Raw genomic sequence first — 125356 nt, forward strand, 5'->3', positions numbered from 1 at the left:
TGGAACAACAGAATGGCTTCCCTGATGTTCAGTGGGTAAAGAATCTGCCTGCAATGCAGGAGACACAAGAGATGTGGGTTCGATCCATGGGTCAGAAACATCCCCTGGAGGAGGAAATGGCAACTCACTCCAATATTCTAGTCTGAAAAGACCCATGGACAGAGCAGCCTGGTGGGCTACAGTTCATGAGGTCGCAAAGAGTTGGAAATAACTGAGTGACTAAAGACAATCCTTGATCTTAAAATAGGGACATTATCCTGGATTATTCCAGGCAGGCCCAGTATAGCCACTGTGTGCATGGTAAGTCTCTGCAGTCATGTCTGACTCTTTGTGACCCTATGGACTGTAGCCTGCCAGGCTCCTATGTCCATGAGATTCTCCAGGCAAGAATACTGGAGAGGGTTGCTATTTCCTTCTCCAGGGAATCTTCCTGACCTAGGGATAGATCCCGTGTCTCCTGCAGCTCCTGCATTGCAGGTGGATTATTTACTGCTGAGCCACTTGGGAAGCCCCAATATAACCACAAGGTCCTCAATAGGGAGACAGGAGGGGTGAGTCACAGGGAGATATAACTGCAGAAGAGTGTCAGAGTGCTGGCTTTAAGTATGGAGGAAAGGGGCCATGAGCCAAGGAACATAGGCAGCCTTTAGAAGCTATTTAAAAGGGAAGGAAAGTGTCTTAGCCAGCTTAGGTTGCTATAACAAGATACCACAGACTGGCTGGCGGAGAACAGACATTTATTTCTTGCAGTTCTGGAGGCTAAGAAGTACAGGATTTGGTACCTGCTAACTGGATCTCAGGTGGTAGAAGAGACAAGGAGTCTTTCTGTTTTTTGTTTGTTTATTTGGCCACACCCTACAAGGTCTTAGTTTCCGGACCAAGGATCAAACCTGCACCCTTTACCTTGGAAGCACAGAGTCTTAACCATTGGTTTTGTTTAGTCACTAAGTCATGTCCAGCTCTTTTGAGACCCCATGGACTGTAGCCCACCAGGCTCCTCTGTCCATGGCATTTCCCAGGCAAGAATACTGCAGTAGGTTGCCATTTCCTTCTCTAGGGGATCTTTCTGACCCAGGGAGTGAACCGCATCTCCTTCATTGGCAGGTGGATTCTTTACTGCTGAGCCACCAGGGAAGCCCTTGGACCAAAAGGAAAAGCCAGAAATGGATTTTCCCCTCCATCTTTCAGAAAGGAAAACAGTTCTGCTTCAGACTTCCAAACTATAGCATTTTAAGATAAATTCATGTTGTTTTAAGCTGCTAAGCGTGTGGTAATTTGCAGCAATAAGAAATCGATACAAGATTGTATAGCCAGAACCTGGCAGAGCACAGACTTAAGTCTGGTCTTCAGACCCAAGGCCCACCCTCTTCCCCATCCCACCCGGTCTCCCAGAGAGTGGAGAGACTTACCTTTTCTGCTGCAGAAGGAGCTCCCATCACTGATGACTGAGTCACCTGAGCAAGAAGTGCCGGCGCTGTGCTGCTGGTGGGGTAAAGCCCAGAGGCTAATCTGGCTGCTCTGGAGCCTGTGGTTAGAATGCAGGTCAGATCTGTTAAATTAACTAAACAAGGAGACAGCAGACGGATGTGGCTCTGATGCTGTGATGCCTTTGGAAGCAAACAAATCTAAGCCTGTAAGTGCCCCAGGGCCATGAAATCCAAATCCTGAGGACAGCCAATCACAAACACCAAGTTGCCTCTAACTGACAGTCAATCAAATGATTTCCTTTCTTTGCTTCCACGCTTTCTCTGTACATCTGATCTTCCCTTGGCGCCTTTGGGATAGGCCCTCCTAATCATTTCTAGTATGGCGCTGCCCGATTTGAATCAGTTTTTGCTCAAATAAACTCTTAAAAATTTTTAATATGCTTTAGTTTATTCTTTAACAGATCCTAGCAGCACTGCAGTATTCTTGGGCTTCCCTGGTGGCTCAGATGGTAAAGAATCTCCCGGCAATGCAGGGAACCTGGGTTCGATCCCAGGGTTGGGAAGATCTGCTGGAGGAGGGCATGGCAACCCACTCCAGTATTCTTGCTGGGAAAGCCCCCATGGACAGAGGATCCCAGTGGGCTACAGTCTGTGGGGTCGAAAAGAGTCGGACACGACTGACGGACTAAGCACAGCACAGCAGCACTGCATCATCTTCCCAAAGTGGACGGTCACATCCTTTCCTCCCATGCAGAAGCATCCATCTTTTGGTCATTTGGTCCATGTGTATTTTGTGAATGCCTGTGATACACAAGCATTGAGCAAATTCTACAAGGATACAGTGGTGACTGGGATAGATAGGGAAGCTTCTTACCCATTGGGAGATTGCCATCTGCCAGGGTGGGAGAGAAAGACCTGTCTTCGCAATAACCTAGCATGATCACCAACCCCATCTTGCAACCCAGGAGGTCACTGCCCTGCAGTTACAGGCCACATCCATGGCCATGGAGCTGCTGAGTGAGGAGCTACAGGAAAGGGATTAGACCCCACAGTCCAGTTCCTGAGCCAGGTCGTGTTCTCTGAGGGCAGCACTTACTTATTTGTGCTGAAGAATTCAGCCCTGCTTAAGCTGATGGCTCAGGTGTTAAAGAGTCCGCTGACAATGCAAGAGACCTGTGTTTGATCCCTGGGTCTGGAAGATCTCCTGGAGGAGGGCATGGCAACTCACTCCAGTATTCTTGCCTGGAGATTTCCAGGCTCCATAGGAGCCTGGTGGGCTATAGCCCACGGGGTTGCAAACAGTCGGACATGACTGAGCGGCTAGTATATTAATGTGTAGAATTCAGACTGGTACCTGCTACAAATGGCCTGCAGAGAGCAGAAAGGGAGCCCGTGGTGAAGTACCGGAAACTAGGGAGGATCAGGGCACTTAGCGCCTGGAAAAAAAAAAAAGGAATAATCAATGCCAGACGTCAAAGAGTCTTACATTACATCTGCATGGAAAACTAGACTATAAAAGAACACTCAATGCCATGCAAAGATGTTCACGGAATGTTGTTAAATGGAGACATTAAGTTGCAAAACAGTCTACCTTATGAGCCTCTTTCCCCTTTTTGGGTTAAAAAAAATGCACATATTGGTATTTAAAAAGTGTATAAATACACCTCAACATGTTACCCAGAGTGTTAACTGGGTTATGGTATAGAGTTGCCAGATTTAGCAAATAAAAAATACAAAACATCCAACGAAATTTAAGTTTTAGATAAACGGCAAATATTTGTTTTTAGAACAAGCATGTTCATGCAATTATTTGTTGTTTATCTGAAATCCTAAATTAATGGGAAGTTCTGTATTTTATCTGGCAGTGCCACTTGGGGGAGTTTTCTTTGTTTACTTTTTTTTAATGATAAATGCACTTTAATTTTGAAATAAAAAGGAGAACTTACTAGAGTTCTGCTTTGTGTAAGAAAGACTTGTGCACGGTGGATTCCTGGATTCCCCCCAGAGCCAAGTTCCTTGAGGTAGAACATTATCTTCACTTACTCAGGCCCTGGCCAGGATAGGAATTCATGACACGGGCTGAATGATGCTGACCCCCAGGTGGCGCTGCGGAGCTAAGGTTCCAGATGGCCAGGGATCGCAGCATTAGGGAAGAAATAGCAACATTACTTCCTTTGGGCCAGCGGCCCTGGGGATCCTCCAGTGCCAGGGGTGCAGGAAGAGCTGGATACAAAACTGAAACTCTGTTTCCAAAGCACACCCCTGCGCCCTTTTCTCTACAGAGCCCCCGAACTGCGGCGACTGTGGAAGAGCTGAACTAAGGTATCAGCCACCCATGCCCTCCTGTGTGCCCTGGTCCCTTCCTTCCCAAGAGTCCCCAAGCGTCTCCTCATTGATTCAGTTCATATTCCTCCAGGGAATGAAAGGGTATCAGTCTGTGCCCTGGGACACTCAGCTGTCCAGGAGAGAGATGGAAAACAGCTCCTGTCCTCAGGGAAGGGAGAATCTAGCTCCCAGGGAGAGAGGAATGAAGGATCTAGGGCCAGAGGGTGGAGATGCTCAGAAATTGTAAATTGCTGACATAGCTAAGCTGGTGTCTGTGCCTTGGCACAGCACGTGCTGAGCAAAGGAGACGTTCAGTAAACGTCCTTTATCCAACCAGCATTCTGAGGCCCTAAGCTGTGCCCAGCCCTGGGCTAGGCTCTGGGGATGAAGCCCCTTAGTGCTTCAGGGGATTATATTATGTTTTGGTAGGAGAGACACAGCAATAAACAGGTAGAACAATGCCATGATTTCTTTTGGTGGTAAGCTGGAAGAAAATAAAGCAAGGTTATTGGTTTCTATCTAAAGCTGTTTCCTCACTGGTCCAGGCTGATAGTGATGCACACAGAAGTGGAACTGGAGGAGGGGGCACGGAGAGCTACTTCCAGCCCCTGGCACAGCCAACCATGCTTGGGTCCCTCTTGCAGGGGCCTGGAGGCAAATATAGTTCTGGGAGTCACCAGAGTGATGGGATCCAGCTGGCTGGAAAGAAAAAATTCCAAGAAGGAGGAAATTCAAGTCCCTGGGGCCTCTTTGGGTAGAACAGGGCAGGGGACAGCTCAGGGTCAGCCCAACAGGGACGGGAGTGGATGCAGAGAATTAGAGAGAGAGAGAGAGCCTCAGTAGGGCAGGGGTAGGGGAATATGATGGTTAATTTTATGTGTCAGATTGACTGGGCCACCATGCCCAGAAACTTGGTCAAATATTATTCCAGATGTTTCTATGAAGGCTTTGTGGGGGAATGGTGTAATAAACAAGTCAGTGAGTTTTAGAGTAAAATAGATTGCTCTCCCTAACTTAATATGGATGGGCCGCATCCAATCAGTTGAAGGCCTTAAAAGAAAAGACTGAGCTCTCTTGAGCTAGGGGGAATTTGTCAGCAGACTGCTTTTAGGCTTGAATGGCAGCATCAGTTCTTCCTTGGGTCTCTAGCCTGTTGGCTCCCTGCAGATTTTGGACTTGCCAGTGTCTGCGATCATGTGAGCTTCATTCTCTAAAATGAATCTCTCTCCTTATACACGCATCCAATTCATTCTGTTTCTCTGGAGAACCCTGACTAATACAGGGAAACTCATACCTTGGCTGAGGTTGGCAGACCTGAGAACTCCCTGAGACTTTCAACGTTTACCAAGCATCTGCGGTGTGTTGAGCTCCCAGACACTGGACACAGTGACCATGAACATGGCTGCACCTGAAAGTCTAGAATTGGACGATGTGGGCCTGTCCCTGACATGGATTTGGATGAATATTTAGCCCAGAGGGAAGGCACTAGACCCGGGCAATGAGGTGAGATGAACAGCTCATCCTAGAATTCCTCTTGAGAATAATCTTCAGAAAAATACCTTAGAGTTACTTGGGGAAGTGAGGCCCCGGAAGTGACCACACCACTGCCCTCCTTCCTTCTCTCCCCCAGCACCTTGATCTAGCCCCTGACCTGTCCAGCTTTGCAGAGGCCCTGACCCACTCTAGAGGAGAGGAGGAGATTTCTACCCGTTGTCAGGGAGCTTGTATTCAGGGTGGCTCATGATATGGTTGGATGGCATCACTGACTCGATGGATGGGAGTTTGAGCAAGCTCCCGGGAGTTGGTGATGGACAGGGAGGCCTGGCGTGCTGCAGTCCATGGGGTTGCAAAGAGTTGGACACAATTGAGCGACTGAACTGAACTGACATTTGTGGGAATAACATCCAGTGAGTTGCCACACACATGCCCATAACTTAGGAAATCCAACCGAAAAAATCGAGACCAAGAAATTTAAAAAGTCTCCTTAACGCATGTTCCTCTTCCCACTCCCATTTTCAAGTCAGATCTGCCCCAGGGCAAGGGCAATCCTGCCTACAGTGCAAGGGGACAAGTTGGTTTTGCTTTCGAGCTTCAAGGTCTGGCTTTTGGTGGTTTAAAAAAGAGATCTTGGAGGGTGATTTTGGCTACAAGGATTTAAGCTTTTTGTTCTGACTTTTGAACTTCGCAATCACAGCCCCACCCCCGACCCCGACCCCAACCCCAGCCACAGGAATCTGGGACTTCACAAAACCAGTTCAAGGCTTGTGTGAGAAGCCTTCAGCAGGGTTAATGGCCAGATGAGTTTTCTCCTAAGCCTGGGGTCCGGCACAGAGTAGGCAGCCAGCAAACGTTTGTCGAGGGATTCAAACAAGATCGATGCCCAAGCTCGTGGAGTCTGATGGACGGCGACACAGCTGGGGCCTGGGGCGGCCGGCAGAGCGCCCTCAAGGCAGGGGGGTTTGGAGGCAGGCCTGAAGAGAGTTCCGTCTGGGTGCTGGGAAGGGGCTTGGGGGCCCACCAGCATTTCCCAGAATGCCTTCTGTTTTCTTCTCGACAAGCGGTGAGAGCCTGAGGGAGTTATGGGTTTCTCAGCGCAGTTGTAATATGAGTGGTCCTCACCACAAGGCCCCAGAGCCAAGTCAGAAAGAAAGCGAGGCAAACCACTGCCTCTGCTCTCCCATCTTCTGTGAAAGTCTCACGCCGCTGTGGGTTGAATGGGGGCCCTCAAAGAGACATCCACCTTATAATTCTGGGGACCTGTAAATATGACCTTATTTGGGAAAAGGGACCTTGCAGACTTAATTGAAGATCTTGAGATGAAGAGACCTGTGGGAGCCTTATCTTGATGGGCCCTAAATCCAATGCCAAGCGTCTTTATCAGAGACACAGAGGACAGACTCGCAGCAGAGAAGGCGTGGGAAGACAGAGGCTGAGATTGGAGGGCTGCTGCCACGGGCCAGGGGGCGCCTGGAGTCCCCCGAGGCTGGAGGATGCAGGAACACAAACTGCCTTAGTGTTTTTGGAGGGAGTGTGGCCCTGCTGGCACCTTGATTCTGGCTTTCTGATGAGAGCATACATTTCCGTTGTTTTGAGCCACTGACTCCGTGGCAGTTTGTTGCAGGAGCCCCAGAAAATGAAAACAGACTCCAACCCCCCAGTTCCTGCTCATTCCAGAGGGTTTGTATTTCTAGGACTCTTCTGCCACGCTTGTTTGTTTTGCCCTGTTTTGCCTTGTTTTGTTTCATGTCCACCTGGAAGTGAGACTTAGTCCCTGAGTGTCATTCTGAGTAACAGTGCACTTGCATCAAGAACTTCTTGTTTTTAGGAAACTGTGGGTTATGGGGTTGGGGGAAGGAAGGTAACAGAGAAAGGTTCCAGTCTCCAGGGGGATACTGGGTAGATAAAATTCTCTCTGATCTTTGCAAAGCAAATCATAACATCTCTGGGTTGGCCAGGCCTCAGAGGCAGAGTCATGTCTGTGAGAGTGTGTGTGTGTGTGTGTGTGTGTGTGTGTGTGTATAAGACAGAGTTTGTGTTTGCCTGTGTGTCCCTGAGTGGTTCCCAGTCCCCATATTGTTTTTCAGGAGAGAAAGGCAAGGCACCCTCCTGGCTAGCGAGCCAAGGGCTTGTCCCCTGGAATGTGGGATGCTGCCCAGAATCTGCTTCTAAGGACAAAGAAGAGCAGAGAAACAGGAGCCTGCACAGGACTCAAGACTTGTTCTCCTGTGTTCTTCTAGGAGTGGCCGAGCTTTCTGGAGGAGCGGGGCAGGCTCTGGCCACACTTGGCTTCCGAGACTCCACATGACCCGGAGCAGAACTCGGGCCTGTCTTCCGTGTGCCTGACTGTCGTGCGCCTCCCTCCACTGGGGCCACTCCCAGATGTCCTGTGAGGGCCATCACTGTCTATCCGCTTATACAAGCCAACCCTCCTGCTCATCATCCCCCAAATCCACCCCATCCCCAGAGCCTGCCGGTTGTACCTCCTGCTTGTCACTCAGCTGTCACCCGGGCAGTTCCCCCATTGCCAACTCTGCTGGCACCGTGTTCCTTCCGTTCATGGCATTTGTGGTGGTTGCAGTTTGCCTGTGAACTTTGGGAGGGCTGGGACCATGGCTGCTCTTTCATCGGGGTGTCCCTAATGCCCCAAACAGTGCCTGGTGCTCAAGAAACACTCATCAAATAATTGAGTGAATGAAGGAACAAACACAGTTTTGAGCCAAGAGAGTGCTGGAAAGGCCAGGGCTCCTGCCCTAGCACAGCCTGAGGTCTGCTTAGGAAGAGCCCTGGGGTCCTAGGTGAAAAGAAAGGGGAGAAACTCTGGTGTGGTAGGGGCACCTCCTCTCCCATCCATGTTCAGAGCTGGGACCAGCCAGAGGCCTCACAGGCCCTGGAGCTTGCAGGGTGGGTCTCTCCATCCCAGGGCTCTTCTACCTGTATTTGCTAGGTATGTTTTCCATTCATTAAACGTTTCCAGGAGTACGTCAAGGCTGTATATTGTCACCCTGCTACTCACTCTTGAGAGTCCCTTGAACTGCAAGGAGATCGAACCAGTACATCTTAAAGGAAACGAGTCCTGAATATTCACTGGAAGGACTGATGCTGAAGCTGAAGCTTCAATACTTTGGCCACCTGATTCAAAGAACTGACTCATTTGAAAAGATCCTGATGCCAGGAAAGATTGGAGGAGGAGAAGGGGACGACAGAGGATGAGATGGTTGAATGGCATCACCGACTCAATGGACATGAGTTTGAGTAAATTCCGGGAGTTGGTGATGGACAGGGAGACCTGGCGTGCTGCAGTCCGTGGGGTTGCAAAGAGTCGGGCATGACTGAGCGGCTGAACTGAACTGAAACTTTTCCAATGAAAGCTGGGTTCATGGTGTCTGTAAATGGTGAGAGTTTTACCAGGTGCTTAGTGGGGCCGAGGGTGTTCAAGGAACATGAAATATAGACCCTTCCATCTTTTAGGAACATATAAGAGAGTTAGTCTGTTGTAATTTAGGGAGCCTTTCTAAACTGTGTGGGTAGCAGACCCCCTTGGGTCTGGCAGCAAGCTCTATCACAGCCTTCTCTGTCTGCTCTGCCATACCCCCAACCCCAACATTTTATTTTGAAGCTGTCAAATCTACAGACAAGTCGAGTATCGTGAACAGCCTTATACCATCCCCTGGATTCTCCAACGGTTAATGTTTTGCTATATTTGCTTTCTCTTTCTCCCCCTCTCTGTTTATCTTATGTACTTTTATTTTGCTGAACAATTTGAAAGTAAGTTGCTGACTTCTTGACACTTCACTTTTAAATATCTCAGCATCTCCTAATAAGGATGTTCTCCCACGAAACCACAATACCTTTATCATCACTGTAACAACATCCAGCATACCATCCGTATTCAGATCTCTAGAGTTGTCCACCAATAGCAATTTTTTAAAAATTTTAAATATTTGGCTGCGCCAGGTCTTAGTTTCAGCATTCCAGATCTTTAGATGCGCCATGTGAACTTCTTAGCTGAGGCTCGCAAACTCTTAGCTGTGGCATGTGAAATCGAGTTCCTGGATTAGGGATAGAACCCATGCCCCCTGCATTTGGAGCGTGGAGTCTTGGCCACTGGACCCCAGGGAACCCCACAACAAATGTCTTTTATAGCTGGATTTTCCTATCCAGGATCCAATCAAAGTTCACCTATGATATTTGGTTATGTCCCTTAAGTCTCTCTTAATCTAAAACAGTCTCTTAACTTCCAGCTGTTTTACTGCTATTTGTCTCTGTGATACTGGTTTTTCTGAAGAGTCTCAGCCAGTTGTCTTGTAGGATGTGCCACGTGGTGGGTTAATCTGGTGATTTATTCGTGGTTAGATTCAGGTTTAATATTTGGGGCAGGAACACTACCTCAGTGATAATCACGTTTCTCATTGCATCACACTGGAGGGCAAACATCGTCATGTCGTGCACTCTTGGTGATGCTGAATTTGATCACCAAACCTCTCTCCACTTTGTAATTAGTAAGTGATTTATGGGATTGTCACATGCTCAGAGGATCAACTGAATATCTAGTTCACCCAGTAGTTTAGCAATCATTGATGAGACTTGCCTGAATCAAGTACTGCAAACAAAAGTGCTGGGTTTTCATTCTTTTATTAATTCTATATTTATTAGCTGGCATTTTTCTGTAAGAATCCTCCCCCTCCCCCCCTGCCACCACCCACCTCCCTTTTTTTTTTCTTCTAAACATCACTGTGGATTTTTAAGACATTGTTATAACTCAATAATACTGTTATTCATTTTGATGTTCACATTGTCCCACACTGAGCCTCTAGGTCAGAGGCTGAATCCCTTTGCACAATCACATTTATCTTGTGTACTTTTTTACTTTCTGGCATGGCAAGATATTCCAGGCTCACATTGTACATTTTCAAGCCCAGACCTAGAATGAACCATTTCTTCAAAGAGTCCTTGTTCCTGGTTCCCTCAGTGGTGAATAATACATAAGAAACAAGAACTTAGTGTTATGTGTGTTCACTGCTATAGGAGTGCAGTCACTTCTGGGCCCAATAGTGAACAATCTAGGAAAAGTTAAAAAAAAAAATCAACAACAATATGAGTTCAAACTGATGTTTCCACCCCAAATTTAATCTCATATGGCTTTTCTTTCACTTCTTTAAAAAAAAAATTATTTATTATTTATTTTTGTTTGCACTGGGTCTTTGTTGCTGTGTGTGGGCTTTCTCTACTTGCAGTGATGGTGGGCTACTCTTTCCTGTAGTGAACAGACTTCTCCTTGCCGTGGCTTCTCTTGTTGCAGTGACTTCTCCTGTGGAGCACAGTATCTAGGCTCTCGGGTTTCAGTAGTTATGGCTCAAGGACTCTAGAGCGCGGGCTTGGCAGTTGTGGCACCCGGGCCTTTCCCCGGGCCGGGGATCAAACCCGTGTCCCTTGCCTTGGCAGGCAGATTCCTATCCACTGTGCCACTAGGGAAGTCCGTCTTTAACTTCTTTTACTTATTATTAGTATCTTTTTTCTCTTACAGTAAAATATGTGTTTGCTTAATACTATGTAACACATAAAAGTTTCAGAGCTATAAGACCAGTATGACAACTGACCATACACCTACTAAGTAAAGTTGACCCTTGAACAACATGGGAGTTAGGGACACCCACTCTCTGTCCCAAATCTGTGTATAACTTGTTCTCAGCCCTCTGTGTCCATGTTTCTGCATCTGTAGATTCAACGGACCGAGGATTGTGTAGTACTGCAATACTACTCAGTGAAAAAAATCTGTGTCCTGGTGGACCCATGCAGTTCAAACCCACAGTGTTCAAGGGTTAGCTGTACAAGAATTTTTCTGCTTTTGCTTTTGTTCTTAGAACCGTTAGGGTGCTTGAATCAATTCCTTCTGTGTGGTCATATCGGTTTGTTCCTGTTTGCACTCCATGGTAGAATCGCTTTATCCCATCCTTTTAAAGTTAATTTTTAGAATACATAAAACATTTGTATGGTTCAAAGTTCAAATGATATAAAAAGGTATATAAGACAATTCTCACTGCTATCCCCAATCCTTCTACAGTGTCCCCTCCCACCTCCATAGTTAACCCTTTTCATTAGTTTCTGTTATACTACCTGTATGTCTTTACATTAAAATAACACACATATATTCTTATTTTCTCCTCTTCCTTATACAAAAGACAGTATAATATATATCTCCTCTTTTTTCATATTGCCCTGAGCTTTGTTACCCATTTAAACAGAACTCTGGTGTTCCCCGTCGTTTCTTCCAGTTTTAGAATATTCTGCCTTCATGTGGAATCCATAGAGTGTTGGTTTTTCTCTCATCTGTTGATGTTGGATATGCGGGAGGACCAAATGTGATACCCTTGATGCCAGGGCATGGGAACGCCTGCAATCTTCTGGGGCGGGCACGGCCTCCAGCTACTGAGACTGATGAGAAGACAATAGGGCAAAGGTCACACTGACCTCTCCTCTCCGGCATCCAGTCCTCGGTGTCTCTTGGGAGGTGGCTGGCTTTGGGAGTGGGTGGGGAGGAGGGTCTCTGAAACTAGAGAGAAGCAGCTTTTGTGAAAAACACTTGCCTTAGTCAAAGTGCACCCACAAAAAAATTGAGGTATAAGTCACAACATAAAATTCAACACGTTAACCATTTCAAAGTGCACATCTAGTGGCTTTTAGAACATCCACAGTGTTTCGTAACCACATTTTCATCACCCCCAGAGGAAGCCTCCTACCCATTTAGCAGTCACTCGCTGTCCCCCTTCCCCCACAGCACTTGGCGAGATCATTAATTTGCCTTCTGTCTCTATGGATAACTTGCCTATTCTTGACATTTCAGGTAAATGGAATCATAAAATATATGCCCTTCGTGTCTGGCTTCTTTTACTTAGCATGTTTTCAAGTTTCATCTGTGTCGCAGATGTTTCAGTATTTTATTCTTTTTTTATGACTAGTTTGTGAAAGAAAAATCTTGCCTGCTAAATCAGTAAACAAAGGATGTGGCAACCACCAAGCCATTAAAGGCCCCCATTTCTCCCCCTCCCCAGTGGTGAGCCCTTAGGGAACTCAGGATGGAGACAGACAGGCCATGCCCTGCCAAGCCCTTAGCCACTGCAGCCGCCTCCGTTGGTGTACCCTGAGCGGGGGCGTAGGCTGGGGAGAACAGGACACTGGCCTAGGATGGCTAGGGTGCATACCAAAAGAATAATTTCAGTGAGCCCAGACTCTCGCATCTCCTCATACATAGTGTTAGCTGCTCAGTTGTATCTGACTCTTTGCGACCCCAAGGACTGTAGACCTCCAGGCCCCTCTGTCCATGGGATTTCCCTGGCAAGACTACTGGAGTCAGTTGCCATTCCCTTCTCCAGGGGATTTTCTTGACACAGGGATCGAACCCTGATCTCTTGCATTGCAGTCAGATTCTTTACTGTCTGAGCCACTAAGGAAGTCTATACATAGAAAAGTGCTAAAATTCCTTAACTTCAGATGTCTGATTTTCTTTAATTAACTTTTGAAGTTCTGACTACCTGGTCATTATTGCAAAAGCTCCTGTATATCTCAACTCCTCCCTTATCTGTTTGGAGCAGTCCCTCAGAGCTATCTGAGATGCTATGTCTCAGGCTTAAGTCCTTAGTTTTGTCTGCCAAAAAAACCCCATAATTTTCAACTTGGCTGTGTATTTTTTTTTCTCCATTGACAAGTTGTCATGTAGATATACTACAGCCCATTAGCTGCTTATCAGCTGATAAATAAACTTCCCTGGTGGCTCAATGGTAAAGAATGTGCCTGCAGTGCAGGAGATGTGTGTTCGATCCCTGGGTCTGGGAAGATACCCTGGAGAAGAAAATGGCAACCCAGTCCAGTATTTTTGCCCGGGAAATCCCATGGACAGAGAAGCCTGACGGGCTACAGTCCATAGGGTCGCAAAAGCGTCAGACTTGACTTAGTGACTGAACAACAACAAAATCATCACTGCTTCTACCTTTTGGCCATTGTGAACAGTGCTGGTATGAATATTCTTATACAAGTCTCTGAACATCTATTTTCCATTCTTTTGAGTATATTCCACGGGATAGAATTGCTGGGCCATGTAGTAAACTCTGTTTCCAACTCTGAGGAATCACCACGCTGTCTTCTGCCACAGCCGCACTATTCTACATTCTAGCAGCAGTGAGATCAAAGCTGTATGAGGCTTCCAGTTTCTCCGCATCCACACCAACACTTGTCAATTTCTGTGTTCTTGATACTAGTGACCCTAGTGGGTATGAAGTGGCCCAAGTAGACACTTTTTGACAGAAGCTTGAGATGTCACATTTTATGTGTTAATGTTACCCTTTAGTTTCATGAGGCTGTTTACAGCTTCCACTTTCCTGTAATAATATTAATCTTTGTTATCCTTATATTAAGTTGGTGATCCCAGGGATTCACAGCCATCGGAGAAGAATCTTAGTATATATTAAGCCTGATGTTAGACTTCCCTGGTGGCTCAGTCTGTAAAGAATCTGCCTGCAATGCAGGAGACCCAGGTTCCATCCCTGGGTTGGGAAGATCCCCTGAAGGAAATGACAACCCACTCCGGTATTCTTGCCTGGGAAATCCCATGGACAGAGGAGTATGGTGGGCCACAGTCTATGCGGTCTCAAGAGTCGGACAGGACTTAGTGACTAAACCACCACAAACATGATGTTAGCTTAATTAAAAAAAAAAAATCGAAGAAACCAAATTTCCATAGCATATGACTATACTCACAATGTGCTACAGAAAAACAAAAGTGATATTATTAACTTGAGGGGAAGGGTGTGAAATACTTAACAGAGACAGGCGACCTTTAGGACTCGTTTAAAATCTACAGTGATAATGTGTGAGCAAGGTCACCTGGCCCAGGCCTGCAGTATCCAGGCATCTTGATAAAACCACATGAATGGGGGAATAACCTTCTCACGAACAGCTACCCTCGGGGAGTTTTTCAGCCAGACACCTTACTGTGCTGCCCGGGGCCTTAGAGACATGGAGGCCAGGCTCTGGGCCTGGGGGACCCCTGTGAGTCAGAGCCCAAGACGGGAGTGTTAGCATTACCACTTCCTTTATACGAAAAACACTCAGGAGAATGTCAGTTCCCACCATCACCATGAATCAATCAGATTCTTCCTCCACGCCCTTGACAAACTCCTGAAAAAAACAAGGTGTCCGGGTAGTATACATAGGGGAGGTCCAAGGTAGTTTTCCTATGGCTCATAAATGAACTTACTCATGACTGTCTCTTGGGGTTGTCAGCCAAGCAGATGTCAATAGCATTCATTCAGTAGTCTAGGTCTTAGCTCTTGTTATCCTGACATCAAGTAAAGTACCACAAAGTTTGGAAGCGGAGAGATTCAATCTGATGGGTCAGAAAAGCCTGGACAGATGAGGGGGCATTTGTGGAAAGCCTACTTTAAAGATGGGTGGGATTGGGATGGAAGAGGACAGGGGGAGAAAGGGTGGGGACAGAGGTAGGAAGGTCCAGGTGTGTCCCACACAGATGTCCTGATGGTTGAGCCTGGACCCTGAGATGAGTGTCCTGGAGCAGAATGGACTTCTGGAATAAAACCACAAATCAGAAATGTACCCAAAAGTAATTGTGGAAATTTCATTTTAAAAGTTTAGTGGCCAAATGTAAAAAGTTGGAGGTTATGGAACAGGCATAATTATTTCTTAGCACTGTGAGCTGTAAGATTTCTTCCATAGTTAACTCTACTAAATATTTGCCAGACTGAAAAGACAGTCAATTTCAACTTAGATAGAAGCAGGGTATTTTAGTAGCTGGGTTACCCAAGAAAGTCATGTTCACCTTGGGGTCCAGATGTAGTTATTAAAAGCATGTACTCTCACAGCCCCAAATGTCCCAGTTTGGACATGATATCGGCACTCTATTTATCATGGATTATTATTACTATTAATTTTTTTTAAATGTGGTAAAATACAAACAACATAAAGTTTTAAGTGTACAGTTCAGTGGCCTTAAATATATTCTCATTGTTTCGTAACCATTATCACCATCCACCTCCAGAACTTTTTTCATCTTGCAAAACTGAAACTCTCTGTTCATTAAATATTTACTCCCAATTTCTCACTCCCCACCAGCCCCAGGCAACCACCATTCTACTTTCTCTCTATGAATTTGACTATACTAGGTATCTCACATAACTGTAATCACATAGTGTTTGTCTTTTTGTGACTGGCTTCTTTCACTTAGCATAATGTATTTTCTTTCTTTTTACCCATGCTGCTTGGCTTGTGGGATCTTAATTTGCTGACTAGAGATCAAACCTGTGTCCCTGCTGTAGAAAGGCAAAGCCCTCACCACTGGATAACCAGGGAATTCTCGGCATAATACTTTCAAGGTTCATCCATGTTCTAGTGTGTGTCAGAGTTTCCTTCCTTTTAAAGGCTGAATAATAAATCTTTCACTGTCTATGATACATATACTACATTTTGTTTATCCATTTATTCACATGTAGATGGGTGTTCAGGTTGCATCCTTTGGCTCTTCTGAATAATTTTGCTATGAAACTGGGTGTTCAAATGTCTGGTGTGTCTCTGCTTTCAATTCTTTTCAACTCCAGAAGTGGGATTGCTGGATCATATGATTTTTCTATGTCTAATTCTTTGAGGAATTGCGATACTGCTTCCAATAGTGACTGCACCATTTTACCAGCAGTCAACAGATGTTCCAGTTTCTCCATATCCTCACCAGCTCTAGTTATTTTCTGTTTTTGTTTTAAATCATAGTCATCCTACTGAGTGTGAAGTGATTATCTCAGTGCAAATGGAATCGATCACATTTTCCTATTGATGAGTGCTGTTGAGCATCTTTTCATATGCTTTTTGGCCAGTTGTACACCTTCTTTGGAGAAAAGTCTATTCAAGTCTTTTACCCTGTTTTTTTTTTTTTTGCTGGCTTCAGTTTTTATTTTAGAGTTTATGAAATTCCTGTGCCATCCATATTCATGAGCTTTTACTCATGTTTGCATATAATCTCCATGTTTCAAAATTAAAGCCAATGGATGGATGGGAGCTGTCTGGTATCCATTTTAAGATTTGATTGTTTTGTATAAATGATGCATAGGGATAAGAAAGAAGAAAAATTCTATAGCACACAATAAAGGAAACCTAAGAATAGGGATTAGAAAACAGTAGAAGGTTTTTTTTTTTAATTTAAAGGTTTTTATAAAATTTCCCACTTGATGGGGCCTTATTTTTGCATGCTGATGAAGAACTACACAAACGAAAGCTAATAGAGTTAAAATTAGCTTGCCTACCCATCCATAGTACTGTATGGATGCGAGAGTTGGACCGTAAACAAGGCTGAGAAGGAGAAGACTCTTGAGAGCTCCTGGACAGCAAGCAGATCAAACCAGTCAATCCTAAAGGAAATCAACCCTGAGTATTCACTGAAAGGACTGATGTTGAAGCTGAAGCTCCAATACTCTGGCCACTTGATGCAAAGAACCGACTCACTGGAAAAGAACCTGATGCTGGAAAAGATTGAGGGCAGGAGGAGAAAGGGGTGACAGAGAATAAGATGGTTGGATGCCATCACCGAATCAATGGACATGAATTTGAGCAAGCTCTGGGAGATAGTGAAGGACAGGGAAGCCTGGCATGCTGCAGTCCAAAGAGTCAGACACGACTTTAGCAACTGAACAACAGCAACCCATAGTAGAAGCAGGTTCTTGGAAGTTACAATTTAAGGTACCCCAAAAAGTTGGAAATAAAACAAATTTAAACAATGAAGCACCCTGTGAAATGCCAAAAAAAAATTGTGTTATTAAAAAGAAGTTCAAAAGACAAGGGATATGCATACGTATATGTATGTAATGTATATGTATAGCTGATTCATTTTGCTATATGGTAGAAACTAACGCAACATTGTAAAGCAAGTATACTCTAATAAAAACTCATTTAAAAATAAATAAAATCAGGTTGCTTATTTTTTATTTCTATTTTTTGAGTTTTAGGAGTTCTTTGTATATTCTGGATATTAATCTCTTATTTTATATGTCACAGATTTTGCTTTATATGATTTTGGAACTTATTATCCCCCAATTCGGCTTGTACTTGAATGACTCATAGTCTAAGTGTATAATTGAACTGGATAACTACAATTTAGAATACCAGCTTAAAAATTATTTAGTTTAATGTTACAAATGCTAGTACACCATTTTTACAAAGATTAGAATTATGATAAAATCTAATCTCTATTATTCTGCTTAATATTCTCCCTTAAATCTTTATATTATCTGTCATATTATAAAGGATCCATTATTTTTCTTAAACTTATCTGGCTAACACATTCCCTCTTAACCATCAATTTAGTTCCTGATTTATTTATTGGAAAGCTCTTAATAACCATTTTGTTAGATTTAAAAAAAAGATGCCTTTTATGATCATCATTAATTCTTGCAGCATTTTATTCCTGCAATTGGTATAATTTTTTCCCTTTAAATATTTGGTAGAACTCACCAGTGAATCATTTGCGCCTAATGCTTTCTTTGTTTTGAAACCTTATTAATTATTGCCTCAATTTTTTTGAATAGACCTATGCAGATGATCTATTTCTCCTTCTGCCAGTTTTGGTGGATTGAGCCTTTGAAGGAATTGGCCCATTTCCCTAAATTATCAAATTTGTGGGCAATAGAGCTGCTTATAATATTCCTTTATTATCCTTTTAATGTGTATGGGTTCACTAGAGACTGTCCCTCTTTCTTTTCTAATATTAGCGATTTTTATCTTCTCTCTTTGGTTAGCCTGGTTAGAAGTTTACCAGTTTTATTAAATATTTCCTTCCAAGCAAGCTTTTCGTTTTGTTGATTTTCTCGATTTTTTTTCTTTTTTTTTGGCCGTGCCAAGTGGCTTGTGGGATCTTAGTTCTCTGACCAGGGTTTGAATCTAGGTCCTTGGCAGTGAAAGAATGGAGTCCTTTCCCACTGAATCTCCAAGGAATCCTCAAATTCCTGTTTTCAATTTCATTGATTTCTGCTCCAAATTTTTATCAGTTTTTTTTTCTTTTGTTTACTTTAGATTTATATTGCTCATTTTTTCCTGTAGTTTCTTCTGGTGGAAGCTTAGATGATTAATTTTAGATCCTTTTTCTCTTCTAATACATGCATTCACTGTTGTAAATTTCCCTCGAAGCACTGCTTTTGCTGCATCCCACCAATTTTGATGTTTTATTTTCGTATTCACTTAAAATATTTAAAAATATTTTCAAAATAATTTTTTCTTTGCAACTTCTTTGATTCTTATGTCATTTAAAAAAACTGTTTAATCGTCAATGTTTGGGGATTCTGCAGCCGTCTTTCTGTTAATTTTTAGCAATTCTATTAACTGCTAGTTTCAATCCATTATGGTCTGAGAACATAACTTACATAATCTCTATCCTTTTAAATTTCTTTAGATCTGTTTTATGGCTCAGAACGTGATCTGTTTTTGTAAATTTTCCTTGTGAGTTTGAAAACAATGTGTATTCTGCTGTTGCTGGATGAAGTATTCTATAAATGCCAATTAGATCTAGTTGAGTGGTGCTGTTTAGTTCAACAGTTGAACCGAACTTTTGAATTCAATTCAACAATTGAGTTGAATTCAGTAATAGTGCTCACTGATTATTTTTGCCTGCTGGACTTGTCAACTATGGATAGAAGAGTGCTAAAATCCTCAGCTACCATATTTAACTCTTTTTGTGACTGGCCTATTTCACTTAGTATGTCCTTAAAGTTCATTCCTGTTGTAGCATATGTCAGAATTTCCATCTTTTTAAAGGCTTCCATCTCTTTAGCTTTAATTTATCTGTATCTTTATATCTAAAAATTTTTTTAGATAACATATAGTTGGGTCTTGCTTTTGTATCCACTATGACCATCTCTGTCTTTTGTTAAGTCTATCTAGACCATTCTCATTTAAATAATTATCGATAAATTGTATTGATATCTGCCATGTTTGTAATCATTTTCTAATCATTGCACTTGTTCTTTGTTTCTTTTTAAAACCCTATGCTATTTTTCTACCCTCTCTGGCTTTGAGTATTTTAAATTATTTCATTTTCTCTCCTCTCAGTGTATCAATTATACTTCTTTTTCTTTAAAAAAAAAAAAATTTATTTGGCTGTGCCAGGATTTGTTGCAGCACAGGGGATCTTTTTTAGTTGTGGCATTTGGGATCCCTGACCAGGGATCAAAACTGGGCTCTCTACTTTGGGTGCATGGAGTTTTAGCCACTGGACCACCAGGGAAGTCCCTCAATTATACTTCTGTCAGTGGTTGTCCTACAGATTGCAATAGACATGTACAACAAATCCAAGTCCACTTTCAATTAGCACTATATAAATTCACTGGTAGTGCAGTTGCCTATAATGGAGGGCTCCCAGTTCCTCTCTCCCATCTCTTATAATATTGCTGTTAATCATTTTACTTATCCACAAGCTGTAACCACCCAATGTATTGTTGTTATCATTGCTCTGAACAATTATCCATTAGTTCAATTTAGATTAAGAAAAATAATTTTATTTTAAATTTTATTTTTTCCTTCTCTGACATTTTTCCTTTATGTAAATCTGAGTTTCCAGGTACATTGTTTACACTACTCAATTTGTGGTACTTTGTTATGGCACTCCTAGGAAGTTAATATACTAAGGTATTGGGAGAAGGGAAATATTCTATAATCTTATGATTAAATCTCAGTGGTCTTGAGTTCCTAAACTTGACCTTCAGAAGCATATCTTGGCTTTTCTTTCTGTTGTTATATGAAATTAGAAGTTTGGAGGAGGCTGGCTCTGTTTCATTGCGCTTCTCCCAGGGCAGAAAATGCTCTGGTAAAGCAGTATTCCTTGATGGAGGATCTTTCTTAAGGAGAACAGAATGCTCCGGGCTCTCAAATTGGTTACATTCCCCCTGAGTGTATTTTAAAATGGTTACTTTTCTCCTCCCCTTCCTGAAGCTGGTGGATTCTTTCCCTACTTTCACATCAGTAAACCGGTGGGGCTCCTAGAGGTAAACCCCAGGAAAGTGTGGGGCCTCCCTAAGACTGGAACCCCAACAGTTTTTAACTATCAAGCTGGTCCACACTCAGCCTCCAGGAATTCATCAAATCATTTGTGTTCCTGCCAGTTGCTGGTTCCTGTGGCAGCTTCTGCTTCTGGTAAGTTGTGAGTCTCTTCTTTCCCTGGTATCTCCAGATTTCAGCTTGGTGGTTTATCCTGTGATCTCAGTTCTCCAATGAATCTAAGAAAAGTTGTTAATTTTCAGTTTGTTCAGTTTTTTTCATGTGAGGATGGAGGAAAGACTTTCAAGTCTTTACATATTAAAGAGCTGTGTTATGGTGGCTTTTTGTTATTCAGAATTGTACATGTTTTTGTATTGTGATTAAATCTCCTACTGATTCTTTTTTTTTTTTTTTTGCCTTTTTAAAAGCATCCCCTCCCACTCCTCCACTGAAGACTATAAAGAAACAGATATGGAACAAGAAAAATAAAAAACATGAGAATGTTAGGTATGTCTAGAATCTTATAAAGAGCGATGACTTTCTGGTCTGTGATTCTGACTTCTCGTCTAGAAATTTCTTGAAACCTAAGTTACCTCTCCTGCATCTGACCTTGGTGGCTGATTACTGCTCTTATTCTGCGGCCGCACATTTCTTATCTTGTCCTTCTCAAGAATGGTTTCTTGTGTGTATCTTGTCTTGCTGTTACTTTGTAGACAATTTGAGGTCCAAGGCTCAGTCTTCTCTGTCTTTGATAGCTGCCTGCAGTCTTGCACAAAGCCAGTCTGTGATTAGGACTCTGGCAAAGTGTACCCTTAGTTGAACTGGATTCTTTCCACCAGCTGGTTTGGTGTAGAATGAGTCAATGGGCTCAATGACCACTTACTAGCACATATGCCCATGTGTGCACCCATCTGTCCACTCCGTGAGCCTAGTTCTCTAAGAGACAGATGACCCCCAGGAAGAGCTTTTATGAATTTGACAACTAGAAATTTGCCCAACTCATCAAAGATGTTCATTATAGAAAACTTGGGAAATACAACTAAGCACAAAGAGGAAAATAAAAATGACCCATAATACCGTGGTCATTATTTTGGTATGATTGCTCTGGCCTTTTTACTACACATTGCTAATAATCAGGGGGAAGGAAGATGAGTGCCCTAGGAATCAACAAAAATCAAGGATTACCATTGCTGCGATTGTCATATATGTATACAAAAAAGGATAACAATGGTTTAGGAGTGAGAATGGGCAGGAACATAGCTTTTTCAGTGAGCGTGTTTAGTGCAAAGCCCAGTCCTATCACTTATCTTGGGTAAATTGCCTCTGTGTGTTTCAGTTTCCTCATCTGCAAAATGAAACTAATACCATCTACCTCCTAGGTTACTTGGAAGTAATTAAATGATCAGTGTATCTAAAACACTTAACACAGTGCTGGGAACAGGTCTTCAGTAAGTAGAGGAGTTGGAGAGAAAGAAGGGGGAAGGTGAGAAAATGGAAGTGGAGTTGTGTTGAGGAAACAGTATGTTGAATTCACCATTGTGATTCCAGTGGAAGATTTCCTGCTGTCTTAAATGTGATTTATCACCGTAGACCTATATTTCAGCTTGTCTTCACAGAAAAATGCTGGCTAATAAATAAAGAACAATAGAATTAGATCAATAATTACCATTTTGCCAAGACCTCTGTAATAACTGACCCAATCAATATCATCAATAGATGCTAAAGTTATTGGGTAAAGGGCTGTGGAGTATAGGATAGTTGCATAGTACCGAGTATCACTTCACAGATTTTTTGTTGATTACAGTGGAGAGACATTCTTGCCAAAAATAGTTAATCTGAATTACATACTAAGGAAGCAATTAGGAAAATTGGGGAATAGCTCAAAAGGCTCTTAAAAGATGTCAGTGTCATGAAAGATAAGAAAGTTCAAGGGACAGCTTTAGATGAAAATATATATTAAACAGTCAAATGCAATGTGAGAAACTTGAATGGATGTAGGATAATAATTTTTAAAAACTAGATATAAAAACATTTTGGAAATGATTGGGAAAATTTGAATAAGAAATGTGGATTACAGAAAATTATTGTGTCCATGTTAAATTTCTTAAGTGTGATGATGGTATCATGGTTATATAAGAGAATATCTTTTTAATAGATGCAGGTGAAATATTTAGGGGTAAAAGTGACCTTATGTTTGCAACTTACTTTCAAGTGGTTCAGCAAAAAGTTGTATATATGTACAAATATGTGTTTATGTGTATATGTGTGTGTGTGTGTGTGCGTGCATGTGTGTGAGTGTGTGTGTGTGCGTGTGTATGTGTGTGAGTTGCTCAGTTGCTCCAACTCTTTGTGGTCTCATGGACTGTAGCCTGCCAGGCTCCACTGTCCATGGAATTCTCCAGGCAAGAATACTGTAATGGGTAGCCATTCCCTTCTCCAGGGGATCTCCCAACCCGGTGATTGTAACCAGGTCTCCTGCATTGCAGGCAGATTCTTTACCGTCTGAGCCACCAGGGAAGCCCATATATGTATGTATGTATATATATATACACAAATAGATACATATTTTATATATATATATAAAATTGTTAAAGGGTAAATGGTTAATTATTTGTCTTTCAACTTTTATGCAAATTTGATCTTTTAAAAAATAAAGATTGGTATAAAGCCCAGCTTTCAGACAAATGCTAGAACATGATCTCCCACCAGCCTAGACACTGGGACTCCCTTGTAAGGAGAATTAGAGCTCCTTTGCCTTAAAGACACAGGCATAATGTTTTTCTGGCTGCATTTTACTATATGCCTCCATTATGGATATCTGGTCTACCAAAGGGATGTGTAATCATTGTCTTATGCTTGCTTTGTATTCAATTCTGCTTTATAGCTGTAAGAAAATTTCCACTGATCTGACATTTAACAGGCCCATGAGTAGTGATACTACTAATGTGGTACTAAATTTAGATAGGACTGTCTTGAACAAGCCCAAGAGAAAGTACCGTGAGAAAGAGCCTGTGTTTAGGTTTGGGGATTTTGCAGTTTTCTAGGGAGAACAGGAGTCTGTGTGGAAACCACTTTCTTTTCTAAAAATGTCTGATCCATTGTCACACATGCTCATGACAAGAACTGAGACCTGTTATCACATCAGGGAAACATAGATTGTTAAGATCTTTTTACCAGGTGATCCTGAAAAAAATAACAAGTAATCAACTTCCAGTGCAGTGTGGTTTGAATTGTTTTATATAATTTCAATGGTGGACTGTGAGCTAGTCTTTTCTTTGCCTCTCAAAGCATGTGTAGATTATTATTGCACAAAGAAGATAAATGAGTTGGGATGCCAGCTCTTGGGGACAGAGGAAATTACTGTCACATGGTAAATGGATAAGAATAGTGGTGCATGTGCATGCATGCTAAATTGCTTTGACTCTTTGCTACCCTATGGACTGTAGCCTGCCGAGCTCCTCTGTCCATGGGATTCTCCAGGCAAGAGTACTAAAGTGGGTTGCCGTGCCCTCCTCCAGGGGATCTTCCCAATCCAGGGATTGAACCAGCGATTGAACCTGAGTCTCTTGCATCTCCTGCATTGACATGTGGATTCTTTAACACTAGCACCACCTGGGAAGCCCAAGAATAGTGGGGGGATTTCAAAAAATGAAATCATCACTAATTTGCAGTTGCATCAGGGGATGGCCCATAAGTTTCTCTTCACCTGCCGATACCAATTGTTTGATGTGGACTGCACAGAGGTCTGTCCTAAAAAAGATTCCTGATTTAGGGAAAAGAGGGTAGTAATTGATTAATGTCTCTGTTGTGTTTGTTGTGATTTTTTTGAAAGAGTGTAATGGTATGCATATCACATTTGCTGTCTTTGAATTCTCATCACAAACTAAATTGGATGCTTGAAAAACATAAAGTCTTCAAAAAAGCATTTATTAAAGTAATGATAATAATAATAGTCAATGTTAAGCACTTACACTGGGCCAGACAGGAATCTAAGTGTTTTGTATGGATTAACTCATTTAATCCTCACAATTTGATGATCTAAATACTTTAGATCATTATCATTCTCATGGGCTTCCCAGACGGTGCTAGAGTTTAAAAAAAAAAACCCACCTGCCAATGCAAGAGACCTAAGGGACATGGGTTTGATCTCTGGAAGATCCCCTGGAAGAGGGCATGGCAACCCACTCCAATATTCTTGCCTGGAGAATTCACATGGACAGAGGAGCCTGACAGGCTACAGTCCATAGAGTCGCAAAGAGTCAGACATGGTTGAAGCTTGCTTTGTATTCAGTTTTGCTTTATAGCTGTAAGAAAATTTCCACTGATCTGACATTTAACAGGCCTATGCAAGTGATACTGCTAATCGTATCTGACTCTTAGGGTCCAGACTAGTCACAGATGCACCCCTATCTCCAAGGATTTTTTTTTTTTTCTCAAGAACAAATAGGTTGAGAGATGTTGTCTGTGCATAGAAAGTATCAGGAAGCTTCTGCCAATTATGTGGAAAGAAGAGAAAACGGTTATCTAAAAGCTAAGTTTTGTTTCTTCAGTTTACTTCAATTTAATTGACAAAAAAGATCCTTGGAGCTAGGGGTGCACCTGTTGCTAGCCTGGACCCTAAGATGGCTCTGGGTGTCCAACTGGGAGGCAGGCTTTGGGTTCTCATCTCCATCCCAGCAGACTGCAGTCACCTAGCTCTTCATACCCATTGGGTATGCTGCATCTCGTGGCTTAGGGGTTTTGGTTCTCCAACCAGGGATCAAACCCAGGCCCTTGGCAGTGGGCTTTGCTGGTGGCTCAGATGGTAAAGAATCTGCCTGCAATGCAGGAGACTCAGGTTTGATTCCTGGGCCAGGAAAATACCCTAGAGAAGGGAATGGCAACCCACTCAAGTGTTCTTGCCTGGAGAATCTCATGGACGGAGGAGCCTGGTGGGCTATAGCCCATGGGGTCACAGAGAGTCAGACATGACTGAGTGACTAACACTTTCACTTGGCAGTAAAAGTGTGAAATCCTAATCACTGAACCACCAGGGAATTCCCATGAAAGCTAAGTTGTAAAATCAGTAGATAATGGACCATGAGAGAGTTAAGCCAAGTCCAAAGGGCTCCTGAACCAGAGCAAAGGCTTGGGTTGTCACTGCAGAAACACCGAAAAAGAACTATTAAGGCTGAAGGCTGAGGCCTTGGCAGTGCCAGCAACACTGTCAGGGGGTAGGGTTGAGGGGACCAGGCCTGAGGACACACACAGCCCACCTGGTGCGAGGGGCAGCTGCTGTGCATGAGACTATGGGGCTGTGAAACATTTGATTCACAGAATTTGCTTAGAAGCCTTCTGGTTATGATTTGGTTTCCGGGGTATCTTGGTTCAAGAGAGATAGGGTCCAGATAATCTGAAGCTAGTGGCCTGCTGCCTCAGGAGCTGTGGTTCTCAGAATGAGCTCAGCTGATGTGAGCGCACTCCCTGTTCTTGTTGTTCAGTCGCTAAGTCATGTCCAACCTACCCAATAGCCTCCAAGACTAAGGACCTGTGCTGGGGATTCCCCAGGGGGAAGTGGTTCCAGGAGACCTGGGGGACCGCCAACCTGTCCTTCCTGGTTGTGTGCAGATTCACACTTTCCAGGCTCATGGTCTTTGATGAGGTCTGTTCTGAGTATCTGTATCCTGGATGTTTCTAGCCTCCCCGATTCCTGGCTAACCCTGCCTTTTTATGCCCTATTACAATCCCAGGGACTCAGGCTGTGCAGACTATTACCAACAGTAAATTGTCTGGATAGTGTCTGGAAGCTGTTAGTTTCCTGTGGCTACTGTAACAAAAGACCATGTATTGAGTAATCAAACCAGTCAGTGCTAAAGGAAATCAACCCTGAATATTCATTGGAAGGACTGATGTTGAAGCTGAAGCTCCAGTACTTTGGCCATCTGATGCAAAGAGCCAACTCATTGGAAAAGACCCTGATACTGGGAAAGGTTGAGAGTAAGAGAAGGGGATGACAGAGGATGAGAGCTGGCTGGATGGCATCACGGACTCAACAGACATGAGTTTGAGCAAACTCCAGGAGATGGTGAAGGACAGGGAAGCCTGGAGTGCTGCAGTCCATGGGGTCACAAAGAGTCGGGCACGACTGAGTGACTGAACAGCTGCAAGTGTTTCCAGGAGACCTGGGGGACTGCCAGCTTGCTCTTTCTGGTTGTGCACAGATTCACACTTTCTAGGCTCGTGGTCTTTGATGAGGTCTATTCTGAGTATATGTATCCCAGAGGTTTCCAGCCTCTAGGTTTTCCTGGCTAATCCTGCCCCTTAATGCCCTATTACAACCCCAGGGACCCAGGCTGTGCACAGGTTCTCTTCTGCCTATAGTGTCTGGAAGCTATATTAGCTTCCTGTGGCAGCTGTAACAAAGGACCATGTATTGAGTGGTTTAAAGCAGCACACTTTTTTTTTTTTTTTTTGCCACATCACATGGCTTGTGGAATTTTAGTTCCCTGATCAGGGATCGAATTAGGGGCCCAGCAGTGAGAGCACTCAGCTCTTGCCAGTGGACCACCAGGGAATTCCTAACAACACACACTGATTATCTTGCAGTTCTGTAGGCTAGAAGTCCAACACAGGGCTCACTGGGCTGAACTCAAGAGACTGGCAGGGCTGTATTCCTTTAAGAGGCTCCAGGGACAGCCTCTTTACTTGGCTTTTCCAGCTTCTCAAGGCTACTCTGCCCACAGCCCTGGGTTCCTTGGCCCGCCCCTTCATCATCAAAGTCAGCAACTGTGTGTTGGGCCCGTCTCCTATCACTGCCCCCACCCCGGCTTTCTCTCCTGTCTTTTCCTTCTACTTTTAAGAACTCTTGTAAAATTGTATTGTGCCCACCTGGAAAATCTAGGATAATCTCCCAATTTTGGGGGCGGTTGGTCAGCAGCCTTAATCCCATGTGTGCATTTTTGCTCCGTTGAGTCCAACTCTTGGTGCCCCACGGACTGTAGCTCGCCAGGCTCCTTTGTCCATGAAATTTTCCAGGCAAGAGTACTGGAGTGGGTTGCCATTTCCTTCTCCAGGGGATCTTTCCAGCCCAGGGATCGAACCTGTGTCTCGAGTCTCCTGCATTGGCAGGCAGGTTTCTTTTGTTTTGTTTTGTTTTTTACCACTGTGCCACTCAGAAAGCCCTCAATTCATCAGTAACCTTAATTCCCCTTGCCATGTCCCCCTAACATTCACAAGTTCTGGGAATTAGTACGTGGACATCACTGTGGGAGCCGTGATCTAGCCGACTCTAGGAGGCCTGAGGAAGGCTCCAGGTCCCACAAAACCTTCCTGGTTGCTGCTGGTCACCTTAGCCAGCATCTCTCCTTCTTCACCTCTGGCCACCTCAGAACTAGCTTCCCTGGGGTGTGCGTTCTCCCTCAGCCAATCTTCTCTGGGTTGGACAAAAGGGAAAAAAATACCTTCTTACTCTTAGTTCTCACTGCACTGCAAGTGTGGGCCCAGGCATTGCCCTAATTCCCCAAAGCCCAGTTGAAACAGGATAAAGAAGTCACTGTAACAGCTGACACAAGAAATCCTCTTGGCCAAGGAACCATCTTGACAACTGTTGGGGCAGAAGGTGGGACTTCAGGGTGTGGGTGTCAGCAGGAACTTGAGCCACACCACAGAGGCTTCAAGTGCTGTGGGAGGGAGGGGTGGAGAGAGAGAAAGATTGAGAAGGCTGTGAGAGGAGCCTGCCAAAAAGGGGCTGGGGCCCATGTAGGGGCAAGCCTGAGGCCATTCCCCCACGACAGGGTTACTGTGGGCCCTATTAATTGTGGATAAGCTGAAATTTGTGCTCTGTGACATGAATTCTATAGTCTCCTTGCAGCCCCCAAATTCAAAGAATTCCCCAGAGAGAATGATACACGTGTATGTATGACTGGCCCCTTCACCATTCACCAATCTGACACTATCACAAAACTGTTTGTTAATCAGCTGTACCCTAATACAAAATAAAAAGTTAAAAAAAAAATCCCCAGAGATTCATGACTGCCTGGGGGCAGGGAGGCTTGTTGGAGCTCTAGGAAGAGACTGAAAGCAAGGTGGCCAGAGGGTGCGGTGGAGACGTCAGCCAGCTCTGCCCTGAGTGCTTCCAGCAAATTTGGGAGCATTTTAGCTATCCTTCATCCATGAACAGGACATCCCGGGGACAGAGGCGGGGAGCTTTGTTCTTCCTCAGCTCCTTGAGGCCCAGGTGAGCCAATCTCATCAAGAGCTCAAAGTGGGGTGAGACTCCAGCTGACTTCTGGCTCTCATAGGTAAGCCCAGACTGTACCTTTTAACTACATGTTACTAATGGCTTAAGAATAACAGGAGAGTGTTCAGATATGCGTTCAAAGTGATCACCAGGTTTGCCGGCTGCTGGCACCCAAGTGGTGCCTCCCTCAGACTCCCTGCTCTCTGCAGACCCTGCCCTCTGGAGAATTTGCCTTTGGCCATGTTGTTTCTGGGCTTCCCTGGTGGCTCAGATGGTAAAGAATCTGCCTGCAATGCAGGAGACCCGGGTCCGATCCCTGGGTGGGGAAGATCCCCTAGAGAAGGAGATGGCTACCCACTCCAATATTCTTGCCTGGAGAATTCCACGGACAGAGGAGCCTGGCGGGCTACAGTCCATGGGGTTGCAAACAGTCTGACACAACTGAGTGACTAACACTTTCACTTTCATGTTGTTTCTGCCTAAAGTATGATAACCCTCTCCCTCCCCAATTTAATCTTCTCTGGGTTGAATAAAAGGGAAAAAAATACCTTCTTACTCTTAGTTCTCAGGATCTCAGGCAATTCCAAATCGCAAGTGGCACAAAGCTGACTTGATAAACATTATATTCTGGGTCAAAACGTAGGCTATTTTAGGACTCTTGATCAGTATGGCCACATTGCATTTTAGAAATTGCATGAAAATGTCCTTCTCCCCGGACTTCTGCCAGTGCTAAGAACTGCCATTTAATAAATCTCTGCCAATTTGATAGGGAAAAAAAAAATCTCATTTTCAGTTCAATTCTTAGACTACATGTTTTAAAAATATACACATTACTTCTTTTGAATGGGATGAGTAATAATGAGAAGCCCATTTCAAATATCACTAAATCTTTAGATGTCAGAAAAAATTTCAGTTCATATGAAGAAGGGGTGGTGTCATTAGATGTGCAACTTTTAGTTATGGGAATTGTCGGGGTAAGGGGAAAGGACAGGGCTTCCCAGGTGGTGCCAGTGGTAAAGAACCTGTCTGCCAATGCAGGAGATGTGGTTCGATCCCCGGGTCAGGAAGATCCCCTGGAGGAAGACATGGCAACCACTCCAGTATTCTTGCCTGGAGAATCCCATGGACAGAAGAGCCTGGCGGGCTATAGTCCATAGAGTAGCAAAGAGTCAGACTCGACTGAAGTGACTTAGCATGCACTCAGGCAAGAGGAAAGGAGAAAAAAAGCAAACAGCAGGGTAAAGTGAAAAGGCAAGGGGAGAAGGAGTAAAAGTTGTGAAGATGAGATTTTTTTTTAAATGTAGCATTTATTTGCATGTTGCTCCAGGTGCCTTGTCAGGGAGGTAGGCTAGTAGGAGGTGGTTGAAATGAGTCCCACTCGGCTGATCCTGAACTCTGCCACATCCTATCCAGGCCAGTGGTTCTCAAACTATGACCTTAGGAACACTTTGCACTATTAAAAAGTTATTAAGACCCTCCAAAACTTTCATTTATGTAGACTGTATCTATCAGTATTTATATTAGAAATTAAAATAAAAAATTAAATGTTTACATAACATTTTTATGAAAAACAATTTTATTTTCCAAAACAAAAATATTAGTGAGGAGAAGCATTATTTTTCCAGGTTCCTAAATCTCTCTGATATCTGACTTAATAAGATGATTGACTTTTCCTTTCTGCTCTGTGTTTAATCTGTTGTGATATCACATATATTGTTGTCTCTGGAAAACTCTACTGTACACTCATGAGAGGAAGTGTATGGAAAAAGCTAATAACATCTTAGTAATATAAAAATGGTTTTTATTTTGTGAGTTCCCTGGAAGTTTCCTGGGATCTCTCTCCCCCAGGGATGTCTGGACCACACTTTGAGAACCACTGATCCAGACAGCATGGACTGATACAAGCTTACTCCCCCTTCCCCAGAAAGGGATATCTAAAAATATATATCAAAGGCCATAAAAATATTAATTCCCTTGGGATGGACATGTACACACTGCTATATTTAAAATAGTGAAGTCGCTCAGTCTTGTCCGACTTTTTACGACCCCATGGACCGGCTCCTCAGTCTATGGGATTTTCCAGGCATGAATACTGGAGTGGGTTGCCATTTCTTTCTCCAGGGGATCTTCCTGACCCAGGGATTGAACCCGGGTCTCCCGCATTGTAGGCAGACGCTTTACTGTCTGAGCTACCAGGGAAGTATCCATATTTAAAATGGATATTGGACAAGGACCTACTATATAGCACATGGAACTCTGCTCAATGTTATGCGGCAGCCTGAGTGGGAGGGGACTTTGAGGGAGAAAGGATGCATATATACGTATGGCTGAGTCCCTTCACCGTTCACCTGAAACTATCACAACACTGTTAATTGGCTATGTGTGTGTTAGTCTCTTAGTCATGTTTGATTCTATGGCCATGGACTGTCGCTATATCCCAATACAAAATAAAAAGTTAAAAACAAACCAAAAAAACCCCCCAAAACCCATTAATGCCCTTTGACACCATGATTCTTCTTTAGGGGATATGTTTTAAAACAATAATCCCCAAAGAAGGAAAATTGCCCAAATGATTTACAACTGGAGAATGGTTAAATAAATGCTGGTATAGCCACTTGGTAGAATACTTAACCATGGACGGAGGAGCCTGGTAGGCTGCAGTCCATGGGGTTGCGAAGAGTCGGACACGACTGAGCGACTTCACTTTCACTTTTTACTTTCATGCATTGGAGAAGGAAATGGCAACCCTTTCCAGTGTTCTTGCCTGGAGAATCCCAGGGACGGGGGAGCCTGGTGGGTTGCCGTCTATGGGGTCGCACAGAGTCGGACACGACTGAAGCGACTTAGCCGCAGCAGCAGCAGAATACTTAATGGTTTAAAAATTACAATTATTGAGAATTCCCTGGCTGTTCAGTGGTTAGGATTCTGCATCTCCACTGCAGGGGGCCCGGGTTCCATCCCTGGTCAGGGAACTAAGATCTAGCATGCTGTGTGGTGGTATGGCCAAAAATAAAAAAGCAAAAAATATATATATCATATGGAGGGAGTGGCCAAGATGGTGGAGTAGGAAGACCTTGAGCTCATCTCCTCCCACGGGCACACCAAAATGATCACTACTTCTAGAGCAAGTATCAGTGAGAATGATGAAGATTTTCCACAACTAGAGATATAAAGAAGGAACCACAACGAGACGGGTGGGAGGGGCAGAGACATAGTAGAGTCAAGACTCACATCCCCAGCGAGGTGAACCACAAACAGGAGGGTAATTACAATTGCAGAGGTTCTCCTCAAAGAGTGAGGCACTCAAGTCACACATCAGGCTTCCCAGCCCGGGGGTCCTGAATTGGGAAGATGAGGTCCCAGAAATTCTGACTTTTTGGCCAGCAGGGATTGGGTATGGGAGAGCTGGGAGGCTATAGGAAACAGATTCTGCTATTAAAGACTACATACAAAATCCCACATACTCTGAGACCCAGCTACAGTTTTTCCAGTAGTCATGTACAGATATGAGAGCTGGACTATAAAAAAGGCTGAGTACTGAAGAATTGATGTCTTCCAACTGTGGTGCTGGAGGAGACTCTTAAGAGTCCCTTGAGCAGCAAGGAGAGCAAATCAGTCAATCCTAAAGAAAATCAGTCTGGAATATGCATTGGAAGGATTGATGCTGAAGCTGAACCTCCAATATTTTGGCCACCTGATATGAAGAGCTAGCTCATTGGAAAAGACCCTGATGCTGGGAAAGATTGAGGGCAGGAGGAGAGACGGGCAACAGAGGATGAGATGGTTGGATGGCATCACCTACTCAATGGACATGAGTTTGAGCAAACTCTGGGAGATGGTGAAGGACAGGGAAGCTTGGAATGCTGCAGTCTATGGGGGTTGCAAAGAGTCAGACATGACTGAGTGACTGAACAACAACACAATATATATTGTTTTATATATAAATGTGTGTATATATATATGTTGCTATATATATTCCTCATGGTAACCACAAACCAAAAATATATACTAGATACACATGTAAAAAAGACAAAGAAATCTAAACATAACACTAAAGATAGTCATCAAATCATAATGGAAAAGAGCAAAAGAAGAATGGAACAAAAAAGAACTACAAAAAACTCAAAAACAACAAAATGGCAACATACCTACAAATAATTACGTTGTTTTCTTAATTTTGATTTTTGGCCATGCCACATGGCCTACAGGATCTTAGTTCCCCAGCTAGCAGTTGAACCATACCCTTGGTAGTGAAAGCATGGCCTTCTAACCACTGGATGGCCAACGAATTTCCTAATTATTACTTTAAATGCAAATGGACTAAATACTCCCATCAAGAGACACAGAGTGGCTGAGTAGATTAAAAAAGTAAGATCCATCTATATACTGCCCACAAGAGACACACTTTAGATCTAAAGACACACACAGACTGAAAGTGAGGGAAGGGAAAATGGAAACAAAGAGAAAACCCAGGTAGCAATACTTATATCAGAAACATAAACTTTAAAACAAAGACTATAACAAGAGACAAAGAAGGACATTGCAAAATAATAAAGGGATAGATTCAACAAAAAGATACAACAATTGTAAATACACATGCAATGAACATAGAAGCACTTAAATACATAAAGCAACTATTAACGAGCATAAAAGGAGATATTGACAATAGTACAATAATAGTAAAGAACTTCAATACCCCACTTACATCAAGGATAGATCATGCAGACATAAAATCAGTAAGGAAACACTGGTTTTACCTTAGAAAGGATGGACTTAAAAGATACATATAAAACATTCTCTACCAGAGCAGCAGAAAAAGCATTGTTTTCAAAGGCACATAAAACATTCTCCAGGGTAGATCACATGGTAGGCAACAAAATAAGTCTCAGTAAATCTAAGAAGATTGTAATCACATCAAGCATCTTTTCCAACCACAGTGCTATGAGACTAGACATTAACTACAAGAAAAAGCTGCAAAAAACACAAATACATGGAGGCTAAACCAATGGGTCACTGAATAAACCAAGAGGAAATGAAATACGTGGAGACGAAAGAAAACTGATACACAATGATTGAAAATCCACAGGACACATCAAAAGCGGTTTTAAGATAGAAGTTTAGAGCAAAAAAAGAGCCTACCTCAGGAAACAAGAAAATTATAAAATAAACAACCTAAACTTATACCTAAATCAACTAGAGGAAGAACAAAAAACCCAAAGGAAAGAAATCATAAAGATCAGAATAGAAATAAAGGAGGTAGAAACAAAAAACAATAGAAAAGGAAATAGGGCTCAAATAAATAAATCGGAAATGAGAAAGAAGTTATTATTGACATGCCAGAAATATAAAGGATTATTAGAGAATACTACAAAGAACTATATGCCAATAAAATTGACAGCCTAGAAGAAATGGGCAAAAACCTAATAATGTACAATCTCCTGAGAGTGAATCAGAAATAAATAGAAAATATGAAGAGATCATTTTTCAGTAGTGAAATTGAATCAGTTAAAAAACAAACAAAAAAAGAAAACTACTAACAAACAGAAGTTCAGGACATGATGGCTTCACATGAATTCTACCAAATATTTACAGTAGAGTTAACACCTATCATTCTCAAGCTATCCCCCAAATTGAAGAGGCCGGAACATGTCCAAACTCATTCTATGAGGCCAGCATAGAATGATATCAGACAAAGGCCCCCCCAAAAGAAAATTACTGGCCAATATCACTGATGAACACAGTGGCAAAAAAAAAAAAAAAATCTCCACAAACCAATTCAACAATACATTAAAAAATCATACACCACAATGGAGGGGGAATTACCCCAGAGATGCAAGGATGGCTCAATATCTACAAATGAGTCAGCATAAAGAATGAAAACTATATGATCATCTCAAGAGATGCAGAAAAACCTTTGACAAATTTTGACATCCACTTATGATAAAAATTCTTAACACAGTAGGTATATAGGGACCATACTTCAATAAAATAAAGCCCATATAGGATAAATCTACATCTAACATCATAAACAATGGTGGAAAGCTGAAAGAATTTCCTCTAAGATCAGGAACAAGAGAAGGAAGCACACTCTTACAACTTTTATTCAATGTAGTATTGCAAGGCCTAGAAAATAAGGCACATAAAAGAAATACAAGAATTCAAATTGGAAAGGAAAAAGTTAAATGTCAATGTTTGCAGATGACATGATATTATATACAGAAAATCTTAAAGATGCCATAAAAAAGCTATCAGAATTAATAAATGAATTGAGCGAAGTTGTAAGTTACAAACTTAATATACAGAAATCTGTTGTGCCACTGTACATGGACAGCAAACTATCAGAGAAATTAGGGAAACAACCCCATTTGTAAGTGCATCAAAAAGAATAAAATACCTAGGAATAAATCGACCAAGAAGATAAAAGACCTTTACTTGGAAAGCTATAAGAACTTAATGAAAGATATTGAAGATGACACAAATGGAAAGACATACCATGCTCACAGATCCAAAGAATTAATTGTTAAAATGACCATATTACACAAGGCAATCTAGAGATTCAGTGTAATCTCAATCAAAATACCAACGGCATTTTTTTTTTTACTGAACTAGGACAAAACATGCTAAAATTTGTATGGAAACAAAAAGAGTCCTTGGGCTGGAGAGCTGGGACACAGAGACTCCACCTAGGAAGGACCAGGGACAGGTCTGGGTTTCAGGAAGCCCTCACTGGTAGCTGTGTGTAGGCTGTGAGAGACTTGGGGAGTCTAGTTGAGGCAGAGCACAGTGGTACTTAAAAGACAGCACTGAGGATATCAAGTCTAACAGACCCAGAGCTAGCTGGTAAGGACAGGGAGTATGGAATGGGTCCTATTTCCCCAGCTGAAAATACAACTGAACCTCTAATTGCATGTTGTAGCCTAAATGCAATCTCCTGTGACCACGGCTATGCACACGCTCTTTGACTGTATTCTTGCCCTTCATACTGCGGCATGTGTGGCAGGCTTACATCCAAATGCAGCTGATTGAGGCCAAAGTTGGTTGCTTCATCACATCTCATGATTTCCGTCTTCTACTCACCTGTATTAAGGTCATTTCCTAGCACTAGCATCAGCACTTTCATTTGTCCATTTTCCATTCACCGTCATAAACTATAAGGATTAACCTCAGTAAAAATCCCATGAACAGCAAAACTAGGGTGATACATAGACCAAGAGTGGCAGATGCACAAACAGCTGTGGGTTGCCAGACAGGTGCTCCAGGCTGTAGTTCTTGTTTTGGACAACTAATCTTGAATAAAGACCTGATCAAAGGCAAAGAAAAGAAACGGCCAATAGAGCTCTTTGGGAGTCTTCCCAGGTGGTGTGGTGGTAAAGAGTCTGTCAATTCAGGAGACGCAGAGATACATGTTCAGCCCTTGGGTTGGGAAGATCCCCTGGAGTGGAAAATGGCAACCTACTCCAGTATTCTTGCCTGGACAATTCCATGACCAGAGGAGCCTGGTGGGCTGCAGTCCATGGGGTCACAAAGAGTCAGACATGACTGAGCACAAACCCATACACAGATCTCTTTGGGTTCGGTGTGTAAAAGGGGTAGAGACTGTCAGTCTGGACTGTGGCCAAGGGCGATGGGGCTGTTGGAAAGTTGAATATGCCAAAGTCAAACATGGGAAGGTTGACAATGGGTTAGGTTGACCAAGGTCCAGCATGAACCTATGATAATTCTTATTTACTTTGGGGGATTCACTAAAATATGGATGTGCCTAAGATGTTCTGATCTCCAGTTTGGCAGTGCATTAAAGAATCCTAGTAGAGTCCTAAAGAACCAGCCTGGGCACCCACCTACCATGGCCCTGGTAGGCCCCAGAGGTCCTTAAGGATTCAGTGGGCAAGTCCTGCTTGCTTCTTTCACCACTGGGGCAGAAACTCGGCCTCAGCAGGAACTCACCTTGCCCTACTGGGACTCCCCACCCAGCAACCACAACAACCAACTTCTGCCAAACTTCTTGCATGGATTCCCTCCCTCATTACTCCCACTGACCTCACAATGTGTCAGCCTAACACATCAGGGCGCGTCACTTCTGTTGAGGACACTTTTTAAAATTTCCATATAGTAATAGTTGATTTACAATGTTGTGCTATTTTTCTCCTGTATCACAAAGTGAACTCAGTTATACACATACTAATATACACATTTTAAAAATATTTTCCATTATGGTTTATCCCAGGAGATTGGATATAGTTCTCTGTGCTGTAAAGTGTGTGTGTGTGTGTACGTGCACACTTGCACACGCTCAGTCATGTTTGACTCTTTGCAAGTCCAGGGACTATAACCTGCCAGGCTCCTCCATCCATTGAATTTTCCAGGCAAGAATACTGGAGTGGGTTGCCATTCCTTCTTCCTTGGTATCTTCCCAACCCAGGGATCGAACCTGCCATTGAACCTGAATCTCTTGTGTCTCCTGCATTGGCAGGCAGGTTCTTTACCACTGTGCCACCTGGGAAGCCCATGCTATACAGTAGGACTTTGCTGTTTATCCATTCTAAATGTAATAGTTTGCGTCTATTAACCCCAAGCTCTCAGTTCATCCTTCTCCCTCTTCCCCTCCCTTAGCAACCAGAAGTCTTGAGGACACCTTTTAATGCAACCACCACTCATCTTAGCTTAAAAAAAAAAAATTAAAAGCTAGTCTTTAAGATCATTTACCACCCAACCTGTACTCAGATTTCCCCAACTGTCTCAAGAGTATCTTTTTACAGCTAGTTTATTAGAATCAGGTCAGGACCCAAATGTGGGCACACATTGCATGCATTCTGTCTTTCCTCTTCCTAACTCTTTTTTTTTTTTAATGTCCTTGTTTTTCGGAGGAAACTGAGTCACATGTCTGGGAGTACATTCTTAATTCTCAGCAAATAAGTGAAAACCTCTTCCCATTACTCACCCTCGAAATCTGCTTCTTACAGAAGGCAGCTGCCTTCTGGGACTCCCTCTCCTTCAGCCTTTTTCTCTCTTCAGTCCTAACCAGCCAAGCCCACCTCCCCCCAGGCTGGTCTGCAGGGTTTTGCTCTCCCAGCCACACCATCCTTTCGCACAGATCACGCGAGCCTCCTGACTTCTTTATCCATGAGCAGGGTTTGTTATCACAAAAGACAGCCAGAGTCATGGGCCAGCAGGTACACTCTGGTCCCCTTAGAGCCTGCGTGGGGGTTGGGGGATGAGGAATGAAGTCCCAGCAGCACAGTGAGAACAATGCAGTGAGAATACCTACTCCTGTTTCACAAGGGAGGTGTGTGGCACTGTGATGTGTGTTCAGATAGCCTGGGATGGGGATGTGTCTGACTTCATCACGGCATCTGCAGGGCTGAGTGCAGTGCCTGATGTGTGCAGGGCGTCCGGAAGGGATTCCTTATCATGAGCACAGGCAGTGGTCCTGCTTTGTCGTCTTTGGGACCGGGATCTGCCTCTTGGGAGCTGTGACAAACAGCCCCATGCCAATTTGTAACAGGGTTTTCGGTTGTGCTCTTCTCAACTCCTGAAAGAGCGTCTTAAACTCTAGCTGTAGCAGAACATCCCGTGCGACATCAGAGCTGAGTCACTCTCGGGGCTCCCACACACACACACACACGCATTCTCGTTTTCACTCTGCGAGTTCCCTCTCGTGCTGTTGTCAATCATCTCACCACAGAACTTTCCCACAGAACAGACCTGCCATGGTTCCTGGAATCCAGGTCCCCTCCACGAGCTTTTTTCCAAACCTGCGGGGTTTGCCCCAGGATCTGAGCCTCCATGCTGTTGGGGCCGTTCATGTCTCAGTTCATAAATTCACACATGATGGGGCCAGAGTGTCTTCCTTTCTTTCAGGACTTGATTTCTGTTTTGAGAGCCCCTAGTCTTGGTTAACTCAGGATTCTCCTCCTCTTTCCCCAGGATCTCACAAGGGTGGGGGTTTGGCTACAGGGAGTGGGGGCAGGTCAGCACCAGTCCCCCGGGGCTTCCCTGGGCCACGCTGACCTACATCACCCAGGAGCCCTGGCTCGACATCAGCTCTCACAGGTGTGCTTACCTGCCCATGTCTCTCCCTAATGGGATGCTCACCTGTTTCTGACTCCGCCCAGGCTCAGAGAATCATTCCACGGCTCCTGGTGTAGAACCCCCCAGAGCTGACTGGATGTGGTTTCCACTCTTTGGTGTGCAGGGATCAGACCAGTGATCCCACACCAGGCTGAGCCACGGGGTTCTCTGGCAGAGGGTAGGGGATAGTTAGGCACACTGCCTTGGTCTCAGTCTCCAGCTGGGCAGGGGGAGTGGCATCATCACCCTCACTTTCTGATCCCTACATCCTGTCTGGGGCCCTGTCGTCCTCTCCCCTTGGCTGCCTCACTGTGGGAAGCAGAACCCCTTCTCAGCAACCTGCCAGCATCTTGGGGTGTTGGCAAGGAGCCATTGTAACGAGTGCTGGTGAGGACCAGAGGGGAGTGGAGGATGGCAAAGAGCTGGTAGAGTGAAGGATGGTGGCCCCGGGTCTGGAGAATCATTGGAAGGGAGCTCAGAGATGAAATGAAGATGAAGGAAGCAGTATGATAGGATATGACATGGGGAATGGCTTGATGGGGTTGAAGATTTCTTGTGCATTTGCTTAAAGACTGAAGCTTCTAGAGGGAAAGGCATGAGGATCACCTGGACTTGCAAGGAGAGGCCACTCAGTCCCCAAAAACCCAGGTTCTTTGGTCCTTGTTGTGAAACTCAGGGAAGTTCTAGGAGAAATCAGTTAGTCACACGTGGGAGGGATCAGGTGTGCCCCGACTCACTGTCCTGGGAGGTCTCCTTGAAGTCCTTCCTGGGATCCAGAGAGCATAGGGATCCAACTGTGTGAATGATGGATGATGGGTGGAAGATGTCTCCACGGAGAGGTTTCTTACCTGACAATTCTCACTGGTCCTCACTCCAGGGAGAATGGGGGCAGCGCCTGGCTCACCGTGTCCCAGCACAGAGCCCCGGGGGGACTCCATGGTTTTTGACCAACCTCCACGGCCGCCTTTGCTGCCCGGGCCCATCTGGGTCAGGGATGCTCAGAGACAAATATGGGGATCCCTGTTTGCTCTAGGAAATTCCTCAGCCCAAACATCTCCCACCCAAGCCCCTTGAGCCTGCCATGGAGGGACTCCTGGGAGGGTGGGGGGGATGTGCCTAGGAGGGAGAGGTTGCTCTGGAGCACCAGCCAGCCAGGCTCTCAGGCTTCTCTCCAAGGGGCGAGGAGGAGCCAGGAGCCTGTCTCATAAGCCCCCAGATGGGGCCTGACATGGGCTGGCTCTGGTTGGAGAGAGGCCTTGCCCCAGGACAAACATACCTGGTTCTGGCCTAGGCGTTGTCTCTGATGGTCTCCACGTGGACCTCAGTCTCCTCATCTCTACAGTGGGCACAGCTGTGGCGCAGGCAGGGCTCTTCTCTCTCGCTCTAGAATTCTCTGCTTCTAAGGTCACAAGGACACATTCTAAAGGAAGAGAGGCAGATTCCGGAACCCCAGGGTCCAAGCACTTGCCTTGTTCACTGGCAACCATGAAGCCCTACTGCACCTCTGCTGCCCCAGCCCGGCCCTCCCCCTCCTCCTTCCCTTGCCGCATCCCCCTTACCAGCTTCCCCCTACCCCTGCCTTCCGCGGGCCCCCACTCTCAGCCCTGGTCTGGCCCTCCTCCTGCTCATCTACCCTGCCCAGCCAGCCTCCCACTCCTCATTAGCAGGCTCCCTCCCCACTTTGGAGCCCGCAAGGCCCACAGCTTCCACCAGCCCCTGGGAATCTCCCGCTTTCGGCTAGCCCCCCTCCCCCGCACCCTCCTGCCTTATCGCCTGCCCTCCCTTTCTGCTCTCTACTCCTTTGCTGTGGACACCCCTTCTGGCCTGTCTCTGGCCTCCAGCCACCCAAGCAGTCTGCTCTCCTGTCCCTACAATTTTCCTACCCAGTCACCGCCTCCCACCCATCTCCCTGCCTTTTGCAAACTGGCCCAGGGGCCTCATGTCCCTGTCAGTGGACATCCCCGGACCTCTGTGAGCCAGGGGCCTGCTGGGCGCAGGGAGCAGCCCGTGGTAGGCAGCTCTGGGGCAGGCTGGCAGGCCCTCCAGCACTCCAGGAAGCTCCCTCTTCACAGTGAGTTCTCAGCCCTCTGAGGGACAGAGCTACAGCTGGAGCAACACTGGGGTGGGGAGGATGGGGTCCCTCTCTGAGCCTGGGGGCTCCCGGGCTTCAGGCTTTGGGGGGCCTCCCTGTGTGGGTGCTAAGTCATGTGTACTAAGTCGCTTCAGTCATGTGCGACTCTGCAACTCAGTGGACTGTAGCCCATCAGGCTCCCCTGTCCATGGGGTTCTCCTGGCAAGAATATTGGAGCGGGTTGCCAAGCCCTTCTCCAGGGGGTCTTCCTGTCCCAGGGATCCAACCTGCGTCTCTTGAGTCTCCTGCATTGGCAGGCAGGTTCTTGATCAGTACTGCCACGTGAGAAGCTCATGCACCCTTTCCTAAATACCCTTCCTGTGGGCTCCTGTTTCCCATTCAGGACAAAAGCAAGGAAAGCCTGGACCGGCCAGAAATGGGGGCACCCATGTTTATACTCTTGTATCTGCCCAGCTGGGCCAGACAGCTCCAGCTGGGGCAGCCAGAAGGTGGCGGCGTGTCCCGCCAGGAAGGTGAGTGCTGGACCACTGACAGAGCAGGGAGGGGTGACTCCTGAGGGCCCAGACCCAGAGCACAGTCTCCCTGCCCCATTCCGAGGGCACAGTGCGGTGTGGTCAGCGTCCAGAACTATGCTTTCTTTTGGCCCCTGTACACTTCTCAGTCTTGACAACCACCTTCCTGTGGGACAAGAGCTCTTGCTGTGAAGACAGACTCCCTGCTCGGTGCCTCTTCTCCAGGATTCATGGGCCAGGGGGCTGGGATCTCTGCCTGCTGCTGGCCTCAAGTTTGCTAATAGTTACGAAGTAAATGTAGTACCATGAACCTGTAACTCTGAGCTCTGAATTTTAATGCCGAGGCCAAGTGGGGAGATGGGAGTTTGAGGAACCCTCCATAAGCCCCTTCTGGAATAGTTACCCACTTCCTCTCTCGCTCCATCTGCTCCAGGGGTAGGTCCTACCCCCAAGTAGAGTTTTTGCTGAACCCTGGTCCAGGCACTGGCCAAACAGCCAGGAAGGAAACTGCTCCTCAGGGCTCTAGCTTCCCAGCCATTTGTATCCTTGTAGGCGTGGCGTGGCAGGACACCAGGGTGCCACCCAGACTGAGGATGGAGGGACTGGCTCTTTTCGCGGAGCCCAGCAGGACGCTTTAGGCCTGGGTCTGCTGTGGGTGGGGGTGGTAGGCCAGGGAGATGACTGGGGACCGGGGAGTGGTAGCCCCTCCTTGAACTTCCCCTACGCCACAATCTTTTCAGTGGAAGGGCTGCCTCGTTGCTGCAGCCTGTCTGCCACCTGGTGAGGGAGGAATCATGGCACCGACCCCACATTCAGAACAAGGTTCTGCCCCGTGCACCGTGCCTGGGGCCAGGCCATGTTGTTTCCACACACACTCCTTCACCTGACCCCTGACCCCCAAGTTCCTCCTGTCCTTTCTCCCTCTCACACCACACCACATACACACACACAGAGCAGTTCTCCAAATCAGATATGGGGACCTCTTTGTTCACTTCAGACCACTCACTGGTCTGTAATGGGTCCTTCCCTCTTGTGAATGAGTTCAGTGGACACATTTAGCCCCTGTCATTGCCCAAGACCCACAGAAACCTTTACTTTGGGGGTCCCGGGGCCACATAGCCACCTGCTCAGGTGTCCAAGAAGATACCCCTATGCATGTCTATGGAGCCAGTGGTTTGAGGCCCAGACTGCTGCAGCCCTGGGGGCGAGCAGCCAAGAGGATACAGTCTTCTTGGGGCAGCAGAACTGGACTACTTCTATGAAAAACACTTGGGACCACCCCCACTCTTTTTGGATTGGAAATTTCTCTGGGAAACATCTGATTCCCATCATTTCCAGGCTCCAAATCACCCCACTTCCGAGAATCCTCCTTTCTCTCTTTGACCTGTGACACCTCCCAGCTCCCCCCAGGTCCCAGCATTTCAGACAGGGCTGACCAAGGACAGAGCTTGCAATGTCCACCCAAGTGAGGAAACCAGTGACTCAGTTCCTTGGAACCATGGGAAAGGAGCCCTGTCCCCTAGAAACCCCTGGCCCTCTTTTCCCCGGGACAAGGGTAAGCAATGGGTTCTGGGAGACTCTGCCCAGTCCCAGGGCGGAGGAGGTGTAAGGGGCTGCCCGTGTTTGCCCACTCCCCATAGCTCTCCATCTTGGAAGCTTGTTTTCTAGAGGAGTCCTCATTCATGATGCTTCCCACCCCAAGGTGGGAGGTGGAACCATTTTAAAGCTGACTTTCCTCCTCTAGTGTTTGTTCGTTTGTATTCAGTCACTCAGTCGTGTCTGATTCTTTCCGACCCCGTGGACTGTAGCCCATGAAGCTCTTCTGTCATGGGATTTTCCAGGCAAGAATACTGGAATGGGTTGCCATTCCCTACTCTGGGGTTATCTTCCCAACCCAGGAATCGAACCCCAGGTCTCCCGCATTGGCAGACGGATTCTTTGTCTTTGAGCCACCAGGGAAGCCGCAGACAGTGGCTGTGAGCCAGGTCCAAGCCCTGCCCTTTGTCCTCTGCTTGGAGTTCCTAGAGAGTTTCTCATTGTCCAGAGATGGCAGAAATCAGATGAAAGAGGATCAGGAAACTTCATTCACTCTCCTCCTGATTCCAGTGTCCCCAGCACCAGTCAAGCTGCCCTAATTTTTCTTTCAAGTGAGATTCTATCTGTAAAGAGTAAATATTTCTCAAAGCCATATAAAAAGTATTTGTTAAAACCTTTTTCTTTTTTTCTGGCCACAGAGAAATGGCAAAAGACCAGAGTATGCAAGGCTGGTTCAACCATTTTTTAGTCATCTGGTTACAGAAAGAGACCCTTGATTGTACTTCTTACACATTTTAGGAACAAATGACATAACATGGTCTTCTGTAAAGAAAATCAATTCCATATGAAGCCCTTGGAAGCCCAAGCTCTTCTCACTCCTCAGTAAATTTTCTCTATTCTTTTTTTTTTGGCCACATCACAGCATATGAGATCTTAATTCCCTGACCAGGAATCAAACCCATGTCCCCTGCAATGGAAGCACAGAGTCCTAACCACCGGACAGCCAGGAAATTCCCAATCTTCTCTATTCCACTTGGTAATTTCAACAGCATCTGTGCTGCATAGTTTACAGATTTTGAGAAATTGGCATTAACTTTCTCCTAGATGAGACTTTGTCACATGATGTTTTTTCAATGACACAGGCAAATTTATTTTCTTAAAGTTATATTCTAGCGTATGTATTACTCCACAGAATTAAAAATCTAATACAGTTCTTTCATGTGAGATATAGCATAATAAACTAAATGTTTCACTTTCATAAGCAGTATGTTTTTCATTTCTCATATATTATTCTCCATAAAATTCATTCTTTAGTTGTTTTTATTGAGTTTGGGACTCTTCAAGAAACTTTTGGGTTAATGACTCTCCAAATGCAAGCTGTAAGAATATTTTCTTTTTTTCTTTCCAGTTTTATTGAGATGTAATTGCCACACAGCACTGTATAAGTTTAAGGTGTAGAGAATACTGATTTGACTGACATACGTCATGAAATGATTTTCACAATAAGTTTGGTGAACATCCATCATCTTGTATGGATACAAGATTAAAGAAAGAGTAAAAATATTTTTCCTTATGATGAAAACTCTTAGGATTTATTGAAAGAATATTTTCAAATTCTTCTCTAATTGCACCTTGAGGTGGTGGGGAGCTCTGGGGTTTTACCCTGGTCCGTCAGCGACCATGAATATGAGGACTGTGCTGTGTTACAGGAGGGTGATGGTGTTGCGTGTCTGTGTCACTGGCTCAGGCCAAGTTTGCTGCTACCCTGACTCCATTCCCTCTCAAGTCTCTCTTGAATGACCTGCCATCTTGTCTCCTGCTCAGGACTCTCGGTAAGAAAGGCTTGGGAAGCCAGGACTGCGGCCTTGGGGAGGCAGAGGCGGTCACGAACCAGCTAGGAGGTAACGGAGCTGCGGTCAGCCTGTGCATGGTTCAGGGGTGTGCCTGTCTGAGAGTGTGTAAGTGTGTGAGTGTGAATGTGTAGTTTTCTGACTTTAGGTCTCCTTACACATTTGTTTGACTTGTCTGATTGTGATTTGTTATAGTCTGACATGTACCTGTGGCTTTAGGTGTGAGTGAGTCTGTACGTGTGTCTGTGGGAACAGAGGCACGTGCGGGTGTCTGTGGGTGTGTGTATGTGGGAGTGTTTGTGCCTTAGGGTGTGTATCTTTGGATGAGTTTGTGTGTGAGTGTGTGTGTTTTCAGGTTAGGGCGTGTCTCTGGGTGTGTATTTGTGTGTGTGGACATGTCCACACACCCGTGTGCCTCTGGGTGTGTGTACCTCTCAGCGTGGGTGTGTATAATTCCGGTTGTGAGCCTGTGAAGGTCTGAAGAAAGATGATGGCACACCACACAAATAATTTGGACTCTGGGACAGACTAACTGGGCAAAGCCTCCTCTGTAGCAAGGTGGTCTGTTACCTCTTTGAGGGTCAGTTAAGAAGGAAAGACTTCCTGATGGAGAAAATAATGAACAGACGTGTGGAATCCCGCCGACTTTTGCCGCCTGGGCCTCTCATCCAGACAGGAGGCTGAGCTGGGCTGGGGGTGGCCGCTGGGTCCAGGACCACACACTGTAGTTTCTGAGACCCGGCTGCTTCGTGTAATCTGAAGCCCTTGTCTGATACGTTCCAGACGTTCCCGTGTGCTGGCAGCAAGCGTGGCCCGAGGTAACACAGCTCCTTTGTCTGACTGTGGCTCTGGGAGCCTCTTCTTGGAAATGTGGTCACTGTGGTGTTGAAACTGGGGTGCCTGCCAGCCGGGTTTGAGGGAGAGAGGGAAATACCCACCCCGCCCCCAGGTGTTTGCTGTGAGGCCCAGCGACTCTGCAGTGAAGGGGCCCGTGTGTGCTTGTGTGTCCAGGTTGGACGGCTCAGTCGCTCAGTCGTGTATGTCTCTTTGTGACCTCATGGACTGCAGCGTACCAGGCTTCCCTGTCCTTCACTGTCTCAGAGTTTGCTCAAATTCGCATCCATCGAGTTGGTGATGCCATCCAACCATCTCATCCCCTGTCACCTCCTTCTCCTCCTGCCTTCCATCTTTCCCAGTGTCAGGGTCTTTTTCAATGCATCTCAAGAGCCAAAGAGGATCAGAGTGCCCTGGGCAAAGTCAGTGGAAACAAGGACCCTGGGCCAAAACCCAGCAGGACAGTGTCCTTCCCTGGGGAGTGCAGTTGGGGAGAGGGCTCCTCAGACTGCTGAGAGGTCAGTCCCCAAAACTCCCTCACTGACCAGCTGTGGCTGCCTCCTCCACTTGAAGCTCAGTGTCCCATGAACCCCCAAAGCCCTGGGCCGCCAGCACAGTCAGCCACCTGAACCCCCAGGGAGCAAACTAGTGTCTCCTGAGGGGAAGCTGCCTCTTGCCCAAGAAGTAACTCGGACCCCTGAGGATGGGTGTAGGGACCAGGGACCAGGGTGAGTCTAAGCATTTTGTTCACCTACTGGATTTTCCCACTGCTTCCAGCCATGGAAGAGCTCAGAGTGGAGCTGGAATGAAGAGCTCAGTGTGGAGGCTTTCAGTGGAGATTTGGGCTGTTAAGAGTTGTTGGTCACCTCACATTTGATCTCCAGACTTAACCTGCCTGAGGTCCTGGGACAGAAAAAACCAACAGAGCAAGGGGATTGGGAGTGTGCCTGGGGACTCGTAAGAGTTTAATTTGAGAGAGAGGGAAAGGGGCAGAGAGGTCCTGGCCCTCATGCAAACTGAGGTTTGGTGATTGCAGAACCAGAGCTGGGTTAGAGACCACCAAGTTCTGTCATGGGAGGAGGGATGAAATCAGTCTTTAGTGTTAAGGGTGCAAAGGAGAAGCAGTGGGGCACAGAGGGGTCCCACAAACAGAGTGAATTTGATGGCCAGTGCCCCATAGAGACAATTGAGGGTTTCCCTGGTGGCTCAGACAGTAGAAAATCCATCTGCAATGCGGGAAACCTGGGTTCAGTCCCTGGGTTGGGAAGATCCCCTGGAGGAGGGCATGGCAACCCACTCCAGTATTCTTGGCGGGAGAATCCCCATGGACAGAGGAGCCTGGAGGGGTACAGTCCACAGGGTCCCAAAGAGTCAGACACAACTGAGGGACTAAACACAGCACACAGCCTCAAAGAGGCAATCGAGTTGTTAGCTCCAAAAGGGAGCCTTTACATGGTGGGCCAGGAAAACACATGACCCCTGGTGGCATTTGGGCAGCCGAAGTGGGTGGGGGTGAGAAGGGCTAACCAGAGTCTGGTCCAGCATCTCTGGGGTGGCAGGATGCTGTATGGTGGGTGTAGGTGTGACCTCAGAAACCTAAGTCAGGTTCTTCTGAGGCCAAGCCAGGGCTGAACCCCCTCCCTGCCCCCTTCCTGCAGGCTTTTATGCCCCAGTACCTTATAACCTGGCATCATCCCTCCTCCTGCTGCCATAGCCACTCCTACTTAGGCAGCCTTTGCTCTGCCAAAGGGATGGCCAGGTGCTGTCCCCTGGAGGCTGGTTTGGGGCATTAATTATGTACTAGGCACGGGGATAGTCGCTTCTCCTGAATGAGGTGGTCAGCGCCTGGCAACCTGGAAAGGTAGGACCTTGTGGGAAAAGATGCTCTGAGTCCACCGAGTCCAGCCACCCCCTTCCATTGACGGCTTGGAGAGCCTGGCGGGGGGTCCCTAGAGTAGACACAGGGAAGCTTGTTTACCCGCTGTGGACCGATCCCAAGGAGGGCAGCCACCAGGCAACACAGGCCAGTCCCCCCAGATGGCTGAAAACTGACTGTAGGGATGGGGGCTTCCTGAAGCACTGGCGGGCCCACCAGACTCTCCCTGAGCCCAGGAGATGCTCAATTCATGAAGCTCCAAGAGGCCCAGGTGCCCACTGGAAGGGCCACAAGGCTCCTAGGGTGGTTTGCAGGACGGAACACAGGTAGGGAAACGGAAGGAGACTGGGTAGGACAGTTGTGTGGACAGAGGAGAAGTCTGCCCAGGTGGCTGGAGGTCAGAGAAGGGCCAGAAGCGGGGTTCAGGGCAAAGGGGGAATGAAGGGCAGAGACAGGAGCCAGGAGGCCAGGGAAGAGGGCAGGGGCAGGGGGACTGGCAGGGCAGGGGAAGCAGGGTACTCCCAGGGTACCAGTGAAGGCAGCGGGGGACCAGTGGAGGCGGCCGGCCTTGCAGGCTCCATACTAACAGCGGGGGCCGGGGTGGGGGTGGTGGCTGCTGCTGGTGAGAGATGGGACCCTGGCTGGGAGGGGTTGGTAAGTAGGAGGAGGGTCGCGCCAAGGGCCAAGAGTAGGGGGCTTACAGAAGGTAGGGATGGGGGGAGCAGGTAAAGGGGAAGAGGGAGGGGAAGGGAACAGGCTGGGGGGCAGCAGAGTAACAGTAAGTCTGCTTTTTCTTCCTTGCTGCCAATGAGCAAGGTGAGAGTTGGACCCTGGGGTTCTGTCTGCTTCTGTCTCCTTAGACATTAGTGCAAGTGAAAGTTGCTCAGTCGTGTCTGACTCTTTGTGACCCCATGGACTGTATAGTCCATGGAATTCTCCAGGCCAGAATACTGGAATGGGTAGCTTTTCCCTTCTCCAGGGGATCTTCCCAACCCAGGGATTGAACCCAGGTCTCCCTCACTGCAGGTGGATTCTTTACCAGCTGAGCCTTTAGGGAAGCCCAAGAAGACTGGAATGAGTAGCCTATCCCTTCTCCAGCGGATCTTCCCGACCCAGAAATCGAACTGGGGTCTCCCGCATTGCAGGCTGATTCTTTACCAACTGAGCTGACACCAGGATCAGATAATCCTAGAGAGAGAGCTTGTGAGAGCTGTGGCACAACTGTGCCCAGAGTAGAGATGAGGAAGCCGAGACCTTGAAGGAGGCTGTCAGAGGGAACGCTTGTGCTTTTTCTGCAGGAGGCTGGGAAATGATGGGAACAGGGACTCAGGTGGGTGAGAAGCCCTGGCCCGGGATGGAGGGTGGATCTAAGCAAGAAATCCAGACAACAGAAGCATCTGGGCTGGAATAAGAGTGCCTGGAGAACAACTCTGCCACCCAAACCCACCCCCATGGAGATGGTCCGTGTAATTAACACCTTGAGTGTAGAACTTTGAGGATGTTGTTTAGTCCAAGGCCTCTGTGCTTTCGTTTTATCAATATTCACACCCATGTTCTTTTCATTTAGAAGAGGTGTAGATCCATTATTTTAATTAACACTAAAAACTTTTCCTTCCATAATAGCTTTCCCTTCATATAATACTATGTGAGTTATGTAACAGAGGTTAATGTTCTTTCACAGAAATCTCTTTAAAAATCATATCACACCTACATTAAGACTTCTGGTCACCTTAGATTATAGAACAAGCACCCATCCAATTTGCGAGTCATTTTCTTCCTTCAATACAAACGCATAGGGAATGAAGTTTTGTTCTTGTGACATCCTCGAACATTTTTCTATGCCCTAGGGGCACTCCTTATAAACAGCAGTGACAGCTTGAGGGAGCAGGTTCCCTGAGGTGACAGGTGAGGCGGGCTGGAGCTGGGGGGTGAATTTCTCTAAGCCGCAGAAACACCTTGTGGTAATCGGCTGGGTGCAGACCATGCTGGTTTGAGGATAAGGAGCCTGAGATTCACGCTTGATAAGCCAGATTTCGTCTGTGACGTTGGAGGCAAAGGTGTCTGTGGGTGGTGGGGATCCTGGTGAGGGCTGAGGGAGATGTGGGAGAGGCTGGGGTGGGTCTAATCTCACACCATGAAGGGGTGCTGGTGCTCCAAGACCACTGCTTTGAGTGGCTCCCTGTGCCCCTTGGAGTGTTTTCTGCTGTCCCAGTGGCCTGGGGGTGCAGTGGCTCAGGGGTGGGGGCTGACCCGGGTCCGGGAGGCACTGGGCAGTGGAGAGGCCTGGGAGTAGAGGGCGGACGAGAGGGAGAGGGGAGCTTTCAGGGGCTGAGAGGCTGCCACGTGTGCCTGTGGGGAACGGGGGAGGGGCAGGAGGCGAGAAGCGGTCACACAGTGAGAGCAGTACCTGGAAATTAAAAGGTGGTTAGAGTCCCAGTGACCCTGGGGCCTCTGCAGTCAGGCAGGCGTGGTTTGCGTTGCACCTCAGCTTCTTAATAACTGGGTCATCTTGGGCAAGGTGTTTAACCTCTCACGTCTCCGTCTCTACACCCATGAAGTGGAGGTGCTCGCGGGCCCTCCCTAAGGGGTTTGTGCAGACACACCCTAGGTGCTGCCGGTGTGTGCTGACTGCCCCGACTGGCAGGTGGGAATCTGGTCTTGACCTTGCTGTACCTCAGTTTCCTCATCTGTAAATGAGGCTAATGATAGTAGACGCCTCACAGTTTGCTTGGGGGAATGAACTGATTTTATTTATAAGTGTGTAGGCCACAGTCTTGAGGACGTGCTGTGTGAACGGCGGAGGGAGCTGTCCTGGCCTTCCTGAGGTCTCCTTGAGGGGTGGGGTGTCCGGGGGTGGAAGCATAGCCAAGACTGGGGAATGGCTGGGAAGACATGTGAGGACAGTAAGGAGCAGATGTGGGGGGTGGGCAGTACAGCTAGGGGCAAGAGGGTCCGGGGGTCAAAGGGCTTTTGCATGAAAATAGAGGGGGTTGGCTTCACCCTTAGAGGGAGCTGTCAGGCCCTTGGTATTAGAGAAGCTTTTTCATCCTCCAACCCAGGATAAAAAATTTTTTAAATTAAAATTAATTCAAGGATTTCTAGGAAGGAAATGAACATTGTTTGCTGCAACAGCAGAGGGCTGAAGTTGGGCTCATTATTAAGGTGCTGCGAGACAATTCATGGCAACAAAAGGACCTACCATTATACCTCCATTAACAATTTTCATTTTCATGCATCAAAGATAAAAATATGTGTCAATGAGAGAGGGCTGGGAAGGAATGAAGTGAGGAGAAGACACTCACAAAGAGAAGCAGGACAGGCATTTAATAACTAAAGCAGGAGATTGTTATAGTCCCAGTGGACACATGGGTTAAAGAAGGAGTGCACTTAACTCAGCAGGAAACATGAAGAGAAAAGTATTCCAAAATGATCCACTATTCCCCCAAGTCCTCAAGAAACGTACAGTGTAACTGGGAGCAGGTGTCAACGAGCCTGGGAGGCCAGAAGTGAGAAGCTCCCACGGACCAGGCAGGAGCGGGGGCTGTGGCCCTGTTTGCCAAGCTCCAGGAGGAAAGACCAGGAAGCTCCCGCCATGGTCAAGACCAGGCCGCCCAGGGGCCTTGAAGAATCTGGACAAGAAAGCTAGGGGTGGTAACTTGGAGGCATTTATGTTCAGACGCTCCCTGGAAGTGCTGGCCCCACTTGCGTTAAGTTGCTGGCCAGGATCATGACAGGAGCCGAAAGGAGAACCCAGACCCAGATGTCTGAGCATCCAGAACTTGCTGCCTTCACCTCACGCTGTACTTCCGGTGAGAGCCGGAAGGAGTGTGTGGGAGGGGAGGGGCGAATTCTAAAGGGTTGTTGCCCGCCCCCGCCATATTCTACCTGCTGTGAAGCGCCATGACCTTGATGCTGTCAGCTGCCCCGAGTGCTAGATTTCAGGGTGGCTGGACACTGTCGGTCTCCGCAGGTGCTATTAGGGTTCAGCTGTCTTTGCCAGAAGACTAGGGTGCCTGTTGCAAGCAGTCCTCAGGGACTTGGTTCAGGCCTCTGAAAAGGGCCTAGTCTGTGCTGCAGTGGACTGAGTCAGGCAGGCAGAAAGCACAGATCGAGTTTGGGGACAGATGTGTGGCTGAGCCTGGAGGTGTGGTGTTGAGGGTGCCTCCCTGCCTGCCCACACTCAGTTTCTCCTGCCCTCATCTCTCCGTTAAGGCTGCCTCTTATTTCTGGGAAACCTTCCATCAGGAAGGGTTCATTCTCCTTATTGCTGCTTTTCCTTTTTTTCTAAGCAACCCTTGAGGCAGTCATAATGTCCATGGCGTCTGTTGGGGAGTCTCAGCAAGTACCAGACACTTGCTGGTGCTCTGACCTCTGCTGTCATGTCAACTCCTAAAAACAGTGCTGTGAAGCAGGTCCTACTGCCTGGTGAGGAGTTTGTTGATAGAATGAATGTCTGATCCCTAATTTACAAAAGTTAGGCAGCGAGCTGCATTGCCAAGTGGCTGTCTTGTTCAGTCACTGAATTGTGTCCAACTCTTTGCAAGTCAGTGAACTGCAGCATGCCAGGCTCCACTGTCCTCTACTTTTTCCCCGAGTTTGCTCAAACTCATGTCCATTGAGTTGGTGATGCAGCATGGGCCAGGCTCCTCTGTCCATGGGATTTCCCAGGCAAGCATACTGGAGTGGGTTGTCATTTCTTTTCTCAAGGGATCTTCCCAACCCAGGGATCAAACCTGCGTCTCCTGAAACTCTTTTCATTGCAGGCGGATTCTTTACCATCTGAGCCACCAGGGCAGCAAAGTGGCTATATGGGGAGTGGCTACTGAGCCTGGCTGGCCTGAGGCTCTAGGAATTAGGTTGCCTCTGATGCCAGTGGCCCTTGTATCAGACCCCCAACCACCCCTTTCCCTCCCCAATTCCTTCCTGTTACTGCTGTTGCCTTCACTGCACCCTGACCTTGTCACCTGAGAGGGTCTGTGCTGTGTCCCGTCCCTGAACTGCCCCAGCCCTCAGTATCTGGTCCTGAGTTGGCTAGGAGTGAGAAGAAAAGCTCTGGACTATGTCAGACTGTTCTGCTTTATTGGACAGCTTCTTGTATGACGTTTGATTCAGTGTATATATTCCTTGGGGCCCCTAAACTCCCCTTCCCCTGCTGCTGTCTGGCCAGCCCTCCAATTATGCAGAGAAACCCCTGGATCCCCCAGAATGCCAAGCTCCTCACCGCCTCAAATCTGCACTAAGACTGTTCTCTGTACCTCCAGTATCTTCCTCCCCAACCTTGTCCTCACCCCGTTCCCAGAGCATCCTCCTTGGGCAAGGTTGGGAGGCATCCTCTGACCCAGCACTCTCAGCCTGCAATGTCCCCCATCCCCACCCTGTGGGCCACTCTTCTCACCTGGAGGGGATGCTCCATGAGCACAGGAAAGACTCTGATGCTAAAGGAAAGAATAAAGCAGCATTGGGAGAGGATGTGGTGAGTCCCCAGTGCTGCGAGCTGCTCTATGGCAAACAGAATGGCTTGTTCCTCAATCTCGAAGTGACTTCCAAGCTCAGAGGCTGCCCAGGAACATGCTGAGGGTGACAGTTCTAGCCTCCTGCTCTGGGCTCCCCAGCAGGCAGGCCGACAGGGACCCACCCAAACTCCCAAGGCCTCTGATTTGTTCCGGGTGGTGAGAGGTGGGGCAGGACCAGAGGGGCTGGTTCTAGGACTCTTAGCAAAACCTTCTAAGCAAAAGTCTTCAGACTTTTGACTTTGACTCCCCAGGGCAGTGGCTGCGGTGAGGGAAGGAGAGGCGCTGGGTAGAGAGGCTGGAGCCATGGATCAGCCCTGGGCAAGTCTTTGCCTGGTCCATCCCTAGCAAGCCAGCACACTCTGAATCTCTCTGGACCACACATTCCCCTGCCAGGGCTCCACCATCACTCCCTTGATGAGAATCGTTAGCAAGACCCCTCAAGAAAGGAGGTGGAAGATGACTTGTGTTTGTGTTAAAGGGGAGGAAATAAGGACACACGGATGTATACACGCTGGTGCAGAGACTCTGGAAGAAGCTGCAATCAGGGGTTCCCCCAGGGGAGATGAGTACTGGGTTGGGGGGCAGTGGTGGGGCACAGACATTTTACTGTCTGTTTACATATGTATTTGAATCAGAATTTAAAATAAAAAGCCACAACAATAAGACACAGAGATGCTCATTAAAAACAAAAAAAGAAGACAGCCAGAACTGGAGATGGGTGAGGCTCCCTTTGAGGAGGGTCTGTGTGGTGAGTCACTCTCCGCAGGGTCCCCAAGGTTGACCCCTTTTCAGGGTTCCCATGCCCCATGTCCTGGACACCTGCCCATCTCCTCCTTACCGCTTTCCCCCAAGACTCCTGGCCTCCTGCTGCTGCTCCCAGGGAGCCCTCCCCTCGGCTTAGATGGGGCCAGGGACCTGGGGTGGGCTTGCTTGGTGAGGGCCTGTCTTACACCCTGCCCGGCCACCTTGGAGTTCCATGGCCCGATGCAGTGAATGAACTTGGTTCTACCCATCACACAAGCACTGGTATGATGGGATTGGGTACAGTGAGAGCTTAAAGGGCTATCATGGTTCTGTCAAGTTCTTCCCTGAATGATGGGGGGGGGGCCCGGGCTGGGGAGGGCCAGGTGATTCACCCACAGTCACACACAAGCTGTTGATTACTTGGAGACCACATATGTGGGGATGAATCACCCAGGCCCACTTTGGAGAGTTTATTCCTGGAGGTGTCTGAAAGCCTCGGCCTGCCAGGCCTGTGACATCGACCCGTGCCTTGGTCTTTAATGGGATTCCTAGCTCCTCCTGGGCAGGAGCAGAATCTGCGAGGCTGCTTTCAGCCCAGACTTCCCTGCATCTCTGGAATCTGCAGAGGTTCCCCGCTGGGAGCACCCTGGGGCCCAGTGGTGAATCTCAGCTCTTGCTGCCCTGGAGAGACCTCTGCTCCCAGGGCTGCTGAGAGCTGTACCACCCCAGGCTGACCCCAACCCCCATGGGGGCTGGGCACAGAGAAGCCAGGGCTGGGAGCAGCCTGGCGGCCGTGCCCTGGTCCTTGAAGACACGCAGGCAGGGGCTGAGGTGTCCCCCTAGGCTGTCCTTCCCAGCCCCCAAGTCCTAAACATGAAGGCTTCCAACACCACCCTCCTTTCCGTGGGCAGCAGTTCTGAATCCTAAACCCCAGATGCGCTAGAAGCCAGAAGGGCCCTTTTTCAGAAGCTTTCTGCCCCCGGCGTGATGCCAGGCTCCGAACCTCTGCTGTGGGTGATGTGTCCTTTTCCAAAGGTTCCTCATGCCCTGGCTCAGGCAGTAGCTCTTGACTTGTTTTCTTTTGTTGGAAGCTGAGCAAGTATGCAGACTCTCTGAGAGGGCACAAGAGCCCAGAGCCTCTTCCTGACCACATCCCCCCACCCCTTGCCCAGGCCACATTCTAGCCACACTTAGGAGGGAACCCCCCACCCCCACCCCAGGGAGCCCCTCTCCAGACCCGAGAGAAGAAGCCCCTCTGCCACATGAGACTGATGCAAAGCGGCTTGACGTATACGTGATCCCACGCCCTCATTTCACAGATGAGGAAGTTCAGTCCCAGAGGGGGAAGTGCCTCTCCCCAGAGTGAGGTGGTGACCATGCTGGGAAATGACATCTCACACCTCGCTCAGCTGCACCGGACTCCCAGGACGTAACAGCCCCCAGACGGCTCAGAAAACCCGATACGCCAGGAGTCCACCCACTGACGTTGGTCTTGGGGACCTCGGGTGACTTTCCTTCGGGGCTTGGGCTCCATCGGCACCGGTCCCGACTCGCCTGGCCATCTTAGACGTCAGGGACAGCAGCAGCCCCCCCGGGCAGCCTTCGTGACAGCAGCAGCAGCAGGGGAGGACTGGTCTGTCCCTGATTGCAGGTGACATTTTCTATGAATCCTCAACTTCCTCCCGATTTGACTCAGAGTGGCGGCATGGGCTGGGTGGGGAAACCTCGCTGTAGGCAGCCCAGGAGCCGTCCCCAAGGGAGCTCGACTTGCGTGTCCCCACCACCCTCCCTTGGGTCGGCTGCCTGCTGCCCCGGAATCGGGGCCGGGAAAGCACCAAGAGGCCAAGATGACAAGCTCTAGGAATCACCATGCAGCCGCTGAGCAAAGTGCTCACGGCAGGCTAGAACTGCGCTCAGGAGCCCAGGCCAATCCCTTGCCAACTGGGTAATTTCCCTGGCCTCAGTGTACCTCTCAGGGGAATGGGAGCAATAAGGGTTTCTTCCTCACAGGTCTCTTGGGAGCAGTAAATGATGGAAGCGCTTGTCCCACAGCCGCCCACCCCGTAAGCATTCAGCAAGCTTTGACCACTGTTATATCTTATAACTAGCTTATTCTCCAGCCCTCATCGAGTGTCTCTTGGAGAGGGTAGAAGGGAAGATACAGCATTTCTTACGAGTGGAAGCGGAGAACAGGAGGTCAGGGAAAGTCTGTAGGACTGGCCTGGACTAGGCTGTGTGCTCCCGGGGTGGTGAGGCAGGGGCTGAGGTCTGCACGGTGTAGCCCCAGGCTCCACGGAAGGCTTGGTTCTCCCGAATCTGACCAGTCATCCCAGCTCCACAGGGGACGCCTATCACCTTGGAGCTGCTGCAGAACAGGTCATTCACTCAGTCCCTCCTTCATTTCCTAAGTCCTTGTTGAGGGTCTGTTTTGCATCATCTTCATGAGGTGGTATAAAGCGCAAAGGAGCTATGGTCCTTGTCCTGGGCTTGTTGGAGGAAAGCAGGGACTCTCCCCAATGGCAGGTGGCCCCACCTGGCCATAGCAGGGAAATCACAACAGATGATGCCGGTAGTTTGGGGAAGTGGATTGAAGGAAGGGATGGGGTTTTTATGATGGGAGGGGAGTCTGAGGGGATCAGACTCTGTTGGGTGGTGCCAGCGGCTGGAAAGGAGTGAGAAAGGGGTTTACCAGATGGATAACCCCCTGGATTTACCAGGTGCCCTTGCTGGTGATAGGCTTTCCAGGTGGCTCAATGGTAAAGAATCTACCTGCCAATGAAGGAGATGCAAGTTAGACCCCTGAATCAGGAAGATCCCCTGGAGAAGGAAACCCACTCCAGTATTCTTGCCTGGGAAATCCCATGGACAGAGGAGCCTGGTGGGCTACAAAAGAGTCAGACAAAAGAGTCGGACACAATTTAGAGACAAAACAACAACAGCTTGCTGGTGATGCTTGTGGGGGTGGGGTAGAGGAAAGAGGGAGACCAGAATGTGAGTCCAGCGGAGGCCCCTCACTACCTGTTTGAGCTTAGGGGAGTGCTTCAGTTTCTGTGAGCCTCACTGTCTTCATCTATAAAATGGGCATAGTTATAACAGCAACCCAGGAATGAACGTATTGAGTTCCCTCTTTAGAGCACTTAGCACAGAGCTGGCCACATCTCAAATCCCTGAGCTGGTCCTTGCACTCCCCCCCCAACCCCTACGCCACCCTCACCAAGCTGAGTGTGCAGCTATAGCAAAATTCTGGACTCCCAGAGATTCTGTCTGTGTGCTCCATCCCCTGCGTCCTGTTCTTTCTTCATCGTGATCCCCAGAAGCCCAGCTCAGGTGTTAACTGATGAGTTTACTCACATTGTGGTGATAGTAGCAGATGACTGTATTCAAATAAATGTTTATTTTCTGCCTTCGGGGTTCACCACTGCCTCCCCAGAGAAAACTGGAATTTCAGGCGAGGCTGCTCCTCCTGCCGTGGCACCCCTCCACTGTACTGATGCTGCTCTGCCACCAGCTGGCCCTCCCACCTCTGAGTTGGCTCACATCTCTGCTCTCTGTGTGGATGAAGGATCTGGCAGCACAAGAGAAGCTTCTTAACCTGCAAACAACCTAAGGTTGCATTTTCCCCATTGCTGGTGTTTTCTGGAAAACCCAGGACTTTCCAGGAAGGAAGGGTGGCTTGGTCTGAGCCACACAGCCGGGTTTAGATGCCCTGGCTGTGCAGACACAGGATCAGGGCTGCCCCAGGAGTGGTGCTGGGTCCTTGGAGGTGTGAGTAGTCCTGGGCCCTGACAGCTGCAAGAATCACAGCCCAGCGTGGGGTCAAGTTGGCAGTCAGAGAGCCACCACGGGCTCCTGTCCCCAGGGCTGAGCAGTGCTGTGTGGATGAGAGAAGCCAGACAGAGGCCAGAAAGAGGCCCCACAGCCAGAGAGAAGCAGAAGCAGAGCAGGGGCCTCAGGGCTCCCAGGCCCATCCTCTTTCATGTACAAGATGTTTCCTCTCTTCACCAAACATTAGAAAAACACATATTGCCAGAATATTCTATTTTAGCCTTTTTTTTTTAAAGCCTTTCATATATGTGGATTTTCTTGATAATGTTCCAAATAAACAGATATTCTGCCTTTGCCTGTATATCTCTTGGGGTCAGAGAGCTTACTGCATGGCCAGTTGGTCTGCTCTCTGACTTCCAGTGGAAGATAGGTCTGCTTCCTACAGTGTCTGGAACTTCCTGTTATGGCCTGATGGAGTCATACAGTGGAGCCCGTCCTGAGCCTTGAAGATGCTGATATAACATCTCCAGAATGATGGACGCATCTCCAGATGACATCTCTAGAATAGATATAAGAATGTCTATACGTTTATGGATTTTGAGCAACTGTGATCCTTCATGTCCTCCTGTGTTGGGGCATCCTAGGCTCTCCATATGACGCCCCTGCAGACTGACAGCCTCTGGGGCCTGGGTGATCATCAGTGCAATGCAAGGGCCACTTGTCACATGTCCCCCATGTTCCTCTTCTAGAGTGTCTGTGTGTAACTGGGTTCACCTCATTTCTCACTGTCTTTCCTGTCTGCAAGCATACTTAGAAATGATTTTCCTTTCAGCTGTGACTTCATTGGTGTTTTATCTGTAAATATTTGTTCCTATCCAATGTTTCAGCACTGTACTTCCGATTTTATCTCTGACACATTACTTAAGAGACTCCATAGCAAGAATGCATGAAAATGCCTATTGTATATTATGATTAATACCATCAATGCTGCAGCAAATACTTGTGTTTTCTTACTGGCTGCAGAAAAATGATCTGAAAACCGAAGGGTGAAATTGCCATTGCCTTGGAGTCCTTGGCTGGGCCCAGGAATGGGATGAATTTGGTGAAAGATACTTGTCGTCTCCATAACAGAGTGTATTCCCTCGATTTATGACTTGGTCCTCACTAATCTGTTAGTTCTACATTATTAATTGAGCTGCTCAGAGCTCTAAACATCTCTGTCTGCTTGATCAATGATATTCTAAGAGGGGAGCATTAGGGTCTCTACCATTATATTTCTTTCTCTACTGTTTTGCATTTCTGCTTGTTCCCATCATGTACAGAAGTACATGGAACATAAATTTTATATTTTAATTGTTTATTATAACATTTACTTTGTAGGGTCTCCGTATTAAAAAAATTACACTGTCACATTTCCTTCTTTTCTAGTGGTCTGTGTATCTGATATTCCATAGATTATCTCATCATTTTCCTCAGTTTATGCCTTTTTTTGTGGGTGTTTCTTATCAGCACAAGATGATTGGATTTTAATTTTTTTTTATCAGATTCCCCCCTTGACAGGAAGTATGGTAGTTAATATAATTATTAGTTAGTATTATGATTTGATTGTAGTTGTCACATTTATCTAAACCTCCATGGGGTTGCCCCTCTGCTCTCTATATTGAGGTATTGCAGTTTTTTTCACTGTGTTTCTCTAGTGAATTTTCTCTTCCTTTTGTCCCTTTAAAATAGACAAGATAATTTAGCCTAAATAACCACTTTAGAAAATAGTTAAGTTTAACGACTACATTTATTTCTATTAATAGCTCTCTCAACTTTAGGAGAATTGTGTTTAAAGATCTTCCCTCCTCTTCACCCACTCTCTGGCCTTTGAATGATCATCTGGCAGTTTGAGTCTCTTTCACATGGTTCCTTCCTCCTTAAAGTGAAGTCGCTCAGTCATGTCCGACTCTGTGAACCTGTGGCTTGTGTCCATGGGATTTTCCAGGCAAGAGTACTGGAGTGGGTTGCCAGTTCCTTCTCCAGGGGATCTTCCTGACCCAGGGATCAAACCCAGGTCTCCCGCATTGTAGGCAAACACTTTACCATCTGAGCCACCTGGGAAGTCCTTCCTCCTCCTTTTGATGATGTGACGACTGACCTGCAGACAGAGGAAACCTTGCTTTTATCATGGATTGGGTTCTTGTGGCTATTCTCTGGTCTCTTAGGTGGCACCTGTTTCTCACCTGTCCAATTCGTTGTCATATCACACTTTGTTCTCTAGTCCCTCTGATGCTATATGTTGACATCTTTGACCTGGCAAGATGTATGCCTCATCAGCTGAGCATCTTTCAGTTCAATGCATTACTTTAAATTCTGTGTAAACCTTCCTTCCACCCCCGCCGTGCCTCCAATGCACACTCAGACATTGCTTCTTTGAAGGGAAAGTCAAAAGCTGTTGTTATTTTTCTTCTTTTGCCCCAGCATTTAATACAGTAAACCATTTAAAAATTGTTTTCATTTTATTATTAATTAGAAAAACACACACAACACACACACACAAAAGACAGAAAGAGAGAGATAAAGGTAAAAGATTTAGAAATCACTCATCATTTAACTGTTTGAATGCAACCAATGTTTGGCACATGGAAATTTTTTTTCTAGGTTTTTTCCCTATGCGTGGGTTTTTTAATCATATTTGAAATCATTCTGAATGTATAATTCTGTAGTTTGTGGGTTCTTTATTTAACATAGTCAGCATAAACATAATATAGTCAGGCAAAAATTTTCCATTGAGTAGATTTACCGTAGTGAAATTGAGCTCTTGTTGACATTTAAATGCGTGCATGTATTTTTTGCTATCAGAAAAAGATGCTAAAGTGAACATATTTCCGTACACATTTTTTCCTTTTTTTTTTTCATAATTTACTTAAGGTAAATTTTTAGAATCACTGAATGAAACCCTAAAAAGGATTTCTAGGGCTTGTAATATAAGTTATCAATTTCCCAAAGTTGGGTACGTATCTGTATGCTCACTAGCATTTTGATGATTATTATACAAAATCCTTGTCAGCATCTCTAGATAATATAAGCGAAAAATTTATTTCTTTGTAAATCTTACAGGAACCGTTGGTGTCTTTTCTGTTAATCTATTGTGCATCTTGGTATTACTCATCTTTTAATACTTTTCATAGCAAAAGAACATCATTTATCTAACTTATTTTTTGTATTTTCTTTCCTTCAGTATATTCTTAGATGTTAAACTTTTTTAAACAAAAAGAAATTTTCTAATTTTTATACAGTTAAACCTGTCCTATCTGTTTTCTGCTTCTTTTGCTTTTCAATTATTCTAAGTTGCAAAGAGATTTTCCTTCCTTCCACTGGCTTTTATGAATTGGCCACTAAGTTTTCATATAGTTTTTCTATGGTTTGATCTCTTGAAGTTTTTTCATTAATGAATTTGGAATTTCTTTTCTACTTGGTGTGAGATGAGGATTCAAAAGTTAGTTTTTAGCCCCCGAATTCTTTACTGATAGTCTTAACATCATTTATTGACTAAGCTTCCTATTCGCATTATTTTTTATTTATTGTTCTTATACTTTTCCCTTTTTATTGATTGATTTTTAAATTTTTTATTGGTGTTTAATTGCTTTACAATGCTGTGTTAGTCTCTGCTGTACAGTGAAATGAAGCAGCTGTATATACATGTGTGTGTGTGTATACACATGTGTGTATATATATGTGTGTGTGTATGTGTGTGTATATATATCCCATCCCTCTTGGACCTTCCCACCACTCTGTGGTCATCACAGAGAACCAAGCTGAACTCCTTCTGCTCCACCGCAGCTTCCCACTAGCTTGCTATTTTACACATTACCATGTGTATATATGTCAATCCCAATCTCTCAATTCATCCCACCTTCCCCCTTCCTCCTCCGTGTTCACATGTCCATTCTCTACATCTGTGTTTCTATTCCTGCCCTGGAAATAGGTTCATTTGTACCATTTTTCTAGATTCCACATATATGCGTTAATATATGACATTTGTTTTTCTCCTTCTGACTTCACTCTGTGTGACAGACTCTACGTCCATCAACATGATGGAGAGGGTGTGGAGAAAAGGGAAACTTCATGTGCTGTTGGTAGGAATGTGAATTGATACAGCCATTGTGGAGAATAGTATGGGGTGCCTTAAAAAACTAAAAATATAGTTACCATATGACCCAGCAATCCCACTACTGGTCATATACCCTAAGACTTAGTCTTTCAGTTATATCCTACTCTTTGTGAGCCCATAGACTGAAGCCTAGCAGGCTCTTCTGTCCATGGGATTTCCCAGGCAAGAATATGGGTTGCCATTTCCTTCTCCAGAAGATCTTCCTGACCTAAGGTTTGACCCTGCATATCCTGCATTGGCAGGCAGATTCTTTACTGCTGAGCCACCAAGGAAGCCCATAGTCTGAGAAAACCACGATTCAAAAGGACACTTGTACCCCAGTGTTCATTTGCATTATTGATTCAGGGGAATACCTCATTTCTTCTTATTTGGAACCTCTGGGTGTTGCACATTATTTGGAACCTCTGGGTGTTGACAAGTGTCCAGTTTCAATAAGAATGACGCTTTTTTTTTTTAAACTATTAAATGCAAAGTTGGCTGTTAATGTGAACAGGTTACTCTTTATCAGGTGTAAGAAATAGCCTTCTCTTCCTTCATTTAAATGACTTGTGGAAAAACTATCATACAGTGAGACAGCTTTTCATTTTTGTCCTGATGATTTAATGCACAGTATTAGCAAATTTCCTAACATTGAAAAAAGGTCTTATATGTCTATGGTGAATATGACTTGGTAAAATGATGAGTTATAATTTTAGTATATTGAGTTCTATTTGGTAATATTTTAACTCAGATATTTGCATCTATATTCATATATGCATTTGAGCAATTTTCCTCTTTTGTGCTGCATTTGTCAAGTTTTGGTATTTGGGTAAATTAGTTTCATAACAGATTCTTGATTATCATTATCTTGTGTATCTGAAACTATTTATAGAGTATGGGAATTATCTGGTCCTTGAAAGTTAAAATATGCTAGAGCCCCGCACCTCTAGATATATAAAAATCTATTTATTCTTTGATAACACTCTCAGTTTTACTCATGGTTTTTGATCTAATCAATACCACTTGTGTTAATTCTTGTATTAATTGTGGTAAGTTATGTTTTGCCCCTAAATTGTCAACTTACTTTAAGTTTTTTAAGTGGATTAGTAATAAGGTAATTTCTTTTTATTTTTTTTCTCTCTCCTCTATTTATTCTTAGACCACCTTCTCATTTCTAGTTTTGATTGAATCTTGTTTATCGATCACAATTATTAGAGATATTTGTATTGTTTAGTTTACTCTTCACCCCCTTCTCTCTGCCAAATAATTAAATTTACGGATTCTGGTTATTTTCCTCTTTGCTAATTCTTTTATTTTCAGTTTTATCTTTATAAAAATTTCCCCACTTTCTCTATTACTTTAGTGTTCTTTTTTTCCTTAAATGCTCAAGTTGACTGTTTGAATCATTTATTTAGTTTCCTTAAGAAAAAAAAATGAATTGAAGCTGTCTGGGCCATGTATTTATTTCTGGGAATAGTTCTGGCTGCATCTTGTGAAATTTTTTTTTAAACAATCAGTACAGAAAGCTCTTGTCATTCTTGATTATGCCCCATGCATTTTGTTTTATAATCCTGGTTTTACTTAGTTTTCAAAAAGCCAATTTTGTTTTTTATTTCCTAGGCTTCTGTGTATTGTGGTCAGAGTATATAGCCCACAAAATTTCTGCTTTTCTTTTAATGGAAAGCTTTGTTCTTGCTAGACAGGTAATTTATCTTGACAACTTGGATATTTGAGAAAAAACCAGCTTGCTTATTTATTTAAAGTCAAATCTAAGAGCTATTAATTAAACTATATTCATTATATTATTTATATAATTCTGTATCCTAATTTACATTTTGCCAATTTGATCTCTTCAAATCTATTCTATATTAAAATCTGAAACTGCCATATTTTTGCCAATAGCTCTTGAATTTTAACAGTATTACTTTATGTACTTTTATACAACATCATCTAGTGCATAAAATCACTATATTTGTCTTCACAATTTTTCTTTTATTAATATAAAATAAACTCTTAATCTTGATGTGCTAGGTATGAATATTGCCACTCGGACTTTCCTTTTGCTCATATTTGTCCGATATCTCATTGTGGGACTTTTACTTTGAATGTTTCTGTCATTAAGTAAGTGTGTCCTTTATAAGCAACAAAGAATTGCATTTTATTTTGTACTTGAACTGAAAACATTGGTTAATTTTTAAAATTTGAAATCTTCAAAGTTTATTTGAAGAATATAATTTATTTTATTGTTGTAATTTCTATGCTTGGTTACTTTTTCCCATTCTATTTACTCCTTGACTATTTTGTCTGATTTGTTTCTGTTTATCAGCTTTAGTGATTTTGAGGATAAGCATCTTGTTTTTAATAGTCAGTTGTTAGGTCAAGGTTTAAAAAATCTTATGTTTTCTGTAACTATCAAAGTTAAAAAAAGAAGACAGAACAATGACTTTTCCCTTTTTTGGAATGTTTTCTTTGTACTGTGTCCTAGTAGTCTCTGTCATGCCTGCCCTCTGCGACCCAAGAACATCTTCCTTCTTCGTTACTTTCTCTGAGGTATTACAGCTTGTCTTTTTTTAAAGATATGGAAGATCTCTTTGGGGCTTCCCGGATGACACTAGTGGTAAAGAACTTGCCTGCCAATGCAGGAGATGAAAGAGATGCTGGTTTGATCCCTGAGTCAGGAAGATCCCCTGGAGGAGGGCATGGCAACCCACTCCAGTACTCTTGCCTGGAGAATCCCATGGACAGAGGAGCCTGGCAGGCTATGTCCACAGGGTGACTCTGAGTTGGACATGACTGAAGCAACTTGGCATGCAAGCAAGATCTCTTTTACTTTTTTTTCTTCTAAATCTATAACTATATTCATCATAGCTTTGGTCTCTTTCCAGTTTCCTCCTTCTGATTCCCCGAACTTGCCCACCTTGATGTTTGCATCTTTTATTGTTGGCATCTCTTGGATATCTAAAGTTCTGCCTCTTGGAGGCAGTTTTTTTTTTCTTTTGCCCCCTTGAAGCCATACATACCTAGTTGGCTTTCTATGATCTTCACACCTGAACAGCCACCCAATTGGGCATGAAGTTCTTGTGCTCAAATTTAACCCCTTAAAACTCTTCTGGTGTTATTTTTTTCAGAGAGGTTTCCAGGAAACTTGGTTTATTTATTCACAAATGTTTGTAAGGTTTTATATTAATGACATTTAAAGATGCTAAGTCCTGGAGGAGGGCTTGGCAACCCACTCCAGTATTCTTGCCTGGAGAATCCCCATGGACAGAGGAGGCTGGCAGGCTATAGTCAATGGGGTCGCAAGAGTCGGACACAACTGAGCGACTAAGCACAAAGATGTAAGTAGGACATCTGAGAGTGGCTTTCTTTCCAAAAACTGCATAAAACATGGTTCCTCTAATCCATGTTCTCATCTTCTCTGTGGTATAATTCAGCCTACCTCTAAGGCACCAGCTGCTTGTGGTTAACAAAGTTCCTCTCAGGCCCTGCATGTCTGTTCACAGACCCAATTTGCTTGATCCATGACCTTTCCCCATTCATTTTATTTCCTTCCTGGTATGAAGCTGGAACCAGGGCCCTGGTGACTGACAATCCAACTGGGGTCATGCCCACCTTGGGCAGCTTCTAGCCAATGACAGGGCTCTGAGGAGGCACTGGTCCTGGGAGATTCCTGCTGGACATGGAACCTTGAACAGGCGACTTGTGCTTCTGGTCTCTTTGACGACCTGGCCCATCATTCTCAGAACAGCACTATGGTCTGAAGCTCTTCCTACCCAACTCTTCCTTCCCTCTCTCCTTACACAGGTGTCAGACTGCTTTGTGGTCTGAGGGCTCTTCCTGTCCACTCCTATTTTTGTTGTTGTTTAGTCAATAAGTCCTGTCCGACTCTTTTGTGACCCTATGGACTGTAGCCTGCCAGGCTCCTCTGTCCATGGGATTCTCTGGGCAAGAATACTGGAGTGGGTTACCGTTTTCTCCTCCAGGGGATCTTCCCGACCCAGGGATGAAACCCACATCTCCTGCCTGGCAGATATGTTCTTTACCAGTGAGCCACCAGGGAAGCCTGTACACTCTTATCTCACCCTTTATCCTTCACCGGCCTTTCCCCTAATACATCTGTCAAATGTCTACTTCTGTCTCAGTATTTGCTTCTCGGCCTCCCCCCCTGCACCATCTTACAGTGCAATCAGTTGATTCTGATGATTTCAGCGGATCCCAGAGCTGGCCAGAACAGGTGCCATCAACAGCCCCAGACAACAGGTCTGGAGTGGGAAGTTGCTAGCCCCTACTACGAGTGGATTGCTTTTTATTTGCAGCCCGTTCTTGGGGGGGGAAAAAAGACTTTTATGTCTTGCTGCAGCAGTTTCTTTTAATCTTATTCCAGTGAAGTTCCTGATCTTTTTAGAAAAAAGATTGTTAAAAAAGATGGTTTCCTTGAACTTTCAGAGGGAATTCAGGGGATTAATTTTTCAGATTCTCTGCTCACTCTACCATTAGCTGGAAGTATTTTTTTTTTCAACCTAATTTCTTTTTTCCAATCCATAGTGTGCTTATCTAGCTTCAAGAAATTAACATTTGAAAAGCTCACATTTGAAGTCGTTCAGCAATTCAAATGTGACCTTTAGGATTTCCCTGCTGGAGGACACTGATAGCTGACTTGTATCTTTTCCACACGAATACTTGTACATGAATAATTGGTACAGTCAGTTCAGACAAGCCCTGGCATCTTAGAACCATTTTTTTCTTCTGTTTTTCATCAATTTGTTCAATTCAGCCATGTTTTGGGCTTGAATTTGGGTTTGCCTTTAAACATCACTAATTTTTTTTTTCTTGGCCACTTTAGTTCTAATCTTTGAATCAGAAGCAATGAGCTGGGTTCACTCATGGAGTCTGCTTGAGCATGACCCAGCCCCAAACAGATGCCCCAAGTTCCTTTTTTTGCAGTCTTGTTGAATCTCTTTAAGCACAAGTTTGTATTTGCTCTTATCTTTGTGGTTCTTGGTTTTCTGTTGTTTCTGATGTTGAAGGTGACTTGTCTTAGCCAAATGAGTCTTCCTCTTTGGTGTTGCAACACTATTGGTTAGATCCAAATTGGGTTCTTGTCTGTTCTTTTTGTCATTTTTTGAAACTTTTCTTGTTGGTTTCAAACTATTCTAGCTATTTTTTTTGAGATAAGCTTGTTGGATAGTTTGAGATATTCAGTCGGGAGGGGGCAACCTGCCAGCTTACAGTTAATTTATTCCAGGCATCCTAAGGTTGGGGCTGTTAAGTTACACCTGGGACTTACACTGCACAACTCCAGGAGGCGCCATTCACACAGACGACAGGAGTCTGAAGCTTTTAATATGAGTCAGTACATTTTCTTAGATCTTCCATGACATAAACCTATATGAAAAGTTAGCACATAGGAAAATGTTGAGTTTCTGGAAAGGCACCAAATAATGTATATTATATATTTACTATATAGTGCTCAATGGATGAGAGATATATGTATATTTCTGTTTTTGCCAGCAGTTAGAAAGGGTTTGGGAATGACATTCTATACAGGGTCTTAAAAATACTCAACGCCTGCCTTCCCAAGGGTTTGTGATCTCCTTCCATCTGCTGGTATCCAGCAACCATCTGCAGCCACACCTGCAACCTCCATCCTCTGAAGCCAGCTCTAATTTTCTCTCTGCTCAAAGGCCTTTCTTTGCCTTAGGGAGACCTCAAGCCTTCACTTCACTTCCCGGTGACTCAGTGGTGAAGAATCTGCCTGCAATGCAGGAGATGGAGGTTCGATCCCTGGGTGGGGAAGATCCCCTGGAGGAGGGCATGGCAACCCACTCCAGTATTCTTGCCTGGAAAATCCCATGGACAGAGGAGCCTGGTGGGCTACAGTCCATGGGGTCACAAAGAGTTGGACATGATTTAGCAACTGAGCGCACACACATGCACAAGCCTTCACTCCACTCCCTTTGGGAATGTTTTTTCTTCCATATTTTTCCAGTCTCTGTATGGTTTTCTTCTTGGAGCAGCTTCAGACTTTATTCTCTCAACTTTACATCCCAAAGAAAAAGCCCCAACACCCTTCCTAGAAACCCAAGCAAGAGGTTCATTACTTTTCATCCACTCTGGGTCAGATATTCACCCCTGGATCTATAAATGAACCAATGACAGTGTCCCGGGGAATGTGCTGCACTGGCTGCCACCAGCCCTACAGACAGGGGTGGGGTCAGCTCTGCCCAGCCTCCGGGGTGAGGGTGAGGCAGAGCATAGGGGCAACATACAAAGAGGAACTGGGTTCTGAAAACAGCATTTGAAACTGTACAATCTGCAGCTCAAGTCAGCAGTGCCCTAGTTTTCTTGTTTCCAGTTCTGTGAAATTCTCTCTTTGATGAAACCAGTTTGGGTCTGGGCTTATGGTCTTGCTGATACTTTCAACAGAAAGACTTCTGATTGGAGAAAAGGGAACAGATAGTCATGCATATTCTGTTTTTGTAAAAGATAGAGACACACACAGGGTGGGGGGAGGTGTGTGTACAGAAAGTGTCTGGAATTAATATATATATAAAAGTCACAGTGATTGCATTTGGGCAACAGAATTAGAAGGTGATTTTCCTTCCTGTGTTTTCTAATTGTTATTCGGAGAGCATAGATTGCTGTGTAATAAAGGGGATGTGTTGATAAGTCTTGACAAAGTCGTTTGACTCCATTAGTTCTAGAGAGTAATAGGAGCTTCATCTCATCTATTGTTGACATTGTAGGAAAGAATATGAGCCAGCAGAACCAGAGCAAGAACTGCTCCTTTGATGATGTGGAAGAGCTGATGAAAACCGTGCAGTTGGTTGTCCACATCCCTACCTTCCTCCTTGGTCTGGTCCTCAATGTGCTCGCCATCCGAGGCTTTAGCTCCTTCCTGAAGAAGAGGTGGCCTTGCTACACTGCCACCTCCATCTACATGATCAACCTGGCGGTCTTTGACCTCCTGCTGGTGCTCTCCCTCCCATTCAAGATGGTTCTGTCCCAAACGACGGATCCCTTCCTGCCCTTCTGTACGCTGGTGGAGTGCCTCTACTTCATCAGCATGTACGGGAGCATCTTCACCATCTGCTTCATCAGCCTGGACAGATTCTTGGCCATCCAGTACCCAATCCTGGTCAGCCACATCCGGTCCCCCAGGAAGATCTTCGGGATCTGCTGTATCATCTGGGTGCTGGTGTGGGTCGGAAGCACTCCTGTCTATAGCTTCCATAGCAATGGGAAAAATTACACGTGCTTCCATAACATGTCCGATAGCACCTGGAGTGCCAAGGTCCTCTTCCCTTTGGAGGTCTTCGGCTTCCTTCTTCCCATGAGCATCGTTGGTTTCTGCTCCTCCAGGAGTATTCACATTCTGGTTGCCCGTCGGGACCACACCCGGGACTGGGTCCAGCAGAAGGCCTGCATCTGGACTATTGCAGTCAGCCTGGCTGTCTTTGTGGTCTCCTTTCTCCCTGTCCACCTGAGTTTCTTCTTGCAGTTCCTGGTGAGGAATGGCTTCATCGTGGAGTGCAGAACCAAGCAGAATATTATCTTGTTCCTGCAGTTGTCCATGTATTTCTCCAATTTCAATTGCTGCCTGGATGTTTTCTGCTACTACTTTGTCATCAAAGAATTTCGCATGGACGTCATGGCCCACCGGCGTTCCAGAACCCAGCTAGTCCACCAGGACACCATGACCACCATGGCTATGGCTAAAAGTCATGGAAAAAAGTCATGCCTGGAGGAAGGAAACCTCAACCTGAATTCCATAGTGGATATCCCTTCCCAGGGCTCTGATGTGGTGGGCTGACAAGTGGCGCATTTACTGGTGTGCCTTCCCTCTGATGCTCACTTGAATGCCGTTTTTGCTCACTGTGGCCCCAAAACCTTTCCCCAGAACCCAGACAACTTGACATAAGCCACTCAGTGTCAATATCTGGGGAGCTCTGAAGAACCCAGGTGAATTCTTGATTTCTCACTCTCCAAAGCAGGAGGCCTTTGACTATGTGGATCACAATAAACTGTGATAAATTCTAAAAGAGATGGGAATACCAGACCACCTTACTCGCCTCCTGAGAAACCTGTGTGCAGGTCAAGAAGCAACAGTTAGAATTGGACATGAAACAACTGTTCTAAATTGGAAAAGAGTACATCAAGGCTGTATATTGTCACCCTGCTTGTTTAACTTACATGCAGAGTACATCATGCAAAATGCCAGGCTGGATGAAGCTCAAACTGAAATCAGGATTGCTAGAAGAAATATCTGCAACCTCAGATATACAGATGATACCACCCTATTGGCAGACAGCAAAAAGGAACTAAAGAGCCTCTTGATGAGAGTGAAAGAGAAGAATGAAAAACCTGGCCTAAAACTCAACATTCAAAAAACAAAGATCATGGCCTCTGGTCCCATCACTTCATGGCAAATAAGTGGGGAAAAAGTGGAAATGTGACAGATTTTATCTTCTTGGGCTCCCAAATCACTGTAGATGGTGACTATAGTCACAAAATTAAAAAGATGCTTGCTCCTTGGAAGGAAAGCTATGACAAACCTAGACAGCATATTCAAAAGCAGAGACATCACTTTGCCGACAAATGTCGGTAGAGTCGAAGCTGTGGTTTTTCCAGTGGTTATGTATCGATGTGAGAGTTGGACCATGAAGTAGGCTGAGTGCTGAAGAATTAATGCTTTTGAATTGTGCTACTGGAAAAGCTCTTGAGAGTCCCTTGGACTGCAAGGAGATCAAACCATTCAATTCTAAAGGAAATCAACCTTGAATATTCATTGGAAGGACTGATGCTGAAGCGCCAATACCTTGGCCACCTGATGCGAAGAGCCGCCTCACTGGAAAAGACCCTGATGCTGGGACAAATTGAGGGCAGGAGGAAAAGAGGGCGACAGAGGGTGAGATGGTTGGATGGTATCACTGACTCAATGGACATGAGTTTGAGCAAACTCCAAGGGATACTGAAGGACAGGGAAGCCTAGTGTGCTGCAGTCCACGGGGTCACAAACTGTCAGACACGACTCAGCAATTGAACAACAACAAAAGCACGAGGCAGAAGAACTGAGAGAAAGAGACCATCTGTATAAGGCTGTTTTCCAACTCTCTTCTGTCCTTCTATTAGGCTAGAAGATTCTGGAAAGGAAGAGAGGAGTTGGGAGAGAGAATCGGGAGGGTTGGGCATGGAGGAGGGATGGAGTGGGAGGGACTGATGAAGCTCCTTTTCAGTTTGGGGATCCTGGGGTGGAGTGGTTGGACTTTCTGGTCTCTTCTGTCCCTCTGTTGACCAATGACCACACGGAGATGCCAGCAGAAGGGGTGACTGGGGAGAGCAAGTATGCACAGAGAACCCCAAGTTTTCTCTGGGCCTTGGAAAGGCCTGAGAGGTCACCCAAACCTTCCTGTCCCCAGGAGAAAGCTGCAGAGGGACTGAGGGGGACTGGTGTGGACCAGGCTGTGTGAAGCTGTGGACACTATGTGGAAGCAGCAGGGACAGAGTGAAAAGCTGTTGGTGACACCTGAGAACCATGAGGGGACAGGATATACCTGGGAAAGGTAGGAGACAGACCAAGGGCTGGAAGTGGACAGCCCATTCCTTGCTGCTATCTGAGCATCCACTGTGTGGAGTTTGAGCACTGGCCAGGGAGGGGGAGAGGCAGTAGAGACAAGCCTGGGAGAGGAGAATTCTTGGACATGACTAGCTTGTTCTGTTGAACAGGCTGGGACGTTGTTGGTTTAGTTTTAGTTTTAGATTTAGTTGGATTTAGTTTCCTTGAGAATGATGAGAAGGACTCTGGCTTGATTTGGTTCAGCCAGAGAACAGCAAGGTGTTTGACTTGCCCATCAGAGTCCTGGCTAGGCAGCTGGCCACGGTGGTACTTTTCACAGAGTTGTCCCTGTTCTGTGGCTGGGACGGAGAAGATGAGAGAACCAGGGACAGGGATGGAGGACCCATCGCAACGAAACAGGGCTCCTGGCAGTTCCTGGCTGGAAACTGTAAATGATTGACTCGGTTTGGACTGGGCTTCTCTGATGCTCTAGACAAGGTGTGGCGGTGACAGCTGAAAGCCTGCCAATGACTCAGCTGCTCCGGGGAGTGAAATGATTATCAGGATAAATTATAGGGTGATTTGCAAGTCGGAGTGAGTGGGATGAAAAGTGCCGAATGAGACGATGTGCACAGAGGGGAAGTCTTTAGGAGGAAAAGCAGCCACCTTCTACCTGCAGCATAAGAGGGGAGCGGATGGGGGACGTGCAGTGGGGAGAAGAGGGCGATTTAGATAAAACCCTGAGTGGGGAGGAGGCGAGGTCGGGTAATCGCCCAAGTCTTGAAGTGCTGGGGTTCTGCGAGGGGTGGGGTGGGGGGTGGGAGCGGCAGGAAGGATGGTGGGCAGGGTGGCTTCCTGCCTGAGAACCCTCAATTTGACCGAGAGCCGTTGACGAGCAGGAGCCTCGCCTTCTCCTGCCTCCCCTGTGGTCAGTGGTCGGGTCACACTCGGTGGGGCTGGAGGGAAGGGTGAGGAAGAAAGGGTCGAAATGGAGCAGTGATCATGCCCAGGACCAGAGGCTCCGCCCCTCAGACGGGGTCTGCACGGGGCGCCAGACAGAGTCAGGGCTCTGAGACCGCGAGATGAGTACTGCCCAGCTGCCCCAAGCCCGGGACACTGCTCCTCCTGCCTAGGCTGCACAGTCCCACGGCCATCCTGGACGGAGGCATACCTGTGCCACTCTCAGAAAGCCAGACACGCATCAGTAGGACACTTGGCTGGATGCAGTCAGAGCCCGGGGTGGGTGGAGCTATGAGTCGCCCCTCCCCAGTTTCTGTCTTTGAGCCAGGAGCTGGGAGCCTGCCTGGTGGAGCTGAGCGGACAGTTCATGCCACCATTGCATTCAGGGCCAGACAGGCTTCTAAAGAGGAAAGGGATGAGGGGACCCTGACAACCCATCATCCCCAGTGATGTCTGTAGGCATATAGTCTTGTCTTGTGGGCAGCATGACTGCCTGAGCCAGGTGACAGAGGGCAGGAGGGGAGTCTAGACTCAGGAACTGTGTAATTAACTATTAGGTGTAGGTCCCTGGGAGGATGTGATGGTATGGAGTGGATGTGACAACTGTGGACCTGTGGGTGAGCCTTGGGGACCCCGTGGCTGATCCCAGTACTCTCGGGGGAGGAGATGGATCTGCTCTGTCTCCCCAGGGGGACCCATCCTGGCCTGTGGAGTGGGGCTGGGCACAGGCCCAGTGCGGCAGGCCAGGCTGCTCCGTAGGAGGGTCCACCCTCGGGGCCCAGCCTGGCCCATAATCAGCAGTCAGGCCCAGCTGGCACAGGAGGGGCAGAGGGGCAGAATTAGGGTCAGGGTGCTGATGAAACCACCTGCAGCAAGTAGCAGTCAGTGAGTTGGGGACAGCTGAACTTAGCTGTGGAAAAGCAGAGACTGTCACCACTAAAATCAGTGGGGGCTTAGGGACATGGTCTGGTCATATGTGTCACCTTATTTGTACTCCTAATCTGAAAAACTCTGAGGTACACTTGGTATACGGACATGTGTGAAACTAAGACAATTAATTGGAAGCAATAATTTGATTGATCTGATTTTCCAAATAAATAGATTCCTGTGATGCTGAGTAACCTTGTCTTAGGCTAAACTTATTGGCTCCAGAAAAGAGCTGGCCACTGATGGCCCTCGTCAGGTGACCCAGTAATCTTGGTCAAAGGCACTACAAAGGGGCCAGGTCAAAGAAGCCACCTAGACACTGAGTCTGGGACCACAGAGACTCTGAGCCAGACAACACTCTGGCCTCACGAGCATAGCTGGGACCTGTCCCAAGTGGCCAGGAGCCAGACCCTGCAGGGTCACAATGCAGCTCCTCACAGTCACTTTGGTATACCTAGTTCTCTCTGGTGGCAACTGGGCCACACGGACCCCACAGGCTGTGGTGCTGAGTCCACCTCACCCTGCTACCGCCATCTTGTCCCGCCACCACCATGACGCTGGAGCCACCTCCGAAGGCTCTGGCTCCTCAGCCCAGCACAGGAACCCTGCTGACCATGAACAGGCTGAAGACACGGGGCCAGTTCTCCAGAAGCCTTCCGCCAATGACCCCTCCCTACTCTGACTGCCCACTGAGTGAGTCCATCTCACCCAGGTTAGATCTGATTTTTCCTTCATGGCTCATCCCACGTGAGTCCTGCTGACCTATCCAGCGCTCTGGAGAATGTGAACAGCCAGGTGCTGGCTGTTCTCCTGAGCCTCCCAGAATCCTGAGCCCAGCCCAGCTCTGGCCTGGGTGCCAAGGGATGACTGGGGACACCCTTGCTCCTTGACGGCTGTTGTGGACTGAATTATGTTGCCCACCCTTCCCACCAAATCAGGTATTATTTTCTTGGTCTCCAAAATCACTGTGGATGGTGACTATAGCTGCAAAATTAAAGATGCTTGTTCCTTGGAAGGAAAGCTATGACAAACCTACACAGCATATTCAAAAGCAGAGACATCACTTTGCCTACAAAGGTCCATGGAGTCTAAGCCATGGTTTTTCTGTAGTCATATGCAGATGTGAAAATTGGACCATGAAGAAGGCTGAGTTCAAGAATTGATACTTTTGAATTGTGGTGCTGGAGAAGACTCTTGAGAGTCCCTTGGAGTGCAAGGAGATCAAGCCAGTCAATCCTAAAGGAAATCAACCCTGAATATTCATTGGAAGGACTGATGCTGAAGCTCCAATACTTTGGCCCTGATACAAAGAACTGACTTATTAGAAAAACCTGATGCTGGGAAGGATTGAAGGCAAAAGGAGAAGGTGGCGGCAGAGAATGAGATAGTTAGATAGCATCACTGACTCAATGGACATGAACTTGAGCAAACTCTGGGAGATAGTGAAGGACAGGGAAGTCTGGAGTGCTGCAGTCCATGGGGTTGCAAAGCATCTCAAAGAGTTGGATACAACTTAGTGACTCAACAACAGCAACCCCAATCTGTATGTTGAAGCCCTAACCCCCAATGTGATGGTATTTGGGGATGACACCTTTGGGAGATACTTAGGTATAGATGAGGTCCTGAGAGTGGAGCCCTTGTGATGGGATTAGTGCCCTTATGGGAAGAGACACCAGAATGCTTGCTTCCTCCCCCTCCTTTCACTGAGAAAAGGCTCTTTGAGGACACAGTGAGAAGATGGCCTTCTGCAACACAAGGAGAGAGCCTTCAGCAGACATCAATCCTGCTGCCACCTTGATCTTGGACTTCCAGCTGCCAGAACTCTTGTTAAAGCCACCAGGTCTGTGGTATTCTGCTCTGGCAGCACAAGAAGGCTAAGACAACAGCATCTTCAGCTGACCCAGAAGCCACCCCACATCTGGACCATAATGTCCCTTCAGGGGTTAGGATGGACCCTCCCTTGGAATATCAGCTCGCAGGGAGCTTTTACGTGGAGAATGCTAGTCCACAAACTGCACTTGCCACTGTATTCCTGTTGAGTCTCTCCCTCTCTCTCCGGAGACCCTGTGAAGCCGAGAGTCGTCGTATGAATGTTATGTAGCTGCCACAGGATTCAAATGACATTTGCAGTGAGATGACAGCCTTGTTACCACAAATAAACACAGAGTGCACAGAGGCTTGAAATGGTTGAGACCTGGTGGGCGACTGTAGAGACTAACAGAGGTTAAAAAGCATTCTGTTGAAAGATAAGTGAAGAGAACAGTTGAAAATTGCAATTGTGTGGGTGTGAGGAAAGTCTGGTGTGCAGAACAGTCAAGAGATAGCGACAGAGGCGTCCTCACATAGGAACCGTGTGGGGATGATGGTCATACCCACACCAGACCCCCCTCCATCAACCCAAGAGCGTAGGCTGTGCTGTGGGCTGTGACCTTCCAGGGACACTATTAGACCCCACTGCTGAGGGGGACAGAGGACTCAAAGGTCTGCAGAAAAGTGCCACAGAAGATCTGGGGAAGGGGGGTTGGGAATAACCCCTGAAACCTCCATCACAGCCATCTCTCGCTTTTTTTCACCTAGAGGCAGTTTCTCCAGTGCTCACAGGACGCAGAGTCATGAATGGACATTTGATGGAGAGCATATGGCAGGCAGGTCAAGGTGGGGGCAGGAGCTTGGGGTGGAAGGACCAACAGATGTCTTTCTGCCCTAACACTGGCCTGAGCATCCCATCCCCCCCCCCCCACCCCCAAGCCTGTGAGATGTGTCCTCCACACAAAGGCACTGCAGGAGGGCCTACAGGATGCCCCTCAGGGCTTTGAAGTCTTTGAAGCCCTGTCACTTCAAAGGCTGATGTCACTTCTGCTGGGGGGAGGGGCCCTGAGTTCACCCTGAAGCCTCAGACAGCCTTTGTTCTGTGACCCTCACAAGCAACCGTGTGAGGGAGGCTGTTGAGATCTGGGGATCCGAGGGGCACCTACAGTCATGCAAGAGGGACCTCAGGGTGCGTTTGTGTAACGGACATCTCTGTGAAGTGTGTTGCCGGCCAGAGAGCTCTCTCTGTGGGCGGCACATTGTGGACGGTGGTGCACAAAAATGTGTGTGTGTGGCCTTTCATTCAAGGAGTGAGAGCCAGTGGAAGCTGCTAAGAAGTTAGGGAAGATGTGCAGTTATCAGCCTTGACCTGGCTAAATGCAGAGGATCCAAGAAGCTGATTGTCATGGCTGGTGGTGCCTGAATGACCCTGACTTGAGAAACATACAGGCGTCCAGTGACCCAGGGACCATAGTGTGAGGTCCAGGATCCAACCACAGCTCTAGGGGTGGATGGTGGGGTTTTGTCCTTCCCTGAAGGACAGAGAGGCCTCATGGCCAAGGGTCTGGGATGGTCAAGGAAGCTTCCAAAAGACCTGGCACCAGACAGGTGGGCAGACCACCCCCAAGATGTGCCGGATGGTGTTGGCCCTGGGTTCTGGGAGGGGCCACCTCTAACGGCAGATACAAACCTCTTGGCTATGCTTTCCTTCCCATTTTTCTGAGTCCTGAGCACAGACATCAAGTGGTAGCTGGGTTCAGCTCTCACTGATTGGAATCACGCACATGCAGCAGAGTGGAGCAGGTGTAAATGCAAAACCAGGAGGCATATGGGGGCTTGTCAGCATGTCTGGGGGCAGAAGACCCAGAAGTACTTGGGAAGGGAAAACTGGCAGGAAAATGCACTCCTGCAAACTAATAAAAGATGGGAGCAAGCTGATCATTCTTGGAGTATTAAGAAAATTTGACTTCAAAGGCTGGGATATTGAAGTCACATGGATAAAATGGGGATGAAAATTGATGTCATGGAGCTGGAAACTCTTGATATTTCTCTTTTTTTTTAAAGATTTTTTTTGGATGTGAACCTAAATTTTTAAAGTCTTCATTAAATTTGTGACAATATTGCTTCTGTTTTATGTTTTGGCTTTTTGGCCACGAGGCATGTGGGATCTCAGCTCCTGGGCCAGGGATCGAACCCACATCCCCTGCTCTGTAAGGTGAAGTCTTAACCACTGGACCACCAGGGAAGATTTCCTCGCTGGGATCTCAAACTGCAAACCCATTTCTAGAAAGGGACTGGTGCCTAACCTGTAGGGCTGCCATAATGAAACACCACTGACTGAGGGGCTTAAACAACAGAAATTTATCTCTCACAGTTCTTGCAGTCTAAGTTCAAGGTCCCACAGTATGTGGTTTCTGGTGAGAGCCTTCAGGCACCTTTTCATTATGTCCTCACAAGGCAGCTCAGCTGGTAAAGAATCTGCCTACAGTGCAGGAGATGCTGGTTCGATCCCTGGGTTGGGAAGATCCCCTGGAGAAGAGAACAGCTACCCTCTCCAGTATTCTGGCCTGGAGAATTCCATGGACTGTGTAGTCCATGGGGTCACAAAGAGTCAGACACTACTGAGCAACTTTCACTTTCACAAGGCAGGGAGAGAGGGCAAGAGAGACAAGCACGTGAGCTCTGGTGTCTCTTCTTATAAAGACACCAATCCTGTCAGATCAGGGTCTCAACTTTATGACCTAATTTTACCTTAAGTGAAGTTGCTCAGTTGTGTCCGACTCTTTGCAATCCCATGGACTGTAGCCTGCCAGGCTCCTCCATCTGTGGAATTTTCCAGGCAAGAGTACTGGAGTGGGTTGCCATTTCCTTCTCCAGGGGATCTTCCCAATTCAGGGATCGAACCCAGGTCTCCCACATTGCAGACAGACCCTTTACTGTTTGAGCCACCAGAGAAGCCCTCAATTTTACCTTAATCACCTCCTAAAAGCCCTGTTTCCAAATGCAATCACATTGGGGGTTAGAGCTTCAACATACAAGTTTTCTTTGCTGGGGGAGGGGAAATGGGGAGGGACAGTTCAGTCCCTTGCATACAGATTTTCTCTGTGACCTGGATCAAAAGAATCACTGTGCTTCCTTTGTTTCTTCAATGCATATAAAACCTGCTCTGAGCTCAGCAAGTCTTTCTGTAGCTCTAGCTATAGTATTATAGTATATTCTGTATTACAGTACTGTATGTTACAGTATACAGTATATTCCAGCTCCATCATCTGGGGCTCGCTCCCTCTCCCAGGACATGCACAAGCCCTAGGAATGGGGTCCCTTGTTGGCTGCCCTATTTACAGGGGCCTCTGAGTCTCAGGTCCTACTGGTCACAACCATGGTGCCCATGTAACAGGCTCTTCAAACACTTGGGCAAGAAACTCCTCCCTGCAGCCCCTGAGAACTCAGTGATAAGTGGTCTTTCTCCTTCAAGCCCGAGGCTCTCTTTGGCCTTCCTGATACTCCATGGGGTGGCAGACTCTTGTCCTGGCTGTTCCAAGGAACCAGCCCAGCCCTGCACCCTCCCAGGTTTGGGGGCCAGTGCTCTAATCTTGAGCCCAGCCACACTCCTCTGTAACCCCCAGTCCCTAATCCTGCAGGGCTTTTTTTTTTTTAAACCTGACTTCCTTTTCAGGTAGAGGGAACAGAAGAGACTTCCCACCAGTGCTCCCTGGTCCTGTGGTCCTGATGGGCTTCTGCGATGGAACCACTTTCAGCTCCAACTCAATTCAGCTGACCTCATATTTCCTGAACAGCCACTGTGTGTCCACTCCTGTGTGAGACAAAAAGGACAGAACTGGGGGCTCAGAGCCCCTCTGAGCCATGCTGAATACATGGGGATCGGAGAACAGGGCGAGTCCTGAACCCATACCATCTGTAGATCTTGTATGTGGCATGTGGTTTCACAGTGGCCGTTTAAATGACAGGTCATGGTGGTCTGATATGTAAAATGATAAAAGAAGAGTGACCATGGGGGGTGAGTCCCCCAAGTGTCTCTACAAATGCACCCCAATGCAAGCTGGGTTAGCTATGGGCGCACGGAAGGTGTCCTGAAGCCTGTGGTCTGGGTGGCCAAGACCATGGGGCTCTGGTGGTGCCCACAGATCCTCCCCGCTGCCACCCACACCTCCTCCCAGTCCCACTCTCTCCTCTGGAAGGCCTGGCTTCCTCCCCGGACTGGAGCCTAAGGGCACCTTGCAGGTTTCCTGAAAAGCTAGCTGCCTCTGAGATGGAGCTTAGCATGTGGGTGGTTTTTCAAAGAGCCTTCTAAGCAGTGGGGATGGGTGGGGAAGCCGAGCTGGGATGCAGGCCTGACAATGCCTCAGCCAGTGCCCACAAGACCCCTTCAGCCCTGAGGTCTATCCCGAGTTGTCCCAAGTTGGAATGGGACCCAGGCCTGCAGACCCCAACTGATCCAGTCTCAGATGTCAGCCTGGGAATTCATGACCTAGCATAGGAGGCTCCCTGCACCGAGGGCCTGAGAGCTGCTGGGCAGTAGGTCACTGCAGGGAGGCCCGGGCTGCTCAATGAAGGAGTCTTTTGGGCCTAGAAAAGAGAACAACAGTCTCAAAGGCCCCTTGCTGAATCATCTAACTTCGGAGAAAACAAAGCATAACTTTAGTTCCATCCTGATGCTCCAGGCCAGCTGCATCTATCTGGGACTTATCACCCCCTGTCCGGAAACCTACCACCCCCTACACCCGCTCAGAAGACTTATCACCCCCTGCCCAACTACAAGTGTCATCTCAACAAAAGAATACTCAAAATATCCCGCCTGATTGACGTTTCCCTTATCGCTTCCACAAACCTCCCTATAAGTATGAAGCCTCCCTGATCCCTTTCTGCGCTCAGCCTGGTCGTTAGGCCGACTGTCGCCCCTCCTTGCCTGAATAAAGGTAACCTACTTCTGTTGAGGTCGTCTTTCCTTTTCTGCCTCGCCGGAACTGTACCTTACACTCACCTCCACCCAGAAGTGAGCAGGCCTAATGCTCAAGCCACTCGGCTGGATGTCCAGCTGGGTCTGGGAGGCATGATTGAAGGGACATGTGTGGCTGGCCCCAGGAAGCAAGTGGCCAGGTCTGAGAGAGGTGGGAAACCACAGAGGGCAGAGTGAATCACCTTGTTTCAGAAAGGAAAGCAAAGTGGGCAGCTGGACAGAGAAAGTCCTTGGGAGCAGAGGTGGCGAGAGACCTCAGTGCCCAGGTGTGGGATCTTCAGAGAGACCAGACCCAGCGTCCCTGCCTTGAAGTGTCTTTGGGACTCTGTGAGGGCACGGAGTATGTTCAGGGCAGACTCTCCATCCTGAGTGGGCAGGCCAATGGGCTGGGGCTGAGTGGTGGGCTTTCTCAGCATGCAGCTAATGCCTCTTGCTTCCTGATAGCTGGATGGCACAGAGGATGAGCTGAAAAAGCCCTGGTATCCATGATGTGAAAGAGTGATGTCCAATCCCAAGGACCAAGTTCAAACTCCCTCCTCCCTTGATTGGGGCACTTGGGGGCTATTAGGGACTGAATATTTGTGTTCCTCTCTCAATTCATATGTTGAAATCTGCCCTCCCCTCACTCCCCAGTGTGATGGTATTAGGATGTGCAGCCTTCGGGAGGTGGTTAGGTCATGAGAGTGGCGCCCTCTTGAACGGGATTAGTGCCCTTATCAAAGAGACCCCAGAGAGCTCCTTCACTCCTTCAGCTGTGGGAGGACACAGTGAGAAGTTGGCATTCCAGGACTGGGAAAAGGACTTTCACCGGATCCCAGCCGTGCTGGCGCCCTGATCCCAGACTTCCAGCCTCCAGAATTGAGAAATACCTTGGTTGTTTAAGCTGCCCAATCCATGGCATTATGTTATAGCAGCCTGAAATAAGACAGGACCCAGTTTAGTGATTAGTGAGACTGAGAAAATGCTGGGATTCCCAGGAGGCACTAGTGGTAAAGAATCCGCCTGCCAATGCAGGAGATACAAGAGACCTGGGTTCAATGCCTAGATTGGGAAGATCCCCTGGAGGAGGAAATGGCAACCCACTCCAGTATTCTTGCCTGGAAAATCCCATGGACAGAGGAGCCTGGTGGGCTACAGTCCATGCGGTCACAAAGAGACATCACTGAGCACATACAACTACTTGAGAAAACTGTTATTTACAAAAATTCCCCTTCAGAAAACAAACCATTTGGGAAAATCCTTGTAGGTGAAAATGGTGGAACTGTTCCAAAAGACAAGGGGGCTGTGGTCTGTTGCCTCAGAAAGGGAGGAAGGAGGGAAGGAGTCAGGGGTTGGGGGGGCGGGTTGTTAGGAAACAGGGAAGACCCAGAAGGATGGCAGAGAGCGTGTGTAACCTGGACCTCTTCTAGTTCATGGTGGACATCTTGTAGTGCCTGGTGTGAGCAAACAATGTAAAACTGGGGAAGGAAGGTTTGGTGGCTGGTGGCCGGAAGCAGCACAGGAAAGAAAGATGCTGAAGAATGTGAGCCCTGGAGTGTGTGTCTGTCCTGAGGAGAGCTCTGCCCTCTAAGCCCCCTAAGACATTGGAGTTCCAGTCTGGTTTATCCAGGCCTGCAAGGGACAGGGGAACCAGGGTGAACCTAGGGGACTGAAGAATGCCTGGTCCCTGTGGGATCCTACCTGGCCACAGTCACCCCAGGTGAGTTGAACGCTCAACCCTCTGAGACCACCTCCCTCCTGTGGACTGAGCTGGCTACGGCCCAGCGCTCAGCCCTTGAGGATGAGCTACACTCAATTTGAGCTTCCCCGGACCTTGCAGGCAGTCTGCCTGAGAATGATGAAAGCTCCAGTACTGGGTTTAAAAGGTCAAGGCTGACTCCTGGCTCCTACCGTGACTGCTGTGTGCTCATGGCCACATTATCCCATTCAGTTAACCGTGCCTTGGCTTTAAATGGAAATAACAGCTCTAGCTACAGTGCAGCAACACCCAGAAAATGTCTGGCATGTGGTAAGGGCTCCATAAAAATTAACTCTTTGGATTGTGGTGAGGTTCTTCTTTTTTAAACAAACAACGACAAAAAAAATGGCCAGTTGCTGAGTGGCCATGGATCTTAATCAATTTTGTGGCATGGATTCCTCTTGCAGTCAAGGGAAGCCCGTGGACTTTCCCCAGGATCATAGTTTTAAATGCATGAAAAAAAAAAAAATAAAAAAAAAATAAATGCATGAAGCAAAATGCAGAGGATGTCAAAGGAAACCAAATATACTGAGATACCTTGATCAGAATTTAAGAGTTGTTATATAACAATACAAGCGCTTCTTTACTGAGAACTTGGATAACATCTGGTGACAGGTTCAATAACTTATCATGATCTTGAATTAGTGATGAGCTGAGCTGAAATGGCATTTAAAAATATCTGCAGCAACCGTGGTGTGATGTGAAAATAATAGCTGTGATTTCTATTGGTGACAAATTCCCAGGCACCGTCTATACTACTGTGGTGTGATGCCTTTAAGCACCAAGGAAGGAAATGCTAGTTTTAGTGAGTAATTAGTGAACATAAGTACATAATGCTTTTCCTTCACCGGTTCATACCTTGCCCTTGGATTCCACTCCTGATCCCCAGGTTAAGGCAGAGATCCTCTGGTTTAGGCAGAGACAAAGGGTACCTGGAACAGATTTTCTTCCTCTGGAGAAAGATCATTTGTGTGCCCTCTTTATTTTAACTTTAGATTTATTTTTTATTGAAATGACATTGGCTTACAGCATTACATAAGTGCTGTGTGTACATTATATTTCTACTTCTGTATACCCTGTGGTGTGCTCACCACAAAAAAATGTAGTCTTCATTCATCATCATACATCACCATCCCCCTTACACAATACATACCCCTTCCTCTCTGGGAACCTCTACCCAGTTCTGCGTAGCCTCTTGGTTCTACAAATGTGGGCCACCACAGGCGCCAGCCTCTTCCTCTTGGACTGTGAGCTTAGCAGAAAAGAACTCACCCCTGCTGGTATCAGTGAGGTTCCCTGGGGCTCTCTGAAAACAAAGACACCCACATCTCAGTCCTGATCTCTGAGATGCAAAGTCAGGCACACCTGTCCTGGTGAGCTAGGGTGATTCAAGGAGCAGTGGCAAGGAAGAGTAGAGAAGCCCTCCAAGCAAATCACCTTGAGTGGAGGGGGATTTTGGCTGATATGCTGTTCTCATTTCAAAGGAGGAAGGCTGAGGCTAGCTAGCGTGGACGGAGGCTGATGCTAATTACCATGCCCACTCAGCCACCCTGCCCTAGGGGCCAGGATTTGGGAAGTGATGACTGAGTGTGGGGAAATAGACTAAGAAGAGATGTAAATTTGCACCTACTCCATGAAGGGCACCCATCCTCTGGGGCAGCAGATGGTCCGTGAGAGCAAGCTTCAACAGTGACACCTTGTGACAGCAAGGAGCAATGGTAGCAATGGGACCCTGGTTCTCCTGGTGTAAGGACACAAAGCTGACCTCCCCTGGGACGCTTAGACTTTTTAATAATTTTGGGAGACTCTCTTCTTGCCCAAAAGACATACAGGGACCAAAGCCATGAATTGAGGCAATAAAAGAAATGTGAACATATCTGTAGCCTAAGTTGATGAAGCAGGTCATACCAGTTCCATTATCATATCATCATATATGATAATTTACTATTATTACTGTTCCTCCCATGTGTTGCTGTAATAAGTTCCGCCCTCGAGGATGAACTTACATAACCTTATCATCACCCCATAACGCATCTCCAATCACACCAGCAGATCCAGTCTTTGGTGCAGTTGAGAGTCCTGTCTCCCAGTTCCTCCAGCACACCCTCCCCAGCAGTGTTCCCCACCCCACCACCATCTGCTTTCTTCTCGCTCTTCAGCCTCTGCTTTTAGGAGTCGTTAGCCCTGGTATAGCTGCTTGGCTATGTGGTACTTTTCTGGGGGGATATTTACAGTGAAACCAGACAAAGCTGTAACTCAAAGAAGGAATCAAGAGAGCAAAAGCGTTAGTCGTTCAGTTGTGTCTGACTCTTTGCACCCCTGTGGACTGTAGCCTTCCAGGCTCCTCTGTCCATGGAATTCTTCAGGCAAGAACGCTGGAGTGGCTTGCCATTCCCTCCTCCAAGGGATCTTCCCAACCCAGGGATGGAACCTTGGTCTCCCGCACTGCAGGCAGATTCGCTACCATCAGTCACCAGGGAAGCCCGAAGAGGGCAAAGGGGAAACACTTTTAGAAACACCCCATGCTTCTGAAATTACACAAACAGCCTGCACAAGTGAGGTGCTGCAGACTTCCCAGGGCTATGGAGCATCCAGCATCAGTGCGCCTGGGGAGGGGGCCTCAGAGGTGAATGGGGGTCCCTGAGCAGAGAATGGGGCTTGAGTGCGTGTTAAGTTGCTGTACATTATAATCCATCTCTACTAGCCCTGTGCTTCCATAGCACATCCCGCACTCAATAGCCCATGTCAGTCATCCTTTATAGGAGAAGGGAATCAGAGAGGTGTTCCATGTGAGTCAGACACACAGACTTGTAGGACCCAGGGCTAAGATGGAGGATACTGCAGTTTCCTGGAAGACTCCTAAGACTATTGTGGGGACATTGAAGGGAAGAGTCCATTCTGACTCCATGTTGGATCTGTTACTTCAACCTTTGCTTCCTGTTGCTTTTGTTCACTAAAAGCATACTGCTTATACATAATGGCCTGCCTTGGGGAACCTGAATATTAAACCAAAGTGCCTTTGCTCAGGATGCTGTTCACCTGTGGAAGGCTACAGGAAGGAAGGCTTGCCATTCTAGGACATATTTGCAAGACTACTGAGCTTTATACTTTGCTTCCTCACTTCCTCCCATCTCTCTTCTGTAAAAGAACCTGGCATCCAGACCCCAGTAAGATGGTTATTTTAAGACATTGGTCTGCCGTCTTCTCAGTCATCCAGTTTTCTGAATAAAGCCATGTTCCTTGCCTCAACACCTCATCTCTCGGATTTATTGGCCTGTCGTGTGGTGAGCAGAGTGAGCTTGGAGTTGGTGAAGGGGACACCAGTGTTCCCGACTGAATGTGGGATGAAGTCACAGGTCCTTCTGTTGGGAGATTAAAGTAATGGTGACCCCGTAAAACTGAGGACTTGGGGCTAGAAATAGGTATGAACAGTACTTTTGCCTTGGAAAGGAACCATTTCACAGATGTGGAAACAGATGTGAACAGAAATATGAAAGACGGCAGCTCTCTAATTCCCAGGGGAGGGCTTTTTCCATGACACCGCTTTGGGTCTCTTCTTGGCCCCCCTCCCCTCCCTGAGATCCTCTCGGGGCTCTTCAGACACCCTGAGCCATCATGGTGTGACCAGTCTGCCCCCAAAATGAATGTAGCGTGCCTGCCAGCCAGCCTCCCCAAGTCAGCACCTTGTAGAGAGCAGATTTCTCTCCTCCTCTGTTCTGCCTCATTTGTTCCTCCATTACTCAGGGCACCAGCCATGGAGCTCTAAATAGAAACAGTCCTGCTTAATTGCCTCTCCCAGTGAGCGCTGTCAACCCCCTCTCTGCCTCGAGGGTCTGGAAGAGGCTGGGGGCACAGTGGAGTTGATAAATGCCTGCTGACTGACAGCTTCAGCCAATACCATTGTCCCAGCCTGCACTTCAAGTCAAGAGAAAATGGGAGACTTGACTCCATCTGGATTCTGGGCCCCATAGCACCTGCTGGAGGTAACAGAGAGTCAGGGTCCCCTCACCACATCCCTCATCCCCAACCAGGTACAGGGAGCTTCAGCCCACGTGGTTGGAGTAATGACTATGCTGGGGAGACTGGGGTGCCCACATCACCAACTGCAAAAAAGATCACATTTCTCTTAAGTTTCAAATAAAAACTCATAGGCCTCCAGTGTTATAGCAAGAGGTACTTGTGGCTTGAGAGAAAATCTCCAGTGACAATGTCACATAGGGATTCAAGAAGTGCAGAATCTGAGTAACTGAGACTTGAGGGGAGGTCACGGACTTTGAATAACCCCTGGTGGCTCAACCTGGCCCAAGGGATGGTGAAGACACAGACACCCAGGAGGCTATTGAAACGTTGAGATGAAAATGTTCCATAAAATGTGAAAGTGGAAAGGAGTATTCTTTTCAAATTAATGTACTAGTCACCTTTTATGGAATTAAATATATCTTTTTTTTAAAATATATCTTTAAAAATGCACACATGAACTACTCTCTGAGATGTTTAAACAATAAGGCTTCAGCTAGACAGCACCCTCCTGCCCATTGGACAGGATGACCAAAAGTGTCAGCCTGTCAGCACTGTGGATTTCTCAGGACATGCAACAGTTCGTGGGAAAGTTGGCAAAGTCTTGGGCACACCCAGACACTTTGGTCACCTTATGTTCATAAACCTGGCCTCTTTCTATCTGGGGCACCTTCCTGCTGCATTTTGGCTGATGAACCCACATGGGTTGCTGGTAAAGCTGCAGGCCCAGCAGAGACAGGTACGTGTTGCTGTCTAATAACAACAGATTCAAACAACTGGTTGTAAGAGCAGGGCCTGAGGATGGTAGCAAGGAGGGTGGAGAGGCAATGGTTCTGGGGATCTTGGATATTAGTGAGTGAAGCAGCTGAGATCTCTTTGGGCCAGAATGATGAAGAAAGGCTCCTGGGGAGCTGGAGCCCAGCCAAGTCTTGATTGAACGAAGAGGAATTCATCACTGTTGAAGAAGAAGGAAGGCAGTGCCTTTATTGATGTATGAGGCCTCCAATGTCCATATGTCAGTTTCTGGGAGAAACACAGGTGGGTCCCCTGGCTGTTTCTGAGCCAGTTTCTGTAACCAGAGGATGAGGTGTTGATCAGCTAGATGGTCTCATGCCCGTCTCAGAGGGGGAAGTGGGGTGCTGATTGTCCACCAAAAGCATCCTGCAGAGGAAAAAAGGAGCTCTGAAAAGGAAATAAATGTGGCTTAGGTTTGAGTTCCTTGGAAAGCAGAACAGGAAGCAAAGGCTCTGTTGTTGTTCAGGTGCTCAATCACGTCCGACTCTTTGCGACTCCATGGACTGCAGCATGCCAGACTTCCCTGTCCTTTACCATCTCCCAGAGATGGCCCAAACTCATGTCCATTGAACCAGTGATGCCATCCAACCACCTCAACCATCCTCATCCTCTCTTGATGCCCTCAATCTTTCCCAGCATCAGGGTCTTTTCCAATGAGTTGACTCTTCACATCAGGTGGCCAAAGTATTACAGCTTCAGCTTCAGCATCAGTCCTTCCAATGAATATTCAGAGTTGATTTCCTTTAGGATGGACTGGTTGGATCTCCTGGCAGTCCAAGGGACTCTCAAGAATCTTCTCTAGCACCACAATCCAAAAGCATCTGTTCATGAACAGTATGAAAATGTAAAAAGCCTCAGTGCTACCCATTTATTAGGGAGCAGGACAGGGAGGGGGACTATGTCTGGGATGGAGGGGAACCCATTCTGGAGCGAGTATGGAGCTGACCACAGTTTAGTAACACAGGTCACTGGTTGCTCAGTCCCCCAGGACCATCCTCTAAAAAGCCGTCCAATTCTCAGCTCAGTCTTGCAGAGGAGAAGGGAGACCATTGCCCACAGGCTCCCATCGCTCATTGGTTCACCTGCAGGGTGTTACTTGCCCGGCTTCCCAGCTGCTCAGGGGCGGGTGTGGGGTCTCACACCCCCATGGTCAGGGAAGCCCCAGGCAGGAAGTGTATAGTGTGGACAAGAGACTGGAGGCCACTGGATGAAGCCTGGTCAGAGTCCACACAGAGATGGTGGCCTCAGCAGCAGCTCAATGACCCAAAGATAAGTGAGAGAGTCCAAAGGGGCACTGAGAGGTGTTGGGTCCAGAGGGGCCCGGATAGTGTTCAGTGAGATAAGAGTGATCACTGTCCTCCTCCACACCCTCTGGTCTCTTGCCTCCACCATTGCTGAGACCATGGCCAGCCGGCGTTTGTACAGAGACAAGCAGGGCTGCAGCAGTCACTGGGTCAAGGATAGGTCAGCTGTCTCTAGTGAGAACCAAGGAACAGGCCTTCATGCCCCACCCACCGAGGAAAAGGCAGGATGAGCTTATTTCAGTGGAACCCAGAGAGATCCGAAAAGGTCGCTCAGTGGTTATTTCTTAATAATTAAGCTTGAAGAGGGCTTCCTTGGTGGCTCAGACAGTAAAGAATCCGCAGGAGACCTGGGTTCGAGTTGGGAAGATCTCCTGGAGGAGGGCATGGCAACCCGCTCCTGTATCCTTGCCTGGAGAATCCCCACGAAACAGAGGTGCCTGGTGGACTTCAGTCCATGGGGCTGCAGAGTCAGACACAACTGAGCAACTGATCTCACACACACACCAGCTTTAAGAAGTCATAAACTCCAGGAGCCCTGTCTTCTTGCGTGTAGTGGGGTCTGGGTGGGGCAATGTGGGACTCCAGAGTTAAACAGCGAGGTTTGAAATGTTGCCAAAGGACCTGGAGGAGCTGCAAGCACGTGGGAAGCTGAACATCTCAGAAGAACCACGGTCCACCCAGCACCAGCTGTGGGCAAAGGCAGGGGAAGGATCTGGTCTCCAGTCCCCATGGGGCAGGACTCTGCTCATCGCACTGTGTCCGTGTCAAGCCCCCGCCCTCCTCTTTCTGCAGGTGCCAAAGGCCACGGGACCCCAGGAGCTGTGTCCTATCCCTTGGCTTTGAGGGAGGGTGTGCGTGAGAGTGGCCTTTGGTGGCTGTTTGTGGAGTCTGATCACGACTTCCTGTGCAGGAATGGTCAAGGCTTCTGTCTGATGGGGACCTGGCCAAGGTCAAAATGGCAAGTGAAACAAATGACATCACAAAACTGTGAAAACACATGGTCTTGATGACAGTTTGACATCTAATGTGAACCCAACACATAGGTTGCCTGCTTTGCATGTTTGGCCCCCGTCTCCACGGTACCCTGGACTTCCCCATCACAACACTTAGCACACCACCTGACAACTTCCAGTTTACTCTCTCCCACCAGACCTGGGGCCCTGGGAGGGCAAGGTCCGTTTCTTATTCACCATCCCATGCCAGGGCTGGCCATGCTGCAGGCTCTCAGCCGTGCTCTGAATGCCGGTGTTTTGTATCTTGGTCTAGGTGGCAGGTCTTCCCAGGCCGGGGCGCCTGGCTATGCAGTCTGTGAGCTCCCAGAAGGCAAGGCAGTGTCCTGCTCACCTCTGTCCCCATTCCCTGGACAGGACCCAGCACGTCAGGGAGCTCAGAGCTCTTTGTTGAGCGAATGACTGACATCAGCTCCTCACTCACTGCCTTTCTGGCTCCATCTTGGCCTTTGGCCCGAGTGAGCCGAATGATGTAGAAAAGGCCTTCTCTTAACAGATTGGAAAACCGGGACAACACCTTCTCTGTGCAGAGGGAGGAGAGGACGTGGTGGGGTTTCCTCTCCACCCGCTGAGGACAGCGGCGTGCGGTGTTGTCACCTGTGGATGCCTGCTTGCCCCAACGAGGGGCAGCCGCGTGACTGCCCCACAAAACTGGTAGGAGACAGCCCTCCTGAGTCAGCACAGTGAATTCCCCGGGCTCGGGACTGCCCAAGGGGGCTGCTAAAGCCTGGGACTTGGTGCGCATCACCGAAATACTGTTCTTCCCAGGGCTTGTCCCAGTTCTGGGAAATGCGAGTTGTATTAGCAGGAACAACAGGCAGGAGCACAACGCCAGCTGGAGGGGCTCCAACTGGAATCGCTCCTGGTCTCAGGCACCGTCTCTGCTCAGCAGAGCCTGGCCCCGGAGCCCTGGTGACCACAGCCTCTGGGGGAACGATGGCCAGAATGGGGCCTTCAGGCCCTGCTGGGGGGTTTCTGGAGCCAGCGGGACAGCCCGTGTTGGGCACTTCTGCTCTGACGGGTTCAGTGAGAAAAGAAACGACCTGGGTGGGTGCTGGGGCTCCATACACACTGCAGGCCCAGGAGGTGGGTGCAGCCCGGGCGATCAGAGGCTGGGATGTCCTCCATGACACTCGGGAGATGGGAAGACTCCTAAGACAGAGGGCATCTCACCCCTGCAAGCCCACACTGTAAGGCCCCCAGTCAGCACAGCCCAGGCCTGCCCCTGCCCCCCACTCTGGCCCACGAACAGGGCGTCTCTGAACACCCAGAGAATCAGGTTTTCCCCTCTCTTTTGAAACGGGAACAAAGGCCTTTGGCTTCTCAGATTGGTTAGAGCTGCCTCATTTCCCATATCACTCAGTGTTCCATCAGATTGCTGCCAACTGCTTCCAACCGCCCAGATCCAGAGAGGCCTGGGGATGCCCCAACCCAGCCAGCTGCACCCCTGCTTCCCTCCAGGAATGACACAGCCTGGGCCCCACAGAATGGGGGGTCTCGGTTCAATAATGACCTGCGAGGGCAGCCCAGGCAGAGGCTGGGACAGGGGTTGCAAGGGTGAGGGTCAGGAGTCTGTCCTCTTCCAAGCCTGGACTCACCAATTCTTTCTCTTCTCCAGCTTCACTCTTTCCATCCCCACTAACTTTATCACGAAGAGAAGATCTGTAGAGGCCCCAGGAATTCAGTTACAGTTTTACAGCCATAAATTATTCCCAAATAGTAGGAGCCCATGGGGGAGGGGCTTCATGTCGGGAGGGGTGGGCAAGGTTATCATCCTTACACCGGAGGGGAGGGATGTGTCCCAATCTGGGGAAATTGATGGAAGAACAACACCACCCCTGGTGGTGCCTGGAAAAGACCTTCCAGGAGTGAAACCCAGACCCTCAGGCATTTTGCTGCATGCCCAGGAGAAGGGGAGGAGGGCTGGGGGATCTCAGGTGAGGACCTTAGAGGCCAGAGACCAGAGAGAGGAAACGTCAAAGGCAGACACCAAAAGGCCTAATGGTGGGGAAAGTTTTCCACTGTCTTCTGGATGTTGTGTGTGCCCAGAATTGTCTGATACTCATAATGAATTCTTTTGAGCTCCGGGCTGCGCTTATATAGTCTTCCAACTATTGTGAGCTCAGTCAAGAGCTTATTTAATCCTATCCATAACTGAGTGAGATAAAAATTACTATCTCCCATTTACAGAGGAGGAAACTGAGACTTGGGGAGATTAAATAACTTGCTCCAGCTCACTGTAGCCAAAGAGCCTCAGATAACTTCATCCTCTCCTGTACACAGGTGCTACTTTCTCTGCTTAAGAGTTGGAACTTACGGGGACTTCCCTGGTGGTCCAATGGCTAAGAATCCACCTCCCAATGAGGGGGACTTGGGTTCGATCCCTGGTCAGGGAACTAAGATCCCACATTCTGCGGGGCAACTGAGCCTGTGTGCTGCGATGACTGAGCCCACGGCTCTCCACTCACCACAGCTAGAGGGAAGCCCGTGCTTCTCAAGAAAAAGATCACGGATGATGCAGCAAAGATCCCATGTGCCGCAGCTAAAATCTGACACACCAAAATAAATAAATGAGTTTAAAAAGAGAGAGAGAGAGAGAGAGCTTATATTGCTTCTTGAATCTGGGTTGGGCCCAGAACTTTTTGACCAAAAGAACGGAGAGGAGATGAAGCGCTGGGACTGCCAAACCCAGGCACTAAAAAGGCTTAGGGGCTATGACTTCCTCCCTTTCGGAACCCAGGCTCTAAAGTGTGGGGAACCCAGGCCTTCCAGAGGAGTGGACCACTGGGAATAACATCAAGGCCCTTGGCTGATGGGCCCAGCTGAACCCTGAAGCGATGTGAAGCTGGCTTAGAAGTGTATCTTCTTTCCTCCATTAAGACAACTCAGCTATGATACATAGGGTAAAGTCCAGCCGTCCCCACTGAGCCCTGCCCAAACTATAAAATCTTGAGTAAATACCTGCTACCCTAAGCCACGGGTTTTGCAGTGTTTATTACACAGCAATAGGTCACCAAAACAACCTCACAGCTGGCAAGTGGCAGCAATGGGATTCAAATCCAGATCGGGTAGTCCGAGGTTCACTCTCCTGACCACTGTCTCCCAGGGCTGACCTGCCACCCTGACATGCAGGGCATCACCTGACCCGTCGCCCCGAGGTGAGGCTGTGCAAACTTCCTTTCATGTCCAGGATGCAGGCTGCACGCCCTCCGTCTCCAGGAACCCTGCAGTGTCTGAGCCTTCCTCCTCTCACAGCTGCTGGAACTCCCAGCCCTGCCCGGAGGATGCAAAGTGCTGGCCTGGGGTTCAGACTCACTGCTCCAGCCTCTTCTCAGCCACTGAACCAGCTGTCTGCCATGCCCACGGGGGCCACTTCTCCCCACATCCCCCTCTGGGTGTGGGTGAAGAGTCCGCCAGCGGAAAGAAAAAGTCAGAGGCAAGTGAGGTTGCAGAGGGTGTCCTGTGTCTTTCTGCACCTCATCACTGAAGTCAGCTCCCAGGGGGAGACTTGCTACCCCCTTTGGGGATCTGAGAAAAGAGGAGGATAGTGTCCCCTAGCCAGATTGTTGATGTTCATTCCCTCGGTCGTGTCCGGCTGTTTGTGACCCCATGGACTGCAGGATGCCAGGCTTTCCTGTCCTTCACTATTTCCCGGCGTTTGCTCAAACTCACATCCATTATTAAGTCAGTGATACCATCCAACTGTCTCATCCTCTGTCGCCCACTTCTCCTCCTGCCCTCAATCTTTCCCAGCATCAGGCTCTTTTTCAATGAATCGGTTCTTCGCATCAGGGGGCTGAAGTATCGGAGTCAGATACTCCAAAATAAAGGACTTGGAAAGAAGGTGGCCCCAAATCAATCCTGCAGCTCCCACCCCACCCCCCACTCCAGGATGCTACCTGGACAGAGCATCTCAAAGGAGAGAATGAATAGCATCCTACGTCACTCGGCCTTTTGCTAAGTGAGAAAGGCTTCCGTGAGACTGCCAGGGGGGACTTGCTTTCTGCTGCTGAGATGGGTGATCCTGAGGACCCCGTGAGTCACCAGTACCTGAAGAGTGACCGGCTGTGGCCCGAGCTGCCCGCGTGGAACACAGAGCAAGCAGAGGTGGCTGTGCAGGAAAGCCTGTGCATCGAAAGATACATGAATATCTCAGAAGCTGTTCTGGGTTAACTGGATCCAGCCAGGGAAAACTGGAACTGGTGGAGCGTTCAACAGCGCTGAGATGCAGCAGGAGGTGGGGATGGGGGGGTTGGGCAGGGATCAGAGGCTCCCACAGGTGCCAGAGACTCCATTCAGTGGCCTCTCCTGTCCCTTGTCTCCTCCCAGGCCTGCACTAGCCCCTCTCCCCCATCACCCGGTAGCCTGATGGGATGGGGAGGGGGCAGAGAGGAGGGCTGGAAACACGAGGCAGACAGTGGGGAGTGGCTGGAGGGGCTTCCTTGCCTGGACCAGAGGGGCTTCCCCATGGTAGGGGTCTCCATGGTGGAGGCGGCAGCTCCAACATCCATTAACTTTGGAGTTTCCACTATTGTGCATAACTCTGGGCTGTAATTACTGAAATCGGATTTTTGTGGCTAAAATTGACCTGGGGCATTTTTATTATCTTGGATTGACCTGAAAAACGAAGAAACTGACCTTAGACTTTATCTAGGGTTGGGGGAGAACCAACCCCACAGAACGGGTTTGAAAAGGACATGGGAAGAGAGGATGAAGTGGTTTTCTGACTACCCACCTTGCTCAGTAAGACTGTTACACAAACAAGGAAGAATTCTGGTGAACTTAGCCAGCAAGGGATTTATTGATAGGATACCGGGTGGCTTAGAGAATCACTGGACTGGAAAGGCAGCTCCAGTGACTGGGTGATGACAAAGGGGACTCTGGAGAGGATGCCACTACCTCCCTCTGCCCACAGGCACTGGGGGAATGCAGTCTTCACATGTTTCTAGAAATTATAACAGGGGGCAGCCACCATCTCCCCCATCAAAGCCTCGTTGGTGGAGAAGACGCCAAATCCAGGCTGATGATTCAGGTGCTGGGCCCTGGAGGAAGGGGAACTGACAAAAAAATGTACGAAAAGGGTGAGTCTATTGATCACTCTTAAAACAGAAGTAACCGCTGCGTTTATCCCCCCACCCCAAATTATCAAGATGACATTTTCTGCCACCAGGCTCAATGATAATTTGAAAACTAGATTGCTCTACAAGATAGAGTAGTTGAGAAAAATAAAGATGCTTTCTTGCACGCCTGAGTTTGCAGCTATGAGATTCCTACTCACCCCAGAGACGATGCAAGAAATTAACAAAATGAATCAGTGAAAGCCCCTGGCTTATGCTTGAACACAATGGGTCACCAGCTCAGTAAGGGTTGGAAAAGGATGCTGGTTAAAGTCATGATCTTCCTTCTCTCCCCCTCCCCTCCCCCTCAATTATCTAGGGGCGGAGCCTTCACCCCTGAGGGGCGGAAAGGGGCATGTGAGTGCCTGGTTTCACAGGTGGGAGGCTCACTTTGTGTTCTGGGCTCCTGGAGCCTGTGCAGCAGACAGCAATGCCAGGAGATGCAGCAGCGGGCAGCAGGATCAGGACCTTGCCGGCACTCTGGACTCACCCTCCTGGGCTGGCATCACCCATCTCTGGAGGCCCCCAACCCCTGGACTCCAATGTCCCTTCCAGCCCCTCACACTCTCTCAAAGGACTCGGCCCCAGAGGGCCATAGATGCCATGTCCTCTGGCCCATGGAGGGCGGACCTCTTGCATTTCTGCCCACCTCCAGCCCCAACCACTCCTCCTCACCATCCTTCCAAGCCCTGATGAATTCCTGGGACGCCTACTCTGGTCACTGTGAGGTCTCTCTCTCCTCTGAGTCTCCTGCCGCCAGGTCACATGCAAACCAGTGTTTGTAAAGCTAGAAAAGACTTAGTCTTTTCAGAATGACTTAGTCCAAACTCTCCTCTTGATTTACTTTTTGGCTACACTGTGTGGCACGCGTTACTGTGAACCCACCACAGCTGTACAACCACACCGTAGCTCAGCGGCAGAGTCCAGACCCCTGGACCCACAAACCCCAGCCCGTCTTCTCCCTCCGGGGGTGCTGCATGCACTGCCTCGGGAGTCTGCTTCACACATGGGTGCTGTGCCTCCCCACAAGGGCACGTCCTGTGGGGATGGGCTCTTTCTGCTTCTAAGGTGGGCAGCAGGTGGTGCCCAGAGCCCACCAGGCATCTCTGGGGTGGGCAGAAGCCTGTCTAGCATTCCCTCCCTAAGCATTTACTGATGCTCTGAGGTCTCTTATAAGTAAGACTCTAGCACCAGTGGGTGGTAACTCCTTCAGGCAGAAGGCTGAGAATGGTTTCCATGGAGACCACCCAGGCTCTGGTTTCCATAGCAATGCTTGCAAGAGGTTAGAGCTTCCTACTTATGTCAGCTTAACATTTCCAACCGCTCTACTGGCCAACCTGGGACTAACGCAGGGCTTCCTTCCTTTCTAGGATGGGGGACAGATCTCAAGGGCCAGAGCGGAAACAGATGAAACTGTGCGGTTAGCTGACAGTGAGGCCTCCCCTCTGCTGTCAGGCCCTCCTCCAACCCAGCTGCAGGGTATATACTTGCCGAGTCATGCACACACTTAAAATATCAAAAGAGCACATCTTCGTGATGTGGAAGGATTAACGTCTTACAGCTCCCAGCCCGTTCTGTTCTCCAGAGGTAACTGGTTGTTACAAGGCTTTGAGACTCTGTTCAGGGGTTTCCCTGGCAGTCCAGCGGTTAAGAATTCACTCTTTCACCACAATGGGTGCACGTTTGATACCTGGTCAGGGAACTAAGATCCCACATGCCGCGTGGTACGGCAAAAAAAAGCAAATCTTTCCAAAAGTAGTATATGCACCTCCACAGAGCTAGTTTTTAGAAAGTTCACAAATGGCATATATATATAATTTTATTTTTCCTTGCTCTGCCACCTGCTTTATCCTAATTACAGATCTTATAGAACTTCACACATCAGCACAAATAGATCTACCTGATTCTTTGCACTGATGACAAAATACTGCACTTTTCTTTTCAAAGTTCATTCTTCATTTGGAGATCTTTGGTTTGGTCTTCAGTTTCTTGCTATTACAACAATAAATATCCTTGTACATATATTTCTGTATACTTGTTTGAGTATACCCATAGGATAAATTCCCTGGGGTGGAATGGCTGGGTCAAATACATCACATTTTAAAATTTGAAATTTTAAGATCTGATTCTTGTCAAGTCAATTTACTGCCACTATTGATGCAAGAAGGCTTATACACACTTAGGAAGAGTGGGTATTATTAAAATTAAAACCAGAAAACCAATCTCTCCTAACCATGCTATTAGACCAGCAAAACTTTAACATAAAAGTCTGACAAGGACAGTGTGAAAAAGGAAAATTATAAGTCAGTCTTAATAATAAGCATACCTAAAACTCCTAAACAAAATATTTGCAAACAGAATCTGATAGCATAGAAACAAGATAATACATTGTGACTAAATCAGTTATTGGGATTCCCAGGTGGTGCAGTGGTAAAGAATCCACCTGCCAATGCAGGAGATGCATGTTCGATCCCTGGGTTGGAAAGATGCCCTAGAGGAGGAAATGGCAACCCACTCCAGTATTCTTGTCTGGAAAATCCCATGGAAAGAGGAGCCTGGTGGGCTACAAGTCCATGGAGTCGCAAAGAGTCAGACACAACTCGTGACCAACACTTTCACTTTTGTCCTTTCTAGTGTAAACACTGAAAGATTACTTTTTTGAGGTTAATTAAAGAAGTTGCCTTCTAGTTCTAATTTTTATTTTTAATCAAGGATACATGTTGAATTCTTTTATCAAATGTTTTTTCTGCATTTATTCATATGGCTACATGTTTTTTCTGTTTTACTTTAATAAGATGAGTAGCATTAATAGCTGATTTACATGCATGCTCAAATTGTGTCTGACTGTTTGCCACCCCATGGACTGTAACCCAACAGGCTCCTTTGTCCATGGAATTCTCCAGGCAACAATACTGGGGTGGGTAGCCATTCCCTTCTCCAGGGGTGGACCTACACTCAAAGTGAATTCTCTTTAAAATTGAGAACAAAATAAGATTTGCAACTACCTCCATGGTAGCAGAGTTTCTAGTCAGTGAGGTAGGATAAGAAAAAGAAATAATAAAAATGTTAATTATTTGAATGGAAGAAATACAATCTACTTATAATCAATACAGTTGCTCATACAGAAAACACAAAAGAATACTTAGGCAGTCTCTTAGAATGAGAAAGATGGCTTGGCAAATTTGCTGGATCAATAGTCAAAAATAAATTACATTTCTGCACACTAGCAACAAATTGATATTGTAGTTATTAATTATAGTATCAACTGCATAAGAGATTTGGGAATAACCTAATGAAAGCTGTGCAAAACCTCTACTGGGGAAAGTATGAAATTATATAGGAAAATATGAAAAATCCAAATAAGTTTTAAAAATACCATGTTCATGGATCAGGACAGTCAGTATCATGACAATTTCAGTTCTCCCCAAGAGGATCCATAGATTTAATACAAGTCCAATAAAAACCTCAACAGAATGTTTCATAGAACTTGATAAATCTTTCCTAAAATGCATATGAAAATAAAGCATAGTCATGGCACTGCTGGAGAAAACCAAGGTGGGAGACTTGCACTTGTCAGATGTGCACACCTTATTTTAAGTGTGTTTATAGTTCAAAGAATAAACCAATAGGACAGATTGGAGAGGCTAGAAATAGACCTTATTCATATGGAAGCCAGATCAACGCAGACACTGTAGCTCAAGGAGGAAAAGAAAAAAACCCACCACAAACAGAACAAGAGAATATCCCTACCTCACACCACACCAAGGAATAAATTCCAGGGGATTTTAAAATGTACCATACAAAACTTTAAGAGGAATAGAAGAAAATTTAGGATAATCTCTCTCCATTCTTCGGATAGGAAGGATTTCTAAAACAAGGTTCAATAAACCCTAACCATAAAGAAAAGGATGGAGGGAATTCCCTGGTGGTCCAGGGGTTAGGACTCTGAGCTTCCCTCACTACGGGCACAGGTTCAATCCCTGGTCATGTAACTAAGATCCTGCAAGCAGCATGGTGCAGCCAAAAAGAAAGAAAGAGATGGATATATCTGACTACATTAAAATCAATAGGGACTTTTCTGGCAGTCTTGTGATTAAGATTCTACTCTTCCAATGCAGAGGGCTTGGGTTCATCCCTGGTCAGGGAACTAAGATCCCACATGCCTTGTAGCATGGCCAAAAAATTGATTTCTGCTCATTGTAGAGGCCACAAAGAAAGTGAGCAGACAAGTCACAAATTTGGGTATTCTCCATACATCAGTGATAAAGCAGTGATAAAGCTTGTAAAATATATAAAGAACTTCTATAAGTTGATAAGAAGAAAATGAAGCATCCAATAGAAAAAGGCCAAAGAACACAGACATTTTATAAGAAAGGTCTGATACACATGTGAAACTTGACCCAATGATCAGGGAAACTTTCCTAGTAATCAGGGAAATTAAAGTTAAAACCATAATGAATATCATTTTACTCTCAATCCATTAACAAAAAAATCTCAAGGGTTGTTAACATGAAGTGTTGGCAAGAACTTGGGAGCAACCCTGGCGGCTCAGACAGTAGGTAAAGAATCTGCTGACAACTCAGGAGACCAAGGTTCAATCCCCGGGCCGGGAATGTCGCCTAGAGGAGGGCATGGCAACCCACTCCAGTATTCTTGCCTGGAGAATCTCATGGGCAGAGAAGCCTGGCAGGCTGCATACAGCCCATGGGGTTGCAGAAGAGTTGGAAATGACCAAGCCACTAAAAATAACAAACAGCAAGAACTGGGAATGAAAAGGATGCCTATGAGGTACAAGTGGGAATGTTCATCAGTTCAACTCCTTATAAGAAACAACTGGTAGGATTTTTGTGAGTTGAACGTTTGCATACTGCATGACCCAAGGATTGCCTTTCTACATATACTTAATAGGGAAACCCCTGCAGAGGTGGACAGAAGCCTTACTAAAGAAATATTCATTAACGTATTGTTGTAATAGTAAAAAAAGAAAAAAAAAAGCAGAAAGAAGCCAAATAGTCACTGTTAGAATAGGCCATTACATGATACATGCACATAATGGATTGATACACAGCAGTACAAATGAATTAAATGCTATTATAGGTGTCAATATGGATGAATCTTAGATATACAAGGCTGAAGGGAGGAAAACAAATCAGAGAACAATACAAGCACTTTATTACTGCTTTTACAATAGTCAGATCTAAGCAAAATTACATTAAGGGCTTCACAGATATGTGGTTATAAACACTTATAAAGGAAAGTGGAGAAACTCAGGAGTAGAGTTAACCTGGATTGGTTAATTAATACAAGGAGATTGGCTAAGAGATGGAAAATCAATATGCTTTTGTGATTGTTCTTGAATCTAAGAGTAGATGTATTAATATTTTTAATATCTCTCACAGGATATAGAGGTGGTGGGGAGAGTAGAGACTGGGATGACATGAAAGCCTTGGAATATGGGAGCCAACAATTTGTTGCACCTCTGAGCATGTGTGTCTTGCCCCATATCTGGAGGTGGTCTACTACTCCTCCACTCAAATAGGAGCTAGTTTGGTGACTTGCTTTGATCAATAAAAAGTTGAAGTAATGCTCTGGAACTTCGGATTCCAGGCTTAAAAGGACTGGCAGCTTACGCTTCCTCTCATCTGGTGCTCAGTTGCCAAGCTGTAAAGGAAGGCCAGGGTATTGACTGGCAGCTGTTCAGAGCCACACCCTGGAGAGCAGGGGTCATTCTTGATGGTCCAGCCCAGCTTAGCCTCCAGCTGAATGCAAAGAGAATGGGAGCAGGTAGCCCACAAGGACTTAGATCAGTCAGTGTGGCTCTCAGCCATCCTGCAGAATTCAGTCCTGGGGTGGTTTGTTACTCAGCAGCAAGGGGAGCAGTACATACAAAGAATCCAGTGATACTGGCAGGCTTCTGCTTCTTGAGTTGACTGTGGGGTCATTGAGCATCATAACTGTGTGCTCAGTCACTCAGTCATGTCCGACTCTATGATCATGTGCAACCCACCAGGCTCCTCTGTCCTTGCAATTTTCCAGGCAAGAATACAGAACAGGTTGCCATTTCCTACTCCAGGAGATCTTCCCAACCCAGGGATCAAACCCACACCTCTTGAGTCTCCTGCACTCAAGGCAGGTGGATTCCTTACCACTGTTTTGCCACCTGGGAAGCCTGCTTCAAAACTTACATGCTTAAAAAAAAAAAAACAACAACAAAAAACCTTACATGCTGGCAATTCACATATAGTAATCTGAACACATGAAATGCTTCAGAATAAAAATATTTTTATTAATAAAAAACCCCAGACTTATTGCAGATTGTATCTTCCTAGTTTTGATTTGTATTTTCTATGTAACTGTGATTAAACATCTGTTCCTGTTTGCACAATGATCCATTTGTATTTCTCTGAGTTTCCTTCTATATTCTTTGCTACTTTATCTATTGGGTTGCTCATTTTTCATATTTATTTATAAGAACTTAGCATATTAAGGAAAATAACCCTCTTATGTCCAATGTTTCTGTTAATCAAGTATCTCCCCTAGTTTGCCACTTATAAAACTTGACTTTGTGGTATGTCCTGTTGCATATAATTTTTAACTTTTCATTAGTCCAAAACTGTATGCAGGTCAGGAAGCAACAGTTAGAACTGGACATGGAACAACAGACTGGTTCCAAATAGGAAAAGGAGTATATCAAGGCTGTATATTGTCACCCTGCTTATTTAACTTATATGCAGAGTACATCATGAGAAACTCTGGGATGGATGAAGCACAAGCTGGAATCAAGATTGCCAGGAGAAATATCAATAACCTCAGATATGCAGATGACATCACCCTTATGGCGGAAAGTGAAGAAGAACTAAAGAGCCTCTTGATGAAAGTGAAAGAGGAGAGTGAAATAGTTGGCTTAAAGCTCAACATTCAGAAAACTAAGATCATGGCATCTGGTCCCATCACTTCATGCCAAATGGATGGGGAAACAGTGGAAACAGTGGCTGACTTTATTTTTTTGGGTTCCAAAATCACTTCAGATGGTGACTGCAGCCATGAAATTAAAAGACTCTTACTCCTTGGAAGGAAAGTTATGACCAACCTAGATAGCATATTAAAAAGCAGAGACATTACTTTGTCAACAAAGGTCTGTCCAGTCAAGGCTATGGTTTTTCCAGTAGTCATGTATGGATGTGAGAGTTGGACTATAGAGAGGGCTGAGCAGAAAGAATTGATGCTTTTGAACTGTGGTGTTAGAGAAGACTCTTGAGAGTCCCTTGGACAGCAAGGAGATCCAACCAGTTTGTCCTAAGGGAAATCAGTCCTGGGTGTTCATTGGAAGGACTGATGCTAATGCTGAAACTCCAGTATTTTGGCCACCTGATGCGAAGAGCTGACTCATTTGAAAAGACCCTGATGTTGGGAGACTGAAGGCAGGAGGAGAAAGGGATGACAGAGGATGAGATGGTTAGATGGCATCACCGACTCAATGGACATGAGTTTGGGTAAACCCCGAGAGTTGGTGACGGACAGGGAGCCCTGGCGTGCTGCAGTTCATGGGGTCGCAAAGAGTCGGACATCACTGAGCGACTGAAGTCCAACTTGTAATTCGTGGGTATCATGCTTAAAAAGATGGCCCTCCTCTAAGATGATCTTTTAAACCATCTCAAGTACTTTTATAGCTTCATTTCATGCCTAAAAAGTTTGAATTAATTTTGTACAGGGAAGTAGGACCCAGGTTAATTTTTTGTCAAGATGACTAGTCAGTTCCAATAAAAAGAACCCAGACATCCTCCACTAACCTAAGTCAACAACCTAACTCTTGTATTTTAAGTCAACTTCTAGACCCTCCATGGTGTCTCACTGATCTTTTGCTTCACTACACCAAACTCTTAAATTATGTTTTACATCTGCAAACCGTTCTCTTTTCAGGATTTACCTGTCCACTCCCCATGTTTACTTTCCCTGAAAGAACTGAATCTGTCAGTTAAATGTCAGCATTTTAATTGTGATTGCATTGCATTTAGATTGGGGACTGTAATAGGACATGACATCTTTGCAAGATTGACTTTGGAATTGAGAATGTGTGTCTGTGTTAATTTGAATCTTTTATGTCCTTCGCAGGATGACAGAGCCTGTGAGCCAAGGTTGTGGGCACCCATTCTGTCCGCAAGGCAGGACCTGGGTCACACCCTTGGGCTCTACTAGCCACAGATCCCATCCCCTGCTTTTCTGCAGAATGTGAGCCTGTGACTCACGCCAAACCTCAGCTCAGGCCCAAGATGGTTACTAATTGCCCAGAAATTGTGGAGAACATAATACTGTTCTTGTGCTTAAGGACAAGCAATAATGATGTCATCTTCCGTGTGGAACTGAACGGGTGGTTTATAGGCACTAAAAAAGCAGCCTGACCTTGGGCAAGCTGCATAATCTCCGGGCTCTTTCCTCCTCCCTTGCCTGTAAGAGGTGAATCCACCTGGTTTGGGGTGACGTGAGGACTTGAGGGAGGGAAGAAGGGGACACCTACGTTCCTTGGCTGAACCACGGAGCAGGGCCAGATGTCATGGCTCAAGAGCTTCTCCTGCCTGCCTCCTGCATGTCCACTTGCAACCTCCCCCAGTCCCCAGGGACACCTGCCCAGTCTACAGGGTGGAGGCGCACCCCTCAGCCCCCACCACCACCACCCACCTCTCCCAAGCCAAAATCAGAAGTCAAAGATGTTTATTGTTCTACGGACACTTCTGAAAAGAGATCTAATTGAGAAAATATACAAAGCACTTCAAGAGTTTCATCTCCAGAGAGCACCAAAGTCTGACTGGAGGTGTCGGAGCCCTCCTCTTCAGGGCTCGGGCTGAGAACAGTTAGCATATCGAACGATCAGTAAAAACATGCAAAAGTGAGAAGGAAAAGGAAAGTAAACGCTGCATTCCCCCAAGCAGAGGGGGCCAGAATTCCAGAGAGGAGGCAGGGTTCACAAGTACCAGCTGGCTCTCCCTCCCCTCCCCCCCGCAGTTTCCTAGAAGAGCTGTACCCCGGAGACAGCACGGAGCCCCCCTCTCTTTCCGAAGGACCCACACTGCATCCCTGCTCAGTGCTCAGCTGTCAGGGTTGTCCCTGGACAGGAGAAGACACCCCCACCCTGTTGCTCTGTGGCTGTGGCTGGTGGGGGCCCCTCTTGTGCTCCTGGGGGGCCAGTGCCCCCAGCCCTGGCTCCTTCCTTCTTTGGTTCCACCCGGAGATAGATTGTGCTTGACGGACTCATCTGAACCCCCACCCCAAACTCCAGGCTCCCACAGGTGGGCTGAAGGCACTGACTGGAGTCCTGGGGATAGCCCCAGGACAGCCACCTTCCCTTGTGCTCTGGGGGGCTGGGTCCATCCTCGGCACGTTCCCTCCATCCTCAGTTCAGGTCTGAGAGCTGTAAAGCCTGGGATGCGTGCGGAGCAAGCAAAAGACCTTTTAGGCCCTTCCCAGCTGTGCAGACGTTCCTGAATCCCACTCCACACCCCTCCCCCGCGACCCCATCCCTTCGCCAGAACCCCCACATGCCCCGTTCCCTCCGTCCTGTCCTTCCCCTTGGGCCACCAGTGCTGCTGTGGACCAGGGCCCCAGGGACCTGACCTCAAGATGCTGGTCACAGAAACCATCTTGGGGCATCCCCTCCCTCCCCCACACCCAAGAGGTCAGCAGAGTGGGAGGTCTTGAGAGGTCACAGCTCTGGTACAAGGAGGTGGGCAGGGCTGGAGAGAAACAGGGAGACACATCACATCTACAGGGAAGGCGTCCAAAGTACAAGCTAAGCAAGGGGAAGGAGGGCCAGAGAGTGGCCGGAAGAGAAAACGAAAGAGGGTGGGGGCGGGTCTGGAGGGTGGGGCGGGGCCTGGAATATGGGGCGGGGCCTGTAGGGCGGGGGAGGGGCCTGTAGGGCGGGAGCGGGGCTTCACACCACCCCGCAGATGAGCGTCTCCACCACGAAGGTGTTCTCAAAGTGGCGGATGGCGTTGCAGTTCTTGGCCTCTCGTTTGTTGATCCCTGGGAGAGAACAGAGAAAGCCTAGTGAGACCTGTGTCCTGGCCTATAACTGGCTGGGCCACGAAGGCCACCAGCCTCGGTGCCTGAGCAGGGTCTCATGATCAGGGCTGGGGAGGCCCAGGAAATGACACCCAATTTCACCCAGAGGCAGCATAGTAAAATGGCATGAGTGCAATAGCTGGAGTCAGACCTCCCATCCCTGCCACCTTCCTGCTGTGTGACCTCAGGCCTATTTGTTGACCTCTCTGTGCCCCCTTTCCTCACCTCTCAAAGGGGCAGCAAGAATAAACGATGACAAGGATGATGATGGTGATGACGACTCATACTACCTTAGGAGGACACAGGGCGTGTAAACAGTGCCTGGCATGTAGTAAGTGCCAGGTTAACATTAGCTGTCATTACTGCTGCTGCAATCCCAGCTCTGACAGCTGGTCTCCAGCTCCGGGGCCAGGCTCAGCTGGGCCGTGGTTTGGAGCTCAGGGCAGGGCCCAAGGTGGGTGGAGATGGCTACTCACGCCTCCGGGTGGCCCGGCGCCGCAGACGGTAGGTGTCCTTCCCGCTACACAGGTGGGAGATGAAGGAGCCCAGAGTCTCCTTGTCGCTGACATGCTCCGTGACCACCATCTCCTCCTGGATGATGTACGTCTGTGGGAGGTAGGTCCCCCTCTGCAAAGGGAGAGCGGCCCAGCACCAGGTCAAGTCAGTTCAGTTCAGTTCAGTTCAGTTGCTCAGTCGTGTCTGACTCTTTGCGACCCCATGAATCGCAGTACACCAGGCCTCCCTGTCCATCACCAACTCCCGGAGTTTATGCAAACTCATGCCCATCGAGGCGGTGATGCCATCCAGCCATCTCATCCTCTGTTGTCCCCTTCTCCTCCTGCCCCCAATCCTTCCCAGCATCAGGTCTTTTCCAATGAGTCAACTACCAGGTCGGTACCCGGGCCCAACTCTCGGGGTCCCCACCTGCCCACAGAGCTCCCCCCACCGACATCCTTCTGCTCACTCATTGAGTCCCCTCAGCACCTGAAATACCCGTCCAACATGCCCACCCCTTCATCTAGAGACCGCACGGCTCACCCTTCTGACGTCTCTGGGCACTTCCAGTGCTCACTTGCACTGCCAGTGAGTCGTATGTGTGTGAGCGTGTGTGTGGGCGTGAGTGTGTGTGGACATGTGTGTGTGTGGGGGGGCAGGTGTGTGTGGGCGTGAGTGTGTGGACATGTGTGTGTGTGTGTGTGGACATGTGTTTGTGGGCGTGTGTATGTGTGCATGTGTGTGCGTGCTCACACATGCATGAGTCTGCCCCCTCACCCTAGGGGAAGTGCTCCTCTGAGGCAGGGCCCCGGTCTCCTCCCTGCACTGCTGACCATAGGGCAACATGGGGCACGGCCGTGAACACTAAGGAAGCTGGTCTCCGGGTTCTTAAGTGAGGGAGGCAGAAGTGGGGGGCTGGGGGGCAGAAAGGAGAGGCACTGACTCTGTGTGAGGGAGAAGGGAGCTGGAGGCAGAAGGACCGACTAAGGGTGCTGGGGCCAGCTGACAGCAACGCCCAGGCCCCCCCATTCCTGCTGGCCCCAGAAATCTCCCTTGTCTCATGGTGGTGGGGGGACAAGGGAGGGACAAGATGCTGCCAGGGTCCCGTTCACCTTCACATTCATGAGGAGCTCCCAGAAGTTGCGAGGGGGCAGGACGATGGTGGTGTTGAGCTCGATGACGTAGCACTTGTCCAGGGAGATGTCATGGTAAGCGGTGAGACCCTGAGCGGAAAGAAGGGGCCACATCAGTGTCTGCAGGTGAGGGCTTGGCCCCGGCGGACTGTGCGAGGTGTGAACCCACAGTGCTCCTAATGATGTACCCCGGATTCCTCAACATCTGGGCGGGGCTCCCTTCTCCCGATCTCCTTTCCTAGGCAGTGTCTGTAGGGATTCCACTTACTAGATGAAAACACTATCAAATGCTTCAGTTGTGACAAGGATTCTTCTCGGGAGGTTACACAGCTGAGGTCTGAGAATCAGGGTAATGCCCCGACTGTGTATCTCATCAAACCTGGGCGGTCTGGCCACCCCTGTGGACGGCCAGGACCCTCAGTGAGACGCTCCTCCCCACCCCCGAGTGCTGCATCTTGATAAGCAGTCATTGAGGAAAGAGCTCATTAAAAGGAACGCTGGCCTCGCCCATGAGAGCCAGCATCTGCAGCTGTCAGGTGGCCCAGGAGAAAATCAACCATGACGAGTTCACAGTCAGTGAGAAACGCAAGAACTACATGATAAGAGTGGGGTCTCTCTTTGGACTCTGTGGGAGAAGGCGAGGGTGGGATGTTTCGAGAGAACAGCATCGAAACATGTATATTATCTATGGTGAAACAGATCACCAGCCCAGGTTGGATGCATGAGACAAGTGCTCGGGCCTGGTGCACTGGGAAGACCCAGAGGGATCGGGTAGAGAGGGAGGTGGGGGGGGGGGGAATCAGGATGGGGAATACATCTAATTCCATGGCTGATTCATGTCAATGTATGACAAAACCCACTACAATATTGTAAAGTAATTAGCCTCCAACTAATAAAAATAAATGAAAAAAAAAAGTGGGGTCTCTAAACCCCTGATGGACCTAAACCATAGACGTCTGCGCCACAGTTTGTACTGCATGGTATGTACTCCAAGTTTGCACGAAGGGTGTGGGCATTCTCCTTTCACGTCTGTTGCTCCTCCTGGTGCCTGCTCGCCACCCCCGCCCCGGGCCCCAGACGGCCTCACCCGCTGAAAGTCGTGGATGATGTCTGCAGGGTCGCCGCCCCCAAACTGGGGAACGGGCACGTTGATGCGCTCGTAGTTCTCCTCGAGGTAGATCTTCACGTCCTCCTCCAGCTCCATGCGAGTGTGGACCTGGGAGGACAGGGAGTCCTCGTAGAGGACGCCGCAGTGGAAGAAGTTGTCTCGGGCCAGCTGAGCAAGGCGGGGAGCGGGGTGAGAGAGAGAGACAACCTGGTCACACAGTGCCCTCTCTGAGGCCCCTGCTGCCTGCCCAAACACTCTTGGCTCTGAAGGCCTGGGGAAGCGGGGAGCGTGCGGCTGGGATGCCCATTTCACAGATGTAGAAACTGAGAAACACGGGAGTCAGGGAGGGTGAGCCGGGTGTGCCAGTTCCTAGGAGGATGATTTCACTGAGGCTCAGTTTCCTCCTCTGTAAAACAAAGTGACCCCTTAGACCCCTTCTGCACCCCCAAGTCCATGAGTCTATGGCGGTGAAAGGGGATGGACCAGTGGGAGGACAGATACCCGAAAAAGAGCCTGGGGTGGGGGTGGGGTGCCACCCTCCACTGCCACCAGGGGGTGCCCGCCCACCCTTCTGGCTGCCTCTGCAGGGGGCCTTGGAGACCTTGGAGGGCCAGGAGGAAGGGGGAGGGACTGAGAGTCAGCCTTGTTATCAGATGCTGGTGGCAACCCCCTCCGCCCCTCCCCAAGCTGTGTTCAACCTCGCACAAGCTCCACCACCTCCCCGGACCTGGGCCTCCTGAGAAACCTTGACAAATGCAGTGTTCCCCATTTGAAGGGCCTGCTTATCATTCCATCAACAAGGGAAGGGAGGTGGCTGGGTGTGACCAAGGCCATGTGACTGACTGGTGGCCGAGGGGGGGCCCCCCCTCTGGCTCCTCCAGGTCATGATAGGCAGACGCCCCTTTCTGTTTCAGCTGCGCTCTCCCGGGAGGGTGAATCATCACACATGAATCATACCATCCCAGGGGTCCCAGGGGTCTCAGGGTGCAGGCGTGAGGCTGCCCTGAGGTTCCCCATGCCCTGAGAACCAGGCATGAGTTGGGGCTGCGATCAGAGGGGAAGTCCAGGACAGCAGCACAGCTGCAACAGGAAAAGGCCCCAGAAAGAGAAAACCAGGAACCAGGGGGAAAGCAGGTCATGGGGGAGGGGAGAATGCCGAACCAAAGGGGAAGTGGGTGGGTGTGCGGGAGCTGAGGTTTCAAGGGGAAAGTCACTGGGACTGCAAGCTCTTCAGTGAATTCCACCCTAGAGAAACTGGGTGACAAGGAAGTCAAAGCCCAGGGCTTGAGGGTGGGAAGGGGTCACTTGGATCATAAACAACTGGCAATCCCCAGCCTTTTGGTCACTGAGATTCCCCATGTTGTTGTTTATGGTCATTAAGCAAACTTTCATTGAACTACCTTCCCTTCCGAGAACTTGGGGGCCCTGCCTCCCTTCCCAGGCCTGGGCGGATGACAAGGCCGCTGTGACCACGGCCAGGTATCTGGCCCAGCTTTGTGCCCAGACGGCCTGGGCGAGCAGATGACCGGGTGTGATCGTGGGCGGGGGCCACCCTTATGGGGGGCGGAGGTGACTCTGTAAGTCACCCTCCACCTTTCATGGATGGTAGCCCAGATGACCAGGCACGGAATGGGACTTCCTTGAAGCACGACCTGCAGGGCACAGGGGGCCGGGCTCTGAGGGGCTTGCAGAGTTCTAGTTTCTGCTGCACCCCGAGTTTCTGGTGCTGATGCTCTGGGGTCACCGTGGGAAGGCGCTGCCAACCTCACGGCCCAGATGCTAACCCCGGCTCCCCCATCACGGACTGTGCTCCCAGGACAGCTGTCGGATTCAGATGTGTGCAAAGAGACAGATAAGGCCACTCCTCCAGACCCCACGGCAGTCAGAGGATGGGGCCCCAGTCCTGTCTCCTGGACCAAGACCAGGGAGGAGGAGGAGGCTGCGAATCTTCTAGGCCTGTGGGGCACTCCCCCCACCTGGGGGGTGGGGTGTTCACTGCCTCCTCTAAAGGCCACTGTTTCTCCCCACCTCCCTCTGCCCGCCTCACCTGAGCCAGGAAGAAGTATCTGTAGATGTAGACAGAGGCAAACACCAGGCCCATGAGCAGCACGACCATGCCCATCGACAGGTAGCACACGCCGCCCACGGAGCCCCCCTTCTTGTAGCGGTGGTAGGGGGGCCGCTCCTCCTGTGGACGGCAGGGCAGGGTCAGCCTCATGTTGGTCCCGCGTCCGCTGGGGATCCCTCCCGCTCCCCCATCCCAAAGTGAGGCCTCACCCTGCTGGCTGGCAAGGAGCCTGGGGGAGGGGAGGGCAATGCTCGGGAAACACAGAGCATCATCTGGAAGGAAAGGAAGCATCCCCAGAGCCCCAGCTCTTCCCTCTAAAGAGAAACCGAGCCCCACTGGGAAGCCACATAAAATGACCCACAGGGACTCAGCAAGAGTTATTTTGAAGCCCCTATGCCATTAGTCCCCTTCACTATACCAGCTGTGACCACAGTAGATTCTTTCAAACGGGATGGTGGTCGGGGGGGAAGCACAGATGTGACCTTGATGACCACGCCAGGCCTCAGAACCTGTAGGAACCAGGGTGTATCGGGCAGGTTGGGAGCCACTGGTCCAGACCAAGGAGGTTCCCAGTAGCTCACAGGTGGGGACAGGGCTCCGGGAGGCCCACAAGGTCTGGCTACGCGTGCTTGTCCCCTCTGGCCACCTTGGGCAGAGAGCAGTCTGCTGGGCAGTGATGGAATCACCAGGCACTGGCGTGGAGCAGGCGGTCAGGAGCAGAGCCCACTGGGTGGAGTCTAGAGGCTTCTGGAAGCCAGGGCCCCTCTGCCGGGACGGAAACGTGGCTGTAGCAGCCAGGGCAGGAGGTTCCTGGAAACCCCTCTCTGGGGAGCCAGGCCCCGGTTCGGGACAAGTAGTTACAGGGCTGCCAAGAAGTAAACCATCCTGACCCAACTCCGGTCCACACCCGTCTGGGCCAGCGGTGGGAGGTGGGTGTGTAACTCAGAAACCCTGCTCTCCCCAGAGCACTGGACTGAGTCTAGTGACGCGGGGCTCTTACCCAGCTGTGTGGCCTGGGCCATCGCTCGTCTTTATGCCTGCCACCCCTGCCCAACCCCAGGCCTCATTCACCCTGGAGGCCTTGCGAAGGCCCAGGCCTGGCTCTGCCTCCAGGGTCCACCATTCAACCCTGCCTCTATGGTGTCTGGATGCGGCTGGGTGAGGGTAGAGGCCAGTACCCTGCCCTACCCTAGCCTCGGGGAGCTGAGGCAGAGTTGGGGGGTGCAGAGGGGAAGCCCAGAGCCCGGACCCTCTCACTAACTGTCTGCTTCGCCCTCTGGGTGCCTCCACTCTTCACCCTGCAGCCAAGTGGCCGGGAGTGTAGACACAGCTCAGGTCCAAGTTGCCTAGGACAGGCCCTTACTGTCAGTGCACACAGGGGGCCCAGCCTGGAAGGCCTGGGGTGCAGGCCTGCTGCGCTTGGGGCACATGGGAGGGGGGAGGGTGGGACCTAGGCCTCTGGGAGCAGAAGGGCATCCCCTGTGGTGGGCGGTGGGGGCGGGGGTGAAGCCTCCTGACTGGGGCTCTCCCCTCTCCCCACACTCTTCCTGCAGGAAAGTGAAAGTGAAGTCGCTCAGTCGTGTCCCACTCTTTGCGACCCCATAGACTGTAGCCTGCCAGGCTCCTCAGTCCACGGAATTTTCCAGGCAAGAGTACTGGAGTGGGTTGCCATTTCCTTCTCCAGGGGATCTTTCCAACTCAGGGATTGAACCTGGGTCTCCCTCATTGCAGGCATAGCAAATGCCTGAAAGACAGGCCCCCATCTCTAGGCATACGTATCACCAGGCCAGTGACCCCCCACTCCACCCCCATGCCTCCAGCACCCTGGGATGAAGACAGAAGATGGAGAGGTACCCCTGTCCATCCTGTCCCCCCTCACAGGCTGGGCTATCTGCAGCCTGGGGCCTCTCCCCACCCTGGCCCTGCTGCGGGGTCCCTGTGATCCAAAGAAGCACCTGGTGAGACCACCCATTTGGCTGGCATCTCCCCAGTACCCTGGGGCTCCCTGGTAGCACTCACCAAGGTCACTAGTGCATGTGGCCACTGCCCATAGAACAGTTGCCAGCAGTGGGTGGGGGGCTGCAAGGGCTTTGATTCTCCAGTGGGCTCCCAGGATCAGCCGTGGACAGGGTGACTGACGGCCAAGCTTGGCCAGTGACTCACAGGAACAAGCCACCCAAGGGGCTCCAGCCATCCTAAGCGGGTCCCCAGGAAAGGTGGGTGACCCAAAAGATAGGCCAGGCACCACACCCCCTGCAAATCCTGCCCTGGGGATACAACTTTGTATTTAGTGAGATGGGTGGGACTGCAGAAGCCAGAGGTGCCCCCAGCAGGGGCTGTGTGCACATGTAGGTAGCCTCTGACCCTCTGACGGTCCTCCTGTGAAATGTGAACAGAATCTTTCTGACAGGGTTTTGTCGGGATTAAAGAAGACACAGGCCCTGAAAGCCCTTCGTAAAGGATCAAGTGTTAGATAAAAATAGCAGGTCTTTATCAGCTAAACCTTTCCTTTTTAGGGCTACCACCGCAGCCGGCTGTCAAGGCTGCACTGTGGCCATGCTTTGCTCCAGAGAAGCAAACGCAAGCCTGTGAGAATTGCTCTTAAAAAAAAAAAAAACAACAGAAAACAGCCCCCAAACAAAAAAAAAGTCAGTGGTTATAAAGCAAGAGCCCGGAGGCCTGTCCACAATTGAAGTTCAGGAACAAGGTGAGGCCTACCAGTTTTATAACCGCCTTTCAGCTCCTGGCTGGGGTAGGTGCCTGGAGGAGGGGCTGGGCAGGGCACTGAGGTGGGGAGAGAGGTCATTAAGGATGGCAAGGGAGGAGGGGCCCCAGAGGAAAGCGAGGCCAGGGTAGTGTGGCCCAGAAGGACAGTCTCCAGCCGGGACCCCTTGATGCCCTACCCCCATGTCCTCATATGTCTCTGTGGGGGTCCCTGTGAAGGCTTGGGACGCGCCCCCCTCCCTTTCCTAGACGTGAAGTGGACAGTGGTTTCTGATCCTGCTTCCCACGTGGCACAGTGGTAAAGAACCCGCCTGCCAATGCAGGAGACACAAGAGATGCGGGTTTGATCCCTGGGTTGGGAAGATCCCCTGGAGGAGGCAATAGCAACCCACTCCAGTATTCTTGCCTGGAGGATCCCATGGACAGAGGAGCCTGGCAGGCTACAGTCCATGAGGTCACAAAGAGTTGGACATGGCTGAGCATACACACACATCCTGTCCCTACTAACAGTCCTGAGTGCACACCCATGGCTCACACCCTGCTCCCCTCCCTACCCGACACCCTTCCACCCTGGCGTTCGGGGGCCAACCCCCCAGGAGCATCATGGCTGAGCAGCAGCAACTGGGGAGAGCAGACCCAGAGGCCGCTGGTGTCCCAGCTTCCAGACAGAGGCACCAGGAGGTAAAGCCCCACAGGGGCTGGAGGCCCTGAGGCCTCTGGGGTGCCGGGCCGGAACCCAGGGCCTCACCCTTAGGATCCTAACTGCTCAGCGCACCCCAGATGTCGGCCAAGGGGGCTCCTTCTTGAAGTCGCCCCCCCAGCTGCTTCACCTGTCATGCTGGAACCCCAGGAGAATGCCCGCTCTCATATGGAGCAGTTACCCCCCCAGCCAGGTATTTGGGGGGCTTCCAGAAAGCAGGAAAAGACAGTTTCCACGGCAGCTGGGTGTCCCAGGCAACAGGCCTCAATGTGTGCTTGTGTGGAGCATGTGGGCCACGTGTCTGGGACCCGGGAGGGGCCCAGGCCTCGGCCGGCCTGTCTCACGGAGCCCACGCTGGTGTTCACTAAATGATTTGGCAAAGCCAGGCCTCAAGAGTCAGGGGAGCTCAGCCAACTGAAGCATTAACTCAGAAACCGCCCACCCCCAACCCCCTGCCCCAGGGCTCACGGAGACAGCTCCCAGCGACTTTCCCTCAGTAACAATGCCCAGAATAGCTGCAAGAGGATGAAACTCCAGTTGCCGGCTGCTCGGGGGAGGGTGGAAGGGGAGCCAGAAATGCACCCACTGTGGGCCCAGGCCAACGGCCATGGTCGGGGTCCCCACCCTCATCTCCCCAGCACCATTCCTTGTTCCTGAGCATCTTTCTTTCCCAGGCTGCAGACCACAGAGATGAGGCCACCAGTGAGAGAGACACCGTGTGTGTGGGTGAGAGAGACAGAAACAGAAGCCTTGCAGGGGTACGGGGGCTGGGCCTCCTCGCAGAGCTGTGCTCAGAAGTGCAGACATCAGCGGGGTGAATGCTGAGGATGAGTCGTGAACCCTCCATCAGTGAAACCCAGGGTGGCCCAGGGACCCACTGCTGCCCCAGGAAGGGCGTGGGCCGCAGAACACTCCCCACAGCCTTCTGCTCTGCTCTGCTCATATGCTCTCCTGTTCTGCTCCTGAGAGGCAAGGGGAGACCCCAGAGAACAAAGGCTGGGGAAGACAGATGCAGAGCCGGCAGAGCGCTCCTGGCTGCGCTCCCCTGGTCTCACCAGAAACATTTTTTTTTTCTGGTAAGAGAAACTCGTCCTCCGTGGCAATCTGCTGACACCCTGGAAACATACAAGGACAGACGGGCTGAGGGCAGCACGAAGAAGAGAGGGAAAGGAGAGAGAAAGCAGAAGAAAGTCACCGTGGCCCAAGCCCAGACGCCAGAGCCCCTCAGGGAAGGCCCAGGACCGGCAGGCAGTGGGGGCACGAGCGCCCAGCCACAGAGATCCTCTTAGCCCAGCCCACGGGGCCGGTGGGTGGGGATGGGGCCCTGGGACCCGAGGATGAGGAGCCCTGCTCCACCCTCTGGGCTGGTTCAGGGACCCTCTCCCCGCCACCTACTTCGGGAGACCCAGCTCCCTCCTGCCAAGGACTTGAGGCCGGGAAGTGGAAAGTGAAATCTGATCCCCAGGTATGTGCACTGGGGGAGGGGGTGACATTAATCAAAGGCCAAAGCCAAGGAGAAAATTACAGCACTGAGAAGATGACTGTATTGACCTCGCTTCTCTCCTCTTGGAGGCCCCCAGCCCGATCGTTTGAGTCTGTGCATGCCCACACCTGGCTCTGCGCGCGTGCGTGTGTGTGTGTAACACATGAGTGAGCAAAGACACAGGCAGATGGTGGGGAGAGGGGAACTGGGCTGAGAGGCGTAGGGCTGGCCAGAGGGTGCTAAGAGGGGCGCTTCCCGTCCAGCCCACTTTCTGAGCTGGCTTCCGGCCAGCTGCCCATCAGCGCAGGCAACTCATTATCTCAGAGGCAAGCACCACGTGGGGAGGGTGGGCAGCTGGAGGCCCAGATGGGCCCCCACCCCCATCCCAGATGGGCCCCCACCCCCATCCCCTCCCGGCCCCACCGAGGCACTTCCTTCCAGCAGAAGGTCTGGGGACAAAATCCTCCTTGTTTCACTTTTCTGCAGAGAAGCAGAGGGAGGCCCACAGTGAGGATGCCACCCTGAGCCTGGCCCCGGGGGCCTGCACTCAGGTTGACACTTTACTGTGACAGTTTAGAGGGTGCCTTCGTGGGGGAGAGGCACTCAGAAACACCTCTGTTCATCAGTTGGTCCTTCCAAGGCTTTAAGTCTTATTTTTGATTCAGTTCAGTGACCAGGGATGGTTCCAGGGTCACCCCCAACCGGAAGAGACCTTTCTAATAAGCTTTCCTCTGACAGCCCATCTGGTTCAGATGGTAAAGGATCTGCCTGCAATGCGGGACACCTGGGTTCAATCCCTGGGTGAGGAAGATCCCCTGGAGAAGGGAATGGAAACCCACTCTCCAGTATTCTTGCCTGGGAAATCCCATGGACAGAAGAGCCTGGCAGGCTAGAGCCCATGGGGTTGCAAAGAGTCAGACTGAACGAAGAACACTCGCTCTAATAGACTGAGCAACTAACACGTCCACATTCTGACAACCCATCAGCATGGGACCAACCCAAACGCCCTGTCTTGGTGAAGCAGCCCCTGCTCACACTGTCCTGGGCTACTGTAAATGCTGGGTGCCTCCTGAACTTACTGGTGAGGCGGGTGGCCATGTGTGGGGAGGGGGGCTTGGTCTATGTCAGGCACTGGATGTGGGGGCAATGTGCCCACTGGCGGGTCAGGCCACAAGAGGTTCACAGAAATGAACTCTCTTCCCAAGGCTCCAATTCCATCAGGGGACTGGCAGAGCCAATGGGCAACACCCAAAAGCCTCCCCTGACCCCTCAGGGCTGGGGAGCTGTGAAAGTTTATTAATAAGCAGATCTGATGTAAAGGTGCTGGGATATTAATCCTCCTCCCGGGGCCCCATGGCTCCCCCTTGCCAGTTAAGAGTGAGGGGACCCTGCCCAACTAACAAGGTTTGCTGGAGGTGGGGGAAGCACACTCAGCAGGCTCAAGGCCACTGCAAACAGCCCCCAGGGAAGAAGATGTTGATATTTCCATTTCATGCTGGTTGAGGGGGAAGAGAGGACACTGGACTTGCGAGCCAGAAGCTGGATGTCAGAAACTGCCAAGGCGATGCTGGCATCCGCCATCCCGCCTGACACCACGAGCAGGCTGCCACCAGAGAATGTGCGGCTCCTGCGAAATCCGGCAGACCTTCTGATGGAGTTTGAATTGTATCCTCCCACTGTCTGGCTGGTCCTCCCTCCTGCCTGAATCCTGCAGGGCGTCAGGGTTCAGTTTTCCAGGCCTCAGTGGGGTACCTGGCTCTGGGAGAAGCAGCTGAGAGAAGAAAGGTGTGAGCGTCCTGCGTGCTCTCTGGGGGCAGAGGGGGAGGAAGGAGGTTTAAAGGGCCTCTTGCAAACTTTAAAAGCTGCAGGCCAGGCCTTCAAATAGGAAATGTCCCCTTCCCATCCAAGCATCAGAAGAAGATGGAGCTGCTCTGATCCGGACTGCTGAGCAAACCCCCCCAACCCAGCCCGGGTGGTTACTGATGCTGCAGTGACCACGCCAGGGCAGGGGAGCTCGCCAAGGCTCTTCCTGGAATTCGGCACTCAGGGAATCTTTGCTCGGGTGTGTGACACTCACCTCTGACCACCCTCTCCTGTGTCCCCTTCTCCCAGGGCACAGGTCATTCTGCAGCACCCAGCTTGCCATACCCCAGCAAGGTTTAGTTAGAGCCATCAATTTGAGGAGGGGCCTTGGCGCTGAGAAAGACATCCCAGTAGCCAGCAACGGGACGGGACGGGCGGCGTAGACACCTTTGCCGGGGCCACTCCAGAGCCAGACTGAACCAAGCTCTCCCTCCCCTCCTCGTCCGCCACGCGTCCGGTCCCCTCCGGGCCCTCCCCCGGTCGGACTCCTAGCAGCTCAGACAGTTTTCCACGGGCGGAAATGCCTCCTCTACCCCAGGCCCGAGGGAAAGGGGAGGAGGGGAGCTGGGGGGGGGGCGGGGTGCACCGAGGTCCGCCCCCACAAAGCGCAGCCTCCGGGATGGGGGGCACCGGGGTACCGCGGGCTGGACGGGGTAGCCCAGAGCTCCAGGGAGCCGGGAGAGGAAGAAGTGGAGGGCAGGGAGCCCCAGGCGGCCCGGGGTGGAGTGGGATCAGGGCACTCAGCCTCACAAGCCCGAATCTCGAATCCCGGACGTGCGGCCAGGCGAGTTCTGGTTTATTTTCATTTCATGTCTCATCACTTTCTGGTCCACAAATTCAGGTACGGACTAACTGCACATCCCTCGCCCCGCCCCCCCTCCCCGTCCCCAGCAGTCTCCCGTTTGGGACGAAATCCACAGTCCCTTCCCCTTCGTTGGCACCAGACCCCCCCATCTCCTTTATTCCCCACCAATCACAACCCACCACCCTACTTTGGGGAAAACAATGTCCAACTCTCCTCCCATCCCCCACCTGGGGACTCGACCCGCGGCCCCTCCTCCCAGATTGGAACCAGACGCCTGTACCCCCCACCAACATTCCTCGAACTTCTTCGGACCAGCCCCCGCCCCGCTTTGGGGACCAGGCGCCTAGGGCACCCCTCCACTTTTGGAAGAGACCTGGAGCTCTTCCCCACCTGTCCCCACGGGACAGCGACCGGACCCCCTCCCGTTCTTCAGACTTAAGGCTTTCGGCTGCCGCTGAATGCCGGGACCCAAACCCCCTCCCCACTTCGGGATGGGAAGACCCATCCCGGACTCCCAGCCCCCGCTCCTCCGCTCAAGACGCCGGGGTCCCTATGAGCCTCGGGCAGTCGCTGGAGGCGGCCGGGCGAGCTTCGGTCCCCTGCACCCCCCGCCGCCCGAGATCCCCGGCCCTTCTCACCCGAGCCGGCGTCAGCAGGATCTCAGCGGCCGGGGCGGGCGCTGGGGCCGACACCGAGGCCGAAGCCTTGTCGGCCTTATCGCCCTTGATGCCGGCCACCGCCGGCTGGAAGCTGATCTTCACCATGGCTGCGCCGGCCCGAGCGTCCGCCCTGCAGCCTCCGCCCGAGCAAAAGCCACTCGGTGCAGCCTCTCTTGGTAGCACCGCCGCTCGGCTCTCCGCAGGCACCGGAAGTTTGGATCTCTTTCGGGTCCTTTTCTCTAACCCCACCCCCAGCCCTCTCCGCCCCTCTGCCGCCACCCCCCCCCACCCCCCCGAGGGAGGGCCTTGGCGCCAGCCGCGCCTGCGCCCCCTTCCCGCGGTCGGGTCTCGCAGTGACTCCTGCCGGGCGCGCTGCTCCAACCTGGGAACGACTGAGGTTCCCGCAACCGCTCACTCACTCACTCAGTCCGTCCGTCCATGCATCCATCCATGCATCCATCCATTCGTACAATCAGGCACAGACTCTGTCCCCCTCCGCCGCCGCCTTATCCCTTTCTGCTGCTTCTCCAAGACCAGCATCCTCAGAATACACAGTCTTTGTTGAAACCGTGTTTGCCGGGCAAAGGCATCTTCTAGACAAGTTCTCCAACCCCTTTACCCCACTTCCTATCCCCTTCTTCGGAAATGCTGGAGCCCCGGGTGTACCTGGTCCCACCGCTCCCTCCTCCCACTTCCGTGTCCTGGGCCCTGAGAGGAGGCTTCAGGGCCAGGTGCCTAACGTTTGCCTTCGTCCCGCCTCTTGCACCCATCTACACCTCCTTCATTCTCCATCAGCCTTTCCCCTTCATCCTTAGTCCTGGCAGAACCTTCCTGACGACCGCTGGGAGTGAATGCGAAGGACCAGGCGAGAGAGAAGTGAAGACAGTCCCTGTTCTTTGACTCTCTTGGTTACCGGCAGTAAGGGTCCTGTGGGCCATTTCTCAACTACCCAGGGGGATTCTGGCAAGTGTGATGGAAAGATCCGCAGGACGGGGTATCTAGAGGCTCATTCCTCATCTTGGGATGGCTTTGGGATGCTCGTCACGCCCTCTTCCGTGACTCCTCCCACCCTCCGGTGGACCCTGTGGAGCAGCCAGGATTGGCCCCAGGGGAAGGTGTCCTGGAATCAACCCCTGAAACAGTTCATTTAGAAACTAAAATCCCAACTGTGAATTTTTACCTGTGTTTTATCTCTTTCTCCAAATTGAATCGTTGTGTGCTGTTCTTAAAAGAGATCTGGTTTATTACGATGTAAAGCACTGGTCATTTACGGCTAACCATCATAATTAAGCCCTAGCAGGTCAGTGGACCACTGCTAAAATGCAATGGTCTCAGAAAAGTGTTTACCACCACCCTTAGAGTTCTATCAGCTCCCCAGAGCTTATCCATTTTATAACTGAAAGTTTGTACCTTTTGACCAACCTCTCCCTATTTTTCCCATCCCTAGCCTGTGGTAACCACCACGGCTGTCTCTGGTTCCATGAGCTAAACTATTTTAGGTTCCACATATAAATTAGATCACAGGTAGTGTTTGTCTTTCTCTGTCTGGTTAATTTCACTTACGCATAACATCCTCCAGGGTCATCCATGTTGTCACAAGTGGCAGGAGTTTCTTAATTTTTATGGCTGAATAATATTCCATTTTATAGATACACCACATTTCTTTTTATCCATTCACCCATCAGTGGACATTTAGGTTGTGTCCATGTCTTGGCAATTGTGACTAATGCTGCAGTGAACGTGAGAGTGCAGATATCTTTTCAAGATACTGATTTCATTTCCTTTGACTGTATACCCAGTAGTGGAATTACCAGATCACATGGCAGTTCTGTTTTTAATTTTTGAGGCACCTCCATACAGTTTTCCATAATGGCTATACCTGCTAAGTATATTAAGTGTATTGAGGCGAGAGTTCTGCTGAAAAAACCAGTAGAAGGATACAAATCTCTGAGAAATCTAATGAATAAATAAGAGAGAAAATATCAACACATTTCTATATCCTATAGAAAGAAAATATAACTATAGATAAGGTGGATATTACAAATTATAATGTATTTTATATATAACCATATCTAATAAATATAAATATCCTGAAGTGATGATTTTATAGAAAAGTATTTTTTGGCCAAAATGGAGCCAAGAAGTAGTAGAAAATCCTAATGCCCCATAATCAAGGAAACTACTGGAAAAAGTTCTCAAACAATTATCTAAAAAATAGTTCTGAGCAGCCAGACCAATTAACTGGATAATAATTCTTTCCAACTAAAGCAACAGTTAATTCCACTGATGCTCTGATGAATTTTAGGCATAGATGATATATTCTGATAGAAAAATCTGACAAATAAAAGAGAAAAACAATTTTAGCTATGAATAAAGATACAAAAATTCAATTATAAGAAAAGTGAAGTGCCATCAAGTAGACTCCTAAGAATAAAGACAGATTTTCTGTTTGAAAATCTATTTGGGGAGAAATGGCTTTGAAAAATAATGCTTAAGAGTAATAGTTATTCAAACCTGAAAAGCAGAGAAAAGCATAAAGGAAACAAAACAAGTATTATGACAAAACCCACAATAACCACTGTTAATGTGCTGTTATTTTCTCTCTAATATTTTTTACTCTGTGTGTGTGTGTGTGTGGTGTATGTGTGTGTGTGTGTGTGTTACAAAACTGGAACCACATATTGTGTTTGTGTTTGTGTTATCAACCGAGGGTAATTTTGACCCTCAGGGAACACTTAGTAATGTTTGGTGACATTTTCGGTTGTCACAATGCAGAAGGGGAGGGGGGCAGGGTAGGTGATACAGGCCTCTATTGGGTACAGAGACCAGAGATGCAGCTGAACATGTTTTAATGCACAAGACAAAGAATTATTCTTTGTAAAATATCGACAGTGCCAAGGTTGAGAAACCCTGATTAATATCCTGTCTTTTTTCTTAAGATAATTTCCATACTTTCTCACGTGACAGGCAGAAATCTCCCCCTCCCTTGTCCCTGCTGCCCATGTCCTAGTTTCTGGACCCTGTGAATGTGTTACCTTGCATGGTGAAAGGAACTTTGCAGACTAAGTCACTTCAGTTGTGTCTGTCTCTTTGCGACCCCGTGGACTATTGCCTGCCAATCTCCTTTGTCTATGTGATTCTCCAGGCAAGAATACTGGAGTGGGTTGCCATGCCCTCCTCCAGGGGATCTTCCCGACCCAGGGATGGAATCTGTGTCTCTTATGTCTCCTGCATTTGCAGGCAGGTTCTTTACCACGAGTGCCCCCTCCCCAATTAAGGTTATGAGCCTTAAAATAGGGAGATGATCATGGATTATCTGTGTGAGCCCAAGCTAATCACACAGGCTCTTAAAAGCAGAGAACTTTCTCTGGCTAGAGTGAGAAGGATGTAGCAGAAAGAAAATGGAGAGAAATTTGAACTCTGACTGGATGTAGTACTGCTGGTTTGAAGATGAGGCGGGCGGGAAGAAAAAGGTTGTTGTCAGGTAAGCAGGTGGCCTTAAATAGAGGAGGGGGCTTCCAGCTGAGAGCAAGAAGATGGAGACCTCCGTCCTACAAAGAGCTGGATTCTTCCCACAACTGGAGTGAGCCTGGAAGGACATCCCTGTCCAGAGCCTCAGATAAGGAGTCCAAGCTGGCCGGCACCTTGCTTTTGACCTTGTGAGACCAGGTGCGGAGAAAACAGTGGAGCCCATCTCTACTGTTGACCTACAGAACTCTGAGCTGAGCAGACTGTATTGCACCAAAGCAGCCGTATAAAAAAAACACATCTGACTTGATTAAAAACTGTCTCATATTCATGAATCTCTTGGTGTGTAAATCTTTTTTTAAAATATGTCTTTTTACTTAATTTATTTTTAATAGGAGATAATTGCTTTATGATACTGTGTGGGTTTCTGCCAGGTATCGACATGAATCAGCCATAGGTACATGTAGGTCCCCTCCCTCTTGAACCTCCCTCCCTCCTCATCCCACCCCTCTAGGTTGTCACGGAGCACCAGATTTGAGCTCCCTGCATCATACAACAAATTTCCACTGGCTGTCTAGTTTCACATATGGTAATATATGTGTTTCGATGCTACTCTCTCAATTCATCCTACCCGCTCCTTCCCCTCCCCATGTCCACAAGTCTGTTCTTATGTCTGTGTCTCAATTGCTGCCCTGCAGATACGTTCATCAGTATCTGATACGGAATGTATCAGATATGTCCGTCAGATACGTTCAACATATAGTTCAGCAGTTACTATACGATATTTGTTTTTCTCGTTTGTAAATCTTCAGGCTGTTTTTCAAACATTGCCATGGTCCTCTTCAGAAATTTTTATTCAGTTTATCCTCAGTCATGCTTCCTTGTGAGAAACGGTTATACCACCTTTGGTGAAGTCAATGTGTCCTTTAATTTGATGAGAAAAAACCATATACCTCAATATTGTAATTTTAAAAATTGAATCATAGTTGTTTTGCAATATTGTGCTAATTTTAGGTGTATAGAAAAGTCATCAAAGTAATCGTGATTCAGTTATTTTTTGTGACTATATTCCATTATAGGTTACTATAAGATAGTGAATATATTTTCCTGTGCTATACAGTAAATCTTCGATGTTTATTTTATATATAGTAGTTTGCTAATTCCATACTCCTAATTTGTCCCCCACCCCACAACTTTGGTAACCATAAGTGTGTTTTCTATGTCTATGAGCCTGTTTCAATTTTGCATATAGATTCATATGTATTAATTTTTAGATTCTGCACCTGTAAGTGACATCATATAACATTTGTCTTTCTCTGTCTGACTTACTTCACTAAACATATTCTCTAGGTCCACTCATGTTGCTGTAAATGCAATATTCCATTCTTTTTGATGGCTGACTATTATAATATCCTGTTGTATATATACCACATCTTCTTAAACCTGTCATCTGTTGATGGGCACTTGGCTTGTTTCCATGTCTTGACTATTATAAATGATGTTTCTGTGAACACTGGAATACATGTATCTTTCTGAATTAGAGGTTTTTTTTTTTTTTTTTTCCAGATATACATTCAGGAATGGGGTTGCTGGATCATGTTGATCAGCAAGATCATGCTGATCATGCTCTATTCACTATTATAATATTTTTCAACTTTTTATTCAAGAAATTTAAAGTGCCAGATATTTGCCAATTATGTATTTTTAAAAGAACTTCTTATTAGATTTATCAATTCTGGGTTTTTTTCTGTTTTCTAGTTACATTATTTCTGCCTTTTAAAAAAGTAATGTCCTTTTCTTCTTCAGATTTGTTCTGTTTTTCTTTTCCTTTTATTTTTAATTGTGAAGATAAAGCGTTTATTCTCATGTTTACTCTGTTTCTGTCTACCAGTTGGAGGAAATATTACCCATTTCATAGCTAAAAATGATTAAGTAATAATATTAGATTTAATTGGAATGTGAAGTCAAGTGGGCCTTAGGAAGCATCACTACGAACAAAGCTACTGGAGGTGATGGAATTCCAGTTGAGCTATTTCAAATCCTGAAAGATGATGCTGTGAAAGTGCTGCACTCAATATGCCAGCAAATTTGGAAAACTCAGCAGTGGCCACAGGACTGGAAAAGGCCAGTTTTCATTCCAATCCCGAAGAAAGGCAATTCCAAAGAATGCTCAAACTACCGCACAGTTGCACTCATCTCATACGCTAGTAAAGTAATGCTCAAAATTCTCCAAGCCAGGCTTCAGCAATACGTGAACCATGAACTTCCAGATGTTCAAGCTGGTTTTAGAAAAGCCAGAGGAACCAGAGATCAAATTGACAACATCCACTGGATCATCCAAAAGGCAAGAGAGTTCCAGAAAAACATCTATTCCTGCCTTATTGACTATGCCAAAGCCTTTGGCTGTGTGGATCACAATAAACTGTGGAAAATTCTGAAAGAGATGGGAATACCAGACCACTTGACTTGTCTCTTGAGAAACCTGTATGCAGGTCAGGAAGCAACAGTTAGAACTGGACATGGAACAACAGACTGGTTCCAAATAGGAAAAGGAGTACATCAAGGCTGTAAATTGTCACCCTGCTTATTTAACTTATATGCAGAGTACATCAGAGAAACGCTGGGCTGGATGAAGCACAAGCTGGAATCAAGATTGCCAGGAGAAATATCAATAACCTCAGATATGCAGATGACATCACCCTTATGGCAGAAAGTGAAGAAGAACTAAAGAGCCTCTTGATGAAAGTGAAAGAGGAGAGTAAATAGTTGTCTTAAAGCTCAACATTCAGAAAACTAAGATCATGGCATCTGGTCCCATCACTTGATGGCAAATAGATGGGGAAACAGTGGAAACAGTGGCAGACTTTATTTTTGGGGGGGCTCCAAAATCACTGCAGATGGTGACTGCAGCCATGAAATTAAAAGACGCTTATTCCTTGGAAGGAAAGTTACGACCAACCTAGACAGTATATTGAAAAGCAGAGACATTGCTTTGCCAACAAACCATAGTCAAGGCTATGGTTTTTCCAGTGGTCATGTATGGATGTGAGAGTTGGACTATAAAGAAAGCTGAGCACAGAAGAATTGATGCTTTTGAACTGTGGTATTGGAGAAGACTCTTGAGAGTCCCTTGGACAGCAAGGAGATCCAACCAGTCCATCCTAAAGGGGATCAGTCCTGGGTGTTCATTGGAAAGACTGATGTTAAAGCTGAAACTCCAATACTTTGGCCACCTGATGTGAAGAACTGACTCATTGGAAAAGATGCTGGGAAAGATTGAAGGCAGGAGAAGGGGACAACAGAGAGTGAGATGGTTGGATAGCATCACCGACTCAATGGACATGGGTTTGGGTAAACTCCAGGAGTTGGTGATGGACAGCGAGGCCTGGCGTGCTGCTATTCATGGGGTCACAAAGAGTCGGACATAACTGAGCGACTGAACTAAACTGAACTGAACTGAGATAATACACAACACAAATAACTGTCTGCTGCTGGTTGTTGGGACTGCTTTTCGTTTCTCGCTGTTATAAACAACACTGCAGTGAATATCCTCACTACTCTTCACAAAGGGCATCTCGTTCAAACTCCAGCAGCTCTGCCACTTCTCCTGCTTCCTCTCTGTAGCCTCCCCAGTTGATGGCAGGGGGACAGGAGGCAGGTTCTATTTAAATCATTTGAAAAAGAGTAAGACTATTTTATCTGAATTTTCATCATATCACTCAGAAAGATTAAAATATCATCAACAGGTATATATGTTTGAAATATATTTTGAATCACATTGTTTTTTACCCCATCAAATTATGCAAGATATAATTTCTAGTAAAATCTTTTTTATTTAAAGTGGAAATACTTTGTTTTTCTGAGGATGCAGCAAATATTTGCATACTGGGGAAATTTCAGACAGTATTGAAAGTCAGCTGTTTTACTTAGCAAGGGAGGCCATAACAAAGTATCATGAATTGAGTGATTTAAACAAGGGTAATTTTTTGTCTCTCAGTTCTGGAGGCCAGAAGTCTGAGACCAATGTGTTACCATGGTTGGTTTCTCCTGAGGTCTGGGAGGGGCAGTCTTTTCCATGCCTTTTCTTGGGGTCTGCTGATTTACTGGCAATCTTTGGCATTATTTTGTGTATAAAAGCATCACTCAGTCTCTGCCTTCATTGTCACATGGAGTTTTTTGTGTATATGTCTGTGTCCAAATTTCCCCTTTAATAAGGACAACCATCATATTGGATTAGGGCTCAGAGTCATCACCTCATCTTAACTAATTACATCTACAATAGTTCTATTTCCAAGTAAGGTCATGTTCTGAGGTGTTGAAGATTAGGACTTCAACCTGTGGATTTGGGGGCACAATCCAACCCATAGCAGCAGTCTTGTCCATAATTCCACTTCCCTAGAGTAACTGTTATCAGTATCCATATGCAATTGGTATATATTCTTCTTGGTTTTCTTTACATGCATATCTACATTCACAAAGTTTATTTAGTAAAAAGGGATTCTTTACTTTTCTAATCTTCTTCTTTCAGTTAGCAAAATGATATGAACACCTTTCCACATCATCAAATACAGAATATATTTTAATGAGTGCACAGAATTCTATCTTTTGATGTGCCATGTATGATCGATTGAAGAAATATTTCAAAATTTTGTTCTTCCAACCAAAGCAGCCATGAAGATACTCATATGCTGTGCGTTTCCTTGCTTCCTGGCTTGCTGTTCTCCTAAGATAAATTGCTACAAGTGGGTCTGCTGGTTTAAACGGCCTGTGCTTAGTCACTCAGTGGTGTCCAGCTCTTTGTGACCCCGAGGACTGTAGTCCGCCAGGCTGCTCTGTCCAATCCCCTTGCCTGGGGATTCTCCAGGCAATATTACTGGGGTGGGTGGCCGTGCCCTCCTCTAGGGGATGTTCCCAACCCAGGGATGGAACCTGCATCTCTTAGGTCTCCTGCATTGGCAGGCAGGCAGGCTCTTTGGCATTAGCGCCACCTGGGAAGCCCTTAAATGACCTATTCTTGCAAGACATTTGGACACATATTGACAACCTACCTTTCAGAAGAGCTGTGACTCTACATTCTTTCCATCAAAGCAATTCCTCTACCATACCCGCTCATACTTGAGCAAGAACAACTCTGTTATAGCAGCTGAAGCAAGATCTTGATCCTCCT

At 47.9% G+C, this 125356-nt stretch overlaps 2 protein-coding genes across 6 annotated transcripts; one reads left to right on the top strand and one right to left on the bottom strand.

Annotated features, from left to right (window-relative positions):
• The first annotated feature begins 20279 nt into the window (after nt 1-20279).
• Nucleotides 20280-79346, top strand: GPR55 (G protein-coupled receptor 55). 5 transcript variants are annotated; one of them, XM_043909720.1, is made up of 3 exons: nt 54862-55164; nt 55524-55576; nt 68160-69526. In XM_043909720.1, the coding sequence occupies exon 3, from the start codon at nt 68168-68170 to the stop codon at nt 69224-69226; it is 1059 nt and encodes a 352-aa protein (XP_043765655.1). In that variant the 5' UTR covers nt 54862-55164; nt 55524-55576; nt 68160-68167; the 3' UTR covers nt 69227-69526. The 5 variants fall into 5 exon arrangements, 3 of the variants coding, with proteins under 3 accessions (XP_043765654.1, XP_043765655.1, XP_043765652.1); XR_006342370.1 differs by lacking the exons at nt 54862-55164; nt 55524-55576; nt 68160-69526 and adding exons at nt 20280-20426; nt 78342-79346; XM_043909719.1 differs by lacking the exons at nt 54862-55164; nt 55524-55576 and adding an exon at nt 20280-20426.
• Nucleotides 79347-102316: 22970 nt separating this feature from the next.
• ITM2C (integral membrane protein 2C) lies at nt 102317-116947 on the bottom strand. Its single transcript, XM_043909721.1, has 6 exons — nt 116701-116947; nt 108467-108607; nt 106399-106587; nt 105291-105401; nt 104160-104310; nt 102317-103644 (listed from the first exon to the last, which is right to left on the bottom strand). The coding sequence occupies exons 1-6, from the start codon at nt 116824-116826 to the stop codon at nt 103553-103555; spliced, it is 810 nt and encodes a 269-aa protein (XP_043765656.1). The 5' UTR covers nt 116827-116947; the 3' UTR covers nt 102317-103552.
• Nucleotides 116948-125356: the final 8409 nt, after the last annotated feature.

Source organism: Cervus elaphus, chromosome 8 (genome assembly GCF_910594005.1).
Source record: "Cervus elaphus chromosome 8, mCerEla1.1, whole genome shotgun sequence".
NCBI lineage: Eukaryota > Metazoa > Chordata > Mammalia > Artiodactyla > Cervidae > Cervus > Cervus elaphus.

Excerpts from the sequence above, each read along its gene's own strand:
- GPR55 (XM_043909719.1), top strand. The coding sequence starts at position 68,168 with ATGAGCCAGCAGAACCAGAGCAAGAACTGCTCCTTTGATGATGTGGAA.
- ITM2C (XM_043909721.1), bottom strand. The coding sequence starts at position 116,826 with ATGGTGAAGATCAGCTTCCAGCCGGCGGTGGCCGGCATCAAGGGCGAT. Across the intron at positions 106,588-108,466 it reads GATACTTCTTCCTGGCTCAG|CTGGCCCGAGACAACTTCTT; the intron begins GTGAGGCGGGCA and ends CGCCTTGCTCAG. Across the intron at positions 104,311-105,290 it reads AGCTCCTCATGAATGTGAAG|AGGGGGACCTACCTCCCACA; the intron begins GTGAACGGGACC and ends CTCCCTTTGCAG.